This window comes from Varanus komodoensis, unplaced genomic scaffold (genome assembly GCF_004798865.1).
Source record: "Varanus komodoensis strain SLA01 unplaced genomic scaffold, ASM479886v1 scaffold7_3, whole genome shotgun sequence".
Lineage (NCBI taxonomy): Eukaryota > Metazoa > Chordata > Lepidosauria > Squamata > Varanidae > Varanus > Varanus komodoensis.
In genome coordinates, this window is record NW_025336480.1 from 14,142,147 (window position 1) to 14,268,006 (window position 125,860).

The following is a 125,860-nucleotide window of genomic DNA, read 5'->3' on the forward strand; positions in this document are numbered from 1 at the left end:
GAGCTGGGCCTTCGCACATCATGGAAATGTTTCCCACACCATAATACTTTTCCCCACCTAGATAAAAATAGAACCCCTAGAATTACATACAAAGGCAAGCATCTGATATTCTCTCTCCCTTTTATTCTTTTCACAGACATTTCTGTTATTCATCAGCTATTTCTGTGACTTGAAGGAAGCATTAAGTCTATGATTCTACATTCTGCATGCAATAAAATTATTATTTGCCTTGTTGCTAATGAGGCATAATGCACACTTTGGTTCAGATCAACACTAAAGGCCATCTTCATTTTATCATATTGGATTAGCCCATTACCCAGGTCAATGTCCTTCTGGTGGATTTTGCCCTATCATGTTTTCCAGACTGGCTCCATATCTTGTTACTTGAACAACTGGAGACAATGGGCCATAGTGAGAGTCACCAATTGTTAGGACTGTGATTCTATAACCACTTTGCAGGAAGGAGGTCCCATTGAAAGCAAAAAGCTCACTCTGAATAGACACGAATAGGGTTGTTCTGTTGGGCTGCAATTTGATTGACAAACAGGGTCAGGGTTAAACTCATTAAGCTCCACTGACCTCAGTTATGAGTAGGATAACTTCTCCGTATGATTGTGCTGTAAGTCGAAAGGTGGGGGCTAGTCGTGACATAAAGTTCAATATATGATTGAATTTAATGTGTCTATTTTGGATAAGTGGATGCATGCATATGCCCTCAATCTGAGATACTGGATAGCTTTCTTTATAAAGTTAGGCTAGTGCGGCATATGTCCTGTATACTGGTACCAAAGGGATGATACTCAAAGGAAAACAAGTCTCTGTTTTGAAGAAATGACAGAAACGGATTACAGATCAATGGAGCAATCTTTGCTTTTCCATAACCTGGAAATCAGATTTTCCAATCAAGCAATCATTTAGCCACCTGAACTGGTGTTTCGCTTTCAGGACAGCCGCAGTTAATTGGATTTTTGGTTTGTAGCAACATACAAGGCATTCATACTGCAGGTGCTAATTCAATTTTTGAAAGGTAAGGGACATACACAAAGCTTTCAATGATTCTGAAAATTGAATTTGCTGCTGCAAAATGTTTCTGAATAAGCTCTGACTAGTTAGTTTTACCCTAGGTTGGCAGACATTGAAAGGGCTACAGCCAAATGCCCTCTCTTGCACCATTTCTAACTTATACTGAGACAACACATGCCTAATTTTACCTCTCAGTAGGTTTCACAGCTACAAATCCATTTTTTCCCTCTGACATTTGCTGTAACTTGCCAGGCTTGCACTCAGCTGTGTCAATATCTCTGCATGGTACCTTCACAGCACCGTCTTTTGGGGGGCTGCCTTCTCTTCATTTCTTGGCTCAGTCGCCCACTGAGAATTTGGTCATGGACACAGCTGCTTGCAGAATAAGGACAAATGTTGATTAAATAAGGATTAAATAAAAAAGCCAGCATCTTCGGGGTTATGTGACTGATACATAAAATCAGCTGTTAATTTAATCTGTTTTGTGTGTGCAGAAGCCACAAGAAGCCAGAGAAAGGGTCAGGAAAAAAAGGGTCAGTTTGCGGTTTAAAGGCATACTTAGTGGAAAATTACTTTTGCAATTAGATTGCTCACTGGGGTGGGGGGTATTTGGAGGGGTGATATTGGCTGGGCAGTGAATGGTCCAAGCACAGCAGATTTAAACAACTGTGACCTCCTTGGAAAGGACGGATTGACGTGTTTTGATGCATATCCATTAGAGGCCTCTGTACATAGGAAGCTGCCTTACATTGCTTCAGATCCCTAGCCCAGCCGTCTAGCCCTACAGGTGCTATGAGTGGCTGGGATTCAAGCAGGAGTTTTTCCAGCCCTGCCTGGAGCTGCCCAGAATTGAACCTGGGGTCTTCTGCATGCGTCTGTCACAGCCCGGGGACCGCATGGAAAAGTCAGAGCTGTTTGGTACAACTTACAACAGCAGCAAGGGAGCGATTTGAAAATAAAACCCCTCCAGGGCAGCAAACTATGAATCGATGCCCATGCTGGAAATCCAAGAAAAACAAACAAAACACGTCTGGAGAAGAGCTTGAATCAAAGGAAGTCTTTTCAATATAAGGGAACACCATGCATTGTTTTAAAAAATCTTTTCTATTTGACATTGTTTTAGTAAAACTTCTCTGTGTTGAATTCCAATGGCATCTGTAGCAGCAAATGCAACGAAGAGATTGGTGGCAGCCTTGAAAACTAGCCTATTTAGGTTGCAGTCCTGTGCAAATTTACGTGAGAGTAAGTCTATTGAATAAAACTGAGCTTTCATCTGAATAAACATTCTTAGGATTGAACTATCAATACACAACCCTGTCCATGCCTACTCAGACTTAAGCCTTCTCTACTGGAAAAAATGGAGATAAATCAAGTTGCTATTTTCACCACACCCTTCATAAACCATGTTTATTTGCATTTAAGATGGATGCTGTCTTTGAAATCTGGAGAATGAGATCAATTTAAGTGGTTTTGCCCAAGCAATTCTGTCTGAACAGTGTGTGAGTTCAATGTGGAAGGTTTACAGCTAATTGTAATTGTACTAAAGCTCCCTGGATGTGAACCATGCTTTTATTCTTTCAGCTAGACTGACGTATATCTAGCTGAAGCCAACCCTGCTTACTCTTCTTGCACACAAAAAACAGGACACAGTACCCAGCAGATAGTTCCAAAAGCAGAAATTTACTCAGTTGCAGATGCAAATGGTCCTTCAGATGGAGGATATAGTTACAGCCACCCCCTCATATACCAACTGTGTAAAAACACTTATGTGTAATGAGTTCAGTGGGGCTTATTTCTGAGTAAACACGCACAGCTTTGCCTTGGGACTCTTAGCTCCATTGCTGCATTCATACTGGAACCAAGCACATGCTAATCTGGATCAAGTCATCCACATCCCTTCTCATCAGACACAGCAGATAGACTAGGCCTTGGCACACGGCAGCGATACTGATGCTACTTTCTTAAACTGATTTCATCTTTCAGCATTTGTTCCAGGGCAATGGTGTCAGGAGCACTCTCAGATACTTCACCACACCTTTGCTGGACTCCTGTTCTCAGGATGCTCTGGGGAAAACAGAAATCGGTATCAAACCACGGTGGTGTGGGATGTGCCCTAAATTAGAGGTAGGCAAGATTTTGGAGCCTGTGAGCACATTTGCCCATTGAGAAACTGCCCCGGGCTCTGCTTCTTGGTAGCGGGAGAGGCTGCAGGGCGAAGTGTTGGTCTGCAGTCACTCACCGTCTTCATTTCCAAAGAATGACTCTGAGCCCCACATCTGGCCTAGGGACCCACGTGGGAAATGAAGATCACCCGCCTTACTTTGGCTGGAGGTGATCCCAGCTGCCAGTAAGAAAAAGAATGAATTTCACAAAGGAGACAAAGATGTGGGAGGGGTAGGACACCTCCCTTGCCCAACAGCATAGATTGCTGTGTTACCTGCACCTGGCCTAAATGGCTGTCTAGAGCTGTAGGACCAAGGTGCCAACTGTGTGTGGGGGTGTTCATGGCTCCCCGCATGCACCACCAGGTCAGCAAATTCAGCAGCACAGTAGCCATGGCATCAAAATAATTGGGAAGGTTGCCATCCAGACTGGAGGGGCAAACCACTACAGAAGTTTCAACAGAAACATCTCCCTTCAAAACAAGCAACATCTGTCCCTTTAAAGCTTCTGTAGTGAATTGCCATGGAATTGTAATGGGAAGCCATTGCTCCGGTGCTGCTGTACCACCAAAGTGATCCCCAGACTCTGCCACAAGTTGCCCACCCCCCCATTTTAACAGCCAGATAGGAACCAGGCACAGTATGGGAACCCCCTCCCCCATTATTTCATCTAGATGCTTTTGGCAAGCTTCACCTGATGACAATCTGACCACTAGCAGCTGCCAAAATTATAGCAGTCCTCCTGGAAAAAATGCTGTCCACCTCACAGGGATATTTTAGAAATATTGTTTTTCTTTCTTTCTTTCTTTTTCCTTGTTGGTAGCAAAAGGGATCAGTCTTGGAATTGTAGGCATAGAAAGACCTTCCCCAACCTGCTGTCTTCCAGATGCAAATTGCTTCATTCCCAGTTAGTGGAGGATGGGGGATGCAGTCCAAAAAATCTGGTGAGCACCAGCTTGAAAAGGGGACACAGATATCCTCAAGAGCAAGCTTCTGTTCATGAATCAAGAGAAGGAATTTAATCTGTGCCTAGAATTCTCTTTACCCCAGCTTTTATATGACATTTCTACCCAGGTACTAGGTTCTCCATGGTAAGCCAAAAAAGCTCAAGCCCTTCTCCAAAATAAAAGATAGCATATATTAAAAGCACATAACTAATTTCTATAATAAACAGGATCAGCTGTCAGGCATGGCTGAAATAGACCATCTTCTTGCGTTAATGCACACTCTCCTCCCTTCTCCATTTCTGCCCTAAAACCAGGAGCAGCTTTAGTTCCTGATACACTGAAGACATATGTGTCACTTCATTTTGCTTGGTGTGAGCAACTTCTCTGACTCTGAGGGCAGACACTTAGATTAATACTGCTGTTAGCGCTTCTTCCTTCCAGGAAGCCAGAAAGGTGTTCCTGGCCTTTCAGACCTAGAGAACACAGGAAGCTGGCAACCAGTGAGACATCTAGACTGATATTTGCAGTGTCTGGCAATTGCTCTCCAAGGTTTCAGTGAATACACTTTTGACACCCTGCTTGGAGATGCTGGGAAGTGAACTTGGGACTTTCTGGTTAAAAAGGGAGTGCTGTACTACCAAGCTACACCCTAATCATACTTCATTCTCATGGTGAACAACACTTTTCAAACTATCAGTTAAAGGACTCATTAATGAAATCTTGTCTTTGTTCAGAATCCTTCTCTCATCCTCATCTGAAAGCCATTAACATCTAAAACACACATCAGTTCCTAGTCCTGTATGCTGTCTGTCTTCTCATTAGCTGTGACCAACAGATATTTGAAACTCACCTTATCAAACCATGAATACATCATTTGTCTCTCTCTTTTTGGTTATATTCTTAAGTGTTTCATAGAAAACTGCCTTACACTGTTTAGTAGCACTGTCTACTCCACTCCAAGACAGCATCTCTCCAAGATCTTGTGCTGAATCATAGAATCATAGAACAGTGGGAGGGGCCAGAAGGCCATTGGGTCCAACCCCCTGCTATTCTAGGATACTGTTATACCGTCCCATTCAGATGACTGTCCAGTTGCTTTTTTACTGTCTCCAGCAAATTTGCAGATGATACAAAACTGGGTGGAATAGCAAACACCCTAGAAGACAGAATGAAGATCCAGGGCAATCTTAATAAACTTGAAAATTGGTTTGAAATGAGATTCAATACGGACAGATGCCAACCCCTCCACCCAGGAAAAAGAAACCAAATGCATCGATACAAGATGGGGAATACATGGCTCAACAGAACTGAAAAAGAAAAAGATCTCAGAGTAGTTGTGTACAATAGGCTACATATCAGCCAACAATGCAATGCAGCTGCTAAAAGGGCAAGTGCTATTTTGGGGTATGTTTACAAAAGTATTACTTCCAAATCATGAGAAGTAGTAGTTCCTCTGTACTCCTCACTAGTCAGACTTCATCTGGAATACTGTGTCTAGTTCTGGACCCCAATATTTAAGAATGATGCAGGAAAATTAGAAAGGGTCCAGAGGAGGGCAACAAAAATGATCTGGGGTTTGGAAACACTGCCCTGTGAGGAGAGACTGAGGGAACTGGGCATGTTCAGCCTTGAGAAGATAAGACTGAGGGGTACATGATATCCCTCTATAAGTACCTCAAAGGCTGTCACAAAGAAGGTCAAGATCTCTTCTTGCCGATACTAAAGCATAGGATAATCAATCGGGGTTGTCAAGCTTATCTATCCTGAATAGATAGATAAGCTCAGGATAGATATCAGGAAAAGCTTCCTCACTATCAGAGCAATACGATGGTGGAACCAGCTGCCTAGAGAGGGGGTGGGCTCTCCCACATTCAGAAAGAAACTGGACAGCCAGCTGAGTGGGATGGTGTAACTTGGTGTCCTGCAACAGCAGGGGGTTGGACTCAATGGCCTTCTTGGTCCCTTCCAAGTCTACTATTCTATGGATCTATGACTATATAACATTCAACTTATATTTGCTTAATTATTCATATTAGGAAATCATTTTTAATATGGTTGAGAGACACAGACAAGAAACACTAAATAGCAGAGATATGCTGGAACCTTCCCTCTCTTGATACAAGAACTGACAAGCCCGCTTGCTTTTACAGATCTCTCAGGCCACATCCAAATGGATATTTTGTTTTTCCAAAGTCAGTTAGCTTGGTCAGAAGTATGTGGTGGAGTAATCATGGAATGCAGTGATTTAGTGTCTATGCCAAAGAATATTACCTGCACAGTAGCTCTTTCCCACTATTTGCACATTCCATTATCCCATAGGCTCATATCTCATCTGGTGTTTAACAACAAAGTCACTTTGTTCCTTTTCAAGAGGAAGAGTTTTAAAAAATGGAGTGGGGTGTATGTTTTCCATGGAACTATTATTTTCATATTATACAAATCATTCTTTGAAAAAGTAGGTTTACATGCTGGCTGGAGAAGTCTTTTGGCAGACAGGCATTTGCTGTTGTAAAAACACACCTGCACTTCAGGATACCTTTGAATGAGAATGTTAAAACTGGCATTTCTGAAAGTCTGGCCAAATTTAGTGAAATACAGCAGGCCTCCTACACGCGTTTTCATTTCTCCCTGCAAAGAACATGTAGTCAAATCAGCGGGATGATGGCAGCTCTGTGCCGGGTGTTGGGGCACCTGGATAGCAGCCACAAGACAGGATAACCAGGTTCAGTCAGGAAAGGCCCCTTTCACCTTGAACCTCAGCAGTTTATTGAAAGATCACTCAGGCACCCTGCAGTTACTTACGATAGCATGCACCTGGGTAGTGGCTCCCACCGCCAACTACAAAATCATAGCCCATGTACAGACATTTTTTTAAATTTATTTATTAAAAGCTTTTGTATGCCATCCTATTACACAAGATCTTTATAACCTTCCAATCATGCACAGAGTATTAGGTTTTCAGATCATGTATTCCAATGGCATCTTGATGTCTTTAGGCATGATATAATGTTCTAAACCAATGAGAAATACTGGTAACAACAGTATGAAAAATATTACTGATAGATTTATTGACATGTCAATTCAGTTTTGGATCAGCCTCTGTGTGTGCTTAAACATGCAAATATGTCTGATTGAGGAACCATTCAGGAAAACTGGTTTGATAACTTCACTGCCTCTGTTGAACTAGATGATTTAAATGGGTCCATTCAGAAACAAATGGACACCCTTGTCTCTGCTCTCTGCAGCTGATGGGAACACCTGTATCTCCCCACTGGTACTGTTAGCCTACAGCAGCTTCTCAGTCCAGCTAATTCCATCTTCTTAAAGTAACCCCAATGCTAAGCAGTAACCTGGCTTGGGATTCTGCAGCTTTCTGAGAAAGGGACTTATGTTTGATTTTATAACACAAAGGCACATATAAGCAACCTTTTTCTTCCAGGATTTATTCTGGATTTACCCAACACAGGAAACCAGTACTGCTGCCATAAATTTACTGTGTGGGAAAACACAAACACTTCCTTGTCTGTATATTCCCACCCGAAACTGGGGGTTTTTTTCCAGGTTTGTTTTGTTTTGATTTGTTTCCCTAGAGGAGCCAATGTGAGTGGTTTCCAAAGGCGGTCTGGAGAAGGGACTGTTGGTGGGGAATGGCTCAAATCGTCTTGCTCCAATTTTAGTTCAAAATATTATTGTTCCACCAAAGGCTTCAATGTTGCCCTGCTTGGTGTACTCCCCCTGCTAATTCTGCTCCGAAGTTAAATCAGGTTATGTGCTTCAAAAGAGGACACTCCCTTGAAGGGTCATCTGTCTCTGTATCTTCAGACCAACCAGCCTTCCCCAACCTTGTGCCTTCCAGACATGCTTGGACTGCTACACCCAGAATTCTCAGTTAATGGCCTGCTGGATGGGAATTCTGGGAATTGCAGTCCTATTGCCTCTGAAGGCCACCAGGTTAGGGAAGGTGTGTTCTTGGGTATCGGAGCTCTTCTGCTACAGTGCAGTCCTAGAGCTTGTGCAGTGGAGAAGCAGGAAAGGAAACGTTCTTTGTACAGCTCAGCTCTCAATGCTGAGACAAAACCAAAAGCAAATACAATGATTTGATCTATGGCAAGAACATATTTCAGTTCTACAGACAGACTAGCCAAGTCCTGAGACGCTTGTAGTGGATGGTATATAAAAGCAATAAGTAAATAGATAAATAGTGCTGATGGGCTGGCTTCTAGCACTGAAACCTCCTTTCCCGATCCCTTAAGTAGTGTTGTAGGGTTTTCTTAAGTTTCCATTTTATTTCTTTGTAACATTTATATGCCATTCCACATCTGCATGAATTCCAGAGCAGTGAATAATAAAAGATGAAAATGATAAAGAATAAAATACATTATTAAAAACAGCAGATCAACAAGACCAGTGGCTAGTTAACTAAAGAAAGCTTCCTGAAGTAAAAATGTGTTAGGATGTGTTCTGCCTGCCCGACCTCCAGAGGCAAGGAGTGCCAGAGGAATGGGACTGCTGCATTTATGGGCAGACTCCAGTTGGGCCATCGGCCCATAGGGGGCCACTATGAACATGGCATCTGGTGACTTCAGTGGCCAGGCAGGATAATAAGGGAGCAAGTCCTCTCCTCAGTATCCTGGCCCCAAGTTCTTTAGAGCTTTGTACTCTCGTCCCAAAGCCTTATACCTGTCCCAGTAGCAAATAGGTGGCAAGTGCCATTCTCTCAGAAAAGAAGTAGCAAGCGGAAGAGGACAGCTGCTGATGACAGCCGAGGTGCCTCATTCTGCACTATTCCACTTCTGGACCAGCCTGAAGGGCAGGCCTACCCAGAGCTCACTGCAACAATCCAGTCTGGAGGCTAGTAGCACCTGCCCCACTGTGTGCAATCTATCCCTGACCAGGAGAGGCTGGTGCTGGCAAACCAGAAGAAGCTGGTAAAAGGCACTCTAGGCTGCTGTGGCCACTTGGGACTCCGGCAACCATGATGGATCTAGGAGTCCCCCAGGAAACGAAGCGGATTTTTCAAAGGCGGTGCAACCCACCCAAACCCACCGGCAATGACCCTACCTCCCAGACTCAGGAAATACTTGTCCACAGGACTCACATTGCAGGGTTCAGCTTTTGCTTACTGGCCCTCCTCCTGTCCATCACTGAGTCTAGACCCTGATCCAGGACCTGCAGAGCCTCACCTCATTCAGACAGCACAGGGAGAAAAAGCTGTGTGTCACCAGCATGCCAATGGCTAAATCTCCTAAGAGCCACTTCCAATGGCTTTACAGATGTTCAATAATAGAGGGGAAAGACTGTCCCCTGAAGAACGCCATGGCCCAATTGCCAGAGGTTGGTGGAACAGTCACCTAAGATTTGCCTCTGGAATTGCCACTCAGGTAAGACCAGAATTTCTGGAACATGGTGCCTCCACAAAGTTGATCCTGGAGAATACCATGGTCACTGGTATTAAAAGCCAATATGAGACTGAGCAGAATTATCAGAGTTGTACTCCCCCTGTCCTCACAATAAATTGTCCTTTCAATTTATTCCCATACAGATTGCTTTTCCTAGAAATTTTCCCCACCCCAGAAATCTCATACACACAATTATGCCAGCCATTGCTCTGCTAAAACCAGCATAACATAGTCTAGCTTTTATACTCCCTTTAGCAGCAGGCTAAAACACATAAAAATAGCATTAGAAACAGCAGCCGTTCCATCAGCATTGCAGCCAATCATAATATTGCCTGTTAGTAACCAGAACAGGAAGACAGACAGCATAAACCTGCTCTTCCCTGTACTGATGAGACATCATTTGAGTCCTGTGTTTTGGGAATCACAGAATACGCTGGAAAGCAAAACTGAGTAGCAGCACCTCCTCTGAAGTCATTTCTCAGACATCTGAAAGGTAAACACAGCAATTCTTTGCTGGGTACAAGAAAGCAAGCAAAGCGGTGTGTTGACAGCTCTTCCTTCTGAGCTTTGCCATGGCCACTCAAGGTCTCCAACCATGGCAAGGTTTCCTGACTCATCCCTTAACCCCAGAGAGGATCATCCAAGAACCAACAGATTGTTCAGCCAATGTTTGAAGGGCCACTCTTGTGATTACACCTATGGATGTGTTACCTGTAGGCATCTGGGATTCTGATCCAAATAAACCAACTGTATGGTACCACCATTTCAGTTCCATTTTTAACCATGTGTTTTGTTTTGTTTTCTTAAAACAAAAACTTTGCAGTGTCTAAGAACTAAAAAGGAATTCCTCTAGATCTTGTCCCCATTAGGTCAAAAGCTGAACTCCTGAAAATCTTGCCATGATAAATGGATGACCTCTTACTATTTGAGGAGCTCAACACTTCATCTCATCTTTTGAATAGCTTTATCATTTCAACAGGCTTGCTCTTTCCATACCATCTAACTGCCAAAATGATAAAATATTAAACAAAAGTGTCATATTTTCAAACCCACCCGGCTCTTAATCCTAACAATCTGCTTTTACAAATGCAGAACCAGGAAACTAATGGTACGTTCCACTTGGGAAAGATGATAAAGTGAATTCTAAATACTCCATTAGGGGATTATTTACTTTTTTCCATCTTTACCAGCACTTCAGTTCACAACCTTTTAAATGAATCTGGGCTTTGCATACTGTGGGCAACTACTGCAGCGTCCCTGCTTTCTCTCATAAGCATTTTTTTGCTTGGTGTTAAGGGATGGAAAATGCCAGTGGCAGCCCAAGGATGAAAAATGTCCAACAAGTGCTGGGCAGTGTGTGAACTCGGAGTCTTTCTGTGTGAATCTATCTCCTGACAATGTTATACGCCATGCTGTAGGCAGAGGCAGTGCTGGGCGGTTGCCCACTAGGCCTCGAGCCCCAAATCTGAGGGATGCCACCTATACCACCATCCAGTTGTCCAAGGGGCACCTGCTGGAATAAAGGTACAGACCAGGTTCTCACAACTGCGGAGGAAAAGGAGGCCACGGTGGCTTCCTGCCTCCCTTGCTCAGTCACGTACCACATGCCTGAGCAGCGTCACGGTGCGACACTCCCTCGAGGATCCAGTGGTAAGGTGTGTGGGGGTGGCAGCCTGCAAACCACCCAGAGCACATTGTGCAAGTTATATGGGAAGGGTAACAAGGGTAATTAGGGAAATCACACGGGGCCCACATGCAAAGAGCCCCCAGCCTAGCAGAAATGCACTGCCAAAACCTGCTGGACTTGCTCCTGGCCACCTGCGTGTTCATGTGCCTCACATACTGTCCCCGACCTCACCCCGAAAAACCCGGAGCTGGCACGGAGTTGCACCTGCCCCGATGCACTGAGGCCAGAAGCAACACACAGACGAGTCGCTCAACACGGAAGCAGCTCTGCTCTCGCCGGGGTCAAGCAGAACAGTCGGAGCAGATTGTGTAGACCTGGATACTAGAGCCAGTAAGCAGTGCAGAAGGGATGTGCAAACGGAAATGGAGTGAAAGCGCCCAGTGCATTAGAACGAAGTCCCAGTGAGATTTATTAGGATAGGATCAAGGACCCATAGCCCAAGAACCTGAAAACAAATCCATGAAGCTCCTACTGCTTCTTGACTGTTTCCAAGGACTGTGAGCTTCCTCTGCAAAAGCAAAAGAAGAGATGGAAGATGTACAGCAGTTGAGATGACTGGGCAGGCAACTTCACATGAAGATCAGCATGCACAAGAGGAACACTTTTTAATTGGGGCATCTCCTTTATAGGTCAGTAATAGAGGTCATATTCCACAGAGACATGCAGCACCCGCCTTGTTTTACCAAACTGCAACTGTAAAGGAATAACTAGAAGCAATTTATCTGTACACCAAGCATCCACCCCATGGCTTAGGTAAAGATCCAGCTGAAAGATCATGCCCATGCTTCATGGCTGGTTCACACAATGTGATGTGGTGCTGAGTGCCCCTCCGGAATGGCATCATTCTGCTGCCCGGAGAAGCATGGTCAGAACCTGAGGGGTTCTTCGCTGCTGCACATCCCCGAACAGCAAGCTCTTGGATCCACTCCAGTGGGCTGGGAGACCAGATTTTCAGCAGCACAGAGGACTGCGGGGAGAGAAATAAAGGAAAGCTCTGTCGTGCCAGGGGTTGTCTGCCAGCACTACACTGGATTTAACTCAATATGAGAATCCATCAAATAGATCAGTAGCCAGCAGCCACTGATGCTGCTCGATGGCAATTTCATTTTCTTATTTCCAGCAGACCCAGAAAGGGGGCAAAGCTTTCCGATTCCATTTTTTACTCTTAAGATTCACACTATAGGGCAGTAATGGTGAACCTTTTAGAGACTGAGTGCCCAAACTGCAAACCAAAACCCACTTATTTATCACAGAGTGCCAACACTGCAATAAAACCTGAATACTGAGGTTTTAGTTTAGAAAAAACAACTCACAGCCAGTCCAAGCATATGTATATGTATATCTCCTTAGTAGTGCACTGACCAGCCATGTGAAAGCTCGGATGAGTCGCAGCTAATGAGCCGTGGCTCATGACATCATCACCTGGCGCCACTACTCCTTTCTGTGCATGCGCATGGCCCCTATGTGCACTATTATCTGATGCTTGGCTGCTGGGGCAATGTTGGGGCGACTTGGCTCGCTTGCCAACAGAGGACTCTGTGCCCACTGTGGCACGAGTGCCATAGGTTTGCCACCACTGCTATAGGGAATTCCCTCCCCAATGGTACAAACCATAGCGATGAAGACCATTGTTTCTATCAAGAATCAAAAAATGGTAACACAGCATAATCCAGTGCTTAGCTTTCGTCTGATCCCTGCCCATAATTGCACAATCTGTTAATTCTGCTATTTCCATATTATTTAAGAGATCTTTGCTAAACATTCTCTAATCATGGGTTATATCATTTTAGGATTGTTCTCCGTCTCACAGCAACAATTTTTGTTTGCTGACATGAAAAGAGTTTGCATTAAAAATTGCTGCTCTTTCTTGGTTGAATGGTTAATGAACCCAAAATATATTTACAGACTTACATGGAATATTAGCCTGTTATGTTAATTGCTTAACCAACTCCTCCCCATGACCCAAGAATATATCTTCATGGACACTCACCATATCTCAATACAGTCAGCTTTTTGGATACTGAAATGCCAGCATATGCGATGGAAGGTGTCCACAACATGGTGCATCCAGTGCAGAAGGCTGTAATTACAGTGTAAGATTCATACTAGTTATTCATAAACTTGCACAATTTTCCTGGCAATTTTTGAAAAAGTGATGCCTCTGGATCCATAGCAAATATGAGTCTATTTTATCCACTGTTATGACATCACCAGTCATTTTCTTCCATTTGTTTACTTGAAGTTGTACTTTATTTTAGTGCAAGGTCAGCTGGGAAATATTTTTATAAGTCTGCTTTCACAATGTTACAGTCCATAATAATTGTTCAATTTTTGTCAAATTACTCAAGGTTTCTAGTCCCATTCCTTGCATTCATCAAAATGTAGTTCCTTAATTGAAAAGATAAAAACCACCGAATTTCATTATTATCTATCTTTAATCTAATTGCACTGAGGATCAAGCATCTGGCACCCTGTAAAGTATCATCTAACTTTGTTAGGCAATGATTTATTCAATTATGGTTATATCTGGATATAACAGAAAAACTTTCTTAAATCCAACAGTTTCTGATATCTGAGTTCTGTTTGGTTTTTATAAGAACTTTTGAAATTGATTTTTAAGAACTTTTGAAATTATTATAAAAGGATTTTATAGAAAGCAATGATCAGTTGTGGTCCTTAGTTAAAAGAGCAGTTCTCTAAAGCAAGGCTCCTCAAACTTTTTCAGCAGGGGGCCATTTGAAAGGTGCTAGTACTGGGTGCGGGCCGGAAAGGTGGTGCTGGCGGTGCACGCAGGCTGCCAGGGGGATGGTGTGTGCGGGTGCGCTGTGCGGTGAGGCGAGAGTGGGCACGCGCCGCGAGGCGGGTGCACGAGGCACCGGCTTGCTTGTTTGGAGATCGTTTTCTCCGAGTGAGCAAACCGCTGTCTCCCCGGGCTTGGGGCAAGGAGGGTGGCGGCAGGTGCGGGCGCATGCGCAGTGGGCCCAAATGGGCACGGCGGACCAGATAAATGGGCATGGCGGGTTTGAGGACCCGTGCTCTAAAGCAACTGCAGTTTTGCCGAGGACAGAAGAGTTGGCCGAGACAAGCCAGAGAGCCAGTGTAGCACGGTGAGCAGAGTGCTGCACTAAAAACCCAGGAGGGTCGGGTTCTAGTCCCCGCTTGGCCATGGGGTTCACTGGGTAACTTCAGGCAGGTCATCCGCCCTCAGTCTAGCCTACTTCACAGAAGAGCTGGTTGTGAGGATAAAACGGAGTAGAGGAAGAATATGCCGGCTGCCCTGGGTTCCTTGCAAGAGCAAAAAGCTGGGATATAAATGTGTTATGAGAATAATAATTGATGTAATAAATGTTTCCCTGCCTTTGAAAACAGTCTTCTCAACTGGCTGTCAAAGAAAGCAGAAGTAGTACATGACCAAAAAGGGGTAAAATACACCAATATGTTATCAGCTATGAAGGAAAAATACATATAAGAACTTAGGGGATGAGGGAAGAATAAGGAGCCAAATGTGAGGGGAAGAGGGAAGAATGAGGGGCCAAATGTGGCCCCAAGACCCATCCGGGCTGTGGATACCTCAGGTGAGGCCTCTCCTTGTAGTACCTTGACTGCATAGTCCATTCTCCTCTGAGAAAGACAACAACAGCAGAGGCTTGAAGGCCTCAATGGAAAGAAAACCCATGGAGGGGGCTGTGCCAAGGTCCATGTGTGTTTCCCCCACTGGTTAAATTCAAATAGCTACCTCTTCGTGCTATGCAAAGTGTCAGAGCAGGGTCAGTAAATAAAAGTTGGCACCTCTACTCATCACTGGGCCCAGTTTTAAAAAAAAGAAATGCAAAGTACGAGCGAACGGAGGACTTCTTGGCTGCTGCTAAAAATTGTCTGAGGATGCTTGGAGTCATTTACTCCAAACAACATTTGTAATACTGATGAAAGAAAGGAATGTTTTAGTGAACTATCTGTCAGGAGTTGTACCTTTGTAGAGCTTGCTTGCTTGCTAAAAGAACTGAAAGGTAATTTTGGTGGGGGAATACAGCGGTGCTTCTTACGAAGAGACTAAAACAAATAATGCCTCTTTTAAAGAGGCAGAAAAAGCTTTCAAGGCTCTGGGAACAAACAGCCCTCAAATGATCGCTGCATTTTTGGGTTACCTTGCTCAAAGTTGAACCAGGCCACTTGAAAATTATACTCACAGGGTTACTCTAGTCTTGGATTACAACTCAGTTTTCCGAACTGTCCCCTGGAAAATTTTTTAAGAATAAAGAAGTTCAAACGGTGTCCAATGCACAACCAGAGTACTCTCAAGGCTTCTGGGTCCACCATTAATGGCAGAGTTCCCTGAAGACATCTTCATATTTGTCCAATAGGAACTTCTGGATGCTTTCAAATGCTTGGAACAACCTTAAACAATTCAGTACATAGCATTGTAATGAGAGGGTAACGTGACATCAAAGAGGAATGCATAGGATGTGCCTTGGGCAAATGATTGCAGATGAGTTACAGGACTACTGCATGTGGGCAGCCGCACCAGTCAGGTCTAGCAGCCCGAGTGTTGGACGAGGACTCTGGCAATCTGGATTCTAGCTTCCACTCCCACATGAAACGCACTGGGTGACTTTGGGCCAGTCACCGGCCCCCAGCCTATGCACAGGGCTGTTGTGAGCAGGAGCATCGAGTAAGAGGCCTGGGGCCCTTGGAATAGGGACAAATGATAATAACGATGCATAAGAAGCAGTGAAATAAACAGACAATGACAGTATAAAGGGGAAGCTAAGCAGTTAAAAGAATACATTAAGGAATTGCGTCAGCACAAAAATCAGGCCTATTAATTGGGCAGGAAGAAGTTTCAGTCAGCGGCTATTCTTGTCAGTGCATTAAGGCTACAATCCTATACCCACCCTTACTTCTGAAAAATATATACTATTGCACTGCAAGTTGATAGGAATAATGGCTGCAAAATGCTTCCCTGATAGCCAGTTATTTAGTTTGAGAAGTGTCAGATGGTGACAAGTTTTCTTCTAAAGGTAGCCCAGACTCAAACACTCAACATCCAATTTTCCATCTGTAATTACATTGCATCATCCGTTTCCCACTCTTCCTTCTTTTACTATCTTACCTGTTCCTTTCCTTCTGCTCCATTTTCTTACCTAATTAAACATGTGTTCATTCCATTTTAATGTCCTAGAACTCTAAGGATAGAAATGCCATTTTGCACATGAACCAATGGCTGAATCATTAACCCAAGGAAATTCCAAGGGTTCGAGTGGGGGCAGAAAGCCTGAATATCCAAAAGGTGAGCTAGACGAAGGGAAACAAGGCGAGTCAGCTGAGCCAACCATGAAGTAGGTGGACTTTTGCTGCCACCTGCTGCTGAAACACAAGAACAACAAATTTATACTTTGCTGTATCAAGAACTTCCAGCCAGTGTTTATCCTTCAGAAAAGTATCAACACAACCTGCTCCACTGGCAGGAGGTAGGCAGCCATTTTGCCTGTGAAATATCCTTTGGCTTGGCGTGTATGACTTGGCCGTAGTTTTTTCCCCCACACCTCTGAAGCTGAAGGAGGTAGAATGGGTTAGAGACACGTCTGAAAGGAAATGCTGGCTTGAAGCACTCCTGACCCGGACAGGTGCAGCTGCGCTTTCATTCCTCTGGCCTCCTGCTGGGCTGCCATGTTGTTCAGCAGCAGCACTGGCAGGTTCAGAGCAGTGCTGTGCGCTCGGCACTGTGGATTTCCAGTGTCAGTGCAGGAAATCTCAGGGGACAAAAAGTTCCCTTTCTGGAACGTGTTGTTGGTAGTCGTACTTGTTTACGGCTTAATATAGTAACATCGTAACTGGTTTCCAGGGTCTCAAAACAGAGGGTCCCTCCCATCACCTGCTGTGACCTTATTCTTCTGCATCAGAGATGCCATGGCCCAGGACCTTTTGCAATGCTCTACTGTTAAGCTAAGGAGTTATCCACTATAAATATTGTAATGCATAGACAATATTATGTATAAAATGAGAGAAGTACAAGCCCCATTTTGAGGCTTACTCCCAAATAAACTCCTGGAGGAGAAGAAATAATAAGCAGAGATATTTCTCAGATATTCAAATCATTGTAACTCATGTATAAATATCCATAAACCATGTCTTACAACATACACACAATGAAGTGAGATATGAACTTGTGTATTTACACAGTATTATGGTAGCACTGATATTTTCAATAAAATACTTTAAAATACAAAAACTTAAGGTAGAGAATCTTACTCTTTTCCATCTGGTCTTTCCAGGTAATGATAAAAAATAGTGTGTGGGGAAGTTTTCATTACACAAGGAAACAGATGAACAGGCCAAACCAGTCCATGTTTACTCAAAAGTGTCTCTGAGTCCATGGAATTTAGCTCCAACTAAGTGTGTATAGGACTGCAGCCACCTTTGATTAAAAGAGAGCACATTCATGAATGGAGGGGGATTCTTTAAGGGGGAGGAATTTGCTATTTGACTTTCCGTGCTAGAGTTGGAAATATGAAAATGTTCAGCCGAGAGAGCCCAAGGTGCCTTCGTATTCATCGGCACAGTGAGAGCAGCTGTTGGACGGAATCCCACACATTCAGCACAGGATTTGCAAGACCTAAAAACAGAAACTATGCCTGTTAAGAAGCTAAATTTGTTTGAGCTCACTCAAGACAGAAGATGTTTGGAGCCCATGCAATAAATATATCCAATAACAAGGCGCATGCTTTCTTCAAGCTTTTAAATTTCTTATGCACTTTCACAGTTTTGCCACAATAATAATGATCAACTCCTCCATTTTGTCAAGCCTACGTTTAACCACAGTACACTACAACTAAAAGAACTGCTCAAGCCTTTTAACTGAAAGGCACTCCCATGTTTCAAGGAGGGATAACCAGAAACAAAAACAAAATCGCCCCCATCCAGAAGGGTTCACATTTGTTTTACATTTGTCCGTTCCTGTGTTAGGTTTTTATTCAGACGCCATTTTCAACCATCTGCCCCAAATGGCCTTTTGCTGCAAAAGGGCAGGATTTGAAACATTACTTTTGTGCCCCAATGAAAGTGAATGGAGAAACTCCCACCTCACTGAACAGCCTGTTTTCTCCCATTGTCCTTTATCAAGTCCACTGGGATAGATGGGGACAACAAACCTGGAGGGAGCACTACGAGGGCCAGCCTCACCGTGAGGTGGGACTGGGCGTCTGTCCCAAGTGGACTGTCTTGGTTTGAGCAGCAGCAGTGCGACATTGGAGAACAGAGTTCACTGAACCACACAGCTTGCCCTGCATCCCCTAAACAAGCCTGCTGCCTTCAGATGCATTGTCTGCTAGCAGCATTGATGCGTGTATGAGCAGAGGCCAGTTGGCTTCTTTATATAGCCTTTATACAGGGGGACCATGTTACCCTTCTCCTTTCTATATACTGTGGCCAGTTCTGGGTACCAAGATTTAAGAAAGATGCAGGAAAATTAGAAAGTGTCCAGCGGAGGGCAACAAAAATGATCCAGGGTTTGGAAACACTGCCATATGAGGAGAAACTGAGGGAACTGGGCATGTTCCACCTTAAGAAGATAAGACTGAGGGGGGACATGATATTCCTGTATAAGTACCTCAAAGGCTGTCACAAAGAGGAAGGTCAAGATCTCTTCATGCTGATGCCAGAGTATAGGACACGGAATAATCAATTCAAGTTGCTACAACCCGGATTCAGGCTAGATATCAGGAAAAGTTTCCTCTCTGTCAGAACAATATGATAGTGGAACCAGCTGCCTAGAGAGGTGGTGGGCTCTCCCACACTAGAGACATCCAAATGGAAACTGGAAGCCATTTGAGCGGGATGGTGTAACTTGGTGTCCTGCAACTGAAGGGGGTTGGACTGATGGCCTTCTTGGCCTCTTCCAAGTCTACTATTCTATGTTTCCTGTTTACAGAGGACAGCCCTTCAAATCAAGGACACTTTCAAACATAGGACTGTGGTCTGTAAAATAGGACCACACTCTTCCACTCGCATAGGTCTATTTAGATAAATGGTATCTTCAGTTGTAATAATTCCCAAATATGGACTCAAGTAAAATATATTGGCTTCAGCAACAAGGATAAAATGTAGATCTTGCTGGATAAGAGTATGGACATTGATGGAACCAGAGAATTAGCAAAGGAAAGCCTAGAATGACTTTGGTACTGGGGACAGAGGTGCAGAGTTTCAGCTCTTTCAGCGCACTCACAAAATATTAAAAATAGATGCCAAATGTTATGAGTATCATCAACTAAAGCAACTAAATGGAAAACAGGCACCTTTCCAAAATGCAGCTGCTTCCACTGCATCTCCACTGACTGAGATTTCTGTGCACTGCATATATGGGAGCAGATGAAAGAATACAGATGATCTATGGTTAAAGGGAAGTCTTCTGGAATAATCCCCAACAGGTGCAAATAACTGCAAGGTATTTTTCCTCATTAATGCTTTTTTTCACAAAGTGACAGCAAGTATGAGACTAATTCTAGACATTTCCTTTGAAAAAACACTCACAAAGATGGGGCATGAGTCAGATCAATGGGGAAATAACTGGAAATGATCCTGTTAAAGCTGGGCATTTTAAAGCTTCATTGATGCAATGGGAGAATTTAAGAATGGCCTTAGCTTGCCTCCTGCTGATAGCTGTGGGACATTAACAGGCATAGAATTGCCTAGATTATGTTTAGGCTCAGATTTCAAAATGGGCCTGAAGAGGCCAGATGTGCCACTGCCTGTTCCATCACTCTGCTTAGCTACTTTGATCCATGAGTAACAGGATCCACTTAGCCCAAATCAAAAAAGGAAACACATGAAACGGACATAGTCCCATATTTTTTCCCTTCCTCTCCTTCCTCCATTTCCCCACCACCCCAAGTAGAATTTTAGGTCGTGCTCCTTGGCGCAGAGACCTGCCCATGCAGCTCTTTCAGTGGTCCGGTTGTCTTCCCCTGGCAAGCAAGTCTCTCAGCTCATCACCTTGTGTCGGGGCCTGGGGCCTGGGCAGCAGGACTCAAGACAGGACAGCGTCTAAACACTGTCCTGAGTCTGCAAGTTGGGCCAGAGGCAGAATCATGGTCAAGAAACAGGCCAAAGTCCAGAACTGGGAGCGCATATCCAACCAAGACAAGGGCATGGGTGGGAGCAAGCCAAAGGCGAGCCAAAGCAGGAAGGCTAGCAGAGCAAAGAGGCAGCTCTCTGAGTCTGGGCAAACCAGGCAGGATTCAGGGGTAGCAAGAAGGTACAGCAGCCTAGCCAGGATAGGAGCTGCCACTCGCTACCATAAACAGGAAGACCCATGTCTACCAGTGGAGGGAGGAGGTTGCTCTTATGTAGCTTTTCCCCCAGGTCTCCCAGCAGGTGCTCATCAGGGGCCTGAGAACTCCGCCACGGTCTGAGACCAAATATTGTGGTGGCCATTCTAGTTCTGGCCACCAGATGGAGCCCTGGAGCTGCCCAAATCCTGACACCTTAAAGAGGAGGGTTGTTGGTGGGCCTTCCAAGAAAGTTCATCAGTCATTACTGATTAGTTATTGACAAGCCTGGATAACCTTCTAAGGAGCCTTCCAAGGGTTCCCAGATGAGAATTTTTGAAAGGTCATGCCACTGTCCACGTACTTTCTCAGGAAAGTTTTCCTTGAACTCAATAGGATTTATTTTATGTAAAGAAGCAGAAAGCCAAATACACTTAGTCCACCACCAGCTCTGGCTGTGTCACCCATCCTGAAGGCTGGAATATAAGGTGACCATGTATGGCCTTGGGGTCTGTGTGGGACACCCCTGTTTTACAAGCACCCATTGTGAACATGTTAAATCTGCACTGCGCATCGTGAAGAGCATACATCGTGGGGAACCTTTCAGCATACTGTAAGTGGACACTTTTGGGATTTTGGGAGAGCGTGGTTGGCGATCTGGCTACCATATTACATGCATCGAGCTGGACATGCCAAAGCCTGGGAGGTTAAATTTGTCCCAGGAAACTTCACCTAGTTCTCTCTAGTACAAAGAGCAGCTCATGGAAAGCAGGAACATATAAGGAGCGTATTTCCCAGGGTGTAGATTATAGAAAGAAAGAATCCTGTTTGGACGGGTTCGTTTTTGGTTTTTGCAAATATGCTAATACAGGCAGAACTGAAGGAAATATTGTTGCGCACACTATTGAAGGTGCTGTGATTGAATAACCAAGTGCTGTTGCTGTGGATTGGCGAGCAGCCATGCATGTTCCAGCCGTTCTCAAATTAGCAGCAGGTATTTGTACACATCTTGGGTTGGCATTAGTTTAAACGACCACAGGAAATGTATGAGATAGGTGAAAATGCTTGCACTTCAGCATAGCCTGTATATAAAGCAGAAACTGCTTGTGAGGCTGCCAGAAAGCATGTTTGTCAGATCATTTAGTTAGCTGGAAGTAAAGGTGCTAACCGAACTGCTAGAATAGCTTTGCAAGGAAGTAGCCCTTAAAGGGCTGGAACCCCCAACCACAGCCGGGTGGGCTGCAGCTTCAACTGGGCAGTTAACTTCTGTGGTCACGGAGACTGCACGGCACCTCCTGGCTATGGCCAGAAACCTCAGGCTCACCAGTCTTGTCTCCACTGGCACTGCCACCTCCATCCTTGCCTTCTGATGTCCTATTAATTTCTATGGTATTTGCTTTCAGCCAATCACAGAGTCTTAAGCAAAGGAAATTTACTTTTTGTCCAAGGGGAAACCACAGTGAATCAGGAAATGGAAGGGAAGGCAGAAGAGGAGAAGCCCAGGCCAGAGAGCTCTTGCTGTCCACTCCTGAAGAGACCTTCAGCCGGCTGGACTGTATATTTGAGCGGTTGGGGTACATGAGTGGGATTTTGTTTGCCTGGTATAATACTTAAACACTGCAAATGCCAACCATGATGGGGGCCTTGGCAGAGAGGCGGTACAGACATGCATTAAATGTCTTAAAATGTTGTGAACCCCCCAGAAAGCTTCAGCTACAGATGATACAGAAATGTAATGTAGTAATTAAAAGGATAATTAAATCAACAATAATTCTAAAGAAAGGCTCTTTATCTTGATTTATTCCCTGGGCTGGAGAGAGGGAAGGAGACCGTCATACCTATGAAAAGCAAGGAGTCTGCTGTTTCCTCCTGAAGGCTGGTCCTTCTGGGCACAACCCCCTACTCAGGATCCACTGACGGAAGGACTAACCCAGGGGCCAGGGGCCTCCCCCTGGCAGGGCTCTTTTGACTGAAAGGCCAGGCTTTCCTCACATTTGCCCGCTTCCTCTGTTGTCCTGATCCTTCGGTGGCAATGCTGGGAGGAGTGAAAAATGTTTTCTGCTTTCAGATGTTTTGGACAGTGATCCTGGTAGCAGAAACTGGCTATTCCAAAATCATAACCCACTTGGGAGTTAGTCAATAAACAAGGTCTATGAGAACAGGGGGAAATTCCCACATGTAGCTTTACACCACTAATTCTGGCAGTGTGTGTGAATGTGTGTGTGTACATTCGCAGAGACTGTTGCAGGGTTTTCTTGCCTCTTGCTGCTGCCTGATTGTGTTTCCTCAGTGGGGTGGCAGGGAAGGTGAAAATGCTTTGTCCTTGGAGGAATCACACCAGTCTTTCTCCAAGCATGCCATGTTATTTGCTTGGCTTTGCTTGGCTTTGGCCACTGCCTCTGGCCTGGTTCCCTGCACTTCTTGCATGTTGGGAGTGTGATGAGATTACAAGCATGGTCCCAGCTCAGACCATGTGGATTGGCTCCCTCTGTGTCCATGTGACCTGTTGACAGCATAGCTGGCAAGGCCCCTGATTGGTGGTCTGATTGGTGGTTGTTTCTAAGGGAACCAGGGATGTGTCTGTCATATTTCCCCCATATCTGTATTTTCAGTTTGTGTGTTTTCCTTTCCTCTCTTGACTGAGCACACAATGGATATTAACTGGCACACCACCTCCAATCCCAGTATAAAATTAGGACAGAAGGCTTCATCTGGAAAAATGTTAAGCTGAGTTGTAACACATCCATGCTGAAGGGCCCTGGCTTGTTGATATCAATTAAAGCCAGCTAAGGAGCTCCTTGAAAACATGAAAACATATTGCCATTCAAAAATGCCCATATGCACACATCTTTCAGAACAAAACTGTATGTCCATCACAAATGGCTAATGCAATGTCATATTTTTTATTTTTCTTCTTTTGAAGATTACGTACCTTCCTTTAAACAGGTTGTATTTTCCAGAGGCATTCTTGATCTAAAAGTATAATTTAATGAAGAAAAGGCAAGGCCATAAAAAGGAGGCGGGGTAAAGAAAAGCCTCAAATATCTCGACTCAAAGCCAGCTGTTTTCTACTTCTTTACCCAGTGAAACATTAGCAATAGCTTGCATAGTTGTTCTTTTCTTACCATCCTTGCATTCAAGTCGATGTCAAAAGTTCACTGTGTAATTAGGATGCCAAGAGATGGATAATGGTTGACATTCCTTGCACCAGACTCGCCTGCCACAGGATCCGAGTGAATCCTGTTGACTTCAATTACTGCCCTTACTGCCCAGGAAAGGGGATGAGTCTTTGGAGTGAAGCTTCCATTCATCCAAGCTCTCCAGTCAAGCATGAGAAATCATTCAAGGGGCTAAAATCAGGCAACCGCATCCCCAAGGAAGCAGCTGCAACTCACACTTGACATCCATGGGTCATGTTCAGTCGTGACAAATGTTGGTATAAGTTACTGATGATATGCACACGCTGTCTGGAAAGCATGTAATTTAGCAAGTCGTGGTAATTTAGGAAGTCATCGGCTGATGTTTGACTAGGGTAGATGTGTGCAGTGAGGAGCAGGGTAGAATAGGCTTGTGAGGGTGGCTGGAAAGAAGGTGTGATTCAGTCAAAGGAAATCCTTGGAGGGACGCAATGGGGAAAATAGCCAGTGACCAACACAAGTAGGGACAGAGCACTGACGACAAGATTGATCTTATGGAAGGATTACTGCAAACTTTTAAAAGTCTTGTACATTTTTTCAGTGTGCTCTCAGAAGGCTGTCAGTGGAGATGGGTGAAATGCTTCATTTCTAAAGAGAGGTGCTGAGACCCAGGCCTGGATGGAAGCCATGCCATCTGTCCCGGAAAGGATTAACTCTAAGTCCAGGGGGATGAGCTGCAGTTGCTCCATAGTCAAGGAAAAGGGTGACTATCCATCCTTAGAGACACTTTATTCCTTCAGATCATACTTCATGGCCAAAGATGGCAGAGAGCAGTGCTAACCTGCTCTGAGCAAAGGAAGATGAATGGGTTTATCGGAACAAAGGCAGTAATCACAAGAACAGTGTGATTTCCTTGCAGCACTGGCAGTGGTGAAAATGACCTTTACTTCCTGCTGAAACTATGGCAGCAGACCCATACAGAGTTCCCATCAGATCAGATATTTTGTCTTTCTCCTCCATCCCTGCCCTGAAATAAATAGAAATGTGGACAGTTTTGTAGAAACAAATGCAGGTAGTAGGGACTACTCTCCTTTTCTTTACTTAATCCATCAATTCATTTTCATAGAATAGAAGAGTTGGAAGGGGCCATGAAGGCCATCGAGTCCAACCCCCCTGCTCTTGCTGGACACCAGGTTACACCGTCCCACTCAGCTGGCTGCCCAGTTTCTTTCTGAATGTCTCTAGTGTGGGAGAGCCCACCGCCTCTCTAGGCAGCTGGTTCCACTGTCGTATTGCTCTGACAGTGAAGAAGTTTTGGCAGTGATGTTCTGCAGAACAATACTGCTGGGCAGAACTAAGGATGGAGAATTCTGGGGGCTTCCAAGTTGTTCTGTGCTTGAGACTCCGGTAATGCTTTTTCTATACTCCATGTAAAATTCCACTTAGAAGGATAACATGTCTATTCACACAGCATACATGTGTGGGGGGGAGTGTATATTCCATTCCCATGAATATATGCTGGAGGGCCACGTACAAAAGGAAACATGGTGTAACAGCACTGCAGGGCTCCTGCTCCAAGCTGGCTGGAGCCTCAGAACTATTCCTGTTAGAGGCTGGAGACACTCTGCAATATCTTGTTAAGATTTATTATTACACCATCAGCATCACTGATGGTCCCAGTTTGCATTTCTTTCATTCCATTATCTGATCACCCAGCTGGGCCAGAATGTCACTCCCCTCTTGCCCTGGTGCGTCTCGCTCTCCTAAAAGCTGAGCGGGTTGGGTTGTTCTGTGGCCATGCCCATGGCGGCAGCATCTGTAATAGCAAGTGTACGAAGGAGCCGTTTTCTTGGCATTGCTCGTGGGCTTTGCAAAGGCATGTGATTGGCCACTATAAGAAACAGGACACTGTGCTAGATAGGTCTTTGGTCTGATGCAGCAGGACCCTTCTTATGTTACTAATTATAATTTGACTATCATCAATGAAAAAACACTTGGGTGCTTTGAAGAGGCTGCCTGTCAAGAACTAGTCTCTCTCTTTCCTGCACCTTTCTTTGGCAGGTTAAGCAAGCAGCTTCTAACAACAGTATTTTATTACGTACAGCTGCCCAGCCAAGAACTGGCTTTGTAATACAAAACAAAAGCAATTTGTTTGTTTATCATTAAACTTATATTCATCATTATTAGCCAGAGACCTCTCTAAGCAGATGTAAAGGTCATCAGCAAATATAAAGGTCATTAGCAAAAAATATCCATCAAGTTAATGGTCCCACTGATTGTATAGTTAGTTCTGCTCATTTGAGAAAGTTGATTCCAGATTAAATTCCCCTCTTTCCTTCCTCACCAAACAGAGTTGGCTCCACCCTCAGTGAAGTTCATGCTACTCATGGGCCAGAGAACATTGGACATTACTTAATTGGCCCACTTGTTTGATCTGGCATCAAACCAGCGGGCTGATTAAGTGACATCTCTTCCCCTCTGGCACCACCCCCAACCCATTCCACAGTCTTCTCCCAGACCAGAGACAGTCTGGTTCTCACTAGCCACTTAGCTTATCCCACAGCTCATTGGCCTCAGAAGTTCAGGGAAGCATTACAACTCCATCTCTTCTTCCAGTTCAGATGTGAGTCTGAAGTATCCACCTTGGAATGCTATAGCTTGGGAGAATTAGGGCCAATCACTCCACTATCAGTAGTCATCAACACAGGGATTGTGAGAGCCAACTGTCAAAATACTTTTGCCATCTCCAAATAAAGGGGGGAAGGAGGGGGCAAAAGCCATGATGAGGCTAAAATCATTGCAGTGGGGAATGGACAGGTAAGACCGTTCTCCTACGGTTCCCTGAGGTTACCCATAGGAAGATTGAGCAGGAAGGAGAGAGGAAAGGGGACAAAATCCCTAGTGTAACCCACCCAGGGAGCCTTATAGCTAATGGGGTTGGATAAAAATCTAATTAATAAATAAGTGTGAGCTTGATCCACTGTCAGGCACATCAGGGGTTCTTTGCACAACAACAAATGGGCTTGTATTTGTTGGGTCATCATTCACCCAGTGAAAGCAAATAGACTGCTCCTGACTGTAATGCAAATGATGAAATGCAGGTGACCAGCTCTGATTAATGAAAGCTTTCTCTCTATTCCCTGATCAAGCTATTAATTGGTAAACCACCAGCCATCAACCGGTGCGTTTAGCCCTAATATAATAGGATGCACAGTAAATGTTGTTCAGCATTATGTTGTTATGGTATCACTGAACATGCAACAATTCTAAGTAGAGAAAAGTAACTAAGAGCAAGTTTTTCTTTGACCAAACAAGTTTTTTTTCCGCTTCCATTGCCTCCTCACAATGCCGTCCGGCGGAGCTTTTTCGAGTGGTGCAAGGCCTGGTTCGCCCGGGTCCTAAGGAAGATCCGATGCCACCCTCAAAGGCCCGCTGTGACGACTTTGCCAGGCATTTCAGGGAGAAAATCGCTCAGATTCGTCACGAGCTGGACTCCACTAATGAATCGGAGGTCTCTGAGGAGTCACCAATGCTACCGTCTGGTCCAAAATTATTGGAGGAATTTCGATTATTGCGGCCCGATGATGTGGACAAGGTGCTTGGACGAGTACGTCCCACCACTTGCCTATTGGATCCTTGCCCGTCTTGGTTAATAAATAACTCCAAGCACGGGATTGGGACCTGGATCTTGGAAGTGGTTAACGCTTCTCTGAGGGAGGGTCGAGTGCCTGCCCCTTTAAAGGAGGCGGTAATATGACTGGTCCTGAAGAAAGCGTCACTGGATCCAGAGATGGCCACTAACTATAGACCTGTGGCCAACATCCCGTTTCTGGGCAAGGTGTTGGAGCGAGTGGTGGCGGGACAACTCCAAGCACTCTTGGATGAAACTGATTATCTGGATCCTTTTCAGTCCGGCTTCAGACCCGGGTACAGTACTGAATCTGCCTTGGGCGCCCTGTACGATGACCTGTGCAGGGAGAAGGACAGGGGGAGTACATCCCTGTTGGTTCTTCTGGACCTCTCGGCGGCTTTCGATACCATCGACCATGGTATCCTTCTGGATAGACTTGCGGGATTGGGGGTTGGAGGCACTGCTCTGCAGTGGTTCTGCTCCTATCTCAACGGTTGATTCCAGAAGGTAGTGCTGGGGGACCATGTCTCTAAGTCATGGCAGCTATGCCATGGAGTACCACAGGGCTCCATTCTATCCCCTCTGCTATTTAACATCTATATGAAACCGCTGGGAGAGGTCATCAGGAGGTGTGGGCTGCGGAATCATCAATATGCTGATGATACCCAGCTTTACCTCTCGTTTTCCACTAATCCAGGTGAGGCAGTGGCTGTGCTGAACCGGTGCTTGGCCGAGGTAAGGGAATGGATGAGGGCAAATAAACTGAAACTCAACCCAGACAAGACGGAGGTCCTGTTGGTTGGCGGATCGGGTTTCGGAGAGGGTGGATTTGACCTGGTCCTGAATGGTGCAACACTCCCTCTTAGGGATAAGGTCCGCAGCTTAGGAGTACTCCTCGACCCGGAGCTTTCTTTGGAAGCTCAGGTGACAGCGGTGGCGAGGAACGCCTTCCTTCAGCTTCGGCTGATTAATCAGCTGCGCCCCTACCTGGAGTACGACTGCCTGGCGACGGTGACACACGCGCTGGTGACTTCCCGCCTAGACTTCTGTAATGCGCTTTACGTGGGGCTTCCCCTGAAGACAGTCCAAACACTTCAATTGGTGCAAAATAGAGCTGCCAGGTTGCTGACGGGGATGGGGCGTTATGCTCACATGACTCCAGTCCTCCGTCAGCTTCACTGGCTTCCCATTGAAGCCCGGGCCCAATTCAAGGTGTTGATTATGACCTATAAAGCCCTAAACGGCTTGGGTCCTGGCTACCTGAACGAGCGCTTACGTCCGTATATGCCCGACCGCCCTTTGAGATCTGCGGGAGAGTCCCTTCTCCGGGAACCCTCCATGAAAGAAATTAAGAGAGTAAGTACTCGGAGGAGGGCTTTCTCTGCGGTGGCACCCAACCTATGGAATTCACTCCCCAAAGAGGTCCGCCTAGCACCGTCGTTACTGGTTTTTCGGCGCCAGGTAAAGACCTTTTTATTTAAACATCATTTTAATTGTTAAAACATATGATCTGGCCAGGGCAACTTCTTCTTCCTTCTCTTTCTCCTCCTATATTTTTATTTACTTAATTTATACTGATAATTTTAATCTTATATTTGTAAATCAATGTATTTTTTGTATTTTGTATTTAATGGTAATTTATTATGTGCTATTGTATTTCATTGTATTTTATCGTGTTGTAAGCCACCCCGAGGTTTCGGCTAGGGGCGGCATAGAAATGTTATAATCATCATCATCATCATCATCATCATCATCATCAATTACTAATAGCACAACATCTCAGTTGGGATGCTGGCATCTCTGATGCTGTTTGCCATCATTGCTAGGGGATTTCAAGGGCTAAATCACTTTTAGTTCATTACTCACTCACAGTTTCAATTTAGTGGGGACTAGTTAGACACTGAAGATTTTACAAAAGCCATTAAAAACATCTGTTGCATTGGGCCTGGGATGGCAAAGGTTTCATGCTGCTTGCAATGTCATAGGTACAGGCCAATACTTGCTTATAATAAAGTTCTATTGAATAATTCCATGTAACAAAATAGCAAGGTGGCTTTTTGGAGAATGTGGGGGGAAACACACACACATGGTGGGGGTGGGGGAGATTCCTGAGCTGAGAGGATGTGATCTGGAGCTCACATAAGACTGTAGCAACCAAACCGCAGGTCCCTGTGCAACACTTGCGCTGCAGGATGTAGAAAGGGCCATCTTTTCCCAGCAGTCATGAAACATTCCTGCTACATTCTTCCATGATGAGAAGACCATTCTGAGTTGCCTTACCTTCCAAAGAGAATGTCTGCACACAGCAGGGCCCAGCTCCCCTCTTTAAGGGGGGATGAATTGGATTAATCTACTTTCCGCTTACCCATTTCTTTTGCAGCTGGGAAGCTCTTGGGTATCACTTTCAGTGCTTAACCTAAATTAACATGCACATTTTTGGCTCTGTGAAAGAACAGCTACTGTGAATCATTACAAATAGATAAACTTTTGGCAACTGCTTATATTTCCAGTTGCAGGAATTTCACCCAGCAGAGTGAACAGAACAAATTGCTTTAATTTAACCCCATACAGCTGACATTCCTGCCATACCATAACTCATGAACAGGGATGCATACATTAGAAATTTAGAAGCCCTTCTCACTAGACCACTGAGACAGACGAGAATCTGGAGCTTCAGGAAATAGCTTTCTGTTTAAATGAGACTTCCAGCTTTGATAGGTGAGTTGTGATTTCTGCTGATTTCAGCCAATACAGCATTTTCTTAAGATTTTCAGTGCTCCAAATAAAACCCATAGATGTGATTAGGCTTTTACATTTGCATGGAATAAAATGCATCAATGTTGCCAATCTTTATTTCCAGGCACGCATTATCCTAGCTACCTTTTATGTGGTAAGGAAAGGGAGATTTAACTCTCCAGTGAAGCGTTTCTTGTTTTGGAAAAGGGGGCAATCCAATCCTTAGCGTTTATCAGCAGAAACGTGCTTTGATTCCACATTGTTAACATATAGTACAGCCAGAGCCAGAAGATTCAAGCCACTCCTGGCCCACTTCCGATAGCTGTCTTATGCCAAGCCTGATTCAGCAGGCTGCTTCTAACCCCAGGTCTGGTTCTAATTGTGGGATCTCAATTTCTGACAGACCTGAATCTACTGCAACTACGATCAACATTGGAGGCCCTCCTGCGAGCATCACCTCAATGGTGGCAATGAGGGGGAGGGGCTTCTCCGTGGTGGCCCCCTGTCCGATTATGAAGAGGGTGCCAACTCTAATATCTTTTCAGCACCAGGTTAAAACTCTCCTTTTTTAAGAAGGATTTGATAAGGGCCAATGGGGAGGAGGGTGGGGATTTATGTCATTCTAGATCAGGGTTGTCCAACATGTGGCCCCCGAGGCCTCGTTCTGCAGCCCTCTTGCCACTCAAAGCTCCCACTGTTCCGCCCCGGTCCAGATCCCAGTGATGGCACGGGCACGACTGTGGCGATCCAGGACCGGGAAGATAGTGGGTTGGGCCGGTGGCCTCAGGCGAGCTCGCCCCAGCATGCCTTGCACTGCTCAGCTGACGAGTGCAAAGGCGCTGAGGAGCTGAGTGTCTTTGCATTCATCAGCAAGAGTAGGTGGCCCATGCTGTGGGGGGGGGGGGTTCGTTGGCTCAAGTACAAGAGGCTCAGCCAATTCCAAGAGGAAGGAGGGGCTGGAAGGGGTCACATGGGAGGGTTTCTGGGTGGGACAAACGGGGAAGAAAGGGACAGACCACCCCAGAGAAGCAGTTGTTGTGCTTGGGCTGTGGGTGGAGAAGGAGCTGCCTGTGATCTCTGCAGAGTCCTGAACTCACAAAGGAAGTGAGATCTCGTTATGTCAACTTCTCCTTTGTGTCTTCCTCCCTGTTTTCCAGCACACAGATGGTTTTGCTTTTTCAAACACACAGGGAAAAAGCCAACTCTAAGACCTCATATTAGTTTTCTCCCTTGTTTAATGGTTAATTAAATATATTAATTGTGCATATTAAATTAAATAAATATAGTGCTAACACTTTAATACGATATGGAAATGTAATTCATTGTGTGGCCCTAGGTTCCATGTCAAAGTCCTCATGCAGCTTTCAAGGTAGAAAAAGTTGGACCACCCTGGTCTATATATACTGGAAAAACTGTTTTGCTGCTTAAATCATTAAAAAATATGTTTTAAAGTGTGTATATTGAAAACCATACACCATTTTTATTTTATGGCAAATTTTGTATTTTTTATCAATTGTTGTGAACCATCCAGAGAGCTTCAGCTGTTGGGTGACATAGCGATGATGATGATGATGATGCCCCCGCCACCTCTTAGGAGAAGAGAATGTAGGTAAGGGTTCCTTGGTACAACCTGTACTGGGAGAGATCAATTTATTCCAGTGGTACAAGGACCAGTGCAAACAAGTCGAAAAGAAATCAAGCAGCAAAGCTACCGAACCGAGAGTACTCTCATTGATTATTTCTACTGAGGGCATGGCCCAGATCCTGTGATCTTCTCCCAACATAGGCCAGCAGTAGCCTTTGGCAGCAGGACCACTTGTCAGATTTTCTGGATGGGGCAATAAGTCAAGGAAGGGAAGGGACACTCCCACTTCGGGCAAGTGGTTTGGGGGACTCGCCAGGCCATCAGCATTAGCTCTGGGCTCCTGCTGCAGTGATTATCTCCTCCTGGAGATAATCTCTACAACACAGCACTGCAGCCATATGGATGTTTTAAGAGGGCGACACAACCCTCCAGCAATGGCCTACAGTCTGGTTAAGCCATTAGGGAAAAGAGGTAGAAAGTGCTTCCCTTGTTTTGTAATGCAGAGGCCAATTTCTACACCTTACGAGTACTTCTGAGAACAATCCATACATTTACTGTGCTTTAAAAGCCATGATGTTATGCCAGTGGTTGACTTTGGGATGAAGACAAAGCTCCACATCAGGCTGTGCAAAGTAGAGGCATACAATGACCGCCAGACTCAACTTGGATCCCCGTCTGCTGCTTCAGAAAATGGCTCAGTTCTACTCCAACCAGTTGGGAGGCTGCCCACTTTTTGCCTGGATACTGAAAAGCGTTTTCAGCCAAAAGGTTTTTGTAGACTATCATGGGAAATGACAAGCAGCTATAAAGTTTTCCTCCTTGTCAAAATCTGATCATATTCTTAGATATAGTAGCCCCTTAGAAGAGACCTCTCTAGAGAGGTCCGCCTGGTGCCATCATTATATGTTTTTCGGCGCCAGGTCAAGACCTTTTTACTTGGCCAATATTTTAACATATAGTAATTTTAATTGTGTAAGACTTATTTATTTTAAAGAATGCTCAGTGTGGAATAGTTGACTTATCTTATTTTACTGAAGATTGAAACGTTGAAAGCCATCCAGAGACGACAGTAATGGATGGCCTACAATTTTTAAAAATAAATAAAAAAAATAAATAAAATGACGCTTCTGTTTTATACCAAAAGATTTCACAAATCTCTGTATATAACATGTACATCTGTATATTTTGTTAATTTTAAATCAATGCATTTATAAATTGGTCACCATTTGGAGGATTATCCCCACCAAATGTCTGAAAAATAGATGCAGTGGTGTGCTCTCCATGCTTTAATGCATTGCTTTTTTAAAAAAGGAACTGCCAATAATTTTATTACTTCTTGGGAGAATTGGATAAAATTTGCAATGGTACTTGCCCATTCCCAGGGAATTCAGCCTACCAAGGTTTGAGTGAATAGGTATAGGGATTTTCATGGAAGAATACCCTTGAAATCTTGAGGGTATCCCAAAGGAGACAAGCTTATAGGAGACAAGCTTATCTTCCCATGTTCCTTGTGATCCTCTGTTTTGAAAATGATGGAGGTGTTGCAGAGTTTCAGAAGAATACATACAGCAGTTCATGTGAAAGAAGAGTTTGGAAGCGGTGGTGGTGTAAGTGATATTCTTCCTTTTTCTCTGGCTTTTTGGGCAATTTGTATCAAAATGTTATATATGGCAAAGATGTCTTTTAGCAAGAAACCTGCAGAGTTTCAGAAGGAGAATTGCAGGGCATTAAAGCAATTGAACATTTTAAAGGGTTTTTTCATTGTGATGCTGAGCGATATTGGAAGAATAGCCACTTCGCAGTTCCAGTCTTGCCCTTCCCCATAAGCACAGTGATTGGAGCCCCTAGTAAAATATGCCCTAGGATTTGAAGGCAGTGCTGCCAGTCGCTTATCTGCACTCCCTCCCTCCCGCTTCTTTACCTTTCCTCCATTTATCAGCACTTTGGAGAAATAATGAAACCAGAAGACACTGACTGGGTTCAGACAACACAGTAACTCACACTTAGGCCTTGAACATAGGTTGAGCATGAGTTGTTGCTGAAATATGGATTATGTTGTCTAAACCCAGCCACACTAACGCCATCATAGTGAACAACCTACAGTTCATCACCCAGCAATCCATGGGTTGTTCATGGTGAACAAGCCATTATGTCTTAGTACTGTTGGGTTCAGACTAGGGATGTGCAAGGAATCCATCTTGTGTGGAAGATCTGCCAGTTCCCTGGTTTCTGCTTCCTGGACTCCAGTCCACTTTACAGCAGCCCACAGTCCGAGTCCCTGACAAGGTCACCCAGGGCTCACAGGGCGCTCGCCAGGAATCAAGCCCCATGCGCTGCACAAGCAGTGCCATTTTTCCACACCCACTGCTGCCCTTTTTGTGTGCGCACTGTCAGCAAGCAGGGAAAGGAGTTGGCTGCTGGAAATGGTGGCTGGTGAAGGGCCTGTGAGCATTTGCAGTCTCCTTCTTGGCTCAGCTTGGTTTGCAGGACTGGTCCAAGCACCAAAGGAAGTCTCTGGATTCTGGAGGGACAGATTCCAAAAGGGTGCATCTCAACCCTAGTTCAGACACCATGATAATACCCTTGTCAGCCACAAGCCTTGTTCCAATGACACCCCACACTCAGCTCATACTCAACCCTTGAGTATGGGTTGTGTAGTCTGTACCTGGAAGAAAAAGAGGAAGTGGAATATCTGTGTCACAAGCATGAAATGGTAATGAAACCTCCAGCCAAGCTTCGGTAAAGCAAACAGCCAACTTCACACTCCTTGAAACCATCCCAAGGAGTCCAGATCTGTTCAGGCTCTTGGGCTTGGTCAGCATCTGATAAGACATTCCTATCACAAAGATTTTAAAAACTGACACAGTGATCAGCAATATGAGTTGGCAAAAAATTATTAGTTTATTAGTATGTTTATATCCCACATACCTGCCATCATGAAACTCGAAACAGCATACCTGGAGTTCTCAGGTCATCTCCCAACTAGGAACAGATCACTCTAGACCTTCTTAGCTTCAACAAGAGACTGCATTGTGTGCACTCAGTTTATCCTGGAGCCTATTCTAGGTAGGCCTGGAGAACCCAAAGCGACTACATCCAGGGGCTGGATTGCTCCTTACCCATCTTCCATGATTTTTACCAATATTATCAATCAATGTTATCAATAGGATGGCAACATTAGCTATTGGTGTGCCGAAGCCATTTTAAAGGGAACAGAAGTTATATCCTCCATGGCATACCCCACATTTATGAAAACATTTCTCCTCAGAGAGAGTTCAAACAGGAATATTTTCCATAGATGTGTTAGCTCTAATGGCTAGATAGATCATTTTAACTCCAGTGTTTTTAGACACTCTAATTTTGCTTTTAGTCCCAAGATAGAAATCTGGGAAAATTATTTTAATTTAAGTTCTAATCCTAAACAAATTTAACAGGTATAAAACCTCACAAACACAATAAAACTTAACCTCTGCACTGTCTCTGACTTTTGCATTATACACCTGTCAACTCTTACACATAGCTTTTGCTGCCATATATTTGCATATAGGGCCCGTGGGACCTTCTTGCCACAGAACTGGATATGCTTTCCTATTAAGACACACTGTGCTATTGCTGGTAGCAGTGTTATGAAACCTTCAGTACTCAAAATTCCTTAACGTAAGAATACAGATCCAAAACCATAATTACATTTTAGTCAAGAGGGCTTTGGAATAAATTCATGAAATTACGATTTGGATGTCCCATTTACTTCCTGCATCTGCACTTGTAGGCAAATCAATGAAGAACGGTGTGAATGTGTTTCTTCCTTATGTGCTGCTTCTCTTCAAATAGAGTTTGGCTTGCCGTGCGCCTAGCTGCTGGTCTTATGCATGATTATGCTGATGTCACACGTTCTGTTTACAGACCGTGTCACTCTTCCTTGTGTATGAAATTGCTCAACCATCACTTTCAGGCAATGACAGTGCAGGCCCTACCAAGTCATCTTGAGTCAGCTGACAAAAAGGCAGAAACTTGAGCATACCGTGAGATCACTTCCTTGGTTTATCCCTAAGTGATTACAGTGACACTGAGTAGCAGAAGGGTCTCCCAACAGCTTAGCCTCAGCTCACGGAAGGCCACCTTTTAAACACTTTTGAGGTGCGATTTGCATGCAACATTTTTCAAGGAGACAGATGAGTCTCACCAGGGACACTCAAGTTTGCACTGTAAAGTTTTTCCCGAAAGATATATGACCAGGCTCTGTTTTACTGCTTATTAAAAACACGAACAGGTATGTAAACAGCATGTAATTTAATCATTGGGCTAAATATATATATAAAACAATCACATCTTTGTGATTATGATTTCAGCCCTTTCTGGGGCTTGATAGTGGGAGGGTGTTGTTCACCATTCATGTATAACGAGGAGGTTGTGTTGCTCTCGTTTGCTTGATCAGGCGCAATGGCAGCTCGTCTAAACAGCCAGAGCACTGCTTTCAAGCTTGCATTCGTGTCGAAAGAGAGACATCTGCTTTCACATTGCGCTTGAGCTGCTTGACAGGCTAGTAGATTTATACACCATCAGCTGCTTCTATATTAAATGCTAAACACATAGTTAAAATTAGAAATTAACGGCATCAGGTTTCCAAGGGTGGATTCTGCTATACGTCCCACAGACAGGGCAGGCCCCATGGCCTGGGCTTCCCAGCACTAATGGACGGACCCTCTGGCGGGCGCACGGACCAGTGCTGCAGTATGTGGCTCATCCCAAAAATCCACATCCCGCCCCCTCTGCTATCAAAACACCTAATTAGCTTTGATGCATTTCTGGCATATTTTGAGGCACCACTGTTCTCTGCTAAAGAAAAATACCTCCCAGAGAGATAGGGCCTGGTAAAAGACCAAGCAAAAGGGCTACAATTTGCCTTTATGAAAGACAGCCACCATTTTTATATACCTCAGTGTGTGGCATCCCTAGCAAAATACTTTTGACTTTAAAACTAGACTCAGGGTTTCCTGTGAAGGAAAAAATGGAGGAAAGCAGCTGATTCAAGGAGATATGCATGTGTCATTATTCTTTTACAATGACATGAACTATCTGTACCTTTTCAAGGGACGAAATGAAGGGCCAAGTTATAGATCTAGTTTGCTCCCAATTCAATGGGCAGACTTTTCTATTTGCAATCTGAGATTCTTAATTCAAAGCTTTTGCTAATAAGGGGCTTTATTCTGGGCACACTTCATGGCTGGGCACACAGGGAAGCCTGGCACAGGGTTTCAGGCGGCCTTCTTCTCCAGCCCCACGCTTGCCCAGAGTGCACACATACAGCAGAGCACCCCGCTTGAGAGAGGACAGTCTTTTCAGCCCCCCCCCAAAGACCCATCTGGCTGTCATGCTATGCCTCTGAGCCGTGTTCTTCAAATTTCACAAACCCCACATGGAGGTGTAGCATGCCATGTTCTATCAACTTTTAAAAAATGTTTTTCATCTTGTTATTCCCAAATGGCACTGCATGGGAAAGTCCAGTGTCTTTATTTCTCAGTGTGCGTATGTCACATATATCTCATTGCATGTACTGAAAATGTTGTCTATCCATCTTACTGTAACTTCGGAGGCCAGCTCTGTTTATAAGCGCATGGGTCAGACAGGGCTGGTTATGTCTCCATTTAGGGGATTTCAGTTGATGTGTGATTAGTAACTTGGAAAGCATCCCAACTGAAGCACAGTTGGGGACAGCTGAACAAGTGGATTAGAGTGGTTGAGGAAAAACATTTCTTCCAATTTAAGGAGAAATCTGATAAACCATCTTTCCTGAGAGTACGTTTATAGCGGCAAATTCTGCCACAGGGCAGTGGCTGGACATAACTCGTGAAGACAACTTCCACTGAGCCGAGACGGAGGATCGTTTCCCGTGCTCTTGCAGAGGGTCTGCATCTGCAAGGGGCCCTGGATTATAGCCTTAAGACATGATCTCTTGTAGAGTATCCGCACAAGATTCTGGTTGCTGAAAAAGATTTGCTGTATGTTTCAGTGGCCATAAGTCCCTTTGCACTTGGTGGAATGATAACGAGAATTTCTTTCAGGTTCAGCACTTTCCCCAGCCCTGTGAAAAGGCAGATAGTATTACTGCAATGTGCTGGGTACAGTGCCACCCTTGAAGACTTCTTGGAAGCTACAGCAGATGCAGCTCGCTCTAGTTTAGCCAGTGTTTGTTGTTGCAACCGTATTACTAAACGTCTTCCAAAAGAAGTGATATTGGCCTCCTCATTTCTTCTGGATTAGGTTCAAGCTGCTGCAGCATTAGAAAGCCATATATGGCTTGAATCTTAATTCCTGGAAGTCCATGTTCTCAGTGAACTAAGCTAATGGTTAAAAAATGTGGCTGAAATATTTGCAAGGCCTGAAGTTTGATGCATATAGCCAGTGCTTCCAAACAGGCCCTACCAATATGGCATGTAAGACTTTCCAACTTGGAGATAGCGTGGTGCAGGGCAGAAATTTGCAAGATGGAGTACCGGATGGCTCCTAATCCAAGATAATTCAATTGATGGCAATTTGGGAATCAATATAATCCCCAGATATAGGGAAGGTTCATGCGAAAATCAGAACTGCCTTAGAGAGAGCGTTGGTCCATCGTTCTCACTTAGTGCCCTCAACGGAGAATGTTAGCAGCTCTCCCAGACTGCAGACATTGTGGATATGGCAAGGAGTGTAAAGTGTGAACTTCCTCAATGAATAATTCAGTTTCCCCATGCAACAGCAACACACCCTTTTTAGGGTAATACTGTTGCATCTCTTTTACATCAAACTGGTAAAATTGTTATCTGGCAGTATTACCCATCTGTACTGGGAACAAACTGTCCCGCACACTTGTAGAACAGAAACAAAACCATGCAAGTGGTCTCAGCAGCATTAAAATTACAATTGTGTCTATCTGCTCCATCAGGCATACCCTTTCCTAGAATACCCCATTCCACCTCACCTCCATGGTTTCCAGCCTCCTGACTGGGTACGCTCAGTCTTCATCAAACTGTAATTTTGGGTTCCCCCTTAAGGTATGGTGATTTGGGAAGGTTGTTTGTTGTTCTTCATTGAGAGTGTTTCTGCAAACTTTGCAATTCCCTACGCTCCCTGTGGCTTCCTCTGTGTGTATGAATGGTCCTGTTTGGACTTCATAAGGATCAGTACTTGGAGAAGGAGCTTGTCCTTCAGGATTTGGGTCAATGGAGGCCTCCCCCTGATGCAAATAGGGCCTGGAGGAGGGCACCCTCAGGACCATGAAAGGAGTGTTGAATTCCCCACTTCAGCATATGTATCAGTATGAAAGAGGTACAGGATTTGGCCTGGATGGGCTGTACTTCTTGGGAAGCACCAGGAATTGGCCTGCTGCTGGCCTGAGAGAGCACTGCCCGAAAGCCATCAGTGAAAGGCTTCAAATAAGGCAGGGTTTGTCTGGAAGGCGGAGTCTTTGGGTGCAGTCCACCAGCGCTGAACCATGATAGCAGGGTGACTGAATCCTAGACAGAAGAATAACAAACAAGAATAACAACAAGAGTTGACCAAACAAAGAAGCCCCATGAGAGAAAGAAAGGCTGAAAATGGGCTTCGAAACAATCGCAACCCCCGCTGCAACTAATGAAAATTTTAAACACCATGAGCTCATCCATGCAATTGACGTTAGTCCTCATTGGGCCCAAAGCGTTGCAGAAGTGCTGTGATGTTTGTATCAAATGTTGCAGGGCTGTGTGTAGGACAGCGAAGGGGCACCTTGTCCCAGAATAGCAGGCACACTGAATCATGCTCACAATCAGTGCACGCAGTGTTTGCCATGTCCCCTGAAGTGACACATTGACCGCCAATGACGGGCTGGTTCAGATGGGGGAGTCCCCCCTCCAGCAATGCCTCTCTGTTTGGAGATCTGCTGCTTAAGGTGAGGGTTTCCCCAAACTTCTTCAAAAGGGGCAGGGAGGTCCTTTGTGGTTTCAAAGTAATTAGAACAATTCCTTAATCCTGTGAAACTGCTTCCTAGACACCTACAGGCAGAGAACATTTTCAGGATTGTAGCAGACCAAGGGAAACCTGTTTCCGATGCTATGTTGAGCACAGATTTTGTGTGTGTGTGCGTGCACGATTTCTACATCATTTTAAGAACATAGCACTGGAAAATGCCTATGCTTCCGGTAGTAATCAGCAATGAAAACAAACAAGATCCAGGCAGCACAATTAAGGGTATCAGCTAACTGGATCCCAGGAAGCCTCCAGACTCAGAGGATTATGGGCACCCTGCCTTTTGGCCATCTAGCTGCAGCACTTCAGATCTGGGGGGGGGGGGGGGGGGGGGAAACCCTCCAGAATACATGCCCCCTCTTCTCCTCCCCTTTCTACCCTCTTTACTCCTTCTCAGAAGTCACTTGTACGAGAAGCGGGAAACAGAGAGCAGTTCTTCCTGTGTTGGCTGCAAGGAGGGGAAGAGCGGCCCAAGCACAGATTCCAGGCGATGTCGGCCCTCTCTTCTGACCTTGGAATCTGAAGCATCCTGTGATCCTCTGGATGCTGCCTAGGGGCTGGGAATCGCTTGCCTGAAGCTTTAGAAAATAATTTGCGCACACAGAGGGGGCTGTCTTCCTTTTAGCTTAACAGATGCACCCACTAAATAAAACCCCGTTATGGCCCCGTTGGTACAACATAAAAAACCTGAATTAGTTTTTCCGTCATCCATGTTCTCTCCCCCTGAATTTGGCCTGGCTCTGTTTGTCCTGGCGAGATGCATTGACTGGATGTTGACTCTTCTAACCTGATGTGGGCAAACACGCATCAGTGCCCTCTCCTCCCTCTTGCTACCAATGTGAGTGAATCCCCTCCACCTGCAAGGGAATGTGCTGCAGGGCCTCTCCTTACATCCCTGGGGAATGCCCTGCCTCTCCTTACCTGGGCAAAGCTATACAGGGGGAGGACACTGAGCAGCTACTGGCTAAAAAAAAGAAACATCTTCATTTGCCCTTGAGATAAAAGATGGGTGGGGGAGATTAGTGTCATGCCTCAGACTCAGCCCATAGATCCCATATTGTATTAGTCTTGCACTAGCATGAATTTCTGGAAAGGGAAGTTTTACAGGCAGGTGCCTCTGGGCCAAGACCCTCGTCCATCTAATTTCTGATACAAGAGCATAGCTGGCAAAAAGGGGCTTTCCTACATCACGTATTTATTGTGCGCTCACATTTCCTTACTTGTGGTTGTTCACAGGATCTTTAGATGAAGTTGTGTTCCTCCAGTTTGATTTCCTTTTCAAAAGTGTCTCCGGAGTACTTTCCCAGGTTTAGAAGAGGAAAATGAGACATTAAATTACAATGGGGAAGAGGGCGTGCTTTTGCCCAATGTATTTGCAGGATTCTGCAGTGGCACAGCGCTGCATAGAGGTCAAGTAGCAGGAAAGCGGGGAAGGATGAACATTTTGTGTAAAGCTCAGGTCTCAGTGCTGGAACAAAACCAGAAGCTGATACAGTAGAAAAACTAAAGGAAGAGCTTTCTGCTCTTGTTCCTATTTTGCTAATCAATGAGGCCTGGGCTGTTTTGCAGTTTGCAAGAAATGCGCTGCAAACATATGTGGCTCCATAAAGTCATCCAGAGACTTACCTTATGTCTGGGTGCTGGTCTTCATTAGGACTCCCTGTCCTCTCTTTCTCATCTCAATCCTTCCCATTTTTCTCCTCTCAAATATCAAAGAGAGAGTTTCTTCTTTATCTTATTCTTAAAAACATATGGACAGCCCAGTTGGCTAGTTGTGAGTTGGTAGAGCCACGCAGCTCCCAGTTTATCACTTAAGAATCTTAAGTTTCCAATTAAAATCCAGAACAAGAATTATGAGGATGCAAAGCACGTACAGACAGCTAGTGTGCTGAGTGTGGGACTGGGAGCCAGGAGTTCTGGTTTTTAGTCCCTACTTGGCCACGGAAGTATCTGGGTGACTTTGGGCCAGCCACACTCTCAGCCCAAACTACGTCACCAGCCAGTTGTGTGAATAAGATTGAGAGGAGGAGGAGGAGAGTTATGTATACTGCCTTGAGGTCCTTGAAAGAAAAGAAGGCCGGATATAAGTATAATAAATAAATAGTAAACAAAGTGCTTCAAAAGTGCTAACAGGGTGGACAGAACTGCTGTACACCATGCTGAGGATTTGCAGTTGACAGACACAGGCTACCAGTTAAAAAACTGTAAGAAAGCCATGATAAAGATGCCCAAAGAAAAATCAATTCCAAACCACATCCATCATTTCCATTCGGGGTTTCCCCTCTGCTGTTGAATGACTTTCATAGATCTGCAAAAAGCTGAGTGTGTTGCCACTAGGACGCTCCTGAAGAAAAACTTTTGGGGGAAAGTACTTATATTCTTTATTAAGAACAGCCCAGATTATGGGAAACCTCAACCTTCCCAAAATAAAGACACTATTATTTCTGTACTAAGAAAACCCTCCACTTCTGTGTATAGCAACTTCCTATTATCACCAGACTTCCTGCAACATTTGTCCATACAGTCTCAATAGGAACAAACCTTCAGCGAAGCAGCATTTCCGAACAGAATGTGCATCATACAGGGACTGTTAGAAGGCTATGTTTGCAGTTCTCCTACCCTGCAGATTCAGAATTGCCAGTTCCTGACTGTCAAATATAATGAGGATTCTCTTATTCTTAATTGATTAAGAATAAATGGGAGGCAGGTTTTTAGTTAGTGCCTGTGCTGGAAGCAAAAAGTGATTTCTCCACAAACAGGGCAATCGCTTTTTTTTTTTAAAGAAATGTGTTTAATAATTTTCAGCTGGTGCTGTTTTCTGTTTTAAAAAAAGATGGTTCAAATGTCTATTGGAAAAGCTGAAACTAGAGACCTTATGCACTGAATTCTTCAACCATTTAATGCATCTCTGTGCTACATACACAAGACTCTCCCAGACTAGCATTTAACACACATTTGAGGAAATAGGTAGAGTCCATGGGCGCTATCCAATCAGGACCTAACTCAAACAGTGTTCACAAAGCTCTGCTGATTCTTTCTGCGGCACAAGGGTTTGCACCAGCATGATGTGCAACTGGTCTTGTCCAAACAGTCCTTCCCTACACACCTGCCCAAGTCTTACATTCTTCCACTGAGGTCCTTCCCTGGGGACCCACTTTGAAGATCAGAAGAGTAGCTACTCAGAGAAGGGCCTTTTCTGTGGCAGCACCCCAACTCTGGAATCTGCTCCCCATAGGGGCGTGCCTGGTGCCTAGACTTTATTTATTTCAGCGCCAAGCCAAAGTCCATTTTTTACCTGGTATTTTAAGACTGAATGGAATTTAATGGTAGGGTTTTATTATATGTTTTCAGATTGTATTTTAATTGTGCTGTTCTGTTGTAAGCCATCTTGAGATCTGTTGGTATAGACAGGTTATAAATGGTTTAAATAAATAAGTAAACAAGCAAGCAAGCCATCGCTTTAGCTGGCTTCTCCTCTGTGCAGGTGCTTTTCTTTCTTGCTCTTTAAACTCTTATCCTAAGTAAAACGATCAGATAACCAAATTCCTTTTTTGAACTGAAATCTTCATTTTATAGAACTGATTTCCCCATGAAACCCCCTTAGCCACCAGGTGATTTTTTAGAGCTGATATGTTATCAGTATTGAGCTCTACCGGAAAGGCTGAACATGCTCTTAGCATCCTCCCTTTCGAACTGGCGAGTGCTTCCGAATGAGCCGTCTGCAGTGCCACTGCTGTGCCGCATCTACCAAATTTCAGCAGGGGTTCAGCGCCATCTTCCACTCACTGCACCTCCCCACTTTCCCACCACTGCGCCTGCCGCCTTTTCTCTTACCGCAGACAATCTGTTAAAGAGAATCGCTTCACAATGCCCTCCCATTGCTAGTGCTGGGAGCCCTCCATCTGGGAGGATTCTGATATGGACCACGACCAAAAAGCACCTAGAGAGAGAAAGAGAGAGATGAAATGACATGACCACTTCATTCCTAGAATGTGTCTTGCATTGTTAGACACCTGCTCTGATAAGGCTGTTTGCCACACACTGTGTAGAAAACGTCAAATGTGTGCTTTTCCCAAGCCAGCGCATATACCAAATTGGCCACAAATGATGGTAGAGGATGCTGCAGCTCATTTTTAATGGCAGTGCATTGGATGCAATTGCCTTGCATTTGGGATTTTAAAAAAAAATCAAAAGTGAAAGAAACAAGCGAGTAGAGGGGTCAGTTCATATTCATAGAAGTTCATAAAAGTCAGTAACAACGTTCCCATTTAATTCTGCTTTCAAATTAATCATCTCCATTTATCTTTTTCACTTTTGCACTCATTTTTTCATGAATTTGATTTGATAAATTGTGCAAGGTTTTCTTGAAAATGGGTCTTGTGCATACTGAAGAGCCCACCTCTTTCTATATCTATATCTATATCTATATCTATATCTATATCTATATCTATATCTATATATCTATAGATTCCACAGTTTGCAAAATACTACAGGAGCCACTAGTCTTACCAAGTAACACCCACATTCTCTCAAATAAAGCTATCTATTTTTCCTGCCAGATTCTCCTTCTGTAAGCAAATAAACAACCTGATCTCTTTCAGGTAAATCAAAGATTAGGTACATTAGCCTTAAGGCATCTAACAATCCCAGACTTTCTTCTATCATACTACTTCCCCAAAAGTATCCCCTTCTCATAATCATTTGAATCCAGGAATAAGACTCCAAAAAGAACCTCATAAAGCCAAATTTAAGAGCCCAAATCAGATTTTTAAAGCTTGTACCTTCATATAAATGCTCAGCACACAGACAGTCTTCATGATGAAATCCGCAATACTACTACTACTGTGTTTGAAAGAGGTTTGCTGATTTTTTTGCCCTTGATATTAGTGGAAGACTTTACGGATGGACCGTATTTATGCAACAGTGCCAGACACGTCCATGCATTAGAAGGAAGCCTGTCTTACCTCTTTACCCGGAGGTTTCAGATACTCCTTTCCCCACCCCACACCCCACCAGAAAAAATGTTTGTTTCTAAAACAGGTTTAATAAACTGTCTACTTTCCAGATCTCTGGCAAAGTGTTCCACAGAGCCTTCATCATATTTTCCTAACCCTCACTCGACTACATTTGTCCTTGTAGCAGAGATAGCATAATTGTGCAAACATCTGAGCCATTCAGGTAGTCGTCATTATTGTTCGTATCAACAGCATGATCAGTATGTACCTTATAATATTCCTGGTGTTTGGTTGCAAAGGTCCCTCGATCTTCATCTGGCAGAATCTAATTCCGTCATCTTCACTGAGATCTAGAATTACACCGAGTAAAGGTTGCCATTTACGTGGAACACTGAGGTTGCTAAAATGACTCCCTTAGGTATAGTCTGTGGTATTTCTTCTTTCAAGGACACAGTCAGTACAATACAGACGTTTTTGCCAAGGCAAATTAGGCTCTTGCTGGGCAGTTGTATGGAAAGAAGCACCTGTTTTGTTTCTCCGAGTTTGTATGAAATATGCTTGGTACAACTGTATGGATAAGGGTGCATTTACATGAGGTCTTGAGTCAACTGGTGGCAAGCTGATTAAACTTCCGTTGCCTTATTTGTTAATAAGAAATTAATTGCTAAAATTAGCCATTGACAACTGGCTTGAAGCCACACACAGAGAAACCTTGTAAACCTTTTCCAAATGTATGGAGTAGGCTGAGATTTTCCAGTGGGAATGGAAATGCCTTTCTGTACATGCTCAGAGGAATTCATTACAGCTATTTGATCTCTTCCAAGCATACTCACTTTCATCTGGGTCCTACTTCTTTAGCACAATAAGAGACACTAATTTGGCAGTTTAGCTAACTTACATCATTTCTGTGGGAAGCTGCGGTGCCAGCCATGAGCTGTGCTGGGCGGGGGGGGGGGGGGGCTTTTTGTAGGGTATAATGGGATCAAGTAGAATGAAAATTGATGACATGCTTTCCTTCCAGAACTCTAGACCAAAGCCTGTTCATACAGTACCTAGCATGCTTCAAAGCAGCCATTTTATCCTTATAATCCATAACTTACAATGTTTATTTTGGCATTTATTTGCAATGCTTGCATCCCTTGATATGATACGATTTTGTAATATTGTTTTTTATGATTGGTTTATTTTGATCTTGCTCTTTCCATTAGCCATTTTGAACAACATTTCATTTGGCAGAAAGGCAGAGCAGAAATAAAATAAAATTGATTAATCAGTTTTGCCTAGACTCCACACAACCTTTTCTTCAGCACTGGAGAACTTGCTATTTTCACAGACCAAGAGAGAGGATCTAAGAAAAGTATCCTTCTCTTGTGGGAGAACCAGCTTTGCAGCAATTTTACTGCAAAACTACCAAATCAACTGAAAACAGAAAATGGCCCTGTTATAATCCTGCCACAATGAACAGAAAAGGCACTAGGAAGGTAAAAGTAAAATCTGAAACAAGAAAAATAAATAAATCAAGAAAAATAAATGAAAGAATTTGTTCTTTAAGAAATTGTTTATTTTACAAAAGTGCCAAAATGTTCACAGAGTCAGTGTCTTCTTTTTGACATCCAAGCTGGCATTTAGTGAGGCTCTCCTAAATTCATACTTTAGATGCAACTGGACCTTATCCCCAGGTGCCAATGCAGCATCGCTTACCTTCTTTTTAATTACTAAAACACTTCTCTTAGAAGATATTGCTTCACTGAGATTCATAAACCCAATTCAGATTATCTGAGGGTACCTCTATGGCTTGCTCTCTAAGAAAAGTAGCATAAATTTAGAGAGATGACCTGATGAGCTTTGAGTATGCAGACCTCAAATTTTACTCCCTAGAAATGAGTCTAAAACAATTTCTCAGCAACTCAGCTATCCTGATTTCCAAACTAAGCTAGCCTGATTTCATAACTAAGATCCATACTTTCATTTTAGTGTCAGCATTTTTGTAACTTCTATGACTATTATCACTTGTAAGATCCTTTGTCCTTTTCTTTGCTACTGGAGTAGCTACCTTCCTTTCCTCCTATTAAATCTTAGTACTAAAGGGGCTTACACTTTTTTCCAGATCTCAGTCCTAAGGATACTTACCAGGAAGTCAATTCCATTGGATTCAGTGGGAGTTACTTAAGAGTAAGCATACTTAGGATTCTGTCAGTAAGATTTTGTAGTGACTATTTTAGCTAGATACTACCAAACAGTATAATGTCAGAAGCAGCTGAAACAGTAAGAGGTTTGGATAGTTCAAAAGAAATGAACCAAAATATCATAAGATATTGTAAGTCATCCAGAGATGCTCGGTGATTGGATGGGTTAGAAATATCCCAAATAAATAAATAAATAAATAAAATAAGGAAAAGGCGCCCATGGGTCAGTTTTGAAAGGTGATCCATAAATATTATGATTACATATGCAAAGGATTACACTCTTAGAAAAATGTTCAACAATGGCTCGTTATATGTTCAACAATGGCTGGAATAGTAGGTTTTTGTCTAAACATGCATACAAGTACGTCCAAAACATCTTCATCCTTTAAGTACATTTACCCCCATGGTATCAGCACAGAGGCCAGGTAATCCTGGCATGCCTTATGCTCTGGCCTGCCTTAAAAAATAGCAATTCATCTTTTCTCTCTTGCCAGATTTAGTTGATTATATATCTACCAGCATTATTAATTATAGGTTATGTTTTCATTATTTTTGCTTTGTCTGAAAGAGGTCTTCATTCATTATAGCAAATATTCATTCATGCGTCTTGAATGCATGTTCAGATGGTTGTGATAATCTGGTGTTAAGGAACACCTCACGTGGCAGCCAGATGGGAAAGTGAGCTACAGTTCACTACATCCTTCAACTGTAACCTCCCTGTCCTGATGGGGAAGGTCTGAATCAGAAGTAAGTTTGATTGAACATGGTTCAGAGCTCTATACAATTATGCAGCATCCTGCCTTATCATGGCTCCTGATGGCAAGTGATCTATACCTATCTTCACCTGATGGTGGGCATGTCGTGAGCAAAGCCGGCTGGTGCCGGAGGTCAGACTAGATGGCCAGGGAGACCCCTTCTGACTCGCTCTGTTTCTATGTTTCTGATCATGGTTACTTTTCTGATTCAGTCTTCCTCATTTGCAATACTTATAACACCTTAGCATGAACAAATAACTTTCCAGAATGCACAGGTCTATGCAAACCCCACTTGACACACTAGTATACTCATGCATAGAAGATGAGCAGTACTTTTATGAGCATTTTTTCAAAGCAATGCATTTACTCAATATCCCCAAATTCTCTATTTCTATTGTTTGGCAACCAAGAAGCTTCAATGCTGTGACAGCCATCTATCATATTCTTCTAGCTGAAAGGAAGCTCCTCAAAGGAGACTGAGTACTCATCCAGAAACTGCTGTATGTACACACCAATGCAGTTTACGGATCAGTATTGTGTACACTGATTTTCTGTGTCCACTTGCATAGTCTTACAACTGATGCAATCTGTGAGCACACTTTCAGTCTTACAGCTTTTCTACACAAGGCATTTATTGCACACTTATGATTGTTTCTGCATTCTTTAGGTGATTACATGATCCTCCAGATTTGCTGGAGGTTTTTTGTTTGTTTGTTTGCTTAAGAGCAGGGGAAATGGAGTATTATTAATGAAAGTGAAAGGAAACTTCTGTATTTGTTCTATTCTGCTATGCCACAGCTCCACCTGGAGGTTATTTAGTGGAAAAGCACTTGGCAGAGAGCTGGGATCTCAATGCTCAAACAAAATCAAAAGTAGATAAAAGATTGACAGCCTCATCTAGAAAAGCTTTCTCACAGGTTATACAAAGCTTCTTCACCTTTTCTCTTCCAAGTCCCTCTCCTTTTGTTTGCATCTAGTTGACATGTTTTGTGTGTCAATACTAGATGATGAATGCTGGCATCCTGTATCTGGAAAGTAATAGCTATAACGTGAAGCTAACTGAATGGTTAAAAGTTACATCACCGCCCTCAATGAGCAGTGTTATTTCTCAGCAACACCACATCACATGCAAGAGCCTTACACCGTTTACACAAGCTGAATAGGCCTGAGCGAGGCACAGAACTGAATTTAAGGTTGTGACATTTACAGGAGTGACAAGACTTAGTTGGAGGGTCCCAATCCAGTCTTCTGATGATCCCCACATCCCTCTCCTTTTTTCCAACCACTGATCACCTGGTGGTTTCCTGTCTTTTGTGCACCCCCATTCTAAAAAAACCCAAAAGCCCCCCCCCCCACCAAGACTGAGTTACTGTTCATAAAGAGCTTTAAGCTAAAACATGCTGGTAATTTTGGGAATTTTGCTTGTCATTTGCCCATCCATCCACATCCTCCACAACTTCTCTGAAACTGAAATTGACACTTGCTGAAAGATGCTCCCTCCCTTGACACAGAGAATCCACCAACACTTTTTTAAGAGCAGCAGGACAATAAGTTCCATCAGGCATCGTTTAAAGACTGTGGTGAGACAACACAACACAACACAAGCACGAAAAATTTCCACCAGGCAGTTATGTTTCTCTACTGCAGCAAAAGCACAACATATTGTAGCATCATAACAACTAAATTGATTCTGGCACAGGCATCTGTGGACTGGAGCCAACTCCATCAGATGCATGGAATACAGTGGAGAATTATAGGTTTACACAGAATCTCTTGGTTGCGGTCAGGGGGGAACAGGAGGGGAACGGTAAGGTCAGGGAGAACTTAATTGCAGAAAGTGCTGATCACATTATCGGTAAAGACACACACAGTGCACTTACTGCTGGTAGTGACCATCCCAGCACTTGGTACGCCAGTTTCTGAAATATTAGACACTGGAGCCCTCTTCAAGTCAGGAGCTGCTAGCTGTGGTCACATCTAGATATACTTCTGAGCCAGAATTTTCCAGTATTGTCAGTGCTAGAATGAAAGACATTACAAATGTTCACATACAGCACTCACTACTATGCAGAAGAGGCATGTTGCTTTTCCACATCTACCTGTGCCCAAATAGTGCTAAGCTGGGCTCAACACGGTCCCTTCCATGACATGCTGTCCACCTGCCACTTCAGTGTTCACTTCATCTGCTACACTTATTTGTTTTCTTCCAGAAAGAAGATAATTCATTTTTATATTTCCTGTAGGTTTATAAAGAAATCTTGACCAAGCCCTTCCCCGTGAGCACCAGCAAACTGGCTAGACCAGAGGAATGTCACAGTAAGTGCCGAGATTGCTCCATTGTACATAATTGCCTAATGAGATGCCTGTCTCTCCAAATGAGTCACGCTTATTGCCTGTTTGGGTTTATTCCCCACTTAGGACCCAGAGGAAAACTACCAGCTTATCTCTGGCCATTGGTTCTTCAGCCAGTGAAGACTTTAGCAGCAGCAGCAAAAAACATCACAGTTATTCCACTTCGATTCCGCCAGTATCCGTCGACTCTCAAAGAGTAGGTTAAACATTTGCATCTCCTCTTTGCATCAATTTTGTCTTGATGCAAAAAAAATTTGCAAAAAATAAACACACACACACATATTGAGCCAAACGCTGATATTCCAGGTTTGTCTTCATTGGTTTATTCCTCTTCCCATTTAATCCTTGTCCCATTTAAACTGTGTCTGGCTTGAGTTTTGGCATCAATCAGTGGGAGGATTAGGAGCAGTCATGTGGCTACCCTGCAGCTTAGCCATTTGTCATATTCTTCCAAAGACATTTAAGAAAGGACAGTTGGATCAAAGCAGCTACTTAGTATAGAGATGGAGAATTCAAAACATCCAGGGATTTAAATGCCTTTCAAGTGGTTGGGGAGAAGTGTAAGGAAAGATTACATAGGCTTCTTTTTATAAGATTATGCTAAAGCAAAATAGAAGTGTATTTCCAGAAATGCCAATTGATATTGTTGTGCGCTTCATTAAGCACTAGGAAGTTTCAGACAGCCTGTGCACGGACGGGAGAATTTACAGTGTCTCTGCAATATCCATTTACAAATAGACAGGTTGAGGATGGGATGCGGGCAAGCTCCAGACACTGTGAGCAGCACTGGGTGGATCCCCAAAGCAAGGCACCCATGACCTTGGCACCCCCAAGCCTTCCTCCCAGTTCCCACTCAAAGGGTGTGTGGCCTCCAGACACTAGAAACCTTAGAGCAAGATTCTTCTAGGCACCAGTACTCAGTGGGTAAGGCTAAACAAAAGCTTGGCACAGTAGTATTCAAGATACAAAATATTTTACCACTGTTCTGTACCACTACATTCAAACAAAAGTCACTAGTGCTTTCTTCCTGATCACCATAGGTAATACATACTCAAGTACAGTTTTAAACTTTTTACAATATGCTGTTGATCTTATTAGTCACTATGTAGCCTCAAAGGTTTGAATTTAACTTGTAAACGAGATACATTTAATTTCCATAGCATTAGAGAATGGTTTTCCACATAGTGTCACTGATGAGTAAGATTTCAGGAAGTTTTGGGCATTCCACAGACTGCATTCTGCACCAGGAGTTGGCGGCGGGGGGGGGATTGGGCCCTGGAGTGTGCTCACCTGTAGTGCAAATGGACCCCAAATTTAGAACACTTAAGCCCTTTCCTTCAGAGTAGTTGGCACTAAATGGTTTAGCAATTCCACTGTAGATGGTTTTTAAAATGTTCAGCAAAGAATGAAAGTGAATTCTGTTACAAATAATAACTCAAGTAGTCACTTCTGCAAATATTTATATAGCACATTTGGCATATGTAGCTCTTGCAGCATTGATTTCACAGTGATTTATACATTCACTCCCTTTGTTCCCATTTTATAGATGTAAAAGTGAGAGGTTGTGTCTTTGTGATCCTCCTAAATCATCTACAGATTCAGTGGGATTTAAGGGTACAGTACTATACATTTTTAGGCATAAAAATGTCCTGCAGCTCCCAGCATTTCTCAGCCAGCGTGTGACAAAGAACTGTGGCAACTGTAGTACAACGTATTTGGTAGTTGCCATGTTAGGGAAGGCTGACCTAAAATCACCATATACCAGTTGCTGCTATACTATTGCTTTCTTGCAAATCATTTTGTGTACTAACTGAACAGATGTTCCCCCAGAGTACTTGAATTGTGCTTCATCCTAATACAAAGCCCAGATAATGAAATGTTGAAGATTTTCTTTACTCTTGTAACTGGAGAAGAAAAGAGATATGCTGTCAACAAGGTTCTGCATTCAGGATACCATGATGGCGATGTATCTCTTCCTTTAATGTATAGATGCAAAGTCCAACAAACCTCCAGACCGGACTGACCTATGAAGCAGCCCCTGTCTTCACAAAGGTAAGCACATAATCTCCTCATGGGGCCTTGGTTCCAAGGCACAGGGATGGTTAGAGACTCTCCGTCCCATCAACAAACCATGGCTCCTTGTTGGGTTAACTGGGATTTGTTTATCCCATAAAAGACCAAGAGTTTCCAGGTTCACAAACAAACCAGGATTGTTAATGAAAAGAAATGAGCACTCTACTTGCACACTCTGGTCATTCCCACAATTCCTGCGATAAATAACCCAGGAACTGCTGCTGAAACTTCTAAGTCAAGTTAATACGTGTCTGCAGGGAACATGGAGAAATGGGGCCAATATCCCAGACAGAAAACATACAAAAATATAGAGCTACTTGGGGAGCCAAGTCGGATGTGAAACAGGACACTGCTATGCAGAGTGCCATGCCACTTATCACTGGTTAAGTACAGCCAATTCCCACATACCTGGCTGAGCATCCAAGCCAGCATATGAAATGTCTAGGCAGGTTTAATGGCGAGCACCTTGCTTCTTATGAATTAGCTATCACTGGAACAGCACCATCAGTACCCCAAACATGTGTCCCTGTTATTCCTAGGAGAGTCAGATAACAGGGGGCAGGGCCTCAGCACCTCTAATAGCCGAGAGGAAGAGGGACTTTCAGCAGGCACAGCCAGAGTGACCATTTCCTGTCATCTCGTGCATCTGAAAGAGCACAAGCATGAGAACAAAACCCCAACATTATGCCGTGTTTGTTCTGCACTTAAGAAGAGTGATTCTGCTCCTTTGTAAATGTTTGCCTTGTCTGATATACCCCTTCCAGTCATGTTCATCTTTGATATGCCAGAAGAAGGGAAAGGACAAAGCAGAGTGCAGAAAGGGAAATCTTTAGACATCAAGTTAATTCAACAGACCGCCCTTCATCCAACTCTTCTGGGACTAGTTAAAACATTTCTGTCAGATGGTTCAAAAGGATGATATCCTAGAATTTTATTCCTTCAACTTGACTGCCTACATTTGCGAAAGAATCAGCCATTAGACTGTACAGTCACGTTTGCTTTTATCCTAAATAACTCACGCTTTCTAAACTGCATTGATTCCCTATTTCCCTCTCAAAAAGAATGCTCAGCATGAATGTGTAAAACTTGGTTGCACATATCCAAGTTACAATCTGTTTTAATCCTTCAGGGTCTACAAAACATTTTTGCTACCAAAGGCCAGCTAGTGGTTTTTGAATGTCGGATACGAGCATCACCCACTCCTGAAGTACGTTGGTTCAGAGAGTTCAATCAAATAATTGACTCAGCAGACTTCCGAATATTAAGAAAAAGTAGGTACTGTTATTTTTAAAGTTCAGTGTGTGTGAAGTTGGAAGCTACAGAGGTGCCCGTCTGTACAAGGGAAGGAAATGGAAGTCACTTGCCTGCCCCAGTCACTTCTCATAGGAACAAGGAAGGTGAATCAGATCCTTAATTCATCTAGTCCAGCAATGTTAACACTGACTGCCAGTGGCTGTCCAGGGTTTGGGGCAAGAGATTTTCCCAGCCCTACCTTGAGAAGCTAGAGATTTAATTTAGGACCTTCTACCACTTTGCTATCCCCCCCCCCCCCCCCCAATTGTAAGAGTTTGCCCTCTCCTCCTGAGTGCATTGGAGCTCCATAAAGATGCCTGAGTAGTTTTCCCTTTGATGACCCTCCAGCATCCTCCAGGCGATTCAGCAGATGAAGGTGGCATGTTAAAGGGGTTGCTGAGTCTCATTGGCCAGTTTGGTATCTTTCATTCTAAGGACTGGTTCAGATAGTTGCTCTGGTGGGGGAGGAATAGGCTTGTAGTCCTAGTCACAAAACATGTGACACAATGGTACTTGGAACAACCCCACATATGCAATTCCTCCTCCCAAAGGGGGAAAAGGTTCAGACCAGGCATTTGTACATACAGGTCCCGCTCTATGGATGCATGGGGAGGAGAGCCATGTCCCTGCTCTTCCCCTACCACAAAACTGCCAGTACCTAGGTCAGTGTCCGAACTGGAGCACAACCAGGTCTTGTGCTCCCTGATGCTGGTATAATCCTGGCTTAAGTCCCCGATCCTGCCCATTGAGGGTTGTGACGCTAAAGCACGTGCCAAAAAGATGGCATGCAGCAGACTCACCTGGCCTGGTGCCCTCCAGATGTTTAGAACGATAGCTGCCAGGATCCCCGGCCACTGAACATGCTATGGAGGGGTACTGCTCACTGGAGTGCAAACATCTGGAGAACACAAGATTTGGGAAGACTGGCAGAAGCGTTTTCTCTGACTATTGCTCTAAAGGATCTTGCTGTTCTCATGGTTTCATTTCCTTTTCCCCCAAATTATATTGCCTTCAGCCAGCATTCCAGTTCCCATGAAACCCTCCTCACCCTTGAACTCCATGGATTTTCACTCCTAAACATTTATTTACATATGTAGACTAGGCTATAACTATGATAAGCCTTGGCATGGAATTTGGAGTAAACTTCTGCAAACATACCACCACATTTTGTTTTTAATTTTGTTTTTCTGCACATCTACAGAATGAGCAGCTTTTCTGAAGGTCTGAATCAGCTCTGTTACCCCAGTTTGTCTTTTATCACACCTATATAATTCTGCATGAGCTGACAAAAAAATGGGAACCCAGTCAAACATTCACAAAACTGGCCCAGACATTTTAGTTTTGCTGATTTTTCACCATGTTTAATTGGAAATATATTCCACTCAATTCAATGGGGCTTAATTTTCCTTAGACATATATTTGCTCCCAGAACAGGATGCCTTGTAAAACTTTAGGGCTGCTTTCAAATAAAGCATCTTTGGGTACTTGCAAGATGTTCGTATGTATTTGCTATCAAAAGACTAATCAGAGAACCCATTTCAATGTCAGTATCAAATGCCTTTGAAATTGTGTTGTCATTTTTTGCCAGCCCTAATAGTAGCAGCTAGATTTTAACATGGCAAGCAACCAATTGCTTGACAATACAAACTTGAAAGTTTAATTGCACTTTGTTCAACAAGTGGATTATTAATGATTAATCCCTAATGCTACAATCCCATACCGGGCTAGGCCTTTTATATCCCATTAAAATCAACAGGGATTTAAGCAGCCCAAGTCTGAGCTGCTAAGTTTATTTTGAAATTCCCCACTCTAATTAGGCTCAAACCACCACCCTCTGCTTCTTCCTCTCATTACATGAAGAACTAGGCATAGCCAAACTCTTAGGTCCTGGGTTCTTCCTACCAATCTGGGCTCCAAATGCTTCCAGGCCGCTTCTGATGAGGTTCTGACTGTGACCTATTGTTGCTACTGCCATGCTGGGGCTGGGCCGGACACTCATGCATCTTCATCATAAGATCTAGAAAAAGAACATGATTTTGCTGTATTTTGCATTTTCCCACTCCTTGCAAATACGTGTCAATGAATCAAAGCAGGAATATGCAGAATACAGTGCTTAATGAAATAATGAAATGTTGCGCTTTCCCGGAGGAAGCTTTTATTGTGTATTCATCCTACCTCAATCATGGTTGTTTGCAGATGCTTTAGATGTCATCAACATCCAGTTTCACTTCCAGATTTTAAAGACAATTTCACAAGGTCCTTTTGAAGTGGAGAAAATCCAGTATTACTTATGAAAGGAATACAAAGCCCTTGTCTCCACTGGTGTAGTTGTGTTATTCTGTAGGGATGGATGCATTCACGCCCTGCTTGTAAGTTTCCCATTAGATAGTTCTTTGGACTGATCCAGCATGGTTATTCTTATACTCGTATGTTCAATGATATTCGCATATATTCTGGAAGATGGACTGATCTGAATTCCCCGTCTATTGGATCAGCAGGTGAGCTCAACGATCCTATCATTCCTCTGTGTGTTGGGGTTTCCACTGCACACTGCCAGAAACTGGCCATCCATTCACATAATGCATCTTGTGGTCTCACAGGGGCTTCAGGCCCATCATCTGGGCAGTAGTGAATTATCCTCCATTTAGGATCAACTACTCATTACCCACAGCTATGTGTACTTTTTTGGCTCCACTGAATTGGATGCTATTTCTGGTTAACAAAAAAGCGAAGGTAAGAGAGAAGATAAAAACACTGTGTGTAATGTGTAGCATGCTATCCATTCTTTCAAGACATCACAGATGGTGAAACAGGATAGCCAGATGTAAAGGAGGACAAAGCTCGAGCCACTTCTGTTTGCTTAGTAATAGTCAAGAAACTAGTACAATTAAACAGCTCTCTCTCTCCTCCTTCTCTCTGCAGAGGCTTGCTCATCCTTGGTCCCTGGTAAGTAATTTTAAGTAAGCAGGCAAGCAGTATAGAACTAGGCACAGGAAGCCATTAGAGTTAGTAGAGTAAATGTTCAGTCTAACCTGCATTAAGACACATCCAGGTAGTATAGCAGTGCACAGACTGGCACCTTGCCAATAATGTTCAGCAACTTACATGTATATGTTGAATGGGAAATTAATCATCCCATGTGAAGGTGCAAAACAAGGAATAAAGTCACCAAGCAGTTGGGGTCTTATAGAAGAGTTACAGTTGAGTGAGTTCTATCACGCTATTCCAATCCTGTGGAGGTTTACGTGGATGTCAGCCCCATCCGTTCGAATGAGCTCACTCTTATAAGTGTGTGCACATGGTACTAAAATGGCATTTGCAAATAATCCAGTGTCATGGGTTTTCAGAAGTTTGAAGACAGACTGTTCTGTATACTTCACCTCAGAGTTCAAACCAATCTTCAAATTTGAGTGGGATTAATGATTACAAAGGAATTTTACTGCTTTAAAATGAAATATTTCATGCTACGAAGTTTTGAAGTTTGATTAGACACCCTGACCATCAACTTCATTTTGCTGAATTTGAACAGTTGCCACAGCAAATTGGATTTTTGTAAATTGCCCTGGAAAACATTATGGCAGAAAGGTGGTCTATTAAATCTGATAAATACACTCACAGGAGAATCAGGTTAAAACTGTCACATTCACTTACACTGGGCTGGATCCAACTTTGATTCCACCAGCAGGAGAGGACTTCCTCTTAGAGCTGTCCTACTGGTTGAAGGGGAGGTGAACTTATCAGATTCCACATTCCTTCAGACATTAGCATCACCTCTTCTGCAGTTCCAGGGTGTCCCCCAACCCTTGACAGTGGATTTTCAGGGGACAGAGGGCAGTGTGGGTTGGGGGGAATCAACAAAGATGGGTCCTCCTCTCCTCCTGCCAGCAGGACTTCTCTGCTGGATCAGAAGCCTCTTCTGGAGGCTTTCTTCCATGGAAGGCTTCTGCTAAATTCAACTCACTGAAAAAGGGGTGCACAGAAAGAATAAAGCCCCACACCAGTGTTCTTAATAGCTTTACTCCAGGAGTGCACAAACTATTCAGCTGTGACCCCGTGATGTTCTTCCTGGGTTTGGGAGGTGCATACCTGCTTAGGTGTATACCCTAATGATCCTGGACCATGGAGAAAGATCAGTCTATGTCAGAACTGATGAGGGGAAGACCTAGAGTAGTTTTAAAAATGCATTCTAATTCTGTGGAAAATTAGGGAAACTCCTACTGATGTCATGGGCAGGGCGATGGTAGGACAATCTACCTGCAAACTTCTTAAGTGCCAGTCATTCAGTTATATTCTCCTTTCAGAGGAAGTTTGCACCTTGGTGATTACAGAAGCTTTTCCTGAAGATTCTGGAACGTTTAAATGCATTGCTGCAAATGAGTTTGGAGCAGTGGTATCCAGTGCCTCCCTTTTGGTTACCCAAGGTAATGCAGATTCTTCTCTTTCATCACTTCCCCATTCTGGAGAGCAAGGATGCGGTCCTATTAATTGTGCCCTGATGTTCATAAGCCCCTGGATCCAGTGCAGACCAGAAGTGTGGAGGCAACCTCTTCCTCTTTGTTCGTCCCGCTCTACATTTCCACTAGACAGGCATTTTTGCACCTCTAGCCGCAGTCCATCTCAAAGGAGGTGGGACCAAGGCTGCAGTGGGTCCAGGATAACTTGGAATGCCCCCTTTACCCCTTCTCCACAGCCCATATCCTGATGTCAGAGAAGCACCCAGCAAGTTTCTTTCCATGCTGGCTGAGAGAAATGGAGAAAGATCAGAGTGTGGAATTCCAACACCAAGGCTTTGTCTCCAACCCCAGATCAGGGAATCCAAATTATCCTGTAGTCTCCCAGATGATGTCAGCAGAACAATGGATCTCTAAGCTGTTTCAGCTTATTTTTTGAAGCCTAGTTTAAGTTTGGAAAATAAGAGTCCTGTTCTGTGTTGCACATCGAATGCACAGCAGAGCACTGGATCAGACAAGTATAATGGGAGCACTGAAAAAGATTGTGTTAAGTAAATTCTACAAAGTTTTGGATACTCAATTTACTTGGGTTTGAAGGCACCCTCTGAAAGTTGCGACCAGGACAGGGCATTGGGGTGGGAGACCAGGGCTCCACTCAGCAGAATGAATTGGAGGGTGTGAAAATGGAGCAGGACTGGCTTACCACCAAGGCAGAGCACGTTAACATTTTACGTCCCCAGACCTATTAAGTCCACCAAGTGCAGAATCTAACGTAACTTATCTACACCAGTTGAGTGTTGGTGCTCAGAGACTCAGCAGAGGGTTCTTGATGCTGTTACGTCACACACCTTAAGCAAACCTCACATTGCTCAATGCTTTGATGGAAAGCTAAGAGGTTCACACAAGCTGTTTTGTTTCCAAAGAAAAATAAGTATAATTCATTTTTATTATACAAGTGTAATTAATTAAGAGGCATAGACATCAGGTTTCAGATTTGTGGAATACCTAGCCATTTTGAAGATTTGAGTCAAATCTAGGTTAAGTACTATTTCAAAAACAGTGCAGGGGTTTTTTTAATGTTAAAAAAATCCTAAAATAAACCTTTGAAGAAATGAAGGCCTGATTTTATTGCTCCATTATTGTACTGGATTCCACAGGGATCCTTGGCTCCTGTGTCTTAAAATTTTAAAGTGTCAATTTCTAAACAGTTGTACAACAATTTTGCTTTTTTTTACTTCTTTTTTACTGTTGCTTTTTACTGCTGAGTTTCACCTAAACAAAACAAAAAAAAGCTTTTCATCAGGAGAATGAAGAAATTTCACTATGTTGAGTAAAGAGATTGCCAGTTTAGAGAAAGTTCCCATATGGCTTTTTGAAATCAGCTTCCAAATCCAAACAGGTTAATGATATATGGCGTTGAGTCACTACTCTGGTTTTATTTCTTCTTATGCCACCGTCTGTGCTTTTCAGGAACAGAAGAGACCGAAGGTTTTAATGCGGCTCCCTGGCTGTCAGATACGACAACCACAATGAACATCAGCTCTGCACCTAACAACCCATATGTGGTCCTGGGAAAAGATGAAGGATACGAACCTTCCAGTGTTATGCCACAAAATCCCTCTGACTTTGCAACTCAAGTGGCGCATGACAGCTCCTGGCCACAGACTTACGGTGATGAAAGTGAGAATTTTCATGGCATGTATGAAAAACCTTCAGATAATTCATTTCACTGGTAAGTCAGAGAAAAGATCTCATTCTCTTCAATCTAGTTACAACTGCTTTTGCTAGAAATGGCTTTTGCAAACAGTATCTAACAACAAAACGAAAAGCATTCTGCCTTGTATGACGTGTGGATTTTGAAAGTCCTGTTCCTTGCTGCTCTGTCTGCAGGCTGTATGTATGTTAAATTGACCTGGAAGTCTTGCAATGCTACTGCACAAGATGCTTTGTGCTACCGCCTCTCAATTTAGACCAGCTGGCCACAAAAGACAGGTGGATTGTCGATTATGGGCCTTCAACACAATTGTAGGACACAAGGCAGCCACTGCAGTAAGGTCTGCCACAAATGTGCTTGACTGGACACAGATTTGCCCAAAGTCGTATTATTCAAGTAATTCCTCATTGCTGAAATAATATTTACATTATTTACATAATAATGTTAATGTAATTGTAATAGTTACAAACAGCTCTATGCATGTTTACTCAGAAGTAGGTCTCACTGAATGCTGTGGGACTTTCTCTTAGGTAAATCGCAATAGGATTGCAGCCACTTAGTCAACAAGATTGACTGTGCAATTGTTAAGGAGCAAACCAAAAACACAACAGGGAAACTATTCTTTACTAAACCTAAACCAATTCCTGAATCCTTGCCAAGGTTGCTAAATACTTAATCCTGCATTATAACAGTGCATTTGTACTAAGCACCATCAACTTTCTGTGATGAAAAGCAACATGTAGCTGAGTGGAGTTGATTATGCTATTTCTGGATTTGGTAATCAACATTCTAAACAAAATTAGCTGTTTTGAACACACTGCTATAAACAAGCTGTAAGAGGGCTAGATTTTAATTTGGCCGTTCTTTGATTAGACCTCTACAAAGTAATTTTAATAACAGAGCTCTCTGCAAAATGATTCAGCCCCCTAGGAAAACTTCAACTTCTTCCCACAGTTTGGAAGTAAGGGATGTTTTATTTTAATACTCAAACCGATTGCTGCTTTCATCAAACCTTTAAATATTAAACAATTACAATTGGATGTTGTCAAAATCCTACAGAAGAGGGTGTGTCTCTGTCCAGTGTAGTGTCTTTAAGTATATAAGCTCATCAGTTTAAACCTATAAGTACTTTTCTCAGTACTGGAGCACCCACTGACACCTTTCTAGGAGTAATAGCAATATGGGAGGTGGGGGAGCAATTTGGGCAGTACTGTGGGTTGTGGAGGGATTTGAATTGGAAAGTTTTCCAGTGATTTATTTTCAGTTTGCATCAGAAAATGTTCTAGAGCAGGGTGGACAACTTTTGGCCTCCAGATGTTTTGGTCTACAAGTCCCATTGTTCACTGGCCAAAGCTGATGGGACCTGTAGGCCAAAATGTCTGGCGGGCTACAAGTTGGCTTCACCTGCCTTAGAAAGACCTAATCTAGTGTGTTTATTTTATTTAGTAAACCTCAAGGCTTTTGAAAAGTATCCCATGGTTTTGTTGGTGGTGATGGTCCCAATGCCACGCAAGTATGTAACCTACAGTGAGTTTAGACAGGAAAAAGAAACCTCACTGGATTTTGGTTGGGATCGTGGTAGGGGAGGGTGCTCCTACCTATGGCCGGTTGTTCCACTGAAATGTGTGTCTATGCAGGAGAAGACATGCCTATTACTAATATCTGGCATACTTGCTAATGATACATTTAGTATCAAGTCTACTTTGCAAGTCCCACTCTCTGTATTATTGTAACTTCTAACACAGGGTGACCAAAAGGCCAAAATGGGCAAAAGATGACACAGATTTCCAAGCAAATTTAGAAACTATAATTTATAATTTTAAACAGCAATGCAGTATATCTTGCCATAGCAGGAAGGGCTCTGAACAGGTGATACATGTACCTGCTCAATCTGCAATCCAGGCGCTAAATGTTGATGGATCTGACATGGCCTTAATCTCCTTTCTTGCATTTCTTCATCTTCACTCTTGGCTTAGACAGCCCTTCCTTTAGGGTACATTTTAAATTGGAGGACTGTCCACTGTACAGCAGGACACATGGCCACACTATTTCCAGGATCTCTGAAAGTACCAACAGGCTTGCCATGAGGTCACTTTCTTAAGGACAGATTTTGAAACCATTTCTTTATTCTGCCTTGAGCATCAAGATGTTTCAAGCCAGCCCTGTTCTGGTGTTCTATATTGTCCTACACTTTGAAAATGTTTTAAAGTGTGTGCTTTGGGGTTTTTTAATAAATACTGGACATTTATATTCTGGATACATACAGTGGGTAAATGATGACACACAAAAAGGCAAAGCTACACAACAGCCGATAGCTTTGCCTTTTAATGTCTCCTCATTTACCCACTGTATGTATCCAGAATACTATTACCATCTTGGACTCCCTTCACTATCCAAAATGTTGGCTATATCTTTCAGAAACTCCCTTGACACAGTGCAAATCAAACACCCCCAGCTCTGGGCAAGTTTCACATGCTTTTCCCCACATTGCAGGGACGTAGGTGCAGCTACCCAAAAATACAGCATCTATTTGTAGTGATCAAACCACACTGAATCTAAAGAGATTTTGCCTTAATAACAGGCTTGCTTGTTTCAAAGAAAAGACCTTATCCAGTCTAATTTAAATGCCCTTTTGATCCAATTGGGCAAGTCAAGAACAGACAAAACAACGTGGGATTAATTATTTCCTTTTCTCCCCAGTTCCGGTGCTGAAATTGGATTACATGGGGGTATGTCAGTAACTGTATGCATGGATGAAAATAGCATACTGCTATCTCCTGTGTTTGGAATTTGTTCCCAAAGGTGATGTCAGTTCCAGCATTACATTTTGCATCCCTGGAATACATACGCATGAAATCATTGCAGCAGAATTAGTCATTGCTGCAACTAGTTTAAAAGATGATTCCATGAACTGACTAGAACTGGAATCTAGAATCCAGTCTGGATCAGACTGCCTTTGAACAATAAATGACATTTGCTCGTATGTACTACAGAATAATTCCAAAATCCCTCTCTTCAATGCAAAATGCTACACTGGAACAAAATAGAAACAAATGGACAAGATTTTATAGACAGACCGCTGTGCAGATTTAGAATGTCCTTCGGAAAAAGCTGAACCCAAGCAAGCCACTTGATGTTGTTATCAGCTTTAGCCCTGTGTGGAAATGGGCCCAGTGTGTTCAATGAGATGTACGCCAAGCAAGTGTGCGCATGATATGGGGCTCATGCACATCTCGCTCTTGCTTTCGTTCCAAAAACTTGGCAAAGTTGCTCAGTGCTTTATAATATACTGTCAATAAATGTTACTATAAACATGCAGCTGGCAACAGCACATCATGTGGAGGTTTACGTTGAATTATACACCCTGCGTAAACTACAACTGTGCTTATATTATTCAGCCCCCAGGTTATTTTATGCTCTTACTTATATACTCCTAAAGGCATAATCCTATGCATGTTCAGACAGGAAAAAATGCTAGCATTCCCAGCACGCCCCAGCCAACACCCCTAAAGGGAAATTAAGATAAACAAGTGGAACCTGTTGGAAAGTGAAGTTCTGCTATTTAGGGTTCCCTGTTCTGCTGTTAGGGTTGCCTAATGCTTCTCTCAATATACTGCACCCTCTGAGCATGCTCAGTCCTCTTCAGCCTATTTTGTTTTTTTCCCATCCAAACCCAAAATAACCAAAATGGAGAAAGAAAAGCCCAAAATGTTTTTGGGATACAATGAGGTGAATGCACATGCCTAACCATGGCCACACTAACATCTTGAATTTCTTTATTGATGGTTATGAACATTAATCTTCCATTACTTGGGACATTTTAAAATTGCTTCTCAGAATGAAGCAGCAAATGATCTTTCTAGACAAAGTTTTTTCTACTGTTTTTATATAGGTCTGCAATTCCTCCTCTAACCTGGTTGTGAGGTTTTCTGATTCAAATGTGAAACCTTTGGGAGTTGTACCTGATGGCCTTCTGGCCCCTTCCAACTCTTCTGTTCTAGGATTCTGTAAACCTGGTATGACCAAAAATGACGATGTAACTTTTTGAATAGCTCTTTTGCACTCTCCTGTTCTATGGAGAAGGATCTAGAAAAGCCTTTTCCAAGTCTGCGTCCCCACTCCAACTTCTATCATTCCTGACCACTGACCATGCTGTCTGAGGAAGATTTTCGGAGTTACAGTCCAACTCTGGGAACTCACAATTGGGAAAAGCTGGTCAAATCCAGAAGGCAGCGTTGAGAAACTGCCCTTTCTCCGTGTCTCATGCATCCTGTATCATTTGTTCTTTGATACCTACATAAAACTCAGGAGAGGCTGTCTGTTGATTTAAGCCCAAAATAACTTCAAATACACCAGAGGTACAAAATATTGCTTTAGGTGCTCAGGGAGTAGCAGCATTCAAGAGCTTATTTTGGCAGCTTTGGCCAGTGCACCGGCTGTGTGTGTAGCTGACGAACAAGTCCAGGCCACAGTAGTTCAAGCTGCAGTTGCATCCAGATTATTGTTACAAGGCTCAGATGGGCCAGCCTGAAAAGTGCTTGGAAGCTTCATCCGGTTCCGAAAGCAGCAACCAGACTGGAGTGAGGCGGAAAGCAACCAGAAACGAGGGAAGTCGATCACCCCACTCTTTCCAGCAACACAGATGGCCAGTTTGCCCACAGTGTGTCCTAGCCAGCACTGTCTTTTCTACCCCAGGTTAAGACTTCTTTCTCCAAGGCTTTTAAAGAATTTTAGTAGCTTTAGGGATCAATCCTACAGCCCTGTTTTCAGGGAGTCCTACAATCCCCTACATGGCCCAGCCATAAACGATCCTGGCAAGGTCACACAGCAAGTTGTGTTGTAGGACTTTTTGGGGAGGGGAGTTGATAATAAAAAATAATAATAATGTATTATATTTGCACCCTAAGACAAATAACAGACAAGTCTCAGCATTCCCCAAGCAGCATGACTGACTGGAAAATGCTAGAAGTTGTAGGGCTTTCTTTTCTGATTTAAATATGCAATTTATGCAATTTAAAGATTTTCTCCTTGGGTGTTTAAGAGCCATGATTTTTAGTCCCTGCAGTGCACTTTTAAGTCTTATACATTTGGCTGGTTTTAGTTTTTGTGTCCATATTGTGTTGGTGTGTGTATTGGTTATTTAATATGTTACCATTTTAAACTTCATTATTCTCCAAATCCACATTGCTGCAGCCAAAAGATCACCAAAAGTGTGCACCATTTTGAAATCCCAGATCTTATAATCAGGCAAGAAGTTACAAAAGGCATGAGGGGGATAAACTCATATTCTCTGCAACTTCAAACTAGGCCAGAGATGTCCTGTGGGAGCCTGCAAGTATGCAACATAGTTTGACCTTGCAGGCATTTACTGTTCCTCTGGCCACTTTTTATTTCCCTCCCAAACCACCTGCTTGCAACCTGCTTTTAGCTTGTGCAAGTTTTTGGATGATCTTTTGGTTAGCCTTATAAAAGTACTATAGCAACATGGATTTGGGGAAATTTCTGTCTGGACATCACAGCTATGTTTGCTTTTAAAAACTATATTAGTTTAATAGTTTAAATTATGCCATGCCTATAAAAATTACTTTGTAAGACATTTAAAACATTACACAACAAGACCTCAGGTTAAGTGGGCTAAACTAAGTAGTAAGATTTTGGTGGCAGATCTTGGAAATAATGAAGAACTGGGTCGCTGTGGTGTGAGGCAAATTCCAGCCAAAATGACCGGAGAATTGAAGGGGCAGTATTAATCTCATTTTTTCATGCCTAGACTTGATGACTAGGTGATTCAAGAGGGGAGACCTCCAAAATCTTTCTTCAGGCGGTTTTCTTTTTTCTAGCCAAGTATTGGGACAACCATTCAGTTGAAAAGTTTGCACAGGCTCTCTTTAAGAGAGGAAGGGCAAAAGGGTGCTTGAATAGAAGGAGCGCCAGCAGGACTAGGTTGAAAGTACTGAAATCTGATCGTGTGCTACCCAATCGTCGCTTGCCGCTGCTTCACAATCAAAGTTCCCTCGACGGAGGGAGCCTCTATGCAAGGTTTCATTTCAAAGAGAACCACAGAAGGGAGCATCCGAGGCACGACTACCTGTTTTGCATCTTTTGACAGCGCTTTCCTGCACGCTTACTCAGACCTAAGTCCCACGGTGTTCAAAGAGTCTTGGTCCCAAGTAGGGATTGCAGCCTAAACCACTTTCTTTTCCCCTTTTTCTTTCGTGCACATTTTGCAATAAACAGGCGCTATTACTTTTGCATTTTAAATCCTAGCCGAATCACAAGCCCAGCTTCGACTACTGTAGTCGTACTTTGGCTCAGAAATGTATTCCAAAGTCCCCAGCATGCATCACTATAACCTAAATCTTAGGCATGTTTCCTCGGAAGCGTCCTATGGGACTTACTAACCGTCCGAAGAGCCTGTGCAAAAGCAGGTGCGCAGCATCTGCCCCGACCAGGCTGCAAGATCTGGGGACGCAGGAACGTAATTCCACTGCGGGTAGGTCGAGGCTAGTCCCGGCTCGCAGGGCTGTTGCTCAGCATTGCAGTCCTGCTGAAGGTTGGTGGGAGTGTTTCTTAGGAGACTCCGTGAAATAGCCGGCACCGTTGCATCGACTGTTGGGTGGAAAGTTCCGCACCGATTAAGGATGAGGATTTGGCACGGAACTTTTTCAGCTCTCCCATCAAACCAGCAGTTCCTGTACTTTCTTGTTTGGGTCGCCCCTCCCCCATCAAAAAGACCCGTTCGCACGGATATCACTAGCTAACTTTGTTCCTTGTAAGAAGTTTCGATTATGCTGCTGTTTCCCCCGTCCGGTATCCCTGCTGACACAGGCGCTCGGCCAATAAACTTGCAGCGCAGATTGCAAGCCTACTCGCGAGTAGCCCCACTAACTTGCTAAGATCTCCTCTCGAATATAGAGATGCACAATAGTGGGTTACGCAACCGAAGTGGCAATCCCGGATCCTTTTACTTGGGAGTAAATCCCAATTAACTCAGTGGGACTTTCTCCCGAGTAGGCATGTTCGGGATGGCGCTTTAGCAAGGCGGCGTTCTCTCCGTTTGTTTCACGTAGGTGATAGTGGTGCTCAGGCAGGACCGGGACTTTTATTTTGATACTCTAGCCTGGGTAGGTGGACAAGCGACTACACCAGATGTCATTATTTGGCAGCGGATAAAAGTCCCCGGTCATATTAATACTAAGCAGAGAGCTATGTTTGTAGTCTGTGTTAGTGAATGGCTAGCTTTCCCCCCCAACAGGTGATACCTTGCTTTGCTTATAGGTAAGATCCCTCTTTGTTTTTTCCCTTACTTCTTGTTTCACCTATAGTGCGGTTCACTGGTCTGCATCTGTAGTAAAGAGTATAAACCGGGCATTCTTTTGTAGCAATTCTTAGCGCTTTAGGGGATTGTTCAGTCGGTCCTTTTCAGCGTACCAGAAAAGCATTCTGATTCTGTAGCGCGCAGGTGTGTTAACTTGTACCCCGAGCGTATTTTACTACAGAAGGTTAAGACGGCGGGGTTAGTACTGGGATGCAAGGTGCACTGAAATCCTGGCTTTTAAAACGAGTTGCAGAGGAAACGTTCGGTTTTAATGTATATCTGTCCTCTTCGACACTCCTTAGCAGCATATGCATCTTTGGCAGGCCAATTAGATTGGGATCGCACTTCTTGATTCAGCCTTTGTGGGGGCCGAGAGACTTTTCCAACTTTTATGAGTGTGTTGGTGGTGGCGTTTTGTTTTAGAGAGGAGAGGTGATGTTAACTGAAGGGATGTTCCTCATGTTCTTCGTGCCAGTTTTTAGGTGATTCAAAGATCTTACTTTAGTTTCACTGTATGGGAATGCAGGCGGGTGGTGGAATAGGTGAATTCTGTTTTGTGGTGTTACTCTTTGGAGCACCTTATGTGCGACATGTCACAATTGTCCAAAGAAACGAAACTTTAAATTTCACTCCCTCCCCCTAATTTCTGTTACTATCTGGAAGGGTATGACCTCATGGAACCTACTTTAGCTTCTTCTGTGAAAGGAAGGCTGCACCTCACTTGGCAAAACAGCTGATCTGGAACCCTGCTGAGGAAAGCAGCTGGTGGAGGAGATTTTAAGCAGGGGAAGTTGCTGATAGAGCAAAACTCAAGCATCCCTTTTCATCTCCACTCTGCTGCTCAGCTTTGCCCCATCTTGGGGTATATAAACTCATGACCTGTAGAGTTTACTGGACTGTTGAAATCTTTCAAACACACAGGACAGAGTTTAATGTCATTCACCTTCAGGATGTTTGCTCCACTTCTGAATTTTTATCCTTTAAATTAGTTGACAAAGTATTGTTTACAACTGCCCTATGAAAGATCTTGGAGCTGATTTATACAAGAGATTTTTGTTCATGAAGACTCCCTGGCTGTTTGTGGGCAGGTATCTGTGTGGGCAATAGCTGATGGTAATACCATAATCACCATAGCTAGTAGACGTGTCACCACCACTGTGGGAATTGTAACATTTATCTATGTGAATGTGTGCTTGGAGACAATTAAGGCTGCTTTTACAGAGAAAGAATTTTGTGAACATAAATGCTACATAAACTTTAATTTGTAAGAGTTACTTAAAGGATGAGGTTGATTTTATTTTAAAATCTTTTTCTTTAGGGCTGCTCATTGGTTTCAGAAATACTATGGAAACTGCTTAGGAAACCATATTCTAATCTGAAGAATAGCTAGACATGGAAAATCTTCAGGCTTCAGAATGAATATGCTTAAATATGTGTATCTATGTGTTCAGTGTGTGTGAGTACAGTGTGTTCAGTGTGTGTGACAGACAGTTGTGTGTGTGCACATATATACTACACAAGATCTATCTCTGCAGATCTGTACACAATCCAGGGGGATGAAAATTCACATATCCCATTGTTTTCAGCTGGACAGATGTGCTCTTTTACTTGTTGGACCTTGTATCTGTAATTGTAAAGTTGGTTGTTGGAAGGCTAGCAGTACAGTTGGAAGAGCCATATTCTGCTAATCTTTATATAGTTTATTACATAACCATCAGCTTGAATCCTTTTAAGTGTGTTGCATTGGAACATTTTGTACATTTCTAATATTGTGTTTGATTTCTGGCTGGTGTACTTCTGTTAAAATATTGGAGGCTATTTTCTGACCTACGAAAACCAGAGGCTTACTTTGTAATGAAAGTTAGATTGGCTGTGAGCTCCTTGCCATCTGTTCATTATACATGTATTTTACTTCCACACAAATTATGATGCATCTGTGGAAAAATTGGACACAACTAGTTCAACAGTTGCTATCCGTGTTAAGTTTCCAGTACTATGTGTATAATCATGGTTGTTTGCAGAACCAAGATTTTACTTTGTTTTGAATGTGCCTATTAATAGTCCACTGTACTGTATGTTGAGCATTTAAGTCATTCCATGTGCAAATTGTTCTTTTAGTGGTAATTTTGTGTGTGATGTGGCAAAAGTGGTTGATTACAATGGACAAGGGCTTAGTATGTGCTTAATTGCCATGTAAGTTAATATGAGCAGCTTGAAAGGCAGTTTTAAAGTAAGGTTAGATACATGGAGTGGGAATGTTTAAAATGCAAGGGTACACTGACAGTCACTTTTAAATGCCTGTCAGCGTTCAGTGGTGTATTTGACTGTTTAAAGGTTCAAACAATTTGTAAAGAGGGTATAAGAAGAGAAGAAGAACTATATTTGACAATTTTGGGCCACATTTATCTATTGGTTCCCTTCTGTTTTTCTGAATCTACATAAACTTTACTAGTCCTTGTGGCATGCAATTTATTTTACTTTTATTTGTATTGTTTTCCTAAAGGGATTGTCATCATCAAGAGAGCCACTCTTTGCTGAGGCAGGGGTTCTATTCCAGCCAGGAACCTAGCCAAGAAAGGCCACAAAATTTATCGTCTAATTGGTTCCAGCCACCAATCCAAAGCCCATTTCCACCTTCTAAAACTCAGGACAATTGTGAAAGCGTCCCCATGAGTATCAGTAATCTCCCATCTGTGTCCTCTATGTACCAACCAAGTATGTTTAACTATGAGCGTCCAAAACACTTTATTCAGTCTCAAAATCCATACCAAGGGAAGCCACAGCCTCCAGGACCAGAAACCTCTGCTACTCTTCCAAGCAGGCCAATCAAGCAGTCTTCCATTCTAATCCAGCCTTGTAACCCTAATGAGAAGAAATTTTCTTCCTCTTCATCGCTGAGCTCGCCTATCTCGCTCTCCTCGCCTTCATGTAGCGCTTCATTTCCCGTAACACCCGCATCTGCGCAGTCTCCTGCTAGCTCATCATCTGGGCAGAGGATTTCATCCATGCATAACCAGTCCCCTGCAGCATTCCTTTGTTCCGTGTTGCCCTCTTCCCACTTTGATTGTAATAGCCAAGGCCCTTCCTCAGTGGACTCCAAGTAAGTATGTTCTTTCCCTTGCTTTGAATTGTGTGTGTACATATGGCTCTTGAAACCCTCGACATTGTTCATGCTATGTGCTCCATTCCAAGTATGTGGTACACAACGTAACTGTTGAGCACAGAGACAAACTGAGAGGGGAAAGCAAGAAAGGAAAGCTTGGGGTGCCCTTCCTTCTGCACAGTGCCCTTCCATTTAGCAAAGTCTGTTTGGCCTTTCAAATGCAAAGGGATGGGAGGTGTGTGGCCTGGGGCTTTCCAGTGCCTAATGTAAGGAGATGCAAGACCTGGCTGAAAAACAAAAATAGATGCAGAATGTCCGTCCTTCACATAACAGGTCCCAATTGCATGATATGTGAATGGTTTTCTCATCATCTTATTTTCACAGTTGGGCTGTTTTGTGGAGAAAGATGGAGCTGTTCAGTTGATAATAGCAAGAGTTATGTCTAATAAAGTGTCAGGGGGTTTTTAATGCAGTGGTGGGTAACCTTCAGCCTTCCAGTTGTTGTTAGACTCCAGTCTCCATCAGTCTTACCAGCCTGTCTATTTAGTCAGAAGTTATTAGTGCTCAAAGGATCATGGGAGTCATAGTCCAACATCTGGAAGAGTGCAGGTTCCCTAACCCCACTTTAATCTTAAGCCAAATATCCCTTGCATCTTTTGGGGGTGCAGGGGGTTCAAATCATACATTATGACTTTATCCTGTTTAAAAGAAAAGAGTTATAACTGCTATGGAGTGTGATTTATATTTCTATAGGCTTTAGTAGAACTATTTCGCAATTTGTCTGCAATTTGTCTGCAATGCAAACATACTAGGACAAACTCCATTTAATTCAGTGAGATTTACTTCTTTGAAAACATACTTACTGTTGTTTTAGTTTAATGATATAAGGATGTTTTGACAGAAAAATGTCCTACAACTCCCAGAATGCCCTGTGCTACCTGGGGAAATCTGGAAGTTGTAGGGCTATTTCTGTCCCACTATGCATACAATTGCACATTAAGACTCACTGTGTTCTGTGGGGTTTATGCCTTCTCACTAGGGAGTATCTAAGATTTCGGCCTTGGTAGTTCTTTCCCTTTGGCACCTCCTGCATCTGCTCTGTGCATCCAGACATTGAGCCACCGACTAGAACAGTTTCACTATTATGGGAACTTTGGGGAAATGCTGGTTGGAGTGTTGGATCGCAGACCCAGAAGGTCCAGGTTCTGTTCCCCACTTGGCCATGAAGCTTGCTGGACCTTGGGCCTATCACTCACTTTCAGCCTTGTGGTTAAGAGGATAAAGGAAGGGTGGAGGAGACCACGTAAGTGGAGTAAGCTGCCCTGAGTTCCTCATGCAGTGGGGGGAGCTGTGCAGTGATGGACACAATCCAGCTCTGAGGGGAGAATATTTGGGGAGTTCAGTGGAAGCAAGACGCTAATGTTTTTCAGTAGTATGTACTCTGAATATATCTTCTCTGACCTAAAGCAGCAGAATATACAATAGAGGTCTTGCAGAAGAAACGGGAAGAAGCATTTTCCCCACTTTAAAAAAATGAAATGTTTTTTGAAAGCCACCCAGAAACATTATCTAAATACACAGTATATATCCTGCTGTTTCCAGGATAAGAGACAGCTCCCTGGTATTTTGCACAGTGCAGAATGCTCATACTTTTCTGTCCCCCAAACCTTGTCCTACTGCAATGGTCCACATTCTACGAAACACCTAATGGGCACAAAGAACTAAAAGCTGAAGGAATGTTTCTTTAAAATAATAGGACTGAAGCACAGGTGATTAAGGAAGAAGTTTGTGCATAGCAATGCCATTGCTAAATCTGTTTAGAGAATTCATGTGTAAAGGGAAAACCGCATTCCTGAGGAAACCACAATAATACATTAAAGGAATCCAAGGTATTTTATGATGCCACTACTCTAGACCTCAACACCTCTTAAGCCAGGGAATCCTAATCCATCCCAAAGGCTACAACTGTAATCCTGAAACTTCTTACCAAGAGCTAAGTTCCATTGCAGTGGAACGCAAGTCAAAGTGTGTAGGAGTTGAGACGGGATTGTCAGTGAAAAGCCCCATAGTGGATTAATGTGGAAAACAGCACACAGATGCAGGAACAGATGCTTGGTGTCATCAATCCTGTTATTAAAAGTGGTAATCATCACAGTATACAATAGACATGCAATGATTACTGGTGGATTGCCAACAAGATATAAATTATACAAACAGTTTAAGGGCTTGGGGATTAATTTGGATGATTTAATCTTGAGTCTTCTTTCATAACATGAAAAAATTCTCTTGTATTTATGTGCTTAGAAACCTACAGCATCTCTAGGCAAAATATCTATTGTGAGCTCATGATTCATAACTCATAGTAGTTTGTATGTCCGTTACATGGCATCATCATACCTCAGTGCCAGTGCTTCTGCCATGCTTTCCACAACTTTATTTTTAGACTAAGGAAAGTGTAATATTATCTGGAAATGAGAGAATGCACCAGGAGAACCAGCTTGTGTATTTCTGCAATTCCACTGCACAGCATTGCCACCTTGTGGCCATGAAATAGTGCACAAAGAAACAGAAATGGTGAATCAGAAGAGGCCTTCTGGGCCATCTAGTCTGACCGCAGCTCACTTGTGACATGGAGGGCAGAGAAAGAATGCCCCCGCCCTGCTGCCACTGCTCAGGAAAATCAAGTGTAAAGGAACCAATTTGACTCCCACAAGAATCTGCAAGCAGAAGCACTTAGTAAAGTAGTGGGTTAAAAGCCTTATGCAGAAAATCTAAAATTCAGTCCTAACCTCCTGATGCAGTATTTCCATTGAGATAATATACTGTCTCCCTCTTCCTTTGTACTTTTTAACCTTAGTTGGGAGAGTACAACAGACAATCAGAATGCACCAAAAAGAATTCCAAGACCCAGTAATCTTTATTTCTTTTCTTGCACCTTAATTGCATGTCCTCTCATATGGCACTTTCCACAGGAACACAGTAAACCACACAGGGTAATATGAACGGTATTGATGGTGTTGTCCTTGCATATCAGTTGGCCAACAAAACAAACTTGGAATGGAGTTGTCTTCAGTACTATGCCTTACATCCAACTCCAAATAATGACCTGTTCCCACCCACCCCTTTTCCTTAAATTAGCAGTTACTCAAAGCCTATGTACAAGAAGCAAACCAGCAGCACCAAACAAGTGCAAAAGACTTCTGACAGAGAGATACAAGGAACAAAAGATGCTCTCATTCAAGACTTGGAAAGAAAGCTACGATGTAAAGATAACCTTCTTCATAATGGAAACCAAGTAAGAAGATGTCTATCGTACACAGAATGTTTCTGGCAGAGAGGAGCTATCAGGTTGATTGAGCTGAATGGCTCTGAGTGTGGCTTCCCTACAGTTTGATCTCCTTAAACCAATTTAATAAGCTAAGGCCCATTTATTGTGAATGCATATGAGAGTGAGAAGAGTTTGCAGTTGGATCATACATTTCTTCAAATGCCCCTCAAATTGTTCGATGCCAGTCAAGCACCTTCATTCTCCAAATTAATCCAGGAGTGCATTGAATACGGAGTGTGCCCATTCCAGAATCAAGATAATTCCACTGGCACGCTTGTCATCCAGAGCCATTGAGCTCTGGCAGTAGTGACTTCATGGGGATAAGGTGTCTCTTGAGCCACGAGAGCTTGCGTTTTCATCAACTGCACTTGTGGGTATAATCCTGTGATTTATGGTTGATGTCAGAATCTGGGGGCATAATCCATAAGCAAGGGTGTCAATGCAACCCTGTCAGACTATGCAATTAGAACAATTGGCTGCAAACAATACAGGGTGCCACTGAAAATTCCCCTCACATGCACACGTTCTCTTTTCCTTGGTGATGCCAAGTTCAGCTTACCTGTGTCCTGGCATTGTTGCCTTGCATTTCTTGGAGGCAGCCACCGATCGGGAAGGTTGAAGGAGAGGGGAGAAGGTGCATCTGATACTGGGACACTAGGTAGATTGAACCAGTCATTAAGAGTGAGAGAAAGGAACTCAGTGCAGGGCTGCAGCTTTCACTGGCAAGCCGCGTGTTCTTTGCACTAATTGTTCTACCTCATTTGTACATGAGGGGTGTTCACCCTGTTCACCTTGACCCTTTCAGTGGAGATGAAACTACAAAAGACAATACATTTTGAATTTGACCCTTTGTATCTTGAGGTTAGAGTGCTTGTATATACACATTCTCACTCCTACCTCATGTGTTGGTCCAGGCTGAACCTAGTTCAAATGAGTTAAGAACTACTCTTATGAAAGCTCATCTGTGAAATTAATTTGGCATTTCATTTGTGCATCGAGTAGCAATGACCAATGAGGAAAAGAGAATCATAGCTTTTTCCAAAGTGTGTGGTTGGATTGTGAAGCAAGATGTGTTTTGTGTATTAACAAGAAGTACTCCCTTAGACAGAAGCTCAAAGAGACATAGATGTGGCCAAACAGATTAACTTGTTTATTGAATTGGACGAAATGTAGTTTCAGTTTCAATCCCATACCTTCCATTTACTTAAGATTACAAGGAAGAAATAGCAATTATCTTAGTAAGTCAAATAATGGACTACTTCAAGGGCTGTTGAGCAGTACTTTGTGATGATGTAAGGTAGCTGGAAAGTTTATCCTTCTTTGGGAAAGAGAGACAGACATCCATGAGAAATCACACATGCATGCACACACAGGAACGAATGCAGGAGTACTATGTCCAAAATGATCTGGAAGCAGTGACTTGCTCTCTCCTTCCCTTAATGCATGGTGCCAGACTCTGCACATGAGATGCTCGTGCTATAAGCCATCACGCTGTGATATGTTGACCTGTATGCCCATATGGCTGCCCCTGTGGTATACCTTATTATAACTTAAATTGCTCCCTATTGGGTACAACTTGGTTTTACCTGCTATACAAGTACAACTGGTTTCTTTAAAAAGTGCCAGCTCCCTTGTTTCTAGCTTATGTGTGAGAGACTTCTGAGGGACAAGATGAACATGATCAAGCTTACAATGGTCTCCAGCTGCTATCACTCAGTCTGACAGACTTGGCCGCCAGCAAGTTCATATGGGCATGTGTTCCCTTATGGCTTTCCTTTAGTTCCACAGGGGCTCTTTTATTGGAACTGCCCTAGTGCGCATTACTGTTCCAGTTGTCTTAAATTTTGTCTGACCCTTACAGTGAAGGCAGATGTAACAAATGCCATGTTAGTGAAGGCAGAGGTACTGTTAGAATAGTGAGGCAAATTGAGAAACAGCCTCACTGTTCAAACACCTCCCCAAAATGTGAAAGAGTTGAATTGCAGCAAAAGCTAGCTGCTGTTACCTGTAGGATGACCAGAGCACTCCACCCTATATACTTTGAAGTACTCTTGCACAGCTAAACTTCTCTTTTTAAAGTAAACCACAAATGGATTAATAAATGCATGACTATTCACATGGCACTGTAAATATTGGACAGACCACTTGAAGTAGAGGAAGTGGCTGATGCAGAGGGCTGAGCAAGTGTGCAACTTCTCTGGCATGTATGTGTGTTTTCAGCTTTAGGGTACTTTCAGACAGGAGTCCTAGAAAGTATTTTCTAACTATTCAGTCTCTTTCTCCTTAGTGGACATTGCACAGTAAGAAAAAAGAGTGAAAAATGGTAGGAAAACATGGGAGTTCTTGGTTGGATCCCCCTAAAACTAAGTGAATCAGACAGGACCATGGTGAGATAAAAGCCTCATCTGGGAGCACCCTAAGGGTACTTCTGTCATCTTTCCCCCTCTTGGCTCTTTCAAAAAGCTTTTGCTTTAGTAGTTCCGCAGAAACCCAACAATAAAACTAGTGATTAAGCTATCACTTATGAGCCCTCTTCTACAAAAACAAGTGATCCCCATTTGAAAGTGTACTGTGGTGAGCTCTGTGATGCTGAAAGAGAATTAAAGCCCTAGTAAAAGAAGCAATGGCAGTCCCTGGTCTGTCTTAACTGATTTTTCTTTTCACTTTGGCCTCTGTTAAGCGTTTAAGCTACGAGGAGAGAATGGCTCGCAGGTTACTTGGACCAGAAAATGCTGCATCTGTGTTTGAACCTCAGAGTGAAGAAAATGCACAGGACACACATGTCAGTGGTTTGATTTTTTTTAATTGTCTATAAACAATCCAGAACACCTCTTGGGATTACCAAAAGGAACATATAGCTAGCTGGGAAGCAAGACTCTTTATGGATGTAAATTAGATATAAGAGAAGGTGCAGCAGTCTGAGTATCTATAGTTGCCATCCTTATAATGACATTAACATTTCAACTGCCTCTTATTAATACAGAACTGCGATGTATAATCAGTAGCATTGTTAGCATACCTACTTTGGACAAAATCCAGCAAGAAGCTTATTCCTCTGCCAATTCTCATGTTCCATTGATCCTGCTGTGCAAGCTGTGGGCTTCATTGCTGTGCTGAGTGGGACCCACTGCTTGCACAACAGAGATTCAGTGCTTATAAATATATAATTGATTAAATAAATATGTGAGCTCTGCTGACCTGCTCCATTTGAGAAATGAGCTGTTTTCACTCAATACTGGTTGCTGCCAAAGTTCTAGATATTTCTTCCACAAGCAGAGGGTGCTGCTTGTGGATGGGAATTGGCAGAGCATAAGGAAATGGTGGAAGCACTCCAATGCTTGTTGCAGTTTGCCTTTTGTTTCCAGAATGCGCACATATTAGTGTTCTCCAAGCTGTATTGGAGCTTCCTGATGTTCTGTTTCATGTGGCTGTTTCCACCAAGGAAGTGAAGTTCTTTTCTCTCATCATGAGGTGATTTCTCTCCTTCCCCAAGTCTTGTGACTCACACCTGTTTATAAAATAAAGCAAGCAGAGATAATATAAGGAAAATATTACAAAGCTAATTTTACTACTGTTTCATGCTTTTCAGGTTATGGGGGGGTGGGCAACAGAATGCTCACATAAATATGTATGGTCCACCTACGTATATTAATTATTCTCCTAGGACCAGATAAGTTCTTTTTCCATACAAGTAAATGGAACAATTGAATGTGTGACCACACTTCTCTGCATGGACAATAATGAAGCAGGGTTAGGGTTAAGGATATATGGCCCTACATAAGTAGTACTTGCTGCATCAAGGTATAGAAAACATGGGAAGGTCTTTAAATGACAAACCATTGATTGCTGGCTGTGGGGCAGTATGGAAGTTCACATCTGTAGCCATAAGTAAATACGAAACTGGTAATTACTGTTCTGGTGTGTGTTTTGCCTTAGAAGCTGTTGTCAGTGACCCATTCTTTTGTTAGGTTTGGAATTGCATAAAATAATTCTAGAAATGTGTGGGTTTTTTAAATGTATAAAATACTAATTAAAAAAAAACTCATCAAGGTTTAAGAAATTAGCACTCATATTAGTAGGTTGGTGTGCCCACACTTGTGTAAAATGTCTTCTAGACTATGAAACCAGTATTTTAAAATGTGATAAGCAGATGTGAAGAACTTGACACAGACATAGCACTGTGATGGATACAAAAATACCTAGAACTGCCAGTGCTGCATTTCCTATATTTAACTGTCCTCATTGCTAAAATGGTAGGAATACCATTGTGCCTGAATTATACCTTGTATTGAATTCAGTTACATCTGTTCTTCAGAATGTTAAAATGGATCTTTTAAGTGAGGGTATATAAAAAACCCCAGTTGTTTGGAAAGTCCATGTGATTTAGCTAAAGTTATTGGAAAACTTAGCTGGCTCCAGGGCTGTGATCTAACAAGGAAAGTATTTCAGCTTAAAATGTATTGATTGCCACTGGTACCCTTTTGTGAGCCTGCACAACACTTCTCTTGCCAATACTGTATTAAAGTGACTTGACTTCTATTTCTTGCTCCGCTGAAGGACACTGTGTCCCTAGCTCCCATTTCAGATATTCCAGTTGGCTAATTGTCCCCCTGCCCTCCTCTGACAAAGGCTACCTGATTGCCAAATGCTTCAAATCTGTGGAAGGAATGGTACCATTCCCTACAGCACATGAATCCTCAGGGAACTTCACACTGCTGATGATGGTGTATTAGAAGAAAACCAATGTTAATGATATGTTAATGTGTTTTGTTTGATTTGGGAATGGTTTTGGGATTTTAAAAAATGGAAAGCAGTATCTACATTTTCTGAAATAAGTAAGTTTTACTCTAGGTTGATCATTTTTATATTAAAACTGTTTTGATAAATTAACAAGTTTAAGCAATGGATGTTGAGCTCTTACTGTCATAAGATAAAGTAGTGAAAAGTTACTTCTTTTTGGCTTTCTCAGCAGCAGAACATGGAAAGCACACGGCTACAAGTTCCTACACCACAAGTAAGGTATGTGCTATGCACAACTTGAGCAGCAAGGAATCTTGCATGTAATTTGATGACATGAGACCTGATACAAACTGCAAAACACTGTGCTGCATTAGATCTAATGTATTCAGCTGAACCTTAAATAAATCCAGCAATAAAAGTTGTATTTAGTGAGGTGGCTGGGAAGATAGATATGCCCTCATCATTTAAGGCAGTGAGTAAAGTTGCATGTTCCGAAGTGAATACAAAAGGTGCTGGGTTCTGTGGAACTATTTAAAATGCATATTCAGCCTGATTGGAATTAAAAAATGGTAAGGGTTAAGTATTGGGTAAATGCCTTAAAGAAAAAGTTACGCATTGTCATGTGAAAAATGTACACGTTATCTCTCTTCAAAGTCATCCTGGATGATCTACTGCAATAGTGAAGGTACAAAAGTAGAAACACTTTTTCTTCCTCTAGGACAGGGTGTACTTGTATCCCTTCATATGTTTTTGTCTGCAGCACCCACCAGGCCTAGCCACTGGTGATGGATGATGGGAGTTGTAGGGCACAGGTTGCCCTCCCTTGTTGTAGGAACTGTCATCGGTGGACTACCATCAAAGTATATTGTTAGTGCACTTGAGTTGTGTGCAGGGTGAGGCAAGAAAGATTAGATTGGTTATATCCTTGCCTTGTCAATGGTGTGCTTGTAGGAGCAGACCATCTTCAAGAGGAGAGAGGAATGAGCAAGGGTCAATCCAGGAAAAGTTCTTTCAACCACGCTTCTTGCAAGTTCCTGAAGACGTAACAGTTGAAGAAGGGCGATTCTGCAGACTTGATTTCAAGGTAATAAATAATACATCATTCCACGCAGTTGCAACACAGTTGACATCGTAACTGTTCTGAATTGCTTTATGGGATCACAGTGAGTCCCAAACTAAACATTTGGTAAAGTGCACATGGCTTTCATGAATATTTATTTATTTTGGCCCTAAGGTCTATCAAAGCCACTCTAATTCTTTTGTGAACTTTGGCTCTGAGATGATCCCAAGTGCTCCCAAATGGAACTTGAAGATGATAGCAGCTCGCTTTTGTTTTTCCGAAGTATCTGACACTTAGAAAATCAGATTACGTCAAAGAGCCAGTGTGGTGTAGTGGTCAGGAGTGTGGGACAGGGTCTCAGGAGATCTGGGTTCAGCCATGTTACACATGGGGTGACTTTGGGCCAGTCACAGAAAACAGGGTTCATGTTGTGAGGGTAAAACTGAGGAGGAGGAGAAGAGTTATGTAAGCCTCCTTGAGCTTCTTGAAAGGAAAAAATGCCAGATATACATATAGTAAATAAAAATTCTGTAACATCCATACATCTGCCTACTCCCCCTTTAGAACCACCCATGCCATTAGCTATTACCATATCCCCCCACCGTCACTTAAAATGAACTCTGGATTATTTTTTAAAAAGCATGACAGTAAAATGTCTGGCATAATATGTCTTCTGTAGACTAGGTGGTTAGTGTAGTTCCAGTTTGTTGCTGTTAATAACCTCATGAAAAGGAGAACCTAGGTGGAATTCTATCAATGTTTTGTGTGTTTTCCCCCCTGGGTACTGACAGAAGCTGCTAATGAGCCAAAAGATCTGAAAGCTTTCACAGCCCAGTAAGCATTAAGCCAATAGAGCCAGCGATGTGACACAGACTTCCTTGCCCAGTCTGTTCAATCAGACATCATCCCATGTGCCCTAGTTTTATGGCATGCGATTTGGTTCACACGGCTAAGGTCACCTTATATCACTGTGTACTGTGCACACCTTTGTAGAACAGCCCCATTTGTGAGAACAGAAACCATTGCTTGTCTTAACTTTCTTCCTCCAAATGCTTTCTTTTTAAATTTATTTTAAGGCCTAGAAAACAGAATAGGCCAAAATTTAAACTCTAAAGCCATTACAACATGTCTGCATACATCATTCTTGAGTTGTATCACAAAATTAACTATCTACCAATGTTGTTTATGAACTTTACTCTGTTTGTTATGTTATAAAAGCAGATACATACCATACACTTACTGGTTGTAAAATGTGTAGTGATTCTTAATACATAGCAATTGTTGTGTACACTTATTAGAAAGCCATTATCTACCATGGTCCCCAAACACTGCAGTTTACATGGATGTAGGGCACAAATTCCTACAGAAAGTGCTTTGAGTAATTCATTTATATTTGGGTTGCATGTGCATGTGCCTTGCCACATTTATGCACAGCAATTTTGCAAAATACAAAAGAGATTTTCTCTAAGCCTCATTTAATATAAATAAGTTAACCAAAGTGATGCATACAAAATGATGGCTCATCTTGTAGATAGCCTTGAAGCATCTGGAGCAGAGGAAGGCTAGTGTCTCGTGCATGAACTGACTGTAAACCTAAATACAGGGTTACTCTTTCCATCGCAATACCACTTAAAGCAAGTGGTTGCAGGCATTGGTGCCAAGCTGATTCAGAACTCAGGTATGCAGCAATCTCCTTTTCTACATCCTGACATAATCAAACATACCTCAAAGCTGAGTAAATTAGTGGGACTCATGGGACTGGCTTCTATGCCACATTAGCTGTGGGAGATGAAAGTGTAAAGCATAAAATAGACAACTTGATGCCACTGCTTTTCTGATAATGCTACCCACACTAACTTCATGCTAGAGTGAGAAATGTGGGATTTAGACAGGAGAGACTAAGGTTCAAATCTTGACTGGCCACAAGCTCAATCCTTGGGCCAAACTCCCATCTCTTGACCCACCCCACCTGACAGAATTATCATGAAAAAAGAGGGAAGAGAAATAAGCCATCAAATCTTGCATGTGGACATTCCCTAGGACATAAACTGTAACACCATAATATGGTAACTGCCTCTTGAGTATCTGTTGCCTTTCCCCTTACAGGTCAGTGGGCTACCAACTCCAGATGTGGCATGGTTCTTAAATGGAAGACAAGTTCATCCAGATGACTTTCATAAAATGCTTGTATCTGAAAAAGGCTTCCATTCATTCATCTTTGAAGTTGTCCGGGTTTATGATGCAGGAACCTGGGAGTGTGTGGCTTTTAATCGTGCTGGAGAAGCTTCCTTTAGAGTAAAGCTAGATGTCATTGGTATGAAAGATCTTTGTCTACTTCAAAATTACACTTTTCTTCTTCAACTGATGTATTCTGTGTATTGTTGATTGGTGGGAGCTATCCATGAAGTAATTCTGTGTTTTGGGACATCCACCTTTACATGACAATGACAGGCAGAGAATAAGACTTAAATATCTTAATGTAATTTTCGAATGTCATCCAGGGTGGTGATAAGCCTTTGATTTCACTGAAGATAAGAAACCTCTTATTAGCCACAAGATGCATGTTGAATTCCTCCCCTGGAAAGTGTCGCTCTTTGTTCTAAACTTGTAAACAGCTCCAACTTGCAATATAAATCCATATGGATGAACCTGGTGACACTGAAGTAAATTACAAGCTTCATGTTAGCGTTCAGCTAGGTCACCTCCAGAGTTCAGAAAGCAGCTATGGAGCCAAGCTACCCATGAGTGCTACTCCTAAATATTGTCCAAGATATAGTTGTATTTGCTTTCACTTTTAGTTCTTCATGATTATACATGATTCTTTTCAGTTTTTTCCTTTCCTAAACAATGTAAACTTTTCTTTCCCCTCTTTTCCATTTCATTATAATCTCTAGCACGAGAACATCGGAAAGCCCCGGTTTTCATCTATAAACCACAAAGCACAAAAGTTTATGAGGGGGACTCTGCCAGGCTTGAATGCCAAGTGTCTGCTATCCCCCCACCACAGATCTACTGGAAAAGAAATAATGAAATGGTACAATTCAATACAGACAGAATCAGGTTGGTATCTCTCTGCTCTCAGCTTTCCAGAAATCTGGGTAGAATCAGTGTTGGTGAGTCTAGTTAAATTAGCCTTTCCCAACGTGGTATCCTCTAGATAGTTTGGATTTCAACTGCCATTATTCCCAGCCATCATGGCCAATAGGTAGGAATCCTGCAGCTGCATTCTAAAACATCTGGGTTAAAAGGTTGAAATACTTCTTTGATACTGTGTCTTTATTTGCATAAGAAAAAAGACTGATCTATAATAAGGTGACTTTTCATTTCTATTCTGCCTCCTCCTGAATAATCCAATCAGCATCTGAGGTCCTGTTCCAGATTCTGCTGCAATTAAAATTTGGGGGTAAATATAAATCAAGGTGGTCTTAATTGTGGCACTGAACTATGGCATACTCTTCCAAGCTTGCCACAACCCATGGTTACGTACCTTTTGCTAATTCATTAAAATGTGGCTTTTTAGGGAGTGTTTTGAAGAAGGTGATAGCTACTAGGTCCTTGCTCTCTGCTTTTACCAAGAATGGTTTCCTGTATTTTCTGTTGCTAATACTTTTGCTGGATTGATTGGTTGTTAGGAGTGCATTATTACTCTGCAAATAAAATCTTAATGTTTTACTGTAAGTTGCTTTGAGTTCTTTGTAAAGAAAACCAGGGTATCAAAATCTTATAATGCAGCTAAATAGCAAGAATTGTTATTGTACTAGAACACTCTCTTGTTCTATAAAAAGTGACTTTAGACTGCAGTATGGGATAACATGAGCTTGAAGAGATCTAAAATGAGATAGTGTTGATTCTGGAAAAAGTCCTCCATTCAATGCATCCCAGGACTTGGAAGCAGTGGGAAGGAATCCACACCATGAGGGTTTGCTTATGTGACCCGATACTGTCCAGTAGTGTCCTTGGGCACCAATCAATACCAGTCCAATAGAAGGTATTTGGCTCAGAAATGTCTGAGCCTGCTGGGGAAAAATATGGAGATGGTTTCTTCAAAACAGTAGTTGTGTCAGGTCAAGAAAATTTCATTTTCACCCCTCTCTTCCCCTTCCTAGTATGTTTCATGATACAGCTGGAAAGGTTTGCTTGCTGATCCACAATACAAATAAAAAAGATGCTGGTTGGTATACTGTGTCCGCTGTCAATGAAGCAGGAGTGGCAACATGTCATGCCAGACTGGATGTGGCTAGTAAGTAATACTGTATTTCTTTGATAAGTAAGAGTGCCAATTTGTTCATGCGTGTGACTTCCCTTAGCACTCCATGTAGTCACATCCTCAAGTATGTACCCATTCGGGGTAACTTATTTCCTCACTTGTGAATTAGCCGTTGCTTGCCGCCTTGTAAAATTAAATGAATGGCAATGCCTCCTCCTTCTGCATGTCTTCAGAAGTAGGTCTAGCATGATGGTTCCATTTCCTTAATGTGCAGTTAGGTGGACCCGACTCTATCGAAACCAGTGGGGTTATGGCAGGCCTACCTCTCCATAAGGTTGAACATGGGCAAGATAGGAGGCACTGATACACTCCTGAACATGCCTAGGTGGCATCGTTGCCCAAGCCCCTTCATGAATCTTATGCATACTCGGATGATCTTGCCTTTTGGTGCGGCAAACTCAAATGGGAGGAGCAGGGGGGTGGACTTCATCTGACTGCAGTTTTATTCTTCACCCCCTCCCAGGTTCTTTTTTAAACTACTCATTTTGTTTAACACTGTATTTCAGCTCACACATACAAGCCAATGCCAAACCCAAAGCCACTGAAAGTACGACCAACTTTTAGCAAATACTTGGCACTCAATGGTAAAGGTCTGAACGTGAAACAAGCTTTCTTACCTGATGAAGGAGAGTTTCAGCGTATGGCAGCACAGTCTGGACTCTATGAGAGTGATGAACTTTAACTGACAAGAATAGGGAAGAAAACTTCCATTGCTCCTGCAACAGACTTACAAAGAACACATAGATTCAGTTAAGTGGTGGTTGCACTGGTTAGCAAACATGCCTAATATATTTTTATTTATAATTTAACTTTTGCTCTTACTTCCTGCTGCTGTGGTTTTTATGGATGGTTGTGACTGTAGCAGAAGGAAATATCAATGTTTGTACTCCTAATGTTAAAGGACAAGAAATTAGGCTAATGGACGATCATGAAAGTACAGATGGCTTGAATGCATCTAGATTCAGTCACAAGGTTTTTATTTGTACCACTTTGTTAATATCAATCCCCATAATACTACAGTTTGTGCTGGCTGACTACTAAAACATAAACTTGAGTGTTTTTAATGAAAGTTTTATGTCCAATGCAAATAAAAGTTTTAAATATACGTTTTGCCATTTGTTTTATCTTTAGCACACAAGTGTGTGATAGGCATGCTTTTTTAATTATGTGAGCTTTGAATATTCTCTTTTCATTCAAGAAGTTCTCAATAGTGGCCTGAAAAGTTTTTAAACAAAGAAACAAGCATTCTGGTGTTTGGTTTTAAGTCAAATGAGTAATTTGTAATATTGGTATTTATAATCAAATGTTTATTAGAATCTTAAAACAGTAGTGGCAACTTGTAGGACAAACCATCTAGAGAGCTACAACTCCTGTGAGCTCTAGACAGCATAGCCAATGGTAAGGGATGATGGGACTTGTAGCACAAAACATCTGGAGGTCCATAAATTGTTCACTCCCTCTTTTAAAGAATCTTCAAACTATTGTTGCTTCATTTAAGGCTTCATGAAGCAGCCTTCTCAATTCTGCTACTATTATATTGTTAAGTGGTTTCTACTTGATTCGATGAATGTACCACAGAAGAGAAAATGTTGCCTTGAAGGGCTTAAATTCTAGTTTAAATCATTTATTGAGTGATTGATACTACATCTTCCAGCAATAAAGAGAACAAAACACTGTAAGGAAGCTGTTTCAGACTGTAATATAGAAGCAGAAATTTTGGGGAAGCTGAAAACTTCCTTAAACTGAAAATATTAATCCCAGTACATACTTAGAAACTTAATCAAGACAGGCCTGCAGAAAGAAAATAGAATTCAAAATATAAAGGGAAAATGGTCTTGTGGATAAGTTTGTAACTCACCCAGCACCATAATCATATTTATGAGTATTTTACTGGTCTCGCTGAATCTAAATGGCAGTTTATTTGCACATTTCAAGTCTAGGTGTCTGATGCAGTTATCAATCTGTAATGGTAATTTAAGAATTATATGTAAGATCACACTATATCTGCTCAGAAGTAAGTCCCACTGAGTTCAATAAGAGCTACTCAGGTAAGTGGTTATAGGATTGCACCCCAGGCCAGTTTCTAGACTAGACACAGTCGAACCTCTGCCAACAGCCCACATCCCAGCTGGATCCCACTGATAAGAGCCTCCGGAACTTACTCTCCCTTCTCCTCACCATTGCAACCTGCTTGATTACCTTGATGCTTCTTGAACTGGCCTAGAGAATGATGGTGGTGGTGCAGAGCAGCAGCAGCAGCAGCAGATGCCACTGCCAACTTGTCCATTAACTCTCCCAGTCAAGCAAGCAAGCAGTAGCAATAATAAGAGAAGCAGCAGCAACAATGGTAGTGAGAAGATTCTGGGTGAGGGGCAGCTGTGGGTGCCTTGCCCAAGGACCCTCCAGAACCTTGAACTTGTACCAACTGCAGTCCAAGCGGTTCAATACTACAAGTTCTCAGAACGCTTTATCTCATTTGGTGCAATGTGGCCTGGCTTGCAAGAAGTAAAGTTGCAATAGTTTAAAACAGTTTGTTCAAAATAGTCTCCTGTTCGTCCTTTCCATTTTATTCTCACAGCAACGTATGAAATAGGTTAAATGGCTGAGAGGCACTGGCTCAAAGTTACCCAATGAGTTTCATGGTCTAGAACGCAGATTTCCCAAATCCTAGCCTAACATTCTCACCACTGCACCACAGTGGCTCTTTGATTCTGAAACACGCAATTTCATTAACTTCACATTCAGGGTCAGCTCCAGGTTTTGGAGAGTCCTTGCGAAAGATACTCTAAGTGGGCCCACTCTCTCTGTCTACCTTCTTGCTGCTTTGTCACCAGTCACTATAGCTGCTCCATTCTCACCACTGCTGCCACTTTGCTCCTTTGCCAGGCAGAAATCCAGTGAGTAAGTAGGCAGTGGCATCTATTGCTTACCACCACCACCACTGTCCAACCAGAGGATAACAAGTGGGTGCAGTATGATGAGGCAGGGTCCAGGGGTCCCTTGTCAGTGAGCCCCTGCTGCACAGTGAACCGTCTGCAGGCAGAAACCCTCACTGCTAGCTGATGCTTCCCCTACTCATCCTCACAGAAGGAAAAATATTTAGTGAAAAGCAGTTTCTTTATTTTTTAAGGGAATTTCTTCTATGAAGTCATCTTAATCTTTACCATTTTCAGAGAACGTTTAGCAACACATATTTTGAAACCTTTCAAAGCAATGTGGCCCTTTCCACATGACTTTCCACCTGATTTTCAGTACCACTAACTGATTTCCTTGCAAATGGGTACTTTGGTGCCATTAGTTGCAATGGAATCTGCTAAATTAGCAGGTTTAGAACAAAGTCCCTATGTCTTGGAGTAAGCTACCACTGGCCACAGATCTGTGTAGCAAAACAATACTTCAAATGGCTATTAAACATTCAGAAAAGTTGTGTCTTCATTTCCATTTGGCCACTATATATAAACTCTCAATTTGTAATCCAAAATGACATGCGTATGTGTAAATCAAGGGTACACAATGTTTTCATCCCTGATGGCTGCATTCTGGCTCTGGGACTAAGGCACGCATGCCTGTACACACGCACGCACACACACAAGTTGGTTTTTTTTTAAAGAGTGGGGCACATATGAGGGGGGCTCGCATGTGAATTGGCCCACATCGACATCAGCACTGCTGCATTACTGCCAGTTCTTTTCCTTCAGAATCCCACTAACTTGAACTCCAGAAACCGAATGGAAAAAAGATCACAAAAGAAAACTGTACTGGCAGCAGTGCCCCTTTGTCATGACAGTATGGGGGACATGGTGGTTGCAGCTGGTAATGCTAATAGCAGCAGCCTAGCCCAACCAACCATAGTGTAGGGTCCTCAGCACAGCATACATAGGCATCGATGTACACACAGAGCCCTACCAGAGTTTCCCCCACTATTTAAGGGATCCCCAAATGAACAATCTACACAAATTGCAATGCAGACTGCTCTTTCCCCACCACTGCTAGCAGGAAATAATTAGCTGCATGAGGACATGGGGTGCGGGGACACATTTACCACCTTAGTGATCCATGTGGCCATAGGCCTTAGATTGTGGGCCCAGGGAGTAACTCATGTTTCTTCTCTATAAATTACACAGACAACAAATGGGGAAAAACAATGCATATACCATGCTGGCAAAAGCTATGATGGCTTATCCTCCCACAGATGCACATGTTTATGCTTTGGAAAGCCATTATAAAATATAAAATGTATGAAGCAGCCCTATCTGAAGGCTGGACCATAATTTTAACTGTTATTATTTGCAGGTATATTCTAATATATAGGTATGAGCCAAAATAAATTTCAACCACATCACACTATGCCAGACCCAAGTGGGTAAAGCAGCAGGCCTAGAAGAGGGAGATCCAAGCTCACATCTTTGCTCGCCAAACAACCTTGGGTCAGTTGGCCCTAATTTAGCTAACAAATTTATTGAGTTGGGATCCCCCCAAAAGTGCCACCTGAACTTGTTCGGAGAATGCAATGAGAAGAGAAAGTAGCCTTCATGTTCAGATACTTTCCAAATCCCAAAGAGAGTAACCAGATCCAAAGCAATCCAGACCTCCTGCAACCCTTTAACAGCAGGGTTAATTTAGCAGACAGGCAGTGCTCGCTAAAATTCCTACTTCTCCAGAACTCTGGAGAAAGTGACAAGTGTGTCTTCTGGACAGCAAGTCCCATTCAGCTTCTAGTAAAAGTGCTTAGAACCGGGCTGGAAAAGTACAAGGAAACGCGGCATCCAAGGCACCCGGTGGACTTCTTGCTCCTGCCCCTAAATCTTTTCAAGCTAACTTGCTCCAGCGTCCCTCTGGGTGAACGCGGCATAGCTGCGCTCCGGAGCGGAGCCGCCCCGAGCGCGACCCCGCGGCTTGTGCTGGCGAAGCGGCCTTCCCGGAGAGACCAGGCGAGACGCGCCGTCGCCACGTTCGGCGGGCCGGCGCAGGGCGTGCCGCGTCTCCCGCGTCCGCCCCCCTGCCCGCGGCGCGGCCGTTATTCGAAGCCGGCGGAGGGAAGCGCTGCCGCTGGGGTAGCCCATTCGCCAGCCCCCTCGCCGTACGTGGCCATGGCCTCGGCCAAGCCACTCACAGATACGTCCATGCTGGAGCGACGAGGCAGCCTCGGTGGGTATGGCTCCCTGGAGGGGCAGCCTCGATCTTAGCCTCGGCGCGCCGGCCGTTCTTGGGCCTCGCTCTGCAGCCCGGCAAGCCTGGCTCGGCAGCACTTTTCTGCACGACGGTCATCTTTCTGCTCAAGTCTTCCTTCTTATAGGTGCCGGCCGAGTTATCCTCCGGGGACGCTTTGAAGGCGAGGGATAAGGAGATGTTTCCCGAAGTAAAAACACCCCCCAGAATGCCATTAGCGCTGTTTAAAACGCGTAGCCACATCTGTATCCATCGTTTTGACATCACGATATATCATTTTGACATCTTTCCTGGAAGAAAATCGCGTTGGTGTCAATGTACCTTTATTCAGAATGGAATGTACTTGACACTCTATTTTGAAAGTGTACGTTTTATAGCTCATTGAATCTGCGACTGGCCATCAGTTCCCATGTAGCGCTGTAATTTTTTGAGGCTGGATTTCTGGCAAAAGCTACAGCAATACGTACATGCCCCTTACGGAGTATCACTGCTCCTCCAGTCTTTGATACGCAGAACGTTATGGATAAAAAAAGTACTTTGCAGGAGACCTTTAGGAAAGAAATACTTCTCTCCGCATTGCCTAGCAACACTGTCCTATACATATTTACCCAGAGATAAGCCTTATTATGTTCAATGAGAGCCACTCCCAAGGAAATGTACATAGTATTGTGCTGTAAATGAGAAAGACAAGGAAAGAAAAAGCAAGCGCAGCACAAGCTTGCTCCCATCATTGTTGTGACTACACTTCACAAAGAGTTCTTTGCAAGGTGCTCTGCATTGACCTGGTTTGCAAAATGAGTTGCAGTCCCCCAATTCTCAACTGGAAATTGTAATAACTCACATAAACCTGGATGACCTCATTCAGGCTACAGGACAATTCCTCAAGTGGGATTTGAATATTCAAAACACAGTCTTCACTTTTTACAGTGGGCTGCCCTATCATGCAAACCAGCCTATGGACACCTAGGTTTTGCAAGAGAACATAAGAAATCAGTAAGGGATCTTGTGGATTACACTAGGCTTTCCCAGCCTAGTTCCTCATTTCCCCAGGTTCCTAGCATCCCTGACCATTGACTGTACTACCTAGGGTTAGTGATAAATGAAGCTCAAAACATTGGGAGAACAGCAGGTTAATGAAAGGGTAGATTACACCAAGCTGCATTCTCTTTCCCACAGTAGTTGGCTAGATGCTTCCCTCAAAGTATGCAGCCAAGAATGCATTCACTCAACATCTGCTATTCAGAATTAGACTGCCATTGAAAATAAAGATGTCACCTATTTCACTACCATGATTGTACTCTGGTGAAGTCTTTTAAATGCTGTCCACATTAGCAGTTATTACATCTTCTGTCAGTGAACTCCATAACAACTGCTAGCAGCTAACTTGGTTGTATTCTGTGCAGTTAGAAACCAGTTAATAAGTGTTGGGTGTGCCTTTTTCTTTTCCCACAGTCCACAAATAACAGAGATTTTGTTTGCAAAACAAACTTATTATGCCTGATTGGGTCTGAGAATTTAGATCTTTTAGGATGCAATCCTTCAGGCAGAAAAGGTCCTCCAATTTTCAGAATAACTGGTTGAGGAATGCTGGGAGTTTTAGAGCTTTTTTCTCTTGAAACATGTATCATATTACACCATTAGTTAGTCTCTCATACTCCCTTTGTGTTCTTTTGAAAATCATACATTATAGGTAGTGTGAAACCTCGACTGACTCACAACAGAGAGCCAGAAATGAAAACTACCCTTCAGGAATTACTGATCTACATAATTTTCCTCACAGATCTATGTATATGTAAGTCCATCACCTTGAGAAAACAGATCAATGATCAGAATGATCAAGCGATACCATTGATCGCTTTCCTGCAATTTTCTGTGTATTACAAAGAAATAATTACATATGTTCAAGCTGCATTTAGAAAATCATGTTCACAAACAGTTATTAACTTAGGATATTCTGTTTATTGAGGTCAGTTTTCCTGGTTTGTTAAGTAGCAACCAAGCAGAGAGGAGTAAAATGAGAATGCATGAGCTTCATATACTAATTTATATGTATTTTGTTCTGTGCAAATGCAGCTGTGTATAGTGAGTATGTGTAAAAGTCAGAAATTTTATTTATTTATTTATTTAACATTTTTGTATCCTGCCCTTTACAATGTCTCAAAGCACTGATAAATAAGACACAGCATCACAATAATATATTAAATCAACAGTAAAAATGATACTAACTTTTAACATGCTGGGAAAATTAAAAGGCTGCCTGTCTACTCCCTGTGCACCAGAATGTCACCTTAAAATCTCTTCAACAACATATTTTGTGGTTGCTTTGAGGGTTCAGGGGAGGGAGTGGATTCCAACATCTCCCTTCCAAGTGCTTCTGGTCTTGGAGACTTTGACAAATTCTGTGGTCCCCTGGATTCTCTTTTCTGCTTTTCTGAGCATTTGAAAGGTATGCTGTGATTTTAGCCTAGCTTTCACACATGCAAAATTGCCTCTTTATCCACTATGGTTTAATGTGTGTTTTTATGAACATGAGGCTTCTTTGTGTAGCATTGCCTTACAAAATCTATATATTTTTTACATAGCAGAGGTGATAATTGCTTGTTTCTTCCCTCTGACATTTTGTTTGTCCTATTAAATGGTTCAGAAAGCATTTTAATTCTGGGGTCCCATTTATAAACATGGTACATGGGTTGACTAATCTGAATAATCTCATTTCATTTTGTTACATAGTATTTCTCCCTGATTTCTTCCTTTTTAGTGACTTTCGGAATGGTGAGCACAGATATGTATCACCTGAACAGAGTTATGTCAAACCTTTTCCTGGAAACCCCTTTGTCTGATAAAGATAAAACTGACTTCACATCCATGGCTAGCATTATTGACTTTTGGCAGGTATCTTATTTTGCACTTTTGCTATTTTAGGAAGGGCATTTATTTAAGATAGGTGCTTTATAGCTATGTAGAATTTGGTCAGTTTTATAAACCAGTCTTTCTTCATGTTTTATTGAGACATCTCATAAAAAGTGTGTGCCTTTGTTCAGGACCTTCCATTAATTCATATCCTTTATTTAGAAAGGTAACTCTCTTGAATTAGAGTGTTTCCAGCAACACTTCCATTGGCCATAGTCACCCTTTATTGCAAGAGGGCTAGAAGCAATGCAACATTGCTCCTCTTACTTGATTTCTTTGTGGCTTTTGATACCATTGACGATGGACTGCATACCCTCCTGGACTGCGGTTTGGAATGGGTATCAGTGTCATAGTTCCTCCCTATTGGGTCAGTCTCAGAAAGTGCTATTGGAGAAGTGGCTTCAGTTCCTGGCTCTTATACTGTTCTATCCCCACTACTACTTGACATTTCTAGGACCCTGTTGGGAGACTTCATTTGGAGATTTGGAACAAGTTGTTATCAGTGTACAGTTGACACTCAATTCTGTTGCTCTCTAAAGTCTGAATCAAGCTATGGCTGTGCAGGCTCTGGTCTGGCTTGACCACAATGCTGGTAAGGTCAAAGTGCTCTGGGTGGGTGGGATATGCATCCTGGAGATAGATTGATTCCTTGTGCTGGATGGAATCGCACTTTCTCTGAAGGAATGGGTACATAGTTTTGTGGTGCTTTTGGATTCTTCATTGTCACTGGAGACTCAGGTGGGTTGAGTGGCTTCTAGAGAAAGCTCTGGCTTGATTTGATCTAGGACCCATTTGATCATCTTTCTGTCAGTCCAGGGTATTTGCAAAACTCTACTCCAGCACCATGATTTGAAAGCATCAATTTTCTTCCTCTCACCTTTCTTCACTTTCCAGTTTTCACACCCATATATAGTGAACTGCTGGCTCTCACTCTGGTTTTATCCCAGCAATCTGCAACCTCTCTGGACCTGAGGGTACATTTAGGAATTTGAAAAATTGCTGTGGGTACTACCACAAAATGGCTCCCACAGAGGATGTGGCTATTCACATCATCACTGATGTGGAGCTCCTGCTTGTCAAAGGACAAGTAATTCACCCAAGCAACCGAGTACAAGAGAAGAAAGGATCTGAACCTGAAAGTCAATCCAAATATTTCACCTCACAGAAGCACAACAAAATACACATTTAAGATTGCAATCCTATATATGCTTACATGGAACCTAGTGGAAATTGCTTCTTATAATAAGAAGAAATATCCTTCCAATTTCTCCTCTGATGTCTCCCATAGTTGCATATTATGATAAGCATTTAGGGAGAAACAATTATTTTATAATATATGGAGATATGCTTGAACAAGGAGAAATCAAGCCTTGGCAAAAAATAAAAGATGAAGGAAAAGGGATAGAAAGGTTCCTTTACTACAAAATGATTTCAAGATTGAAAAGAGAAATTCAAACAGGAAAAGGCACTATAAGAGATCTGACAGAATTTGAAAAGTTTGATTACACAGCAAAAATAATTTGAAAAGTTTGATTACAGGGCTGGGAAAGAAGGTGAAATAGAGAAAATGAAAACAGATGAAAATGAGAGAAAGAGCAAGGCTAGAGGCTAGGAAAGGGGAGAAACAGTGAGGTGAAGAAGTATACGGGGGAAAGAGAAAAGTAAGGACTGTGAGGGAAAATAAAGCAAAAGGGTAAAGGGGAGAGAAAGTAGGCTGAGAAAGGCTGAGAAAGGGAGTGAAATAACAAGGGCAGGGGCTCTGAGCAGGACAAGGAGTAGAAAAATTTGTAGCACCATTGGAAGCTACATTGTGAACCCCCGTTTATACTGTAGTTTTAAATGTACATAATGGGTTTTTCATTCTATATCATGGGTCCTCAAACTATGGCCCGGGGGCCGGATCTGGTCCACCATGCCCATTTATCCGGCCTGCTATGCCCGTTCGGGCCTGGTATGTGTGCGTGGGCACCCACACCCACCTCGCCCTGCATGTGGGGAGGCAGCAGTTTGCTTGCTCAGAGAAAACAATCTCCAAGCAAGCAAGCTGCTGCCTCATGAGCCTACCTCACAATGTGTGCCCACCACCAACCGCGCCTCCCCTCCCCTTGCCGCACGTCCCACCCCCGCCTCAGCATGTGTCCTGCCTCAGCGCATGCGCCCACATGCACCGCCCCTGCACTGGCCCGCATACACCGCCGGCACCGGCTTTCCGGCACGCGCACCAATAGCACGTTTCAACTGGCCCCCTGGTGAAAAAGTTTGAGGACCCCTGTTCTATACTTTTCTCAGATATGTACTTTGTCTTCTTTTCTATTCCCAACTCTCCTCCATTGTTGAAAGTAGGATTTATTCCTCATATATCAGCATTTTATGCATCCTGAATCATCCTGGGATATCTACACATGAACATCTAATACCGTGCGAAAAAGGCACGAAAGTAGATATGTGGTTTCTGGAACACATTGCTTTATTGTCACCAGACTTTTTCAAACAACTCCTTAAAAATAAGGATAGTGTTGAAACCCCCAAATATCCAGCCTGGTTTCTGGAAGGGGCATAAGAAAAGGTTGGAGATACTTTGGAGTTCCAAGTCCAGAAAAGCAAGGCTTCAATGACTTGCTTACACAATTTTCACCTCACTGGCATTGCCATTTGCTGTTGGAACTAGAAAAGATAATCAGGTGTAAGCTCATTTTACTGGAGCCCAAGGTCAAGGTCATCCAAACTATTGTATTCCTAATCACACTGTCAAGAAGCAACAGTGAGAATTGGACACGGAACCACTGATTGGTTCAAAATTGAGAAAGGAGTTCGGCAAGGCTGTATACTGTCGCCCTGTCTATGTAACTTATATGCAAAGCACATCATGAGAAAGGCGGGGCTAGATGAATCACCAGTTGGAATTAAGATTGCCAGGAGAAATATCAACAACCTCAGATATGCAGATGATACCACTCTCACGGCAGAAAGTGAAGAGGAACTAAAGAGCCTCTTGATGCGGGTGAAGGAAGAGAGTGCAAAAGTTGGCTTGAAACTCAACATTAAGAAAACTAAGATCATGGCATCTGGTCCTATCACTTCCTGGCAGATAGATGGGGAGAGAATGGAGGTAGTGACAGATTTTATTTTCCTGGGCTCCAAGATCACCGCAGACGGGGACTGCAGCCAAGAAATTAAAAGACGCTTGCTCCTGGGGAGGAAAGCTATGGCAAATCTAGACAGCATACTAAAAAGCAGAGACATCACCCTGCCAACAAAAGTGCGTATAGTCAAGGCTATGGTTTTCCCAGTTGCAATGTATGGCTGTGAAAGCTGGACCATAAGGAAGGCTGAGTGCCAAAGGATTGAAGCCTTTGAATTGTGGGGCTGGAGGAGACTCCTGTGAGTCCCTTGGACCGCAAGGCAATCAAACCGGTCAGTCCTAGAGGAGATCAACCCTGACTGCTCTTTAGAAAGCCAGATCCTGAAGATGAAACTCAAATACTTTGGCCACCTAATGAGAAGGAAGGACTCCCTGGAGAAGAGTCTAATGCTGGGAACAATAGATGGCAAAAGAAGAAGGGGAAGGCAGAGGATGAGGTGGCTCAATGGAGTCACTGAGGCAGTTGGTGTGAGCTTAAGTGGACTCCAGGAGATGGTGGAGGACAGGAAGGCCTGGAGGAATGTTGTCCATGGGGTCGCGATGGGTCGGACACGACTTTGCGACTAACAACAACAACAACCTCACTGTAAAGGTGGACAGTGAAAGGTCCACCTGGGTGGACAGTGAAAAAAGCTGACAGGAAGAAAAATGATGCATTCAAAACATGGTTCTGAGCTTTATGAATACATTAGACCAACAGAAAGATGAACAAGTAGATCCTAGATCAAATCAAGCCAGAGCTTTCCCTAGAAGCAAAAAGGACAAAATTGAAGCTGTCATACTTTGGACACATCATGAGAAGGCAAGACTCCCTGGAGAAGACAGTCATGCTAGGGAAAGTCAAAGGCAGAAGATGAAAAGGAAGACCAAATATAAGATGGATTGAGTCTAAAAAGGGAGCCACAGCCTTGAACCTGGATGAACTGAATGGAACTGTCATGGGCAGGACATTTTGGAGGGCTTTCATTCATAGGGTTGCCATAAGTTGGAGACAACATGATGGGTTTAACTGTCCTGCTTACTCTGGCACAGCCACCATCTATTTCATAAAGTTTTTCCCCAATTACTTCATGTATGCTATCTAATCCTTACAGTAGTTCTGTAAAGTAAATCCTTGTGAGGAGGTGCTGCATGCAGCCAGCTGTCTATATAAGAAGAGGTTTGTTTGAAATTTATTCCTGCTGTGGGCAAAGCTGCCACATGATTATGTGCTTTTTGCCATCCTTCACATGAGTTCTGAAATGCTTAATCAGTGCTGAGATGAATGTGTCATCAACTGGTCTCTGAAGAAAGATGAGATTCCAGAAAAGTCATTGTTATACTTCTCAGCTTGGAATTTACTTCATATAACAAAAAGTTTTTGAACACAACCCAGTGGTATTTCTGCTCATGCAGAGATTCTGATTTATTTTGATTTATACTGAGTTCTGCATGCACAGTTTTTGTGCTGTTTTATATACATGGGGAATTTCCCTTAATTTTTTACAGAAACAAGAGGTAGCTGCATTTGTGGAACTTTAGATCATAGACAGTGATTTTAAGTCTGCAATTCTATGCTCAGTTTAGGGAGCAAATCCCAAATTATTCTGAGTAGACATATACAGGATTACTCCAAAGCGAGAATTCAGGATGCCATTAAAATAATTACTGTTGAAGGACATGATATTTCTTACTATGCCAGGTGAAATCTATTGATTTTGTTACAGTTGCTTAGGTAAGTTGGATGAACTAAAAAAAGATGAAACAAAAAAAGCAAAACATTTTACAAAACATTCCATCTGGTGGGTTTACAATTGTAACTATAGAATTTCAAACCATTTTAGATATCAAGTTAAAGAATTTCAAAAGGTGAATTTGTTTGGTCAAACAAAACCTTAATCTCTGCTTGTTTTGTGTGATATAGTTTCTGGAAGGACCACTTCTGGATGGCCTTTATTGGAACACATGGTACAGTGAAAATTCCACATCCATCCACAAAAACAGTAGCCATATCTACTATGAGAACTTACTGTTAGGAGTACCTCAAATTCGGCAACTCAAAATCCGTAACAACACATGTTCTATCTATCCATCTTTCCGGGCGTTTATGAAAGGGTGCTATGGTCAATACCACTATATTAATGAGGATAAAAAAAGTTTTGGCTTTATGAATGACACTGAGTAAGTATAGAGACATTTAACTGTTCTTGTTTAATCTGAATACATTTTAGACAAATTTTAGAAAACTAAGTTAACGCTGAGATTTGACATTCTTAGAAATTACTGGGAAATTCCATTATTTCATGTCTATTCTTTAAGTAATCAGAAGTCTGAAAAAGTGTCAGTGACTTCAAATAGTTGCATCTTACTAATTACATATTAACATCTATTTCTTCCATTTCACAGTGAGCCACTTACTGTTTGGCCAAGATATGTATGAGCGTAATGTTCATTCTGCCCCTTCCCACCTTGCTTTTCAGCACACTACAGTTGAAGATTCCCTGGGTTAATTAACCATGGCTTCCCATTATGTCTCAATCAGGAAACTATAGTTATTGAGATCAGAACAAGCAAGGATTTGAAGTCAGCTCAAATCCTTGTATTTTTTTTAATTAGAAAACAAATTATAATGGCGCATTTAGAAGATTTTACTGATGCATATTTGCTTTGGGTGTTTAACATTTTTCCTGAATTTCTCTTATTACAATATTTCCTTTCGGCATTGGCTTTCATGGGTATGGAAATAGAAAAAGGAAGTATACCTTTTAAAAACTTAAATCTATGATTTGTCTTCACGTGCAGAGGTAGGGCAGTAGGCTGTTACAGGCCATATGCATCCCCGTCCTGCCTTTCACTCTTTTCAGTAAAGTTGTGTGAGCTGATAAGAGAGCTATAGACAGACTTTCCATTCCACAGACAATTGTGGCACACTGCCTCTGCCACACTGCCTAAGAAGGATCCCAGTTGTTTTCCAAAGGCTGGGCTAAAGTAGTTGAGATGCCATTCATGCATTTTGCCAAAGGTGTTTTTCAAGGCATTAGCAGGAATGTAGGACTGATCTGGATTGGGACCCTAAAAGGAACTTAAGGGATTAGGAACTTTAACCCTTTGTCCCCTGCTGAAGTTCTAACCTAGACTGGGGAGGGGTCAAATTGCTATATGCAGCAGAAGAAAAGATTCCATTAGCACAAGTACTTATTTTCCTTCTAGTGCAAATAGCAGGTGTTCAGTGGATCAAATTCCACTACTTTTTTTAAGCCTTCATAAAGCTAAGAGCAACTGAATAAAACATGTGCATGGGAAAAGAGTGCTTTTATGAGCTGATATGTGCCATTCCTTTCTCTCCAACAGGTGGCACTATTCTACTTCTAAAGCATTCTCTCCATGGCATTGGGGCCTTATTGGGCTATACAGTAGTGGAGGATTTATGTTCACCTTGCCCAAGTCAAAAGAAAAAAGTTCAGAGAAGTTGGCTTATCTCAAGAGAAATAACTGGATCACCAGAGGAACAAGGGTTGTCTTCATCGACTTTTCCATGTATAATGCTAATGTAAACCTCTTCTGCATAGTCAGGCAAGTGCTTCCATTTGTTGCCCTAGAAATCCTATTTTCAATAGGAAGCTACTGGGATACTGGCCCTCTCAAGGCTTTTCTAAGGGATCTCCTTATCATAAAGCTCTATGAAAAGGGCACACCCAACTTTCCTGTAGGCATTGAAGTGGTTTATATATAATGACTGCCCAACAGTTTAGAAAAGCAATGTTGTGTATGACCTAGAGAGAGCAGCTTTCCACCTGCAGCGCAGCTACCTCAGCTGCTGTTACTCAACAACCTACAGTAGGCTCCTTCATAGGTTGTGGAGCATGACAACTGAACCCAGGCAACTGAGTGATTGAAAGACTAAACAATCTAATAGTTAAGACTTGATCTGTTGTTGGGTTTACTGTAGGGTTATTTAGCCCCTAAACAATTCTGCAACATAGCCCATGAAGGAGCTGTATGTGAGTTGTACACAACAACTCATCTCCTGCTTGTGCATAGCACCTGTGCATGTCTTCAGTGGTGTTGGCCCAAGACAAAGTACTTTCCTGATGAAAGGTCCAAGATGCTGCTCCCACCCCCTTTCCATATGCAGAAATTGATCAGGCTGGCCTATGAAACACTGGTGATAGGACAATATCCTCCACTGCACCCGAAGACAGTAGCTTAGGGGTTACAAAGCATGCTGTGTGGCAAACACTGCTGTGTTCTCCAGCACCTCTGTGCCCCAGCATCTGCTGTTAGAATCTTCTTCCTCTCTCTGCCTGATTGTAGGGCCAGCTGTGCCCTCTCCGAGTTTCAGATGCCTCTGATCATGCCTGTGCCACCCATTTCCATATCTCCTCCACTGGCTTTCTTCTCCTTAACATTATACTCCTGTGGATTAGACAGCATCCTTTACTTCCATTTCACAGGCTTGTAGTAGAATTTCCTGCAACAGGTGGTGTTATCCCTTCTTGGCAGTTCCACTCCGTAAAGCTTTTCAGATACGTCAAATATTATGATTATTTCCTGGCCTCTTGTGAAGTCATCTTCTGCCTCTTTATCTTCACTTTCATCATCCAAGAACTCATAAAAATGAAGAAGCTGAAAAAAGACTATTTTAGAGATGCCTGGAACTGGCTAGATATGTTATTGCTCATGGTATGTCTCTGCAATTAACATGTGACTAAAATAGACAAAGTGAATTATGACAGATATCATATTGGATGGAAAGCTGCACTGAGGTACTTGGGATAAAGGAACAATAATGCCATATGTGGTGATCAGAGAAGGGTTTTGAGTGTCATAATCCACACCTGGGGATTGAAAATTTGTTATGGGTGGTTTAAGGCAGATTTGGATAATGTCAGGCCCCGGGAACCAAATCTGGCTCTCAGATAGCCATAATCCCTTCACCTTTTTCCACACTGCCAATCATTTGGTGGGTTTCTGCTTTTTGTGCATTTCTTGTCCATTCTAACAGATTAAAATACCATCCCTTCCACTTGGTTCCTAGAAGTAAAAACTTAAAACTTCAGTATGCAGAAGTGGAGGGGGCACTTTTGCCCCTGAAATCATCCCTGAAATTAGATGTGACCCTAGACTGAAAGAGATTCTAAAAGAAATACAAGAACAATATTGAAATTTTAAAGTTGTGATGTGTATGCTGAAGTTGTATTCTGAAAATGAGGCCCACAACTGTAAAGTACAAGACAATCAAGGAGTGTGCTAATTGTGGCCTGCTAGCCATATGCAAATAGCATGGGCATACTGGCAATCAGAATAATACATATCCCTTTGGGGTGGGCAGCTTGTGTACCTCCAGAAACGTTTGTCTCTAACTCCTGCAATCCTTCACCATTGGCTATGCAAACTAGGCTCAATGGGAACTGTAGGTCAAAGCTGCTAAAGGGCTGCAAGTTGGCCACCAAAGCAAAGTGCTTAAACATGTTTGCATACTGTATAGTTGTCATTTAGTTTTGTTGTCTTTACGACACTGTGAAGTAGGATATTTTAGCATACAGTATAAACTTAGAGCAATTTTATTACTGGTTTAGTGTGACTTTCCCAATGGATCTGGACTGCAATAGCTGTTTTGAAAAATAAAAAGACTCGTCAAGCAGATTTTCTGCTTACATGCTGCTGTTTCAATACATGTGACTTGAAGACATGAATTAATCAGCTTATTTAAGAATATATCAAAAAAAATGTAGCCTCATGAACCTTTGCTTTTTTCTGTCCAGTTGTCTGTTTTTGCTATTTCCTTCAATGTTTACCGAACTGTTGAAGTGTCCAGCCTGATGGAAAATCTGCTCTCCGATTCAGATGCTTACCCAGACATTTATTTCCTTGCATTCTGGCAGACCCGTTACAATAATATGATTTCAGTTACTGTCTTCTTTGCATGGATAAAGGTAGTACTGCTCACATTACTCACTTTTCTTTTCATACCTGCCAGGGCAAACTTAACATAGAAAAATGCTTGTTACAGTCCTGATTTGAGAAGTAACTAAGGGGCATTTCAGTGGGTGTTTATTGATCTTTCCTTTTCCTGCCCACATTCATATCATAAAGAGGCCTGTATTTGTCAGGAAGAAGTTCCACAAATATGTCTTCTATAATCACTGGTGAAAGAGATCCACTATCATGTTCCTTCTCATCTTCCTGCTAGAAATACAGGAGATTCCTTAGTGTGTAGGAGTTGGAAATCCTATCCCAATTATTACATAGTGAACTGAACTAAATGTTGCATGGGACATAGAGTTTGTGGTGTCTTTTACTATTGATAAATGGAAATGCAAGGAAAGGGTGGAATGGAAGAATGGTGCTGGTAAAAGGGTGAGCTAACCATGTCCCATACATGCCATAGATTGTGAACCACATATGCCCCCCCACCCCCCACCCATTCGCCAAAAGACAGCAGGGAACACCAGTACTGGTTTTGGGTTTGGTTTGGTTTTTTTGCAAATAAGATGGAATCTCTTGGTGCTAACTGGGAGCTGGAGCTCATTTTGATCATGTAGGTTCATAGTAGAAGCTATGGGTGCCGGAGCAGCTGTCAGTGGCAACAAAGGGAAGACTGCTCACAATACTATTTTGCCATCAACAAATCAGTCTCCCTGTTTGAGCGAGGCAAGAGGGGTATGCTTGTCTTTCTGAGTGACTCACTCACTGCTTTCCTGGACCCATGATGGCATCAGTCACCCAGGTTCAGATGCCATCCTAATTTAATCTGTTTTGCTTTCTCCCAGATATTTAAATACATAAGCTTTAACAAGACCATGACTCAGCTGTCTTCAACTCTGTCCCGCTGTACTAAAGACATCATAGGATTCGCCATCATGTTCTTCATCATCTTCTTTGCATATGCACAGTTGGGTTACCTGGTCTTCGGGTCACAAGTGGATGAGTTTTCTGCTTTTCAGAACTGCATGTATGGAGTCTCCCAAACTGTCTAATATTACTATATTGCCAGTTCAAGCAACTTTTGCTCAAGGGAAGGACCAGAGGTGGTGAGGCATTTGATGATGGCATGTTGTGGGAGACCTGAACTGCCCGGGCTCTCTGTACCTCGTAAGCCTTGCCCAAAGCATATGGGTGGGGCAGACAGTGGCAACATATGAATGAGGGACAAGAGAGCAAAGCATGTTGCCCTGACGTGGTGAATAAAGTCTGCATTGTTCCCCCAAAGAGATGCCCCATATGTGCCCAGTCATTTTAAAGAGGCTTGCATGTGACACAATGATATGCACCAAAGTACTTTATCTGATACTAGTCATCTTATTATACTTACTACATTACGATTATTTAAGATATTATATCCACTTCACCACTTGTTTTCTCCTTTCCTATACCCCACGCTGTATCTCCTTATCACTGAAGCCCCTTCCAGTTCAGATCCCTTCCAAGCATAGGAAAGTACAAAGGCTGTGCATGTACGTTACTGGAATAGGGCACAAACTGGATCATGCCCTAAACTTTTTCAAAGTGTATCTCTGCCTTCTGATTTGCTGTTGCACTGCTTTAAATTATGTACTGAGACACAATGTAAATAGATTAAATATAGTTACATTGGAGTTTAAGTTAGGCCCAGTTTGAGCAGAAATAGGATTGGAAGAACAGAACAGATAACAGTAATCAATGACTGGTAAACAGGGCTACTGATTTCAATGAAGATTACTCTCCCAGGTCAGTATGTGTAATATTATAGCCTTAATACAAATAGTAGAGGAAATTGCACAATTGATTGTTTTTATATTTTTGCCTCTTCTCAAGTTTTACCCAGTTTCGCATTGTGCTTGGAGATTTTAACTTTGCCAGTATAGAACATGCAAATCGAATTCTTGGCCCAATTTACTTCATCACATTTGTATTCTTCGTATTCTTTGTCCTGCTGGTAAGTTCTGTTTGAGATAATTTAAATAAATTCCAAAATGTTAAAAAGTAATAGTAATTCATTCTTCTTAAATTTATGTTGGCTGTCTGAGGGGCTTAGAGTGTTAGATGCTTCCCATGTATTCAAGCATACTAAATGTTGTTTCAAAGTTGTAATACTTATAAGTCTTAGATGCTTACTTTGTTTGTAAGAACACATACAACTTATTCTTATGTGTATTGAAGCCACAATCCTTAGAGGACGAACAAGGACTGCCCTGTTCAGATAAGTGGAGGCAGATCTTCGTATAAAAACATGAAAGCAATACAGACGAGAATGGGAAAGATTTGTCACATTAGATGTCTCTTTACCCATTAGGGCATTCAGAAAACTCTAGATCAGGGCACCGAAGTTTTCAATTCAGTCTTGTTATGTTAACAGTGGAAAACATAAAGAGAACATGTTTGCAAAGGTTTCAAGGAGATAGGAATAATTTCACATGTAAATGTCCATGAATGAAGCCTTGTAAATGCTATAAGATAATGAAAGCATCTTTTTGAAAACCAAACATCAGTATTTTATAGAAGTAAAAGTACAAATGTGGGGCAAAAGTTCTGTACCCAATAAATAGCATTAAAAGCTACTACTACGATCCTGAATAAAAACTGTGTTTTAATTTTAAAAGCTAACAAAATTACAAGAAGTAGGAACACTGAACATGAACTGCTTACTTCTAGTAAAAACTTGAATGTTTAAAATGAATACCTCATAAAATGCAAATGCAGCAAGTAAACTAAGGACACAATCCAGAGTGCCTGTCCATAGCCCCCCAAACTTAGAGGTTTATGAGCATCCGGTGAAAGGCGAGCAAGCATGACCTGGGCATCCAATGAAACGGACAAAGATTACCTGTGCACTTCCCTTACCTCCAAAACAACCTTCTTAGTCTTGCTCCCAAGGAGGAGGGACTGAGGAATTGCCAGAATTCCTTGCTCTCCTCCTTCCTGCCTTGAGAGAACACCGCCCTCGCCCCCATGCCAATTCTGAAGCCACAATTATGACTTAGGTGCTGCAGCCAGAGCAGTGATCCTCCAAGTTCCAAGGGCTTTTTCCAGGCTCTGCACTCTCCTATGGCCAGCTTACCAAGCTGCTATTCTTTATACACCAACAGGTCCACTAGCTCTTTAATAAAGCCATAAACTCTCACCATAGAATGTGGATGCAAAAACCTAATCTTATTGTCCAGAAAATTAGTGGGTTTTGGGGTGCTTGATTAATGAAATAAATGAATAAGAATACTATCTGTCAGTGTCGTAGACTAAACCAGCTATTCTCATAATGCATAGGATATACAGGCCATCCTCAGGTTACAAATGCTTGGGTTACAGACAACCCTTACAAATGTGCAGAAGGCCATAAATCCTATTTATTTTATTATTATTTATTCAATATATGTGCTGCCCCACTAGCCATAGGTTCTCTGGGTAGCTTACAACATAAAACAATATAAAATGAAATATAGCACCTCTGTATGGATATCTCTATTAAAAAACTGTGAATATCCCTAGGAAACTATGTGACACGTTTAAGAACGTGTCATCAGTGACCTAGCAGTTCCTTAGAGATACAGTATTCACTACTTTTCATTCTGCAGCGTTGGCTTGACATACTACAAGCTACACATATTTTGGGGCACATGTAGGGTGAGTAGTTTCCCTTTGTTTTTCATTTAGCATTTGCCCTTGTAACAGGCTGTCAGCTGCTATAAGCCCATTTAGGATGAGGAAAAAATGGCAGTACAAACAACCCTTGATGACTCCGGTGGTAATTCCCCCTCTTTCCAGCAGTGCAAGCAAACCATGACTCTCCAGCACCAGGTCCATCTCCATCATCATCAGTTAATGTTAGGCTTAATGTTACCTCAAGAATGTTTTAAACTGTTTGAAGAACTATTTCTTTTGTTTTGTTTTTCTTTACAATACCGCTTACCTACAGTTATACACGCTATAGTGATCAGTCGCTCCATTGTCCTCACCTCCCCATGGTTCCCTGGGCTCCAGTCTCCACCCAGACACTTTCAGGTCCCCAATCTCAGACCAAACACTGAATTCAGCACATGACAATCCAAGATTTGGGGGTGGGGGGGCGGGACAAGGTTTTATTAAAAGGTTAAAACAATAGGGATAGTGGGTACTAAAACAGCTAAAACACACACAAGGGAGAATTACAACAAATAAGGAGGGGAAGGAAAGGGGATGTGGAGAGCAACAGCAACACAACAAATCAACAGTCCAAACTCCCAGAACCCCCAGCCTTATTGGCCTCCTCAGTCATAAAAATAACAAAGCTTCCCTCAGCTATCTAACTGCCCCAACACTATACTGATCGTAGCATCAAATACAAATTAGTACAGCGTTCAATGGCAAGGAGGGCGCCTCTCTTCAAAGAGACGCACACCCTTCTCTCAACACCCCTCTTTTATCTCCCTTACCTTGATCTGATGACTCATGGGGTGACGTCACCTGATGGATCCCAGCTAAGAATCATTTGCCCTTATTGCCACAATATCCTGTCCTATTCTGGGGAGTGCGAATACTCCTGTCCTTGGCTATGATTTACCACATCTCTCCCTTCTGTGTTCCCAACTTGCTCAGTCCTCCCATGGCCTTCAGAGCTAGAGTTTCTTGAAACAGCATCAGATTGTGTGTTCAACCAATTCACATTACACATGCACACACATAGATAATTCCCTCTCTTTGTACCAGTAGTTACTTTATTATTACTGTATGATTATCACTATTACAATGTTTCATTGTGTTAAGAGGTTTTCATGAATATGGAAATGTTTCATAAGTGTTTTACATGCATAGAAAGGTAAGAAATATGTACATATACTAAGGCAAAAATTTGGCTTACTCATGTGATCTGCCTTAAATACAAATTTGATTTAAGGATTTTCTCAGGAAGGGAATTTGTTCTTAACCAGGGGACTACCTGTATTCAAGTGGAAATATCAGATGCAGTCAGCACATGGGGACACTGCAAGAAGCCATCAACCAGTTACACATAGATTATTAAATTAATAGAAATAAGTGTTTGCCAATAGAAATAAGTGTTTGAGCAAGGCAGGTGTAGTTTTCTAACATAGATGTACTTTTTTCTTGTGTAATTCCTTCTTGCACATAAACAGTGTGTTTCATTACTGTACAGATCTTTTATATTGGCTGTTCTGCTTTTGAATACACTGGTTCAGATTAAATTACCCATGACACCCCTGGCAGTCAGTTCATTCTGTCAGCCAATAAAAATACTAAACTCTCTTTTGCACAGAACATGTTCCTGGCGATCATTAATGATACATACTCTGAAGTGAAAGCTGACTTTTCAGTTATCCCAAACAGAGAATTTGAGATCAGTGACCTTATTAGACAGGTAAACACCCAAGTCTTGTTCATGTAATTATTCTGAGCAGCAAAATAATAAATATTTTGAGTGCAATGAGTAGTTATTCACTATCTGCATATTCTTTTTCAGTATTTTTACTTTATGTTTATCTTATTTGAGAGCCAGTGAGGTATAGTGCTTAAGAGTACAGGAGATCTAGGTTCTAGCCCCCACTCGATCATGGAGCTAACTGGTTGACTTTGATCTAGTCAAAGACTCTCAGCCCAACCTACCTCACAGGGTTGTGGTTGTGAAAATAAAATTGAAGGGAGGAGGAAGAGAATTATGTGAGCCACCCTGAGTTCCATGAAAGGGAAAAGGGCAAGATAGAAATATAACAAATAAATAATTTAATTTATTAAGAAGATGCTCTTGAGTGGCAGCCCAGTAAATACCTCATATAGTTCAATTTACGTGAGAGATAATTCAGTTAGCTTCAATACATGTATGGATACATACACAATGACTTGGTTCATAATCCTAGTCCATGACTTCTTTAACCCATGGATTTTTAAATTCTGAGTTGTCATGATGTCAAATGTGGCTGTGCTAACAAATCATCAATTTGTTAATCACAAGTAACCAAAAAAGAGAACCCATGGTTTATTGTTGGGTTGTAAATTCTGGTTTGTTTTTAAACCATATGTTATTATTACATGTGAACCCAGAACTTTGTCAGTTCCTATCTGGGGAGTACTGTAGTACCCCAAAATCATTTGGATTAAGGAAGAAAGTGAGTAAAGGAGGAGGAAAACAAACAACCTACATATTTGGGGTGGGGGGATTTATATGTTTACCAGACAAACCCTGAGTAGGGCAATAAACCATGGATTAAATAAATCATGTTTACGACATTATGTGTGAAACTGGTCAGTGAAGGGGTTTTTGCCACTACATGGTTTGAGATGCATCTCACTACAGAATCCAAGGAGTCATTTTTCATTAGATGTTTCTGCACGGCATATCAATATGAATAGTTCATTGCAATAAAATCTACTTTACGGTGGAAATTCATTACTTGATTCCTATCTTGTCTCATGCTTACAGGCTACAACCTTTTCCATACCTATATTATAACAAAGTGGTGCATGTGTGTGACTTCTGAAGTCACAAATATCCTAAATACCTTTATTGCCCATGGTTTCTTTTTGACAACTTTGTTTTAAATCCTATCACTAACAATAGCCTATTCTGAGATGCAGACCACTGCAAATGGGGGGGGGGGGGAACTAAGACACATGCATTTTCATAGTGGATGAATGTGCAAACCTACCTTTAGTGAGCCACACATCTGTGGCTATACTGAAGATCTCATGTGCATTTTAATTGTTGATTATTTTAATTAGAATTTAATTTTAATTATATCTCAATGTAAATTTTAGTTATTTTGAGATAGTGCCAATCTGTTGTTAAACTATTATTTGGTGCTCCTGTTATGTTATGTTGTGTTGTGATGCGATGTTATGTTATGTTAATGTATGTTCTTATGTTATTTATTATTGATTTTTCTGGTTTTAATTGTTTAAACTGCATGTATTTTGGGATGTTTTATGTTGTTGGTTTTTATTATATAAACTGTCTGGAGGGCCATGTGGCTATGAGACGGCATACAAACGTGTTAAATAAATAATAAATAACTGTGGCATTTAGCTATTAAAGATCTTTGTTTCAAGCCACTGAGTTTGATCAGTCCCAGGAGTGGCTGTCACCAGTTGTCCATTTACCATGCTGATATATAGCAACTGAAATTTTAAAAATACAAGGTTTTCCTGCTCTGTATTTGTGAAGAAGCTTTGCTGTCCATTCAAAATTCATTAATCCTAAAATAACTCAAGAGATGAGGAAGGGATATAATTGCTGGATGTTACATGTCCTCCAACTCAAGGCAGGACTGCCCAATTTAGCATCTTCCATTCTTTTTGCCTAGCACACACATTAAAATAAATCTCCAGCTTCACCGGTATAAAGACACTGAGCGGTAAGCTATTGTGCCCATGCCTAATGGAACCAAGTGGTTGCTCAACAAAGTTAATGGCTCCAAAAAGAACCCAAAATGAGAAGAGATGCTCATTTCTGAAATGGGCCAGATCAGCAGTACTCACAGAAGGGAGCTCCACTGGCATGCCCCACTCTGGGAAAAATAGGATTTCTAGGGTTATGTTTTAGGCCACATGCTCTTCATTCTGCAAGGCTCCATCCCTGCTGGCACAACATAATCAGTGGGTGTACAACAGCCCAGCTGGATGCTGCCCAGAGGCTGGACCGATATTCAAGGACATGCAGATAGGTAGGCCAAAGTATTTCCTTTTGTTTCTGGGGTTACTTTCAGAACTGCAAATTCCTTGTTGTGCAAGCAGTTGGTCCTGCTGGTGCAACACTATTAAGCTGAAGCTGACCTCCCTGCTCCATCCTTCCTTTAAAATATTGAACAGAGGTTGAAGGACCTTGCGAAATAGGGGTGACTGAGATGCACATGCGGAAGGAGAAATCATTGCAATCAGTGAGGAACCTTCTCTCCGCAGTAGGCAGATCCCGGATCTCCTACTGTACTTCTTGTTACTTTGGTTCTTTGCTGCACCAGAGACCTCGGAATTCCTGTCTGTGTGGGAGACAGATCAAAGTAATGGCTATATTGTAATATTTTCAGTATACAGAGCCATTATTGCTTCTTGTCCCAGTAGTCTTTAGTGCATGCTAAATTTGTCCAAGATGATGCCCAGAGTCCCCCCACACCCAGTTTTAATATCAAACCTGAAAAATCATTTTCAGAACCTGGACATTAGACGACTATTTTGTGACACTCTAGTAGGTCATGTTGTGTTAGTTTTGAGATTTTCTCTTAATAGCACTATTTTACATTGTTTTAGAGTTACAATAAAGCTCTAGTCAAACTCAGGCTAAAGAGGCAGACGTCACAAACAGAAGATTTGTATGGTATAAAAAGGTAGGAAATCTTCAGTCATGCTGCTGCTTTCTGCTCATTTAATTTCCATGCACGTGCTAATAATGGAGCTGCTTTTTCCCATTTAGACAGCCTTCAAAAGTGCAACCTTCTAGCCAGATATTTTTACAGGATTGGATACAGATAGTTGTACAATGTATGGTATGGTGGTGTCTGTGGCACATCTTCTGATCAGTCTCTCATTATTCCTACTGAACCCTATAGTTACCGGGTTTCTCAGAGAAAGGTTTTCACCTTGCTAAAGAAGATGCCCTTTCAGCAGCTCATCTGGAGACAGGACTTGCAGGTTCCTCATTATTCCCATTGTTCAGACCCACTTAGCCCAATTCTAGTCATTGTGATGAATAAAGAAAAGGATTTATTTGGGAGAAAAAAGGACCAGTTGCAATGATGTAAGTTCTGGTTCATATCTGGGCAAGAGAATCAAAAGTCCAGAAATGTCCATGAATATTATCATGAAACAGTGTATAACAAAAAAGAAGGGAAATGCAAGCAATGCTTCTCCTGTTGAGATTCACACATTCTCATACCTGTTGGAGATGCCTGGTGAATGGGCACAGTACCATTGAGATATGCCCAATGTGAATTATGCACAATGATGGGCAAACTTACCCCAAGCAAATTCATTATTTACTCTGTAAACAATAGATACATTCCCTCAGAGCAAACTTATCCCTGTGTAAATGGGCTTTTGTCCTTGCATGATACTGGGAGCTGTAGTTTGGAATCTACAGTGCTTTGTCAGAGCCAGAGCTGTGGACACCACTGTTGCAATGGTGAGGAAAGCTCCTAAGAATGCTGCAGGAAAGCTAATCAGCAAGCAGGCTAATTACAAAATCTGGCAGCACCACTATGCTGGAAAGCATGCAAAAATAGTCAAAGTATGCACATTCCCCAAAGCCTGTTGGGAATTATGCAGGATGGTCTCTGAGCAGAAGGAGCCCCAACGATGAAGTGCCTCAGCCCCAGTGGCAAAATGTCAGCATGTAAGTAACCATGTGAGGAGAAGGTGAGTGCTGTTCATTGCTACAGGCACACACACTCCAGGTAATCTTCTAAAACTCCTAGATTATCAGTTGAAGTACAAACAAGGGCATAGTAAAGGGGGCAAAACTGCAGAATCTCAATCCCTTTCAAACTTAGGGCTGAAAGCTAAATCCCAAGGGGAGAAATCTAGCAGGAATTTACAGCTCCTGAAGCACTACTCCAACAGAGGGTCCATATTTAACCTAAACTCAAGCTTAGAAAGAGGAAAGACAAGCAACAGTTGGCAGTCTCCTGACAAAAGCCACTGTGCAGGCCTGGCTAGCGGAAGAGCCTGCTTATAAACAAAACATGAAAGGTAGCTTCAACTGGGCTCAGGATAGACTTGGGTTTTTAGGGTTTATAGAGAAGTTCGCAAACTAAAACTCAGAAAGATGTTTAAGAGTTCAAGTTACAGATTAAATACATTCGTGTGCACACACAGAAGGCATGTTCTGCATCCCTCTTGCTGCTTGGAGCCCCATGCGCCCCCCCCCCAGCCTCACAAAAGCTTGCCCCAGTGTGCCCTGCTCAATTCTACATGGGGCGGCCAGCCCAACAAACCCTCCCCAGCATGCCCCATCTGCTCCTCTGGGCAGGGCATGCTGGGAGAGTTTCTTGGACTGGCAGCCCTGCACCATTCCAACTGACTAGCACAAAGAGGCTCAGTGCACTAATTCCAAGAAGGAAGGAGGGGCTGAGGAGGTCCCATGGGGGGGGGGGGTTCTGAATGGGAGAAACAGGAAGGAAAGGGATGGGCCACCCCAGAGTAGTACAAGTCATTGTACTTGGCTTACCTGCCTGTGATTTCTGCAGATGTCACAGACTTACAAAGCATTCTTTCCTATTCAATTAATGAAATGATTTAATGGTTAGTTAAATATATTAATTGTGCATATTAAATTAAATATATTGTGAACACTAATTTATGATATGGAACTGAAATTCATGGTGCAGCCCCTGGGTTCTGTGTTGCAGTCCTCATGTGGCCCTTGAGGTACCAAAGGTTGGGCTGCCCAAGTCTAGTGAATTCAGTGGAGCCAGACTGCGTCCTCTCATTTTGAAAGAAGGAAGGAAAATTCACCTAGCCCTGACTCAGGTGGATTAAGGGCCAACTAGAAGCTTCCTGAACTGTACGGCCAACAGTGATCCATGTCCTTTCACTCTCCTTTTTGGAACACATGTGTGGTTCTCTTGCATTTGATGCTTCAGAGGCCACTGTAAGCAATGGGCAAGGAAATTTTGAGCACAGTATTGGGTTACAGTTTCTTCAGCCCAGTGTTACTAAAAGGCACAAAGATGAGGATTGGCAGAGTCCACCCTTTTCAAGAAACATTTAGCTGGGCCTATGCTAGTGTCCAGCTGTTGTCAATCAGCTTGTGGCAGAAAGGTATCTAGTATCTTGTGTTTGACTCCTCCCTTCCAGTTTTGAAAGAATAACTTACTTTTTTCTCCCACAGTAAAACAAATTTTGGGTATATTAGACCTGACCTTCCTTGTTGTAGTTTAACACTTCTTCCATCCAGCAAACCTTCAATGAATAGTTACTGTTGTGTGTGTTTTTCTTGCATGACTATTAGAAAAGGTCAGCCTTCTTCCAGAACAGATGTGGCCAAGCATCTCCCTCAAGTCAGCACTTTAGATAAGGTAAGTCTTATGCTTCTGTTTTCCACCTATAAACCTACTCCATGTGGTAAGACAAGAAGAAAGCAACACAGTTTGGTTATTTGTTGTAAAATGTAAATCCCAAAGCACTGTAATAGTTTTTTATGTACAGGAGTAATCTGACAGTTTCAACATCATTAAAAGCCATTGGTCTTTTCCTTCTAAAATAAAACTTGCTTGTAACTTCTTCAAAGGATCAAAAGTGCTCACAGTGGTTTAGCCTGTAGTTGTAAGATTAACATTAAATATTTACCTGCTTGGTAACATCTTAAATTAGGAGCTGCAGCTGGTAGTTCCTGAACCAACTCTGACCCCCAGAGGAATGCTGTTGGCCCTTCAGTTGCCAGCACAGCAATAAAAACCAGGAAATGCATTATGGAGGGAAAAGAGAGCTTGCTGTAAAAATTCCTGTGGGATGGAAAGTGAAGCATGGCTGACCCCTTCCTGGAGTTTTTCTCAAAGTGGTCCTTCAGCTGTTAGCCTTACCAACAAGGGTATTCAGGATTCCTTAGTATAGTGTTCAAAGGCTTGTTCAGAAGAAATGACATTTAATCCCCGTGCAAGTGAAGAACAGGACTACTACCCCAGCGAGCCTCGCCTCAGCCTTGAGCATGCTGGCTTGCTCCACTCCTAATGCCAGCATGCAGAGTGTGAATGTGCGCAGAGAGGACGTCTTTCCACATACAGCTCTACCACATGGTCCGGTACCTGGACAGCTGCACACTGGATGGGCAAGGATCTGCATGTTGGGTGTCAGGGAAAGACAAGCCGAGGCACACAACGTTTGGGGTGGGCTGACTCAGCACAGCCCCATAGATGAGTTGATTAAACACATGGGCAAGTCTTCTGAATCAACTGTGTTAAGGTATGTTCATTTACTAGATAAGCCAATTTAACTTACAAAGCAGGTTCATGGTGAGCAAAACTTTTCCGCAGGGTTTCCATCCTCTTACAATGGAGTGACTTCCATCCCTAAATTCTCCACTTACCCTGTCCAGATTTCATGCCCAGAAAAGCTAAAATCTCCAAGCTGGTGTGTGGAAGGCATCCCGTGATGGGTTAACTCTGCCATTTCCCAGGGAAAGCCAGGGACCTTGTGACATATTTCCAAACACTCAGTAAGTTCCAGGCTCTTCCTTGCTGATTTGTTCCCACTTTTCTTACAAGGAAGAGCTATTTCTCATCTTCCCCGCTCTTAAAAAATCTACTTCTATTATTGCTGTCATTCTTCATAAGAGTATTTATGTTCTTACCTGTAAATTCCAAAGTCCCCTAGCTTCTCCAGCCTCTCCATTTTGTAACATACTCAGCTAGTTCAGCAGCCACTTTAGCTTCTTTCAGGCACCAGCTGAAACATCCTTGGCTGGGATATGCAAGGCAGCAACTTGGAAAAATCCAAATTCTTTTATAAACATTATAAAATTGTCACACTTCTGTAGATTCTTCCTTTGGTATGGGGATACATCAGTTGGTGGTAGCACTACAATAGACTCAGTTAATCTCCCCCTAACGACAACATAATATTTCTTAAGTTTAGCACATCCCATTGTAGAAGTGGCATTCTCATGCCACTCTGGAGAATGGAGCATTGATATTTTCTGTGAAGGTTGCCTTCTGGTTTGGTGTGTGGAGGACATCTCAACTGCACCCTGATTTTTCACTATCTGCGCACAGTTCAACTGACCTCTATGCCCTCAAGCTGGTCCTTCTCAGATGATGGACTGGTGGCCCTTTTTAAGCCTTCACCTGCGAGAGTTTCTATTTCTGTCTGTTGACTGATTTATTAGACATCTATCCCTCCCCTAGCCAGAATGGTTCTGGGGCGGGTTACAAAATAGAATAATATAATAACAAAATCCACAATAAAACATCAATGCACTAACAGAATAAAATCATATCATCTAATACAAAACCAAAACAAAACATTAAAAGCCCTGAAATGAACTACACAACACCCACAGTTCTTAAACCATTAAAAGGCGGCAGCACAAGATTAAAAATACATAACATCTTTAAAACTATTTTAACAATTAAAATATTGGGTAAATAAAAATATCTTTTTATATTTTTTTAATAACTTAATGTTTGCATCTTACAAACATTTTAACTTAATGTTATAACTTAATATTTGTATTTTAACATAATGTTGTGAGCCGCCCCGAGGCTTTGGCGAATGGGGCGGCATAAAATGTTTTAATAAACAAATAAATAAATAAATACCTGGTGCTAAAAAGCTTAGAGAAAAGGTGCCAGCTGACCCTGTTTGGGGAGCTGATTGCAGAATCGGGGTGCACTGCTGAGAAGGTCCTTCCCCTTGTAACCACCGTCCTTATTTGTTTTAGAGGGGAGTCTTGGAGAAGGCCCTTCAATGACAACCTTGGGGCCCAAGGAGGCACAATTGGAAGGAGGCACTCCTTTACATAACCTGGCCTCAAGCTGTTCAGGACATTGAATATTAATGCTAATACTTTGAATTGGGCCCAGATTTCAGTTGGTAATCAGTGAAGCTGGTAGAGGACTGGTGTTATATGCATATATCAGTCAGTCCCCATCAACAGCCTTGGCACTCTATTCTGGACCAATTCTGGACCATATTCAAAGGTAGCCCAATGAGAACATTGCAAAATTCCAGACAAGAGCAATAATGGATAATGGCAATTGCAATATTCCAGACAATATTACCAGAGCATGAATAACTGTTGCAAGGTTCTGCCTGTCTAGATAGGGTCATAGTTGGTAAATCAGCCTAAACTGATAAAAGATGCTTCAAGGCACCAAGTCCAGCAACAATTCAGGGTCCAGGAGTACCCCCAAACTAGAAACCCTATCTCTTAGGGGAGTGCAACCCCATTCAGGACAGGTATGATGTTACCCATCTGGACAGAGGTTTCCCCCCACCAACAGTATTCTGTCTCATCTGGATGAAGCCTCAGTTTATCGGCCCTCATCCATTTCAATACATTATCAAGCCCAGGCCACAACTCAGAATGGCCACAGCCTCACCTGGGTTTGATGAAAATGATAGGTAGAGCTAAGTGTCATCAGCGTACTAACACTTCACCCCACACCCCTGGATAACCTCCCCTAACTGTTTCATGTATATGTTAAATAGGTAATGACCTATAAAGCCCTAAACGGCTTGGGTCCTGGTTACCTGAAGGAGCGCTTACATCCATATATGCCCAGTCGCCCCCTGAGATCGGCAGGAGAGGCCCTTCTCCGGGAGCCCTCCGTGAGAGAAATTAGGAGGGTGGCTACTCGGAGGAGGGCTTTCTCAGCGGTGGCGCCTAAGTTATGGAATGTGCTCCCCAGAGAGGTCCGCCTGGCGCCGTCGTTATTTGTTTTTCGGCGCCAGGCGAAGACCTTTTTATTTAAGCAACATTTTAAATGTTAATACCACTGAATTTTATCTGGCCAGGGCGGCTTATTTTATAATGTGTGTTTTAAATTATTATGATTATTTTATATGTATATTTTAACTTATTGGTTTTATTTATTGTTGTAAGCCGCCCCGAGGCTTCGGCGAATGGGGCAGCATAAAAATGTTTTAATAAATAAATAAAATAAATAAATAATATGGGGGCTAAAATAAATGCCATGGTACAGAGCAATAGTCCCCCAGCACCACCTCCTGGAATATGGCCATTTAAGTAGGAGCAGAACCACTGCAAGGCAGTGCCCCCAACCTCCAACCTGTCCAGAAGGATACCATGGGAAATGGTACTGAAAGCTGATGGGAGGTCCAGGAGAACCAACAGGGTTGCACTACCCCTGCCTTTCTCCTAGCAAAGGTCATCCCACAAGGTGACCAAGGCAGTCTCCATTCCAAACCCAGGCCTGAAACATGATTGAAATGGATCAAGATGGTCCGTTTCATGCAAGAGTGCCTGGGGTTGCTTAGCCAACACCTGCTCAACCACCTTGCCCCAAAGGGGGACAGTTTCTGACTGAAAGCCAAAGACAGAACTGACATGGAGAAACCTGGGACCAGTGGAGTACTTGCAAATCTGCCACATGGCCTCTGCTTTTCCCCAGGGGTTGAGGGGAGTTAACTCATCATGGATGCCTTCCACATGAAGGAACCTTCTCCATAAGTGCTAACAGCTCTGCAAATTGAATAAATCATGCAGATTGAGCAAGTCTGTATCTTACTTTGCCTATTCTCATTTGCATTGTTTACTTGGGTTTTTACTAATAATGGCAGAAACAAAAATGTCAAGGCTCTATCCCAGTTGCTGTCCACCCATGCTGAAGTCCACCTTCGTGGTAATAAATGCGACTTTTTAAAAAGCTGGATTCTGTACCTAATTATACATTCCACTTTTTTTCAGTCCTCTTGTAGCATTATAGTATTCACCCAGCCCTGCATGCACTCTCTCAGTACTCAACTTGTCTCTCTCCTCCCCACTCCCTGCTAAAAATGCACTTTCTGTAAGTTTTCTTGAGCAAGGGTGTGATGCAGAGCATCCATGGAGGAGAAATGGCTTAATGAAGGTCATTTTCCCTTTTGTAAACAATACTGACTGTCTCTGCAGGGTTTCAGCGGAAATCAGAAAATGTCACCCACCTCTTATGAAGGAGTTTCTCAGGATGAATTTCGAAGGTATGCTGCTGCTTGGGGTCACAATCTTGGTAGGCCCAATTGTATTTTTTACCACATATTAGTATGTTGAGAGTATCGTAACTGCAACCTTCTTCAGCTTATTCCTTAGGTCCAAGCAGTTTCAAGCCCAGATACACTTGATTTTTAAATACTACTGTGTCAAAGAGCATGCAACTTGGAGGTATCATTCTGTTCCACTTGTTTGAAAAAAGTTTGATTGGCAACACTCTCTGGGCAGTTTACAAAAATTAAAAACCATTAAAATACAACTTTGTACAGTGCACTATAGATATGCTATACATATACATACAGCACACACATATTTTCCAAAACAATGTCAACAATCTGTAGTAATAACCAACTAGCATTCACTGACTCCATTGCTCTTTGGTCCCTTCATTTCCTTCACAGATATGAAATAAAAGTAGTATAGTTATTTCTGGAGAAATACACAGTTCTTGCTGTGGGCTGACCATTACTTCTGTTACTGAGCCAATGTACTTTAATTACCAAGCCCTTAATAGATGTGATGCTGAAAAGGCACAGTAATACTTGAAAGGTATAAGAAGAAGCAACCCAAAAAGCGGCAGAGGAGTCCTGATAAAGGGACCACATATTAATCTCCTAGTTTTTGTCAGTGGAACATTCCCACCAGCCTGGCTGGGATGCCAGAGCCACCTCCCTGCAAATGCCTATTATTATGCAAATACATTTTTATGGATTTTACCTCTTTCCTTCTACTGTTCTAGGCTTTCCAGAACCACAGAAGAGCTGGAGAAACAATTAAAGAAGGTGAACTCTAAGCTTGACACACTTGTACAAGGTGTTTCTGAGAAAAACTAAATAAGAGGTGAGAGGGGAGGACTAATCGCAAAACTGGAATCTAGTTCTGTGAGAGGCAGGGCGAAAACAGCAGTCATGGTGGCGCATCTTGCTCTTTGTGCCACACTATATCAGCATTTTTCGATGTTTGCTGTGCCACAAAAGGGCTTGTTGAGTGAAGACTAAATTATTTTTTTGGCTCCAGGAGAGAGTAGCAGCACAACCCTGTGTAATTGGGGGAGTTTTAAGGCAGACAGTGCAAAAGAGAACATTGTTGGTTAGATCCAAATTTAATCATACCTAGAGTGGACCCATTGAAATCAGTGGTAGTTGAGTTCATTGTCAGTGTTGATTTCAGTGGGTCTGCTCCAAGATTAACTAAACCTGGATCCAACATAATGATTTCAGTACTGAAACACTGGATGTGACACCTTGAAAGGCAGTTGAAGAGTATAAAAGATCACACAGGTATATTTCCTTCTATCTCACTTACTAAGGGGAGTTACTGGAGTACTTTAATGGACCCCTGTGCTGAATATGCTATCCCCAAATTGCTCTGTGTGTGTGCAGCCACACCTTGCAAGTATTTCTAGGTCACCATGCACAGCATTTTAGAGCTTTAAAAGGAGTGAAGTGAGAGTATTAGATTACCTGTCCTTGGTTAAGTCACTCCAACCCATCATGAGCAAAAAAATGGTGCAAGCAACTTCCTAAATGCTGTACATTGTTCTGCGATGAAGGAAGCTCTAAGTTAGGAAATGATATAGGCAGTGTTCCATGAATTTATAGATGGGATGGTAAAGGGTGTATACTTCTTTCCACCTTTCTATAATCTGGGGTATGCTTTCTATGGTGCATCTACTTTATTTTTGCCAGCAGTGGCTTAAGTAGACGTTGGAGCACATCATATGCACAGGAGACATATGATGTGCAACATCATGTCACATGGGATAGAAAGGGAGGCCATGAACTTGTTTTGGTTGAACACCTCCATCTAATTGTTTTGTCCTGTGGCTTGTTTGTGAGGTTTCTAAGTTCAAAGTCCTCAAATACAGTTTAACCAAAGAAATAAAAATAGAATGGCTAAGTTTGATTTAAAAGGATAATGTCAAAAATGTTTTTCCCTCTCTTTAGAATACAGAAGGAAGCAGCAAATAACCACTCTCATTTTGGAGGTGTTGGGAGCTGGCATCCCTCCACAAATATTAAAGAAAAAAATATTTTGCAATTAAAGATTGGCTGAAGTAACAACACATTAAGCTGTCAAATGTTATGGAAAACTAAATAAATTATTTTAGTTTCACATCTGTTCTGTTAGTAATTTCTTTGTATTAAAGAGATTGCATGAAAAAAGTAAAAGAACTCTTCCAAGCTATGGAAGACAAAACGCCTACAGAAATAGTCTTAAATCAGTGTTGTCATTCTACCAATGAAAGAGCAACAGTCACTGGAATGGGCTTGCTCAATATCCTGCAGAGAAGCACAGAAATCCGCTCTGAAAGACTGGGGATTATGCAGAGGGATGGGAGCACAGGAAGACCACTCACACAATACTGGAGTTAGTTCTAACTGATGTGCATATCATGAACTGCAGGCATAGGTAAGATGCATTTCTGAACCCACCTTCAAATAAGGTAATCTTTCAGTGGGATCCACATGTAATGCATAATATAGATAAACATTTGTGTGTGCATGTCATGACTCTATGGGGAAACATCTAGCTTCAAAGAGGAAAAGCTTGCACCTTCAGAATCAGATGTTCCCAGAGAGGGATGCTGAACAGCCACCTTGCCCCCAGCAGTGCTGCCACCTCAACAAGCAAGCTAGTGTGGTCTTTTAAAAAGTGCTTGGCTACCAAAAAAGGACGTATCAGGAGGAAGGGATTCCTCAGGAAAAACACTTGTAACAGGTTGCAGTTGATCCCTGGGTAAGATTCTGGTAGCTCATAGCTGCATCAACTCTCAGTTGTACTTTGAAAGCTGCTGAAAGCAATGTCTGAACATTTCTTGGTATGGTAGGGTTGCTTACCTGTAACTGTCATTCTTCAGTGGTCATCTCTGCATTCACACATAGGGGTGTTGCACCTGCACAGTGTCTATGTTCGGGAAGATTCTCCTAACTAAGCGTAGAACTTGCAGTGGGAGCTCTGCCCCTCTGCTCTTAGTATAAATAGGCGGGGCCCCCACCCTTTGTCAAGTCCAGCTGAAGACTGCTGTTCTGCTGGCCAGTTCGCCTAAAGTTTTACTGGTATAAGAACTGGTCTGAAACCACCAACACCAACGCGGGGCCAGCAAGTGGGTGGTGTGATTGCACAAATGACCACTCCAAGAATGACAGTTACAGGTATAAACCTTACTTTCTTCTTCATGGTCTCTGTGCATCACACAAATGGGTGACTACCAAGCTTAGCGATTTAGGAGGTAGGAGATGTTATTGTAGAATGGCAGAGAGGAAAGCTCATCTGAGCTGTCCTCTCTGCTAGTCTTGTCTAGCCTTTACATCCAGTTGGTACTGGCATAGAAACATTGACGGCGTGGACCAGGTGGCCGCCTTGAATAGTTCATGAAGCAGTAGACCTTCATGTAACACTGTTGATGTCAACACCGCTCTGGCGGAGTGGGATCTTGGATGGTTCGGCAGATCAAGTGTTGCCAACTGGTATGCGAGTTTTATCATTTCCACTATCCAGTGTGACAAATGCTGCAAGGTGAGTGGTTCGCCTTTGGAGCTATCTGCATGTCTCACAAAAAGTCTCTTGGTTTTCTGGAACAATTCCATATGGGACTGATAGAAAGCAAGAGCTCTCCATACATCCAGTGTGTGTAGCAATCTCTCAGTTGGTGCTGAAGGTGTTGCAAAGAAGGCTGGGAATGTTGTCTTGATGTAAATGAAATGTGGACAATCCTTTTGGTAGGAATGCTGCATCAGATCAAAGAACCATTTTTTCTTTGTGAAAGTTTACCTATGGTGGGTTTACCCCGAGTGCACATAGTTCACTTGCTCTCCATGCCTATGTAATGGCTACAAAGAAGGATGTTTTCCATGAGGGAAGACAGAGGTCGATAGTGGTGAGTGGTTTGAATGGAGGCCTTGGTAAAACTTGCAGCACTATGGATAGACTCCAGGTGGGAATTATCAATCGGAGTGGAGAGTTCAAATTGTTAAGTCCTTTCATAAATCTTCATGTTTGAGGATGAGAAAACACCAAACTTGCACCTATTATACCTCTGAATGAGGAGCTTGCATCATGACAGGTAGACCTTTATGGAAGTCAGTTTTAGTCTGTTTTGATGTAGGGAGTGGAGGAATTCTAAGATTTTGTGTATCGGCACCATTGATGGGTTGAAGGCACGTTTCATTGCCTTGAATCTGTTCCGTTTTGCTGAGTACAAAGTCTGGTGTTAGAATGAAGCATCACTTGTAATTATATACTGTATTTGAGAGTCCAGTGTGGAAGTTTCTTCCACTAATGGATTAGCCATGCCATCAATTTCAGGTTCTGAACATCTTAGATGCAGAATTTTCTCCTGCTCTTGGGAGATCAGGTTTGTTATGTTCAGGAGGCATAAGTATGTCCAGTTTGATAGGTGTAGGAGTGATGGGAACCAGCCTTGTCTTGGCCACCAAGGTGTTGTCAGAATACAGGATGTTCCCTCTGCTTGTATTTTTCCAACTGTTTTGGTAATTAGAGGAAATGGTGGGAAAGCATAAAATAGTGTCACTCTCCAGGGGAGTAGGAATATATCCCCAAGGGAGTATGTCACGTGCTGACCCGGGAACAGTAAATGGCACAAGCTATGTTGGTTGCTGTCACAAAAGCATCAGTAGTTGGAGGTCCTCATTTGGAAAAAATGTAGTCCCTCACTTCTGTGTTCAGCTCCCACTCATGCGCCCAGAATGGTGTTTGACTGAGCGTGTCGGTGCTCGTGTTGCTCGTGCCAGCTATGTGTATGGCATGGAGGGATATGTTCCTCTGGATGTACCAGTTCCATAACTGGATGGACAGACGAGTGAGTCCTGCAGACTTCATGCCACCTTGCTTGTTTATATAGTATTGTCCATCATGATCTGAATGTGTTGTCCTGCTAATAGAGTTTGTGGAGAGAGCAATGCTTTGAGGATTACAAGAAGTTCCAGGTAATTTATGTGTTTCTTGCATTCCGTCAAGTTTCAAATGCCGTGTCCCGTATGTCTTGTAGTGTGTTCCCCATCTGAAGAGAGACACAGTTAATGTTGCTATTTGGTTCAGTGGCATGAATGGCATTCTTTGTGTTAGGTTGAATTCATTCATCCACCAGGAGAGGTTGGTCCATACCGATTGGGAATTGTTAGGATCTTTTTTGGAGAGTCGCAGTTGGGACAGTACGTTCTGGTAAACCACAATTGGAGTGGTCTTATGTGGAGTCTGGAGTACTCTACTACCAGAGGCCATGTGATCGAGCAGTCGTTGAACTCTCCAGATGGTAGTCCTCCATTTGGAGCACAGTGAACAAGCTGAACTTGCTTGTTTTCTTACACCATCTTCTGGTAGGAAAGTTTGAGCCAACAAAGCATTCAAACAGCCCCTGTTGTATTGGGTTGACTGTGAGAGGATGGGCATTGATTTATCATAATTTATGAAGAGTCCAAATTGTGTCAAAAGTCCACACATTGTTGAAATGGACACTAAAAGTTCATGCTTTGAAAAGAGCAACCAATCATCCAAATAGGAGTAGATTTTAACTCCCTGAAGTCTAAGGTGGGCGCACACCACAGACATACATTTAATAGACCCTCAGTGCCATGGAGAGGCCAAATGACAGCACTTTGAATTTGTACAGTTTGGTACCAATCTCGAATTGTAGAAAATGAGTATAGACTGAATGGATGCCTGTATGAAAGTAGGCATCTTCCAAATCTATAGACACAAACCAGTCCTCTTTTTGAAGTAATGGCATGATCCCTTGTAGGGATATCATTTGGAAGTTTTTGTTATAACGGTTCACTCCACAAAGGTCTAGGATTGGATGTTGCCCTCCATCTGTCTTTGGTATGGTAAAGTACCTTGAGTAGAAAACCTGAGTCCCCCTGATCAGTCAATTGGTTGGATTGCACCCTTTGTTAGTAAGAAGTGAACTTCTTTCTTGAGAATTGGGAAAGGTGCTCTGCGGACTGTTCCAAGAGGTGGCAGGGTCTCAAACTTGATTTTATATCTGTGTTCTATAATGGATAGTACCCGCCAATCAGATGTGATAGATTCCCCGATGGGAAGATGGTATTTGAGTCTGTTACCAAATGAGAATACTGGAGTGAGCGTGGGACTGGTTTGCACCACCCATCAGCATCGTCTTTTTTTTTTTTGTTGGGTGCCCAGTCTTCCTTTGCAATGCTGGAAACAGGTAGTGTCAATATGGTGTTGTCAGTTTGGTGGTCGCTGTCCATATGGTTTTTGTGTAGTATTGTAGCAAGACTGTACTGTATGGTACAAACAGTATTGAGAATTACAGGCCCATGGCCACTTACATGATCATGCCTGGCTGGAACCGAAACCCATCTATCATGCCATCATTCGGACTTTCTGTAGTATGTTGAGGCATTCATTGGTCATTGAATGGGATAGGCCTTGCCCACTGAAAGGCATACTTTTGATCTTTGACTGGGTTTCTTGTGGGAGGTTTGCTTCTCATGGCCATGCATGTCTGCACATGGTGATCGCAACAATGAGTCCTCTGGAGTTGCAATTGACATGATGCCTTGCCATTGCTATATTTTGTTTTGATAGATGTATCGCCTCTCTGATGAAGGCTCCTGCTACATCTCACTGTTAGCCAGAGAGAAAAGCAGCCAGAGACTCCATTTTCTGCCAAAGGAAGACTTGGTATCTCTCCATCATGGCCTTGTTGTTGAAAATGTGGAGGCCAAGTCCCTTGGCAGAATAAATATGGCAGGCCATCATGTCAAGGTGGCATCCCTTGCAATCTGTTAGTGCAGAATGTTCACATTACTGGCATTCCTGTATAGCCTCCATAATCACTGAATTTGGCTGTGGATGGTGTAATAGAAAAGGAATGTCCCATTCATGGACTCTATATATCCCCTCTAGGTATCATAAAGTGGGATGCAGGTGATTTGGCATCTCCCATGGCTCTCACATCGCCCTTTGCAATGTTGGGATGAGAGGAAGGGTGACTGGGACAGAGTCCTCCATACGGATCACATCATAACACCATGTCTTCTTCAGGTTCAGTAATTTGCTAGGCCTGAATTCTCAGTGATGTGGCCATTCAGAAAATCAGCACAAACTCTCTCCTGGTGATCTCGGGCACTGTAAGGATATGATGCTGTCCATTGAAGTTGGACAATGAAGTTCAATTAAGTTCCTTCATCTCCAGCTGTAAATTGGATTCCAAGTCATAGTTCATATGAGAGGAGGAGGAGCTGTGTGTTGGTGATGGTGAACTGTATTCCTCAGTTTGCACTGTGCTTGATGGGGGACACACTGGCATGGCCTGAGACTGGTCCTTATGTCAGTGTTGGTGGTGTCCTGGATAAGCATGTCAGGTCTGAGTAGGTGGCCATGGGTATCTGTATGGTGGGATTGCTGGGTCCCATAGATATCTGGATTCATACTGTTCAGTGTACTGTGGTGGCCAGTATGTGTATCTTTAATATGGGTAGGAGTCTGGTTTGATAGTATGGATGGAACAATGGGTGAGTTCTGATGACAAGTTTGGAGACACGAAACTGTATGGTCATGGAGTTGGAGGATGGGTAGCTGAACCTCTCTTCTTGGGGTTGCTATAGATTGGAACAGAGACAAGAGGTTGAATTAGCAACCTGGTTGGAGAGTCTTGGATTTCTCCCTCTGTGAAGGATGTGGGTGAAACGGACTCTGTTTGGACCTGGTGCGAATCCTGTCAGGATGGAGGCTCTGCTTGGACTGGATAATTGGTACTGACCTAGTTGATAATAGTTGAGTTGGAGTTGAGGCCAGAATTGAAGCCTGTGTAGGAGTCATTGGCTGTATGGGTGAGGTTCGTGAGACTGAAGTGCTTGGCGAATGGTGTCTCTTTTCTTCAGACCCATCCCTGTCAACCTTTTTAGCCCATTTGGGCTCTTTTGCCTCAATGCGTTTTCTTTTCTCCTTATGTATTTTAGGAGAGCTGGAGGAAGTCAGCCAAATGGTGGTCGAAGTCAAAGTTTTTGAAGTGGATTTGCTTGGGGAAGGGGTGCATTTTGGCACAGTTTGTGTGACAGCAAATGGTTTGCCCGCTCCTTCCCTTGCATCGTTCCAAACCTCTGACCCGAATCTTCATCTTCAAGTGACCTTCACAGTTTTTTCAGGTCTGCTTGGTGAAAACCTGGCAATGGGGACATTTATCAACAGTGTCCCTTGCCTAGGCACAAAAGACAGAGTGAGTGGCCAGCCATGGATGGTATTTTCACCCCGCAGTTTGCGCATCTCTGAAAAGCCAGCTTGTGTGCCATTGGGAAGAGAAATGAAGGGAAAGGAAAAGAGAAAGCACTAGAAAGCTGAGGTAAGGTCGACAATAGTAGGGAGGTGTTTTGTTGTTTTGAGGTAAGGTGAAAAGAAAGAAGGGCAAAGTGGAGATCGTTTAGGCAGGACAAAAACTGAGAGAAGTTCGAGGCAGATCAGTAGAAGAGCTAGGAATAACCCGTGGCACAGTGGAACCAGTCGAAAGCAAACTGACAAAGGGCAGGTCACCACCTATTTATACTACGAGCAGAGGGGCGGGGCTTCCACTGAAAGTTCTTCACTTAGCTAGGAGAATCTTCCCAAACATAGGCATTGCACAGGTGCAGCACCCATATGGACAATGCACAGAGACTGAGAAGAACCTGTTTTCTCTTTGACTTCACTGGGTATTAGGACTTCCGGTACTCCTGGTGTCTGTTTTCTCCCTTTGGACTGATTGAGCTTCTGGCTTATGACCTTGGCTGGGCCCTGGATCTCACTTTGGAAAAATCCCAGCATGCTTGGTAAAGCCATGCTTGACCATTTGCTTGTTAAATCCACCACTCTTATTGTAGCCTTCTCCAATCTGGTGGCCTACAGAGGCATTTGGACCACAACTCCCAGAATTCCCATCCATCTCAGGCCATTGCCTGAGAATTCTGGGTACTGCAGTCCAAACATGTCTGAAAGGCACAAGGATGGGAAAGGCTGCTCTGCTGTATCTGTGTATGTATTTGTTTTGTAAAGATTCAGGACTCAGTTTAGAATAGAACAGCAGTGCAGACAGATGACTTCTGCAGGTGTGGGATGTAAGATTTATACTGTCAGCTCTTGGTATGCAGGCTTCCATTGATAGATTACCATTGCTGGGTGAGGGTGGAAATGCCAGTTGATATAGTGAAGTTTATTTTGTTTTATATTCACATCCTGAAAAAAATATATTTAGAAGTAGAATAATATAATACGGTGCATATATATAATAGCCAATTCATTCCCAACAACCAAATGTCACCTGAAAGCAAATGCCTCCAGCTAACATTCAGCTTGAAATTTGATCTTCATGTTAAAAAGTTCCAAAGTCATGATAAAGGTCAACAATATCCTTCTCTGTAGATTGCTACATGTTAAGAGGATGGTTTGAGGTGCTTTAATGGTTGCAAGGGATTGTAGTAAGATTATGTAAGCAGCTATGTCCAGGTTTCTATTATGGTCTTGCATAAAACTTTCTTCTGGTTGGTTCTGGTAGGTTCTTTTGGTTCTGCCCCTTATATGCACAAGATTTTGAAGGGAAAAGCCATCCAAGTATGCAAATTAATGTCTTCAGCCAGAAATCAAGAGATAACTCATGTGGTGCAAATCACTGTCTGAGTTCAGGAAGTCCAGTGAGCATTTCTTTAAAGCCTAGACATATTTAATGGTAAACAAACACTGCAACACACACACACACAATGCCCACTCTTTAACAACTACTACTAAATTCTAAGCCAAGACACAACTTCCTGCTATTGGTTCTTAAAGGATGCACTTGACCATGATTTTCATGGTATCCAAACTAAAGTAGCCAAACTAAAGGAGTTTGAGTTTTCCAAATTCTTAGTAGTGTACCAACAGTTTAGACTCAATTTTGATTTATATTT

General features: G+C 42.6%; 2 protein-coding genes and 1 long non-coding RNA gene across 8 annotated transcripts; 2 read left to right on the forward strand and 1 right to left on the reverse strand.

Annotated features, from left to right (window-relative positions):
• Nucleotides 1-35,611: 35,611 nt before the first annotated feature.
• On the forward strand, nt 35,612-84,256 carry MYOT (myotilin). 4 transcript variants are annotated; one of them, XM_044454380.1, is made up of 17 exons: nt 35,612-35,840; nt 49,696-49,768; nt 49,871-50,000; nt 51,794-51,856; nt 53,007-53,148; nt 56,093-56,116; nt 57,472-57,591; nt 59,092-59,353; nt 69,157-69,753; nt 72,895-73,051; nt 75,765-75,866; nt 78,054-78,103; nt 78,776-78,908; nt 80,991-81,198; nt 81,779-81,944; nt 82,991-83,124; nt 83,658-84,256. In XM_044454380.1, exons 2-17 carry the CDS (start codon nt 49,761-49,763, stop codon nt 83,831-83,833), a joined length of 2,472 nt encoding a protein of 823 aa, XP_044310315.1. In that variant the 5' UTR covers nt 35,612-35,840; nt 49,696-49,760; the 3' UTR covers nt 83,834-84,256. The 4 variants fall into 4 exon arrangements, with proteins under 4 accessions (XP_044310315.1, XP_044310316.1, XP_044310318.1 ...); XM_044454381.1 differs by having other exon boundaries at nt 78,057-78,103; XM_044454383.1 differs by lacking the exons at nt 35,612-35,840; nt 49,696-49,768; nt 49,871-50,000; ... (3 more) ...; nt 57,472-57,591; nt 59,092-59,353 and adding an exon at nt 66,490-66,613.
• LOC123035791 lies at nt 36,980-45,004 on the reverse strand. The gene is made up of 3 exons (XR_006417030.1): nt 44,780-45,004; nt 40,777-43,496; nt 36,980-39,066 (listed from the first exon to the last, which is right to left on the reverse strand). It is a non-coding gene; the product is annotated as an uncharacterized LOC123035791 (long non-coding RNA).
• Nucleotides 84,257-88,545: 4,289 nt separating the features above from the next.
• Nucleotides 88,546-106,005, forward strand: PKD2L2 (polycystin 2 like 2, transient receptor potential cation channel). 3 transcript variants are annotated; one of them, XM_044454685.1, is made up of 9 exons: nt 88,546-90,112; nt 91,079-91,212; nt 96,276-96,532; nt 97,703-97,924; nt 98,806-99,034; nt 100,117-100,287; nt 101,125-101,306; nt 102,149-102,269; nt 105,579-106,005. In XM_044454685.1, the coding sequence occupies exons 1-9, from the start codon at nt 90,052-90,054 to the stop codon at nt 105,705-105,707; spliced, it is 1,506 nt and encodes a 501-aa protein (XP_044310620.1). In that variant the 5' UTR covers nt 88,546-90,051; the 3' UTR covers nt 105,708-106,005. The 3 variants fall into 3 exon arrangements, with proteins under 3 accessions (XP_044310620.1, XP_044310621.1, XP_044310622.1); XM_044454686.1 differs by lacking the exon at nt 105,579-106,005 and adding an exon at nt 103,903-104,336; XM_044454687.1 differs by lacking the exon at nt 88,546-90,112 and adding an exon at nt 91,685-91,822 and having other exon boundaries at nt 91,096-91,212.
• The last annotated feature ends 19,855 nt before the right edge of the window (nt 106,006-125,860 follow it).

Excerpts from the sequence above, each read along its gene's own strand:
- PKD2L2 (XM_044454685.1), top strand. The coding sequence starts at position 90,052 with ATGAAAACTACCCTTCAGGAATTACTGATCTACATAATTTTCCTCACA. Across the intron at positions 99,035-100,116 it reads TAGATATGTTATTGCTCATG|TTGTCTGTTTTTGCTATTTC; the intron begins GTATGTCTCTGC and ends TTTTCTGTCCAG. Across the intron at positions 102,270-105,578 it reads TCGTATTCTTTGTCCTGCTG|AACATGTTCCTGGCGATCAT; the intron begins GTAAGTTCTGTT and ends TCTTTTGCACAG.
- MYOT (XM_044454380.1), top strand. Across the intron at positions 53,149-56,092 it reads CTTCCGAATATTAAGAAAAA|AGGCTTGCTCATCCTTGGTC; the intron begins GTAGGTACTGTT and ends TTCTCTCTGCAG. Across the intron at positions 78,104-78,775 it reads GTTCCTACACCACAAGTAAG|GAGCAGACCATCTTCAAGAG; the intron begins GTATGTGCTATG and ends GTGTGCTTGTAG.